General features: G+C 31.9%; 9 protein-coding genes and 1 long non-coding RNA gene across 19 annotated transcripts; 3 read left to right on the forward strand and 7 right to left on the reverse strand.

The window, feature by feature from the left end:
• The first annotated feature begins 26556 nt into the window (after positions 1–26556).
• Positions 26557–40299, forward strand: LOC130933772 (protein HUA2-LIKE 3-like). The gene is made up of 17 exons (XM_057863386.1): positions 26557–27013; positions 27718–27794; positions 28491–30515; positions 31604–32054; positions 32637–32745; positions 32851–32960; positions 33067–33248; positions 33340–33949; positions 34061–34505; positions 34656–34823; positions 34959–34978; positions 36981–37034; positions 37172–37248; positions 37345–37406; positions 37544–37662; positions 39620–39787; positions 39928–40299. Exons 1-17 carry the CDS (start codon positions 26891–26893, stop codon positions 39958–39960), a joined length of 4833 nt encoding a protein of 1610 aa, XP_057719369.1. The 5' UTR covers positions 26557–26890; the 3' UTR covers positions 39961–40299.
• Positions 40300–62211: 21912 nt separating this feature from the next.
• Positions 62212–62635, forward strand: LOC130932574 (small polypeptide DEVIL 14-like). Its single transcript, XM_057861924.1, has one exon. It carries the CDS (start codon positions 62271–62273, stop codon positions 62400–62402), a length of 132 nt encoding a protein of 43 aa, XP_057717907.1. The 5' UTR covers positions 62212–62270; the 3' UTR covers positions 62403–62635.
• Positions 62636–65218: 2583 nt separating this feature from the next.
• On the reverse strand, positions 65219–69466 carry LOC130932390 (DUF21 domain-containing protein At4g14240). Its single transcript, XM_057861710.1, has 13 exons — positions 69081–69466; positions 68923–68999; positions 68142–68225; positions 67935–68048; positions 67702–67785; positions 67431–67502; positions 67287–67354; positions 66847–66934; positions 66674–66747; positions 66219–66588; positions 65995–66041; positions 65829–65910; positions 65219–65456 (listed from the first exon to the last, which is right to left on the reverse strand). Exons 1-13 carry the CDS (start codon positions 69331–69333, stop codon positions 65436–65438), a joined length of 1434 nt encoding a protein of 477 aa, XP_057717693.1. The 5' UTR covers positions 69334–69466; the 3' UTR covers positions 65219–65435.
• A 15021-nt stretch (positions 69467–84487) lies between these two features.
• Positions 84488–85810, reverse strand: LOC130936591 (adenylate isopentenyltransferase 3, chloroplastic-like). Its single transcript, XM_057866682.1, has one exon. The coding sequence runs from the start codon at positions 85738–85740 to the stop codon at positions 84781–84783; it is 960 nt and encodes a 319-aa protein (XP_057722665.1). The 5' UTR covers positions 85741–85810; the 3' UTR covers positions 84488–84780.
• Positions 85811–88864: 3054 nt separating this feature from the next.
• On the reverse strand, positions 88865–92172 carry LOC130936642 (transcription factor bHLH7-like). 9 transcript variants are annotated; one of them, XM_057866745.1, is made up of 9 exons: positions 92097–92167; positions 91754–91843; positions 91158–91536; positions 90818–90910; positions 90601–90726; positions 90395–90460; positions 89965–90030; positions 89527–89586; positions 88865–89371 (listed from the first exon to the last, which is right to left on the reverse strand). In XM_057866745.1, the coding sequence occupies exons 3-9, from the start codon at positions 91500–91502 to the stop codon at positions 89177–89179; spliced, it is 951 nt and encodes a 316-aa protein (XP_057722728.1). In that variant the 5' UTR covers positions 91503–91536; positions 91754–91843; positions 92097–92167; the 3' UTR covers positions 88865–89176. The 9 variants fall into 9 exon arrangements, with proteins under 9 accessions (XP_057722728.1, XP_057722727.1, XP_057722726.1 ...); XM_057866744.1 differs by having other exon boundaries at positions 88865–89374; XM_057866743.1 differs by having other exon boundaries at positions 90592–90726.
• Positions 92173–97852: 5680 nt separating this feature from the next.
• LOC130933774 (protein FAR-RED IMPAIRED RESPONSE 1-like) lies at positions 97853–99103 on the reverse strand. The gene is made up of 3 exons (XM_057863387.1): positions 98683–99103; positions 98455–98622; positions 97853–98334 (listed from the first exon to the last, which is right to left on the reverse strand). Exons 1-3 carry the CDS (start codon positions 99101–99103, stop codon positions 97853–97855), a joined length of 1071 nt encoding a protein of 356 aa, XP_057719370.1.
• A 318-nt stretch (positions 99104–99421) lies between these two features.
• Positions 99422–100027, reverse strand: LOC130933775 (protein FAR1-RELATED SEQUENCE 5-like). Its single transcript, XM_057863388.1, has one exon. The coding sequence runs from the start codon at positions 100025–100027 to the stop codon at positions 99422–99424; it is 606 nt and encodes a 201-aa protein (XP_057719371.1).
• Positions 100028–113047: 13020 nt separating this feature from the next.
• On the forward strand, positions 113048–115652 carry LOC130936612 (uncharacterized). 2 transcript variants are annotated; one of them, XM_057866704.1, is made up of 7 exons: positions 113048–113334; positions 113550–113632; positions 113739–113921; positions 114145–114444; positions 114662–114823; positions 115149–115232; positions 115311–115652. In XM_057866704.1, exons 1-7 carry the CDS (start codon positions 113160–113162, stop codon positions 115416–115418), a joined length of 1095 nt encoding a protein of 364 aa, XP_057722687.1. In that variant the 5' UTR covers positions 113048–113159; the 3' UTR covers positions 115419–115652. The 2 variants fall into 2 exon arrangements, with proteins under 2 accessions (XP_057722687.1, XP_057722688.1); XM_057866705.1 differs by having other exon boundaries at positions 113050–113298.
• On the reverse strand, positions 115605–117173 carry LOC130936611 (probable aspartic proteinase GIP1). The gene has a single exon (XM_057866702.1). The coding sequence runs from the start codon at positions 116989–116991 to the stop codon at positions 115720–115722; it is 1272 nt and encodes a 423-aa protein (XP_057722685.1). The 5' UTR covers positions 116992–117173; the 3' UTR covers positions 115605–115719.
• An 8931-nt stretch (positions 117174–126104) lies between these two features.
• LOC130936412 (uncharacterized) lies at positions 126105–128358 on the reverse strand. Its single transcript, XR_009068103.1, has 4 exons — positions 128045–128358; positions 127486–127615; positions 127158–127368; positions 126105–127039 (listed from the first exon to the last, which is right to left on the reverse strand). It is a non-coding gene; the product is annotated as an uncharacterized LOC130936412 (long non-coding RNA).
• Between the last annotated feature and the right edge of the window lie 15821 nt (positions 128359–144179).

Genomic DNA, 144179 nt, shown 5'->3' on the forward strand with positions numbered 1-144179 from the left:
CCTTTTCTGGTAGGCCATTGATAAATCAAATTGAGGTCACCATTTCACATAACCATGCCTTTGCAGGATTGGATAGGATTTTGGGTGGTCAGGTTTCGTATATTTGTATTGCCATGAGAATACCCATACCAATGAAAAAGTTGAAAAGAATTTTAACATTACAGGAATACATGTTTCTTGGCTGTTAAATTTTGATTGAAAAAGTTTATACCCTTCATCCGTAGGTGAGGATAGAATCTCTGGGATTGGCCCAAAGAAGTCCCACCATTGGTAGAACCAAGTTGAAAAAATATAATTGATTTTTCTTTTAAAATATATTAACCATGAATGTCTGTGCTGAGTATTTTGGAACCAAAATACTTTAGTCCAGCTTCCATGTAGTCCCAATAATTAAAACCTATTGGGTCATAATTTTGAGAAAATTTTTGAATTTTATTTAGATTATTCCCAAATTGCTTTGGGGACAAAATTTTGAGGATTTGGATGGTTGAATGGGTTATAAGATCAAGATTGGTTTTGTCTTTGTAATGTTTAATAGCTACTGAGTCAGTATCTATTAGGATGAATTCGTAAAATTGGCGGATTTTGTTGGGTGTTAATAGGGATGTCAATGGGGCGGGGAGGGAGCGAGGGATGCCTCCCTGCTCCCCGTCCCCGCCCCCAAAATTAATCTCCATCCCCGTCCCGATCCCCGCCGTGGGGGGATAATTATCCCCATCCCCATTTTTCACGTTCCCCGTATTTCCCGCGGGGCCCCATTCCCCATCCCCTTATGTTTAACATTCATATAAAAATTATAGTAAAAAATATCAAAAAAGTTATGTTTGTGAAAACTGGAGAGAGTTGGGGCTGTGGGAGAGAACAACGTATGGTGCTATGGGAGTTTTGGAGTTTGAACAAAGTGGAGATGGAAGAGAGTTGGGACTGGGAATAGAGAGTAGATGGCATAACAAACAACACAGTGAATAGGGAAGACTGAATAATAGGGTTAGGGTTTTTTAATTGTTGAAATTACTAAAAAACCCCTATGTTAGAAATAAAGTAAGGCTATTTAAGAAATTTCAAACATTCGGAAAATTATCGGGGATGGGGCGGGGATCCCCGCTCGGGTCCCCGCGCCTGTCTCGGGGGAATTTTGCTCCCCATCATCGGGCCCCATTCGGGGCGGTCTCCACGGGGATCCCCGCCTCTTGGGGATTTTTGACACCCCGTGCCAATGGCTTGAAGTGGAATCCAGTGAGAAAAATCTTTAGGATGACTTTGTTTGGTGAGCTATCCCAGAATTCAGGTTCTATATGGATAATGTTTGCGGTTTTGTTTGTGGGCTTGTAATTAGTTTGTGGCTTTTGTGTTTTGGTGGTAATTGAGGATGTTTGTGGTGTTTGGATAATAGCTTTTTCTTTTGGTCTTTGTATGACTATTTTTTGGTTGGCCATTTGGGATATCATTTTTGTTAAGTCAATTTCTTCATCTGATTCACTGCAAATGTCAGCCCAAGTTTTTTTGTCGAGTTTTGTAAGGCCTTAGTCCTGTAGAGCCATGAGGGTTTCGATTGGGAAGGCGTAATCTGCTTTAGTTTGTTTGGATTGGCTGATTGTTAGTTCACTTGGTTGTTGGGCTGGGCTTTTGGAGGATTGTTGGGTAGATTGCTGGGTATATGACCCAGTTGGGGTGCTAGACCCTGATTTTCTGATTGGCCCTGGTAGGGCTAGGCGAACGCCTCTGCCTCTAGCAGAGGCTAAAGTTGCCTTTTTAGGCATTGTCGTATCCTTGCTTGTCTCTCTGCAAATATTCACGTGTGAGAAAGTGAGGGAGAGAGTTTGAGTTACCCTTAATGTGCTCAATATCAAAATAAAAAACGCTTAAAATGGCTTGCCACCTGGCAAAAATTTGTTTTGATGCGAGGTTTTTAACATCATTTTGTAAAACATCTTTGGCTAATTTACAATCAACTCGGACTAAAAATTTTTGATTGAGTAAGTCAGATTGAAATTTTGTAATGCATAAAACTATGGCTAAAATCTTTTTTTTATTGTGGAATAGTTTTGCTGAGTGCTATTCCAATGTTTAGATGTAAATGCAATGATACATTCTTTATCATGCAATTTTTGTTTTAGGATACCCCCATATCCTAAATCTGATGCATCTATTTCCACTATCTTGAATGGATGAGGAACATGTAGGTAAAGACAAGGAAGATTGCAGACTTTGATTTTAAGAAATCTGATAATATCAGAATGCTTGTCTGTCCGTGGTGGAGGATTTTTCTTAAGCCTATCATGGAGAGGCTTAATGAGGTTGTTAAGGTTTAGGATGAAATCTGATACATAGTTGAGACATCCTAGGAATCTCTGGAGTTGAGGTTTATCAAGGATATAATATGGAAACTTTTCTGCAAACAAAATTGATCTTTCAATTGGAGTTATAGTTCCTTGGAAAATTATATGACCAAGAAAACGGATTTTTGTTTGGAATAAAACAATTTTTTATTTAGAGACAGCAAGGCCATTTTTTTGGATGATATACATAAAAGTTTTAACATGCTTAAAATGTTCATCTAAAATTTGGGAAAAGATTAAGACATCATCAATATAAACGATTGCAAAGTTTAAGTATGGGTTGAAGATGTCATTCATAATTTTTTGAAATTCAGAAGGGGCATTTTTTTGACCAAAAGGCACTACATTCCATTCATATTGACCGAATGGAACTGTAAATGCTGTTTTATATCGGTCTGATTCCGTGATTTGGATCTGCCAAAAACTAGATTTCATATCAAATTTTGAAAAGATGTTTGAGGCATTTAATCTATTAAACAAATCTTTTTGTTTGGGATGGGATAACGAATCCATTGCAAAGCTTGGTTCAATGGTTTGTAATTGATAACGAGTGTAGGAGTTCCTCGTTCTATCTCAGCTTGTTTATTAACATAAAAAGCAGAGCAGGACCAAGGACTCTTGCTAGGACGAATTAATCCTTTATCTAAGAGATCTTTAATTTCTTTTTGACAATACTGCAAATGCTGCTCATTCATTTGAATGGGACGGGCTTTTGTATGGATTTTGGATTCCTTGAAATCTTTTTCATAGGGAAGATCAACAATGTGCTCTTTCCTATTCCAGAAGGCATAAGGCAAATCAGAACATATAGACTCTTCAATTTGATTTGAAAGATTTTTTATTTTATCTTGAATCTTTGGTTTAGAAAGTTATGATTCAAGGGTTTTGAAAGAGATTTCTTCTTTTAAAAAGCAAATCTGTTTGGTTTTGGATTCAATTAGGTTTAGAGATCTCTGCTTGGGTGAGTCTAGGAACTCAAAGAAAGTTACCTGTCCTCCCACAAAAGAGGTTAGTCCAGGAAAATCTGCTAGATACGAAAACAAAAGAATTATGAAAGGTGTCCCCAAGACTACATCATTTTTTATATTCTTTGCTATAATAAATTCAGTGGGAATTCTAAGATTACCCTTTTCAACAAAAACATCGGTTAGTTTAAAATTGATACTTAGCCTTTCGCCCGTTATTGAGCTAAGATGTTCAGTAGATTTTTTGAAATATTTTGTGGGGATCAAACCTTCCTTAATACAGTTTGAATCTGCACCTGAGTCAAAGAGTGCAATGGTTTCAAAAACAAAATCTTTAACAACAATTCGGATATGAACACGATGTTTCATAAAAGAAAATACATTTATTATTCTTAAAGTTTCTTTTTCCTCATTGTCATTAGAAATTTTATTTTCTTGTTCCTTAGAACACTCAGTTTGGTTTAAAAGAGAATCAAGCTCTTCATTATCATACTCTTCTTGTTGCATTATCTGCGAGAGAATGATTCGGTGATCGTCCTGATTTCTTTTGATTTCTTTGATTTCTTTCTTAAGGTTGTTAACCTCTGTTTGAAGATCCTGGATGGTTATGGGACAAATAACTTATTTTTCTAATTTTTTGAAAATAGGTTTGACGTTATATATATTGCTAAGGACCAAATTTTTGGATTTTTTCTCCTTTTGCAAAGATCTTTTCAATTTCAAAAGAAAGTCTTTCTTTTATTCTGGATTGTCAATAGCCTCAATAGTGTCAAATAAGAGATCTTGATCTTTGGATAAAACATTAATTTGCTTGACATCTGAATCTGAGGATGATTCAATGTCATCTACTTAGATGTTATTGATATCATCCGAAGATTCAAGGTCAGAATCGTCATCAGAATTTTTTATCAAAAGATTATTAATTTGTTCCTCAATCAAAGGATCAAAGTTTAGATTATTAATCTTTCCTTTTAACCGAAAAATATTTGCTAATATGTCCTGGTTTCTTACATGTATAGCAAATAATGGAGTTTTTCTGCGGGTGGTTTTGGAAATTCTTTTGGAAACTTTTTTCATTTTTGGGTTTTTGAAAACCTTTTCTGGATCTTCTGAAATTCTTTTCAGGAATAGGTTTAAAAACTTTTCGATTTGATGGTCTTTTAGATTTTCTTGGATGACAGGCAGGAAGACCAAATTGTTCACAGAAAGTTCCCAGATCGATACGATTTTGGGTTTTCTCACGAGCAAGTTGCCTTTGGATTTTATCATATTGACAAATCTTCAGAGCAACCTTTTGGAAGAAAGAGATGAGCTGGCCATAACTCAACTCATCATAGGGTATTATCCCGTTTGGAGTTAAGTTACGAATTTTGTCCCTTACTTTATCTCCCAAGGATTTGGGAAGTCCTGCAAGAAATTTTTCTTTCCAAAAGGGTTGTTGACTGTCTTCTCTAGTATAGACCCTAGTAAGGAAGGTGTCCTTATACCATCGAAAGTCAGACAAAGTTTTGCACCTTAGATTGGAAAGTAATTTGGCAGAACGATCTTTCCAAAGAGACGGGTCACCAATGAAGTGGCTGGCTATGGTAAAGATTAAGGTGTTAACGGCATCAGGGATGGGTTCTCCGTCATCACCAATGATGGGTTCATTTTGATCATCAACCTTGATAGCAGAAAAGATTGAGTATTTTTGGCTATCGGAAAGGTAGTTATCCCACCATCCTTTGAGTTGACCACCGAACCCAGAAACAATAACATTGGCTATTGCTTCTTCGGAGGTTTCATGGGCAGCCTGGTAAGCTGTGCCTACCATAGTCATATGCTGTAGCATACTCATGATGTTATATTCGGTTTTGCTGTCTATGTTCCATTCGTAGACATTATTGGCATTGAAGCTGACAAAACCTAGTTCTCTTTCTTCAAGAGCTAGATCCGAAGCAGATACTCGATTATAACCATGCATAGAGGGTTTGGTTAAGCCCTTCCACTTGGTTAGAGAGTTGGTCATAATAGCGCTGACCTTAAGGGACGCCTTGCCAGGATCATCACTTTGCTCGGAGGAAGATTCATTGGAGTTATGGCCAAGGGTATTAATGACTTTGGATGAGCGAGTTTGAATACGAGAGGTAGATTCACCAGAACTTGTAGGAGTTTCAGGGACAGTAGAAAGGCGATTTAGAAGTTGATCGATCCTTTGCATGACTTCTGAATCACTAGTCTGTTGTTTTAAAATAGAGGTTTTAAGACTTTGTTTTGCTTTGCTACTCATTTTAAAAGGTTTGAAAAGGGGGTTTTTCAATAGTTTTGGAAATAGAAATTTCATGGGTGTTTTTTGAAGACAAAAAGGATCCTGAAGATGAAAGGTTGTCACCCAGACATTGTGAAAATCTGTTGGTGTAATTTGCCTGTTCAATAAGATTTTTTATTTCTTTCGAGGCGACTGCTTCATCTATATTTTTTGTTTTGAAAGGATAGGCCATAACTGGGTTATGTCCTTCCGTATTTGAAATAACAAAAGGTCCTTTCGGAGAAAATTCAGATCTGACTAAATTCCCATCTTTAACTTTCCAAGTTGAAATGACATTTGCTGAAAGTGAAGTTTGTTTGTTTTTGAAAGGATAATCGATATTATTTTTGATGGAATAAGCATGAAACCATTCAAAGAAAGGAACATGCATTTTAACATCATTTAAAAATTTGTAGTACTTTTCTTTGAATGATGAAATTTGAGCAGCTGTATATGTACGTAAATACCATTCTCTGTGGAGGTCAAATTCATCAGATTCAAGGTTTTTACGTAAAGCTTCCCTATTTATAATAAATTCTGTGCTACTCATTGGGCATCATTCATAGAAGAGTATTGGGCATCATTCATAGTTAAGTATGTTGGAGATAGAATGGAGGATTCTATTTCAACATCATCATCTGAATGCTTACCATCGGTTTGATAAACTGCTTGAGAAATGTTTGAATTATTTTGTAATCTTGAAATATTGATTTCAGAATGTACTGGTTTTGAAATTTTTGAAAACTGAGATTGAGAAGTCATGGAGAAGGACCTTCTTGCTGAAGCAAAATCACTGGATGTTCCAGCTTCAGATCTGGAAGAAAAGGAGTTTCGTTTGTCAAAGAAAATCTCTACTTTTCCTGATTCATCCTGTTTTATTTCTCGCAAGAGAGGTGCTTGTCTAGGTTGCGTTGGGATGGCTCGGTCAATTGACCATGACTGGGGGAGGTCAATTTCATCCCACCTTATGAGCCTTGGGACCGTGACGTTGGCCTTTGTCATGTCGGTGACAAACAAGGTGGTCTCACGATCTTAAAATTTAAGAAGGACTCTAGAGTTACAAGTGTTCATAAATCTTGTATTAAATCCTATAGATTAAAGCGGCTGGAATGGATCCTTCCATCATGTTGAGACCATGAATTCGGATGTTTAGAAAAAGAGAGTCAAGAACGTTAACATCTAACAAACTGACAATTTTGTTTGAGAAACAATTGAAGTAAATCGGACCGTATCCTAGACTTGTTTCAACTGTTCTGATTAAGGAGTCTTGGAAGTTATTGTGTCTAATATCTCTAAGACACATGAGGATGGAGGCATTCAAACCTTCTCGGATGAGAGGCTTGACGGCAACTTAGACACACCCTATGTGGAGATATCTGTAGTGACGGATGTTCTCTGACGGATTGTTTGGACAAAAGATGGAATTCCTCACCGGAATCTGGTCTTAGAAGAATGTTGTTTTCAGCGGTTTTGATGATATAGTCTGATTTTCTTTTGTTGTCCTCAGGGACATATAACTCATCTGGAGGGATTTTGGGTATTTTTCAATTGTCAATGGCTTGATTGATATCTTCGAAGCAGACTTCTTCCTCAAAGATATTGTGTTTGGGAGAGAGTTCCTCAGGACGAGCTACTTTCTCGATAAGGGGATTGGAGGAAGAGTGGATTGGAGAAGTGGAGGAGGAAGATGGAGAAGAAAAGGAAAAGCGTCTAGAAAGAGAGCGGAAGAGTTTAGACATATTTTCATAAAATCTGATATCATTGCCGTCCTTTGGTTCAGAAAGAACATATTTATTATCACTAAACTATCACTCAAATTTTTAAATCTGGGGTTTTTAACTCTTTTTTTTTAATCCCTTAAATCCATAGCCACCAGGAGTTCTTACGTTCGGATCTTATCACCTTCAAGAACATCGTCAAATTAGCCTTACTGCCCAATCTCAAAAAAGAAATCCAGGAAATCAAAAGAAATCAGGACGATCATCGAATCATTCTCTTGCAGAGAAGATGCAACAAGAAGAGTCTGATGATGAAGAGCTTGATTCTCTTTTAAACCAAACTGAGTGTTCTATGGAACAAGAAAATAAAATTTCTAACGACAATGAGGGAAAAGAAATTTTAAGAATAATAAATGTATTTTCTTTTATGAAACATCGTGTTCATATCCAAATTGTCGTTAAAGATTTTGTTTTCGAAACCATTGCACTCTTTGACTTAGGTGCAGATTCAAACTGTATTAAGGAAGGTCTGATCCCCATAAAATATTTCGAAAAATCTACTGAACGTCTTAACTCAATAACGGGCGAAAGGCTAAGTATCAATTTTAAACTAACCGATGTTTTTGTTGAAAAGGGTAATCTTAGAATTCCCACCGAATTTATTATAGCAAAGAATATCAAAATATATATATTTTTTATTTTAAAAATTCTAAATCCTAACCCTACGATAGAAAAATAAAGGACTAAAATTTAGGATTCTCAAAATTAATATATATAATAGAAGTATTTTAGTCATTTTTTATAATAGGGTATTGTAGTCATTTTCTATAAAAAATAATATTAATTTAGACCAGATCAAGATTTGATTCACCATTTTTCGGTCAAATCAAATTGTCTAGTCTAATTTTGACAAAAATAACACGATTTAATTAATTATATGTATTAAATTTTAATTATTAAAAAACATCTTTATAAAAAAGCATTTTCAACATCTTTATCTGAGTGACTCCCTCATATATTTTGAATGTTCCAACACCCAATGTATCCTCCTTGAGTAGTATAAAATCCTTTAGCAGCACTTGTATGAACTCACACCCATGCCTTTAAAATAAGCATCCATATATATCACTAGCTTCATAAGGTCCATGCTACTACTATTTAGGGGTGTCAATATGCACTATAGCTGTGAGTATCTAACCCGGTCGAAATAGAATTGTATACCCAATTTGCAGCGAGTAGGGTAGGATACGGGTGAAATTTCGTACGAATCGGATAGAGTGCAGGTTGACCCTATTCAATCAATTCACACTCTATATGTATATGTTATATACTTATATAAAAATATATTTTAAATAAATATTAAATAAAAATCTCTCATTAAATACAAAAGATCCTTAGTCATAAAAAAAACATTAATTGATTATTTAATATATTTTTTTATATAAAATAAATTTTATTTTAAATTATCATTAAATTATATAATAATATTATATTTTTTTTTAATCCGCCGACAAGATCGACTAGTCGCAGCTTAATAACAGGGTAAGATAAAGTTAAGTTTATATAAAAATCTTAATTCACAGGTAAAATTAGAATTAGATAAAATCCTACCATATGCTATCCATTATCATATTTACAATTACCTGCACTCATTACACCTTTCTCAAATTCATTGAATCTACCTTTATCTCTCCATTAATCTCTCTCAGAATTACTTAATTTGTTTAATTTTGTCTATTTACTTCTCCAGAAAATAATCATTACGCACTATGGACTGTGGTAAATGAGTTCACCGACATAGCAACTTTAAAATTCCTAACAGCTCATGTTGAAAGTCTTCTTCTGGACTAACTTACATCGTATTTAGCGAATAGTATAAATAATCAAAATAATCAATTATCTACTAAACAGTAAATAAGAGTTTACTTATGATGTATTAATTATATGAAATTTTTTATATAATCATTTAATTATATTAATTTTTTTAATTATTTATATAATTAATATAAAAAAATAATTTATTTTTATTGATGTAATATTATTATGTCATTTGAAGTTTCTATAAAATTATTTTACTAACTGTATATTAAAATTAAATTTATATAAGAATATATAATATATTATTTATTTAAAATATTTTTATATAATTAATTGTGTGTATTATCAAATCAATAAAAATAATTAATTTTTAAATTCACTATTTAAAAATGTATTTAAACGTATGAATTTAATTAGATGGTCTTACACATTCTTTATACCGTTAATATATTTAATTTAAATAATATAAAATAATAATTTTTTTACTATTTTTAAAAGTTTTTCACTTAAAAGATATCAAAGCCAAAAGAGTAAAAAAGATAAGAAAAACATAGAAGTGTGGAAAGGAGAAAGAATAAAGCATAAATTAAAGAATATTGGGTATGACTTGTCACATTTAATTCAATAGATCGATGGCTATATTCATGTATGTATAAACTATTCTTAAACTACGGCTAATTAATAATTGTAGTTTCAAGTAATAGATAGGGATTTAGACAATGTTATAGATTGATATATAGTTAGTAATAGGATCACCTCAATTAGTGCTTTAAAAACCTATGGAGGTATTAGTTACTCTAAATTTGATTTTAAGCTCGTGGAAGAACGTTTCAGCTATGAGGAATGCTGTGATTCTGATTTTTACCTAAATGTTTTCAGTTTGCTGCCATATCTTTATGGTGTTTTTTCCCTTCCCTTTTGGTGTTTCATTTTTAAAGTTGTATTTAGTTAAAAGGTATGTTCTTTAAATACATAGACATAATTATAGGCTTTTTTACCTAAATGCGCATGTGAAACACTTTAATTTCCAAAATGTGCATGAATTGAAATCTTTTTGAAAATGCGCAGCTCGATTTCTTGGCCGGCGTCCGCGAAATGGATTTTTATATCATTTCAAGCCAGGTGCCCACAAAATGGGCCAACCATATCAGGTACAGCTCCCACAAAATGGCTACTCCCATTTTCTTGGTGGCAGTAGCGAAATGGAAGAAACAACTCAGGGACACCAGACGCGAAATGGAGGCACTGCGGAGGTGAGGACACTCCCATATTCACTCTATGGTATAGTCATAATTTGATGTAGAAAAGTGGATATTATTGCCCTTATATTGAAAAAGATTTTGTTTAAAATGTTATCTCTAGGTTACTTGTGTTTGTGTGTGTTGCAGAATTATCTGGATAGTTAACCATAATTATCTGGACGTACTTAGGAGTAAGAATTTTCTGATTATGTGTTGGTTTGAATTAGCTTATTTGAGTTAAAAAATTACTTTTTATAAAAAAAATTAAAATACTTTAAGTTTTAAACACATTTTGATACATCTTTTAAGAACAAGTATTTTTATTAAAAAAACAAATTATTTGCTTTTTTCTAAAAGCCAGTAATACCTGCTTAAAAAAAAACAGAAGCAAAAGACGTTTCTAATATTTGAAAACTCTTTTAAAAAAGTCTACCCAAATGTAAAATAACTTTTATCTATAAAAAATGATTTTTTTAAAAAAGATAAAAGAATAAATACTTTTTTTCAAAAGCCAATTCAAACTAGTCCTATGATAATTTTTTTGCAGGTCAATTGTATGATTTAGTTGTTGCTTATTATTGTAGTCTCTCTATATGTAAGATGGCATTTTTTGAGGTTTGTAGGTGAACATAAACTATTGATCTGATATTATGCCACTGCTTTCTTATAAAATTGTTTTATGGGATATCATCATAGGCAGACAATCCATAGGAACTCATAAAAGTTACTTTAGAATATTGTAATTTTGATGCTAATGAGCTTGCAGCTTATTACCTCTTATAGAAATGACACATTTTTCTTATTATCATGGTAAAAGAGGTTTTTGGGTTCATTCATATAATTGCATTTTATATTTGCTAGTTCATGCACCTTCACTTAGTGAAATTCTTGCAACCTTACAACCAAAGGTTATTCCTTCTACTTGTACAGTTTCGGATAAGCTGCTTAGCTTTTATGCTACTATATGTTTTGTGGATATTGTTGATTCATATTACTTACCATTCAAGGGCAGCAAAGTTAATTAAGATATAGTTAAAAATTTAAGGTAGATAATATACTATTGACAAATTTGATAATAACATTTAATGCACAAAGAATGCTTTCTCAATTAGGTATTTTGTATTGGATTCAATCTATGTTTTTATTAGCAACTAAGTATTAACATTGTACAATATTAAGCTGGCAAACAATTAGTTTCTCCATTTCGCGCCTGGTGCCCTTGAGTTGTTTCTTCCATTTCGCTACTGCCATCAAGGAAATGGGGGTAGCTATTTCGTAGGAGCTGCACCTGATATGGTTGGCCCATTTTGTGGGCACCTGGCTTGAAATGATATGAAAATCCATTTCGCATACGCCAGCCAAGAAATGGAGCTGCGCATTTTCAAAAAGATTTCAATCCATGTGCATTTTGGGAATTAAAGTGTTTCACATGCGCATTTAAGTAAAAAAGCCCATAATTATACATGTTTATGTTTGGTTATTGAAACATAAATTTTAAAGACATGGTTATACACAATAAATATATATTTTATATATTTTTTAAAAGAAATATAGAAAAATAATATTTTTTAACAACGTAAATAATAGGTTAAAAAATTAATTTTAATTTTAAAAATCAAATTTTAAATTAATTAGATTTAATCATAATTTTGAATTTTTGATTTTTTTTAATTTTTACCGCAATTAGTCTTTTGCGATCCTATGCCATTGTCGCCGCTGCTGTATTGCGATCTCGGTACTCTGCAGCTACGGTCTCGTTACTTGTTTCTTATTAAGTAGGATGTTCATTTTACTATGTATGCAGATGGTTCTTTTCATTTTAAAATTGATGTTTATTTTGGTATATCATTGATATTTTACTTGATTTGCTTAATTCTGCATGCACATACTCCACAAGATGTTCATTTTACTATGTATGCGGATAGTTCTTATCACTAATATGTGAAAATTTATTTGGGTCATACCATTTGGGTGAACGAAGACGACGACGAAATAGAGATGAGTCGTCGTAGTGTGACTGTACGACGGGTGGCCTTCTTCCTCGGCAAGAATGCGCGTCGCAGGGGAGCAGTAAGGCGGTGTGGCTGTGCGCGGCGCAGTGGGGCGATAGGCGGCCTTCTTATTCGTCGAGAACGCGTAGCTGTTGGGAACAGAGGCACGATGCCGCTGTGGGGAGCAGGGGTGGAGGTAGCAACGACACTTCGCGAGTTTCGTGGGAGATGGATATGCGACGGTGCGTCATGAAGGAGAGGCAACAGTGCAGCGTGGAGTGGCGCTTGAACATCATCTCTCTGAGCGAGGTGGCGAAGGTGGAGCACCGCAGCTTCTTGACCGGCGACTGTTGACAGCGTTTCAGAGGAGGCTATGGTGAAAATAGGGTTTAGGGTTTGGTGTAGGTAAAAATATATAATGGAAAAGGTGAAAGATAAAAGTGAAATTAGGTTGGGATGTTTTTTCATAATTATTAGACTTGAGGGTATAATCCGATGTTCACATTTTTCACATCCCCATTGTCTACTTAGCGGAATTATTTTTTGAAATAGTGAGACACAAGGCGGGATTCAAACTTCAACACCTACTTATGCAAGTGTTGGGGGTTCGGATGCCACCTCTAGCATGCAACAACCCATTAGTCAACAACGAAACCCTTAAATGGAGCTTTGTACCACGGCGGATTAATCTTTAATCCTACTAAGCTGGAGATATCGTAAAAAAAAAGTAAGACACCAATTTTCTATAATAGACACACATATATTTTGGACATTTTCACCTCTTATTTTTTTGTTTTATTTTGAATGTAGGATTACTATATGTTCATAACACGTAGCGGAAGAAAAAAAAGTAATCCTAAAAATCTATTTTGTGCTTAAATTTTTTCGAATAAATAATATATAAATCAAATCTAAAACCTTTGGATGCTTTAGTAAAAACTTTATTTTCTCCTTCGATGGTACGAAGGCGCTATGCATATCCATATCGAAACCATCCTTTACTGTCAATTCCTTGATCAATGGACATCTGATCTAAATTGAGAAACCTCTTGCAACTCTTTGCATACCATAAAATTCTTCTCTAAGAATTAGGTTTACATACGTTTATGTGTGTAGAGGTAAAGGAATAAAACACTTGTGTGTTATTTGTATTATTCCTATACTCTTGACATACATATATATAATATGAGATTTGTTACTGATTTTAAATTTGAATCTCAATTCAAATGTAAATTATATCTTATTATTTTAAACTTGAATTTTTTAAATTTATGAATCATATCATAATAATTTAAAACAGAATCAGTTAGGATCTCATCCAAACTTAGAATTCAAATTTAGGAATAGAATAACTAATTATTCTAAAATTTTATTTAATATTCTTAATTATCGTACTATTATTATTATTATTATTATTATTATTATATTTTTTATGCTAGCAAAGAATATAATAACATTCTATTTAAATTAATATAATTATTTATTTGATCAAATCAAAATAATAATTAAATGATTCTACAGTAAAGATTATAACACTCGTTAGTGTGTGACTCCATTGATTCAATACTAAGCGGGTAATAAATTAGTCATACTAAATTTACTAATCAAGGTTGGCATCTAACAACACTCCTTAACGAACCAATAGTATGAAGTAATATTATTTTACAAAGAATCTCAGAAGAACAAAATATAATTCCTTCCATCTTTTCAACTCTTGATTAATCCTTAGAGTATGGTTTAATTGTCAAACTCTAACTTGTTACCATTATTATAGGACCCGTTTGGTTAGTGTCCATGTCTATCAAAGACATAGACACGGTTACACACGTTCAATGTTTATTTTGTAAGACATAAAAATAGAAAGACACGGTTACACACTGAGATACACAAAATACACGTATTTTATGTCTCTATGAAATGATGAGACACGGTGAGACACAATTTAAAATTTAATTTTGGACAAATTTATCCTTAATATTTTTTTAAAATTCTAATTTTATCCTCATTTATTTAACCTTTTTAGTCTCTTCTTCTTCTACACTATCTCAGCCTCCTTCTTCTTCTCCTTCACGCACTTTCATCTTCCACTGTAACCATTTTTTCTTCTTCCTCTACTGCAGCTACTTTCTTCTTCTGTTTATTTCTTCCCTTGACCCTCAAATCTGGCCACAAAACTTTTTCTTTTTTCTTGAATCTGACCAGCAAAACTTTTCTTTCACATCTGACTGTAAAACTTCTCTTATCTTCGTGCCTCTTCTTTGGCAGTCATGGATGTCACCATGTCACTCTATTCTCGCCATTGCAGATCGTCGTTGCCACAGGTCTCGTTGCATCGCCATGGGTCTCATTGCTTCACCACCACCATTTTTCAGATCTATTCCAGCTTCTCTGTTTTCTTTTTTTTTTTTTTTTTTTGGCTAGATCTGCAGTTTGTCATCACCTTCTTTTTTGCTTCTATCACTTTTCTCAAATCTCATCACATCCCTCTCACTTTTATTTTTTTTATATTTTAATTGTTGATCAGTTTTTAATTTTTAAAATATAATTATTGAAATTCTTCATTCTATTTCAATTTTTAATTTGAATTGTTAAACTAATAATTAAGTTTTTTCATGATATTGATTTGGATTGAATTTGAAAAATTAGCATTGGTGTTCGAAACAAATGATAATGATAATGGCAGTGATGGTTATATTTAGGATAAAATAGACATTTGAATTAGATATTGTGTCTTGTGTATCATCACTAAATACAATAATAAAATTTGTGTATATTTGTGTCTATGTGTACTTGTGTATTTGTGTTTATGTCTTTGTATCTAAATGACACTAACCAAACGCAGCAATAATGAACTGTGAATGACTTAAAAAACTCATTTCTTCATTCATTCAATTCCCTTGGCCAAGGTTTTATTCATCTCAGTCATTATAATCATAGAGCTCAAACTCTTTACCGAGAGTTGACGGATTTCTTATTGACTAATTATTAATTCTACAAGTATTTAAATCATACCCAATATCCATTCAACTAGCACCCTAGGGTATTAGGTGTCCGGAATCAAAGTATAATAAATACATTGTTAATTACTATGATAGTCGTAGGTCAAAGGAACTCTATTACTATGTTCATTTTGAGAATATCCTATTGACGAATATGTGGTAATTATAACTATTAGGAATTCTCAAAGTGAGTCAATTCAATGGTCATATCTCTATATGCACTATATATATATATATATAAAATTTAATAATTGAGATCTGTTAATCTTCCTCCAATGAAGACCATTATATATATATATATATATATATATTGATCTTTTTGGATTATTAATGTCCCTTCTAATGATCCTATGACCAAAAGACTTTTACGATGCTTCGAATTGATGTCGGAGTTAAGCATTAATTTTGAAAAAAAATCGAGTTTGATACCAATTAATTGTGATCAACAGTGGGTTCAGAGCATGTGTAGTCTGTTGGGGGGCAAGCTAAGGAAGCTGCTCTTCCGGTTGAATACCTAGAAATCCCTCTAGGTGCAAATCCGAGGTTGGTCAAGACTTATAAGCTAATAATAGACAAAGTGGATGAGAAGTTAAGCTTAGGGAAAATCTAAGGTTCTTAATAAAGTGGAAAAGTTAATACTTATCAAAGCAGTTTTAAATAGTTTGCCGGTATATTATTTAAGGTTATATAAGATGTCAAAATCTGTTGCGGAGAAACTTATTTCATTATAGAGAAGATTCTTGTGGGGTAAGAAGGATGGGAGGAATGACATGGCTTTGGTTAGATGGAAAGTGGTCCAAGCTCCAAAAAGGTTAGGCGGGTTAGGAGTCAGTGATGTGATGCTCCGCAATACAGCTCTGTTATTTAGGTGGTGGTGGAGGTTCTCTAAAAAGGAGTTTTCATTGTGGAAAAAAGTGGTATGCTCCTGTAATAATCTCTCCTCTAACCAGTTTTTATCCATCCAGGATTTACCCACTAGAGGGGGCCATGGAAACATATTTATCAGTTACAGATAAATGAGCAACCTATAAGAAACAAGCTGATAATTGGCTTGTCAATGGAGATTGGTGATAGCAGAAAAACTCACTTTTGAGAAGATGTCTGGTTAAGCTGAGGTTTTGTGAAGGATAGGTTTCCAAGGTTGTTCTCGGTTTCAACCCAAAAAGGCATTGTCATAGGGGTTTGTGAATTTTAGGATGGGTTAGAGTAGATTTGGAACTTCCAACGGAAGCGTGAGCTATTCCAATGGGAGTTGGAACTTGTGAATCAATTACACGAAACCTTGAGGCTAGTTAAACTAGCTTCTGACAGAGAGGATAGAGTTGTCTGAAAGTTTGACAAGCAAGGTGTGTTTTCTACTAACTCTTTTGTGCAGGTACTACAGGCAGAGACGCTTCCGGAGGACATAACAAGTTATAGCTTCACTAAGACTATTTGAAAAGGTTTAGTCCCTCCAAGAGTTGAGCTATTTACTTGGTTTGCTTTGATAGGCAGAATGAATACAAAGGAAAGGTTGTGTCGAGTTGGAATTGTTAATCAGGGTGATAATGTGTGTGTTTTATGTAATAAGAATGTTGAATATGTCTACCACTTGTTTCTTGGTTGTGAACTTACATGGCAGGTGTGGTGCGCTTGGTTATCTGAATTTGGCAAAAAATGGTCCGTTCTCAGTACTTTAAAGGAACACTTTCAAATCAGGACATGTGTCACAACTAAGAAGGAGGAGAGCAAGAAGTGGTTCATAAGTTTCTTTACGGTTATTTGAAACGTCTGGTTGGAAAGAAATAGGAGATTGTTTCAGAATACAGGAAAATATGATGGAGACATTATTAACACGACTATGATTAATTACAAGGAGTGGAGGTGCGATGATCCCTTTTGTTGTTAATGGCAATGTCGGAGATGACATGAGGATACGTATTTGTTGAAAATTTTAGGTGATTATCATAGGTGTTATTTTATTCTTTGTTTTATGTCTCAAACGTAATTATAAAAAATTTATCTCTCAATGTTATGATTACTATCACAATAATAAATCTCTAAATTTAATCCAGGACCTTATTATATTAATATTTTAATATAATAACAATAACAAATTATTTTACACATGATTGATTGAATTATAGTCATATTACTTATTCCCAACTATTTCCCACTTATCCGAGAGTCAATCATAATATATTAGATCTTGGACATACTATTATCTCAATAATATGACCTCCTTCTATCTCCAAATCTACCATCCACCTTCGTCGTCATCTTCATCGTCATCTTTATTGCTTCTCTATCTTATTTTCGTCTCTTCTTCCTTTTGTTTTTTGGTCGTTTTATTATGCTATTCTTCCAAATCTACCTATATCTTAAAGAACCATCTCAATCATGATAATGTTTTATATTAATTGATTTTAATTCAATTTAGTCTCTCCTCCAATGTAAAATTAAAATTCTTGTTCTAAAATTTCAACATTTTTATATTCATCTTTTATTTTCTTTTATTAGAAAATTTGTACTTGTTTTGTTTGCAGAGTAATTGAATAGTGCATATTGTAGTACCAATAAATTTAGTATTTGAATAATAAATTTTTCATTCAATTACTATAAAATATAAAATTGATATAAGTTTCGCTAAAGAATCAATTAATTAAGAGTATAGTCAACTAAAGTCAAATAGTTAAAAAATATGTATGTTATAAAATAAAAAATTTTTACTATCTTAATTTTCCAAATTTTAATATTAAAAATAAAAAAAATTAACTTGAATTGACTTATGTTGTAATTAAATCCATAAACTTTTTAAATTGATATATATATCATTATAAAAATTGAAAGTTCAGATTTTTTTTTACACCGAACTTAGCTTACATTCCACTATCATTGCATTTGACGATGTGCTTAACCTAATCTTTACATTACTTGTAATGCTTAGTGCTAAGTTGTGGAGTTGATTTAGCATACATTACAAAATGTTCATTGACCTCACTACTCTTTTCTTCCTTTTCAGGCCGTGGTTGTTAGGGGAAATCTTGGTGATGAGCTCCCTATTAAAGAAGTAGAACCATACCATTATTACTCAACAAGCAAAACGAGCATACCCAAGAATCCTTTGTGTTGGGGTGCATACTAAAAAAAACACATTTCTTAGATCGGTAGTCAAATTTGTGTTTATTATATGGTCTAAGATTTGGATAACAAGCTCAACTAAAGCTCTCGAAGCATAGAGTAATTTGGTTTGATTCCATGAAAAAATTCATATGGAGACTTGTGGTTGAAGAGCAGGAGAAGGTAGGCGGTTGATAAGAAAAGTTGTTGTGAGGAAGGGGTCTGAGCAAGGCCAATTTCAGTGATATGTCGATCCTTGCGCTCAACTATTTCATTTTGTTGATGTGTGTATAGACAAACAAAGTGGTGAATGATGCCATTAGTTTGTAGATGTTGTTTGAACTGGTGTGAGATAAATTTCCATCCATGATCCGATTGAATGGCTTTAGCTTAAGTCCAATTTGGCGTTCCATGAGTGTTTGGTATTGAACAAAACAATTATAAACTTATGCTTTACAGGAAAGACGATATAAAAACGTATAGCGTGTAAAGGAATCAACAAAGTGAAAGAGTCTAACAGCGAAAACGACATAAATATTCAACATAAAAATAATATGGAAGCACTCACAATTTAATATAGCAGCAACTATAACAAGTAAATATAGCAAGTAAAGCAATAACAAGAACACACCGAGATTTTAACATGGAAAATCCCCTCAATGTGAGAGGTAAAAACCACGGGTGGTCCAGACCAATGAAATAGCTCCACTATAATCAAATGAGATACAAGAGAGTCTCAAACAAAGCACAAAAATGTGCATATAACCAGCCAAAACATCAAAGTACTAAAGCTCACAAATAAGAAGCAAGAAGATGAAATATACCAAAAAAACAGAGCTGCTGTCGAAGTCAATTTCTCCCTCTGCAGACCTCCAAATCTCCACCATTCAGAATGAAGAATAAGATGTGAAGAATTTACAGTCCGAATTTCACGTTGATCCAACGGTGAAAGAATGAGAAACTGCCGTTACAAGATTGCTACCCTGTGTAAAAATGGAAAACCTAATTTCTCTCTTGCGAAGCCAATTTTTCTCACTGCAAATCTCCAATCAACATCTCCACAGACCAGAATGAAGAACAAGATGATAGAAACATGCAGTTTAAATTTCAAGCCGATCCAACGGTAAACAACTGAGAAAAAGCCATTTGAAATTTACTGCTTTGGGCAAAAATGGGAATTCTGTTTTCCCCCTTCTCTTTCTCTTTTTGGTGGCTACTCTCTTTCTCTCAAATGACCCCCAAAATCAGAATTAGGATTGTGACACTATGGTGTAAGAATACACCCCCCAAAATATTGGGCTTGGGCCTCACAAAGGAGAGAAAAAATCCAACAAATCTCCCCCTTCTTGACTAGGTGGAGTCCCTCGCCATTCCGGCTATCAAACATATTTCAAACTTTTCTCTTGACAATACTTTTGTCACCATATCAGCACCATTGTCATCAGTGTGAACTTTCTCAAGTTCTAACAACTTGGAATCTAACACATCCCGTGTCCAGTGATACCTAACATCAATATGTTTAAATCTTGGATGAAAAGTAGAATTCTTGGCAAGATGAATAGCACTTTGGCTATCACACAACAACACATAACGGTCTTGCTTGAAACCAAGTGCTGCAAGAAACTTATTCATCCACAACAACTCTTTACATGCTTCAGTTGCTGCAATAAACTCTGCCTCTGTGGTAGAAAGTATAACGCACTTTTGTAGCATTTACTGCCATGAAATAGCTTCCCCTGCAAACTTGACCAAATAACCTGAAGTAGACTTTCGAGAATCAATATCTCCTGCCATATCTGCATCAGTAAAGCCAACTAGCAAATGTTTCTCACCACCAAAACTCAAACTCAAGTTATTTGTACTTTTGAGATATCTCATAATCCATTTAACAGCATTCCAATGTTCTTTACCTGGATTAGAGAGAAAACGACTCACAGTACCAACTGCATTAGCAATATCTGGTCTAGTACACACCATAGCATACATCAAGCTTCCAATAGCTGAGGCATAAGAAATTTCATCCATTGCTTGTTTCTCCTCATCAGTGATTGGACACTGCTTGGTGCTCAACTTAAAATGAGGAGCAAAAGAACTAGCAACACATTTGGCATCATTCATGCCAAACCTTTGAAGTAGCTTCTTTATGTACTTCTCCTGTGAAAAATAAAGCTTCTTGAAATCTCTATAACGAGTAATAGTTATGCCCAAAATTTGTTTGGTAGGACCCAAGTCCTTCATAGCAAAGAACTTGCTCAACTGTTTCTTCAACCCATTAATCCTCAAAGCATTCTTGCCCACAATCAAAATATCATTCATATAAAGCAAAAGAATGATAAAATTATAATCAGAAAATTTTTGCACAAATACACAATAATCTGAAGTTGTCTTACGGTAACCATGCTTCCCCATAACAGATTCAAACTTTTTGTACCACTGTCTTGGAGCTTGCTTCAACCCATAAAGACTCTTCTTAAACTTGCACACAAAATCTTCCTTTTCTTTAACAACAAAGCCCTCCGATTGCTCCATGTAGATCTCCTTATCTAAATCACCATGAAGAAAAGCTATCTTCACATCTATTTGCTCAATCTCCAAATCAAGAGACACTGCTAATCCATGCACAGCACGAATGGATGACATCTTCATAACAGGAGAAAAGATCTCCTCATAATCAACACCTTTTCTCTGGCTAAAGCCTCTAACAACCAATCTAGTCTTATATCGAGGCTTAAAATTGTGTTCTTCATTCTTGATTCTGAATACCCATTTGTTCTTCAAAACTCGCATATCCTTCGGTAGCTTCACTAACTCATACGTATCATTCTCAAGCAAGGACTTCATTTCTTCTTGCATAGCTTCAAGCCATTAAGCTTTGCTTTCATCTTCAACAGCCTCTCCAAAGCATTCAGGTTCTCCCCCATCAGTCAACAAAACAAACTCATGTGGAGAATATCTTGACGAAGGTTTCCTCTCTCTTGTAGACCTTCTGAGTGCATTTGCAAGAATTTTCAAAGTTGGTTCTTCATCTTGATCATCATCACCAACTTCATCAAGTATCGGATCAACTGTTCCATCTTCACCTGCACCTGTATCATGCTCATTATTTTGAGCTTCAACTCTACCATCTTCTACCATAGGCATAGAAGGAGTAATATCCAAGTCAGAATAATCATCACTAGGCTGAACCATTGGCTTCTCCGCATTATCAACATCCTTCAATGTTTGGTGTTCAACAAAGACAACATCTCTACCCCGAATCACCTTTTGTTAACAGGATCATAAAACCTGTAACCAAACTCATCCATGTCATAGCCAATAAAAATACATTGCCTAGTCTTTACATCAAGCTTAGATATCTCATCTTTAGGAATATGAACAAAAGCTTTACATCCAAAGACTCTTAAATGATCATAAGAAATATCTTTACATGACCATACCTTCTCTGGCACTTCAAATTGTAAGGAAACACATGGTGTCCGGTTCAAGACATGAACAATAGTGCTCAAAGCTTCACCCCAAAAGGATTTTGCCAATCCAGACTGTGACAATAAGCACCTAACTCTTTCAACTAATGTTCTGTTCATCCTTTTAGCCAGGCCATTCAACCGAGGAGTCTTCGGAGGAGTTTTCTGATGTCTTATACCATGCTCTTTACAATAAGCATCAAATGGACCTGAGTACTCACCACCATTGTCAGTACGAATACATTTCAACTTCTTTCCAGTTTCTCTTTCAACGGAAGCTTGAAATTGCTTGAACACATTCAAAACTTGATATTTGGTCTTCAAAGTGTAAACCCATATTTTCCTAGAATGATCATCAATAAAGATTACAAAATAGATAGACCCTCCAAGTGTTCTTGTCTTCATCGGCCCACATACATTAGAATGCACCAAGTCAAGTATCTTTGACTTCCTTGAAAGTGGATGGCTCTTGAAAGAAACCCTATTTTGTTTCCTAGCAAAGCAATGGTTGCACTTTTGTAAAGCAACCTTACAACCAGATAAAAGATTTCTCTTGGATAACATATTCATGCCCTTCTCACTCATATCACATAATCTCTTATGCCATAAATCAGTTTCATCAGCAAAATCAGCAGCATTAACAACATCTTTTACAATCTTTACTTTAGTTAAATAAAGAGTAGAGTGCCGAGTACCTCTAGCAACAACCATGGAACCCTTGGTGAACTTCCAACTATCATGAGAGAATGAGCTATCCAAGTTTTCATCACACAACTTACCAACAGAAAGTAAGTTCAACCGAATATCTGGAACATGCTTCACATGCTTCAAAGTCAACTTGGTACTGTTGGAGATTTCTAAGCAAACTTGTCCAACACCAGTACATTTTGCAACACCTTGATGAACCATTTTCACATCACCAAAATCACTAGGAGTATAAGATGTAAACAAATCCCTCCTAGATGTAACATGAATAGAAGCACCACTATCAATCACCCAACTAGTGCTATTATCAACAAGGTTAACAGATTCAAACTCCTCAACAACAAGAAAACCATCATGAGTTACATTAACCTTGTCTTCCTTGCTACCATCATCTTTATTTGTGCTCTTGTCTTTACTTGCCTTGGCTTTCTCCTTCTTTAGCTGCCAACAAAATTTCTTCACATGTCCCTTTTGACCACAATGGTGACACTCAATATTCTTATACTTTCTTCGAGACTTGCTTCTGCTTTGATCTCTACTTTTAGGACCTCGTCTTTTGTTTCTCCCCTAGACTCAGAAACAAGAATATCTGAATGTGTAGTCGATGTGCCTTGTGACTTTTTTCTCATCTCTTCATTCAAAACACTGCTCTTGGCAAGATCCATAGAGATTACACCATCAGGAGCAGAATTAGACAATGACATTCTGAGAATTTCTCACGAGTCTGGTAAGGAGCCAAGAAGTAACAATCCTTGAACCTCTTCATGAAACTTGATACCCATAGAAGATAACTGATTCATAATTTCTTGGAAATTATTCAAGTGATCTGTCATTGATGTCACATCTATATATTTCAAAGCCAACAACTGCTTGATCAAAAACATCTTGTTATTCCCAGTTTTTCGAGCATACAACTATTCAAGCTTAATCCAAAGGGTCCGAGCATGTGTCTCTCCAATAATATGGTTCAACACATTATCGTCAACCCAGTGCCTAATATATCTACAAACTTGTCTATGCAACAAAGTCCAATCATCATCAGATTTATCATTAGGCTTCTCTGTACCAAAAACTGGTTGATGAAAATTTTTGACATAAAGCAAATCTTCTATCTTTGATTTCCACAAATCATAATTAGGACCATTAAGAGTGATCATCCTACTAGTATTAGTATTAGCTTCCATTGTTCACAGGATCACAAGCCCAGAAAAAATACTAACAAGCTCTGATACCATTATGAAAGAGCCTAGCAGCAGAAACGACACAAATATCCAACACAAGAATAATATGGAAGCACTCACAACTCAATATGGCAGCAACTATAACAAGCAAATATAGCAAGTAAAGTAATAACAAGAACACACCGAGATTTTAATGTGGAAAACCCCCCTCAATGTGAGAGGTAAAAACCACGGGTCGTCCAGACCAATGAAATAACTCCACTATAATCAAATTAGGTACAAGAGAGTTTCAAACAAAGAAAAAAAAAACGTGCATATAACCAGTCAAAATATCAAAGCACCAAAGCTCACAAATAAGAAGCAAGAAGATGAAATATACCCAAAAAATAGAGCTGCTGTCGAAGCCAATTTATCCCTCTTCAGACCTTCAATTAAAATCTTCACTGTTCAGAATGAAGAACAAGATGCAAAGAATCTACAGTCCAAATTTCAAGTCGATCCAACGATTGAAGAATGAGAAACTGCCGTTCCAAAATTGTTGCTCTGTGTAAAAATGGGAAACCTAATTTCTCTCTTGCGAAGCCAATTTCTCTCACTACAAATCTCCAATCAACATCTCCACCGACCAGAATGAAGAACAAGATGATAGAAACACGCAGTTTAAATTTCAAGCTTATAGAACGTTAAACAACTGAGAAACTACCATTTGAAATTTACTGCTTTGGACAAAAACGAGAATTCTGTTTTTTCCCTTCTCTTTCTCTCTTTGGTGGCTACTCTCTTTCTCTCAAATGATCCCCAAAATCAGAATTAGGGTTGTGACACTAGGGTTCAAGAATACATCTCCAAAATGTTGGGCTTGAGCCTCACAAAGGAGAGAAAAAACCCAACACAAAGCTCACATAATATTTGAAAAACATAAACGTGTAAGTGTTGGTGAGGGAAGCTAACAAAGATTTAGGAACTATAAGAGAGGGTAAAGAGCCAGGAATCCGTATATTTTGAAAAACATAAATGCCATGCCTAAGAAGTCCTTAGAGTAGTGTTTCCTTGGTTTCTGTGATTTGACAATGCAATGGAATGAATGAAATTCAAAAAAGATATTATTATCAAGGCAAAACTTAGAGACACTAATAAAATTCTTAGCAATTTCAGGTGCATGCAATATATCCTTTAATTGAAAAGTTCTTTTAGAAGGAAAAATGTTCAAGAACGAAATTACCAATCAATTTAAGGGGAACACTATTTACCATTGTTGATAAACAATTGGTCGTGGCCTGTATATTCTGAAGAAGATATTAGGCTTCTAACATCATATGTGAGATGATGGGACGCGCCCGTGTTAGGGTGCCAGTTTGAATCAGCGGCGATAAATGGCGTTGCAAGGTATGATTGAACGAGGTTTCCTCGAGAATGTGAAGGTTGAGTGGATAGGATAGATTGAACAAGGTTTGCTTGATAATTTTCAGAATGTAGGTTCTTGTAATTTTCAAGAAGACCCTTATGAGTAACTAGAGATGCTTCAGCTTCCCCTACGGTGAAGGCATCGGATTTGGACGTAACCATAATGATGTATGAAATGTATTCCTCAGGAAGGCCAGCACACAAAGCATCAATATGTTCTTCATCAATGAGATTTGCAGCCAATGGTGCGAAGAGAGTCTACCAAATCTTTGATCTTAGCAATGTAGTCAGAGGCAGAGAGATTATTTTTCTTGAGAGTCTGTAGTTGAGCCTCGTATTGCTTGATCTTTGTGGGTGTTGAGACAGCAAAATATTCTTGAAGCTTGTTCCAAATTTCATGAGCGAATTGGCAGTGCAACTTGCGACTTTTGAAGGACCCGTCTATGGAAGAAAGAAACAAAAAATTAGAGAGTAGTCAATAGTACGCCATTCGGTATATGCAGCGGAGATAGTGCCCGCAACTTGTACCTCAGAAGAATCAAATTGTGTAGGGACTTTTTCAGTAAAGAGGTGATATTGGAGCTTTTGCCCATAAATTATAAACAAAGTCAATTGTTGCCATGTGATGAAATTTGTTTCATCAAGTTTATCTTGTAAAGGTACAAGAACACCTTTTGTGATTGAGAATGTGACAAGAGTCATGAGAAAAAGAAGAATGAAGGAAAAAAAAAAAGATCTCCTGAATCAGTGACTTAGCTCGATGATACCATGTTGGTGTAATGGATTCAAATGAGAACAAAGAGAATCTGTCATGAGAGTGATAGTAATTGATTATAGAACAATTAGTACATTACATGATGTGTGCAGAGACTATATACCTTTTATATTTTCACAAGACATGTGAGTCATGCACACTCACTAACAAACTCCCGTAACAAACTCTAAATATATTCATTACAAAATTTTCTCTGTCTATATTTTTATAAATGTAAATTTTTGAATACTATTTTGATAGTTTACTCTAAATTTTAGTTGTTGATTTTTTAACCAATATGCTCAGCAAAATGTGAAATTAAATGCGAGAAATAAATAATAATACTATTTTGTGGTTTCTTAACCAATGTGCTCAGCAAAATGTGAAATTAAATGAGAGAAATAAGTAATAGTGCTAATTTAATCTCCCCAAACCAAGGAAGGATCCTTTGGAAGTACTGAAAATATTTGGGCATTTGGGGCTGGAGACCGGGACAGTGTCAGTCACGTGACGTGCCTATAGTTTATAGTGAGCACGCAGCGCACGTTAGCACACTTCACGGAGTATATGAACTCAATGAAACTATGAACCCACACGCACAGAGCCACACTTCTACCCTCTTTACCTGCGCACCCTAAAGCGGCCACCACCGCCACCTCCTTCAACCCCTCTCTCTCATTCGCTGAACCAAACCAATACAAAACAAAACACCACTTCTTCTCTCTATGAGTTAGGGTTTCTTCCTTCGATCACCTTCAATTTCTCGATTACACCTGTGTTTCAATGCTTGTCAGCTCCATCACCGTCCAATTACACACTGTGCAGCCCATTTCTGATTCGATTTCTTGGCGAATTCGGTGTTTTCTTGAGTCTGGTTCTTTGATTCAGTTCGAATCGCTTCCTTTTTCTTGACTCTGCGTAATTTATGGCGCCCAGTCGCAAGAAGGGCGCCAGGAAGGCGGCGGCGGCTGCCGCTGCACGTCGGCAGTGGAAGGTCGGAGATCTCGTGCTTGCTAAGGTTAAGGGCTTCCCTGCCTGGCCCGCCACGGTAGGTGCCACTTCCCAAATTTTTAGTGAAAGTTTGTAAATTTTTGGTTGGTTGTGCTTTTCTTAAAATTTTGTTTACAACGCCGTATTCTTTACTGAATCGAATTGCATGCTGGATTACATTAGTATGAAGCTTTTTCCTGTCATCATTCGGTTTACTTGTGTTGTTGTGGCCTTTTATTTTATTTATTTTTTTAATTTTTGTGGTTTTTTTCTTTTTTTTTTTGGGGGGGGGGGGGGGGGAGATGAATTGTGGGTGCGTTCTTTATTTTCTGGGTTTTCATGAATTATGTATCATCTTGATGTTATATACTTACAGGCTTAGTCAAATGATAATCTTGTAGATATATAGAGATATTTATATTTGTTGTATAACTCACGCTGGGGTTAGATGATTCGAAAAATTGATGAGGAATATAAGGTGGAGAATAGAGAGAGACCGTGGACTAATTCTTGTAATGGCCACAATAGATTTTAGTTGACTTGTATTATGCTTCTTTTAATGGGCACGATGAATTTTATTAATTTTTCTTTCTTCTTATTCTTGCTTGGTTGCATGTGCTTTTAGATGTTTAAGATATGGCTGATGATAGGAGCATTCATTTGATCCACGTAACTGCCTGTGCTTAGTCGAAAGGGCTTTGTTCTTATTGTTGTTTCTTGGTTATCCTGTAAGCTTTGCTTGATTTTCTTTGCTGGTTGCAGGTAAGTGAGCCGGAGAAGTGGGGTTATTCCTCTGATGGGAAGAAAGTACTTGTTTACTTCTTTGGAACCCAACAAATGTATGTAATAAAATCCATTTCTCAGTTGATTGAATTACTATTAGTAGTTAAAACCACTTCTCACCCTTCCTGTAGTCCCATCCCTTCCTCTGCATATGTTTATTAAAACTAATTAGAAACTTGTTTTTGTTCTTTGCTTATTTGATGTCCATGGAAGTTAGAAATTAGTTGAAATTGAAGTAAGAATATATAATTTCGTGCATGTGCAGCTTTTATATGAGAACATTGATACATCTCCATTGCTAGGCATATTTTCTTCAACGTGAGGGTTTGATGTTACAGTTGGTTATAATAATGCTTATGTTGATCTTCATAGCTTTTTATATTGTATTTAAAGTTGAGGGTGATTTCTGTAAGTTGGAAATGTTCTCTTTCTCGGTTATGTGACTGAACATGGATTGGAACCTGCATTTTTAATTAGGGGAGGAAATGATTTGCACCATCCTTGAAGGATATGAAAAGATAATATCACAAGTTAAATTTTGATTTAGTTCTTCATGATGATTCAATTGAATGATAGGGCAGGATACAATAATCTTTCCGCTAACTGTATTGGCTTTAGAAGACTTTGTTTATATGTGTTGCAATGTGGAACTGCAAACTCTTCTGGCTGCCTTCAGTTGTTTTCCTATGTCTAAGTCTGAATTTTGCTTGGCTTGCAATTTGTCTTATTTTGAGTGATATTTTGTTGTGAAGAGCATTCTGCAATCCTGCTGATGTTGAAGCCTTTACTGAAGAGAAGAAACAGTCTCTTGCCAAACGACAGGGAAGGGGTGCTGATTTTGTGCGTGCAGTAAAGGAGATTATTGCCAGTTATGAAAAGTTAAAGCGAGACATCCAAGTTCAGAAAACTTGCTCCAATGATCAAGTTACTAATGTAGATGTCTCAAAACCAGCTGACTCGTATGCTAACGTAAAGGTTCAAAGAGATGCTCCTTTGACACATGATTCACAAAATAAATCTTCAAATTTGACTGACAGACAAGAGCTAGCTTGTGCAGCTGAGAATGGTCCAGTAGTTGCAATTAGGGGTGAATCCTGTAATAATGAGGTATCATTGGAAGAACCTACTGATGATGCTGTTGCAACTGCAACTGGGAACTCACCTTTGCCAGTAACTTCCCCATCTCCTGGAAGATGCAAAGACTTGCATCTGGAAAGCCATGTACTACAAAGAAATGAGCCTGTTCGAAGATCTAGAAGCTCATCACGAGTCCACAACATTGTTGTGCCTTGTGATGCTGGAGGTAATGCTGGTGATGTAACTCATATTGTGCCTATAACCAGGAACAAACGGATTAAAAAATCACCTGATCTCTCTGGGTGTGATGATGCTGATTCTTCAGCATATGCCTCCGATGTCAGCATGGAGGACAATGGTTCTGAAAATATTGCTGTTGATTCTGATTCCTTTAGCCCAAATGAGGGAAGTACACTAGATTCGGATTTTAAACTTGGACAGTCTGAGAATAGTGAGTGGCCTGAATTTGAAGTTGAGTTGAAGAAAGGGCTTGATCTAGAAATTAAGGCTGTATTCAATAAGAAGAAAAGAAAACCAAATAGGAAGAGGGCAAATAATGATTCTGCCACGCCATCCATCAGGAAAGAGGAGCCTGAATCTCAAAATGCCAATCACAGTTTGCAGAATATGTGTGGAAATTCAATTGAGAAATGCTTAAATCAAGACGGAGATGAACACTTGCCCCTATCAAAACGAGCCAGAGTTAGAATGGGCAAATCATCCAGTGAGGCAGAACTCAATAGCACTATGCAAGCTCAAGAGAAAAGCTATAAGGAAGACATTGTTAACTCACCAAAGCAGATAATCACATCCTCAAATTGTGAAAATGGTAGCCTGGCTGGTGAGGATCCGGTAGCATTGAATGGGACAGTGGTTCTCGTTTCTTCTTCAAATTTGTTAGAGCCACATTTTGAAAGTGGATCTCAGATTTGTAAAACAAAAAAAGAGAAAATGTTTGGCTGCAAAATGGATGTTGAAGCTGCTTTACCTCCATCTAAGCGCCTCCATCGTGCTTTAGAAGCTATGTCTGCTAATGCTGCTGTAGAAGATCAAGCTTGCAACGAGCCATTGTCATCCTTATTGACATCGAGTGGAACTTCCACAAAGAGATGCCCTTGCATGACCACAAATTGCAGTAAAGGAGGTACTGATTTAGAAACGCAAGGCTTGGAATCGTGTGCCATTGGTTGTTCTCACATCAGTGTATCTAGTATCACCACCTGTTCAAATGCAATGATTTCAACAGAGAATAAGTCATCTTCTGAAGTGGATAAGCAGTTGAGCAAGTATCAATGCCATGAAGCTTGCAAAGATGTTGTCCTAGATGGTGTGGATCAAGTTGGTGAAAATCTTGGTGATTCTGTGGTCGATCAGGGTGCTAAAACAGATTCACAAATTCAGTTACATGGAAACATGTCTCCCAATCTTGATGTGAAGTGTTGTGAAGTTAGAAGCAATCAAGATTCTCCAGGTCCATCATTGCCACCAAAAGATGAAGACAATATGAAAACTGTGAATCATTCAAATCCATCTGATACATTAGAACTTAATGGAATAAGTGTTGATCCTGTGGCAGGTCCCGATGAAAGTGGTAAAGTGATACCTCAAAGTAGCATTAATGTGGGTGAGAACAAGGTTGTTTGTGAGGATACACAGTGCTCAAAGCAAGCCGTTGATGAAGGCAGCAGAATTAAAAACATGTGAGTTTAGCTTTTGGCATCTGCTTAAACTATTTACTAGTTTTTGACCATCTGAAACCATTTTTACTGCCTTTTTTGGGTTGAAAACACATTTTTTATTATTTAAAATGGATCTCTTCTAGAAAATCTAAATATTTTTTAGTCCCTTAGTAAAGCTTAAGACTAAAGAAGATTTTCCAGTTTATTCTAAATGCTGAGATTTTTTGGGTTTTACATTGCTTATACAAATTTTCACTGTAGTAGTTTTAAACCATTGAAGTTCCCTGCTGTTTTCCCGTTCGCCATTAAGAACCATTGTTCACAATAGCATTGACGTGGAATTTGTAATTTCTATATTAGATCAATTACTTGTGTTTCCTAGCTAACACTTAAATAAGGGAAAAGTGAAAAACAAAAATGGAGGCAGACACCATTAGCAATGAACACTAAGATCAGAAATGGAGGTAGACCTCCTTACAAATGAAAACTGAAAAAACGAAAAAAAAAAAAAAGTTACCAGTTGCCATTCCATTAGCTGAGAAAAGACTATTAAGCTCTCAGGTATCCCACAATCTGAGTTATTGCTGCCCCAATCCCCTACACTCCACTTTATCCTCCCCTTTGTCGATTATTACCCATACATACTCTGAATCCTGATTTTTTGCCTGCTTCTTTTGGTTTCTGTCTGTTCATTTTGTTGTTCTTATCTCTGCTCCCATTAGCTGCATGCTTACTTTGGCACAGCCAAAGGTAAATTTCCTTGTTGCCTTTTGGCACTTGTTCTGTTTATTGAGGTTCTGTCAAATGGAAAAAGATTCTCTAGAGTGAGGAGATTAGTAAAGTGATAAAGTGAGGTATTAATCACCATTGAAGTTGTAGTTTTCATAATGTGTGAGTCCCACTATCTTGATTCAAGGGTGATTAGACTCTTACCTTCTCGTTTTACCAACCTACTCACGTTTGAAGAATTTGATCCTGGTCAAATAGTGATCAGTTAGCAGAATTGTATAGTGCATATGAAAGGAAAACGATTATTCAACAGTAATATCTGCATTTCCTTCAATCAAAGAAAGTTAACGCTTTTCTTTTTTAAATTACTTTTTTTAAAGGCATGAGGCTGTGAGAGGGATAGAAATCAAGGGACAAGAGGAGTATATGAATTTGACCTCGATATCCAATGGTTGTTTGGGTGAAAATGGTACTTTGTGCATTCAGTCAAGCCCGTCCTTGACTGGTGGTGGAGGCTGCGTTCCTCAAGGATCACCTCCAAATACATCAGTTTGCAATGTTTCTACATCGGACAGTAGTAATATTCTACAAAATGGAAGTTGTAGCCCTGACGTACACCAGAAAAACACTTCATCTGGTCCCATTGATGGATGGAAAGATGGGTCTGTAGCAAATCAACAATCAAGATTGACAGGCAAGTCAACTGATGCAGGGAATGCTGCTTTGTTGTACTTTGAAGCAATGCTTGGAACATTGACAAGGACAAAGGAAAGTATTGGGCGGGCAACCCGAATAGCTATGGACTGTGCAAAGTTTGGCATTGCTGCTAAGGTAATACAATTGTATTCTTCTGAATTTTAGTTATTCCCCTCTTCTACCATAACACCATTAGTATGTGGTTAATCATTGAATCCTGAATAATTTCACCATGTATATAAACTTCCAACTTAATCAACTTAGCTTCCAAATAATCTTTTATAATATTCTGCACTCCAACAGTTTACCTTTCATTTTACAAATTACAATGAGTTCGAGAAGTATGCCATATTTTCTCTTTATACTTGCATTATTCAATAAAAGCACCAAGATTAACCACATTGCTTTCGATGGTATTGTTGGAAGTAGGAATAAATGGGTGCATCATATAATATGTATAATGTATAGATTTGGTCAAATGGTTTTGCAATTGCAACTTCAGAAAGCTTATTGATTTAATTTGGATTTTTTTAATATAGTGTAGAACTGCACAATTATTTATTCATGTAAACCTTCTGGACTTTGAATGGGAATTAACATAATTTAATTACATCGATGTTATTTCCTAAACAAAATTTTTGCACTTAATGCTTCTCAGTTAGTTTCTTGATATATCTGTACTTTTATGGGGTTGGGTCTGGTGGGGTTGTATTCTAGGTGATGGAAATTCTTGTCCGAAGTCTGGAAACTGAGTCAAGCCTGCATCGGAAGGTGGACCTATTTTTCCTTGTTGATTCCATTGCTCAAAGTTCTCGTGGTTTGAAAGGTGATTTTTTATGACTTGTGAGTCTTGAATCTTGCTTACAGAAAGGAAGATGTAAATATGTGCTTGTTTATACATTGATCTTGAAAAATAAATCTGGTTTCTCAGGTGATGGTGGAGCATATCCATCTGCTATGCAAGCTGTCCTCTCACGCCTATTGTCTGCTGCTGCTCCTCCTGGACATACTTCGCAAGAGAATCGCAGGCAGTGTCTTAAGGCAAGTTGATATTCCAGTTTACTTAAAATATTTATGCTTTGTAGCTTTTTCATATATCTTTCTTTTGGATCATTATTCTCGATAACCTTTCCGTGCAATTGCTTAGGTTTTAAGGCTGTGGTTGGAGAGAAGAATCCTTCCAGAATCCATTATTCGTCGTCATATCCGGGAACTGGACACCTATCATAGTTCAGCAGGTGTTTATTCACGACGTACGTTACGGACAGAGAGGCCTTTAGATGACCCTGTTAGAGAAATGGAGGGTATGCTTGTTGACGAATATGGAAGGTTTGAATTTGTTGTGATAAAAAGTTCGTCCTGATATTCTTTCTCGTACTTCTAGGAAATTTTTACTTAAAAGTTGCATTTGATTGTGCAGCAACTCAAGTTTTCAGCTTCCTGGATTTTGCATGCCTCAAATGCTTAAAGATGAAGATGAAGAAGGGAGCGATTCTGATGGAGGGAACTTTGAGGCTGTCACTCCCGAGCATGATTCTGAAGTACATGAAGTGCCAGAAATTGCTTATGCAATTGAAAAACACAGACGTGTGTTGGAAGACGTTGATGGTGAGCTTGAAATGGAAGATGTGGCTCCCTCTTTTGATGTTGAATCAAATTCAAATTGCAATGTGGAGGGAGGAGATGGGGATGCCTCACAGTTGGAAAAGAATGTCCAACCATCCTTTGTTCCTCCTCTTCCACAGGAGGTTCCTCTTTCTTCGCCACCTCTACCACCATCCTCTTCACCTCCACCACCACCACCTTCTATGCTACCTCCTCCACCACCACCACCGCCACCTTCTCTGCTACCTCCTCCTCCTCCTCCACCACCACCACCACCACCACCTTCTCTGCTTCCTCCCCCACCTCCTCCGCCTCCACCTCCACCTCCACCTCCACCTCTTACTCCTACATTACACTTGATGTCAGCTAGTACCACTGGTCCGTATCATGCTGCAGTTGATGCAAAAAATTTTGTAGATTCACAGGTATGCTTTACATCGTCTGGAATTTTACGCTAGATGTAGTTAGTGGCTTCAAAAAGTGAGAACTCATGTTAAACGCTTTTCCCATCTGATTGGGCTCATATTTGCATGCAGATTGTGAGAGACAACATGCACCACTCTATGGCTGAACCCATGACTGCACCCAGAAGTAGCCAACCTATCAATGATGCAGTGTGCTATCAAGACCCAGAACAAAGAGGCATGCATATGACGGTACCGGAGCCTTCATGTTCTTTCAAGACATCCATGGCACAGCCACAACACAGTTTCCGGTATTCTGATGGTGCTACCCTGCAACACAATGGCTATCCATTACGACCACCTCAACCTGTGCCATCTGATCAGTTTTCTTTCGTTCACGGGGAACAATTGAAACCTCCTCGGGATGGTCCACCACCACCACCACCACCTTTCCACTCCCATAGGCATCACTTTGTGCAGAACATGCAAAGAGAGAACTTCTCCAGCAATCACGATAGATCAAAACCACCTCCATATGACTATCAAGAGAGATGGAATCCTCCCATGCCTTATTCTGGTAAGATTGGATGACTGATCATGCATATACAATATATACAAATATATAAATTGGGCACCTGGAAGTGAGGAGGCTTGGTGGTTAACCATGCAAGCCTTAGTTTGGGTATGCTTGATGTTTTAATAGTTATCTTGTGTTTTTTGCCTCTAGGTCCTCAGTATCATGACAATGGTATGCATGTACCTTATGGTTGCCACCCGTGTGAATCTACTAGTTTACCAGGTCAGGGATGGAGGTTTCCTTCCCAGTCAATGAATCACTGGGATTCCATGCCTTACAGACCACCCTATGAAGATGCAGTTCCAGTAGCTAACCGAGGTATGGACATGCGCCATTCACGAATGAAATTTCATTCCCATGTTAAATTTTTTATTGGTTAATTTGGTTTTTTCCCCCCTTTGAATTATGGATGTTGCTTGCCAATAGTAAGGTTTCAAGATAATCATGTTTCAGGCCCAAGCTATTGGCGACCGAGATGAACATATATTTCAAGAAATGATGACTGGTATACTTTCTATCCTTTGAAAGGCCTCTTGGATTGTCCTTCAATCAATATTAATACCCTTACTTATATTCTTGCCTGTTGAATGCTTAGATATGACCCACTTTTGGCATGGGATCTGGCTATATATAGGAGGTGAATCTAAATTCATTACTCTGTACATGCAAGGCAAGGATAATCTGAGTTATGATGAATCTCTGCACAGGACTAAATCATATTCTATTAGATTGTATATATATGTGTCTCCTCTTCTGCAGAATGCAGCAGAGCAGGAAGTCTCATTGTAGATTTTTTGGAGAGCTGTATCTTATCTAGGCATCATGTATCAAATTTTTTGTTCCAAATTTGCATATAATTTATTTCATAGAGGCCCTTATATATATATGTTAGAACAACATACAATTTTTTTTGGGGAGCTGTTTCTTGAAGACGTTCTCTAATTTATGGAAAAGCTTTCCTTGGCCAACTTATGTGCAGTGAGATCTAATTTGTCTGCTGCTTATTATAAATGGTTTGCTTTATAATTTATTTTTATTCTGTGAAATGCGTTGCTTTAATACACGTTGTGAATGCATTGCAACCCATGATTTGATGGCTGACAATGAATCATAAAAACGTGTGTGGGGCATTGGTGGCCACTTGGAATTTATGAGGGTAGTTGACATGTTCACCTAATGCAAGCCTGCAAAATCATGGAGGGCATTACTTTCTGTTTTTTGTTCTCATCTTGTTACTCTTGTTTCACTTGAGTGCGCCTCCTTTTTCTCTTTTGGGGTGGCCTCTAAGAAGTAAGAACACATGACAGAGATGATTGCCTACCAAGCATTCCAACTGTTCTATTAGCTGGAGCTATAAATGTGTTAGGGTGTTGTATATATCTCATATACAACATAATATATATTAGTAATAATTTTCTATAATTTTTATTCATAAAACTTAATGAGGAACCTCCAAACTACCTAATTGATTTTATATATTTCCTTTCTTTGGGCAAAGACAGGTACATGATACTTGATTACATATTTATCTTTCTTGCATAAAGGAGTTATCAAACAAAAAACGTTTAAATTAAAAGTAAAAAGAAATTTGATGTATTAAAAACTATAGATAAAATTCACATTTGAATCCTCAATCGATTGGTTTAAAGACAATTCTTAGCATCCTTGTTTTATATAAAGAAAAAAGAGAAACATAATATCTTTCAGTTGAGATTACGAGACAAAAGTTTGGCTTATTCAAACTGCGAATACGAATAATTTTGTTTAATAAGATTATAATCTTATTTAATAAAGATAAGGATTATATAATCCCTTAATAATAGTTATTTATTGAACCAGTTATTTTAATGAGTACTTAAAAGATGCAATTTATCAAATGAAATTAAATGATGCAATTTATCAGCTTAGGAAACGCAATGTTAGAGAATAATTACTGCCTATTATTATTAGTATGATGTGTACTAATAAATAATAATCCATTTTAACAGTGACATAATAAAAGGCGCATAAATCAATAATCTATAGTTAACACAAACTATTGTTAGAATGCAAAGTTAATTCATCATGCAGCCATTTCAGTTAAATTAGTGGGAGGAGCTCTACACATTTTCATCGGTTGTAATCATAATCATATTAGTAAAATAATAACCAAGAGAAAAAAAAAAGCCAAATAGGTGGAGTTTACTAAGTTATTCTAAGAATCATTATACAAAAGTTGAATAAGAATTAAGAAGACTTAAGTCATAATTCAACATATGAAATATCAAATTTGTTACACGTCTCTTAGCTATTGCTGGACCACAAACATTATTAAACCAAAATTTAGAATTAAGCAGAACAACTATAAAGGTAGTGTAACAGTTTAGAAGAGTGTACACACTAAAATCTAAATTAAGAAAGGGGAGAGAGAAAATAGTCACCACTCAACTAAGACTACCTTCCCTTGCATCCTCTAACAAAGGGAACGAAGAATAAATGGGAGCTTCAAATTCGGTTTCGGAAAAATCCATCTTTGAATTCACTGTTAAGGTACCCATACAAACACAGTTACTTCATTCTCTTCTGAATCGTAAGCACGACAAACAAAGAAAGATCTTTTTTTTTTCCCTCTGATAATTCTGGGTTTTCTATATCACTGTGAAATCTCTTACATGGTTCTTCCACAGGATGCCAAGGGAAGAGATGTGAGCCTGAGCAATTACAAGGGCAAAGTTCTTCTTGTAGTCAACGTCGCTTCAAAATGGTATTTTTTACCATAAAAATTCAATCTTTCCTTGTTATCCTTCTGTAATTGTTCATAGTTTAGCTAATTGAGTTCATGGGGTGTTTCAAAATATAGTGGATTCACGGACACCAATTACACCCAGTTAACTGAGCTTTACAGCAAATACAAGGATAAAGGTGTGTTTTTGTTTTTTTTCAAGGGTTTGATTTTGTGGCTTTGCGGTGACTAAACTCATTTTCAGTTAAGTTTATGCTAGTGTTGTACCTGAATAATTGGCCTAAGTTGAGTATATACTTTGTTGGTTTGATCTCAGGTCTAGAGATACTGGCATTTCCATGCAACCAATTTTTGAAGCAAGAGCCTGGGTCTAGTGAAGATGCAGAGCAATTTGCCTGTACAAGATACAAGGCTGAATATCCCATTTTCGGAAAGGTATGGTGTCGGTTTCTTTCTAGGGCTTTTGAAGTCTTCATACTTGGATAATTTTTAGCTTATAAGTGAATGTATTGGATTGTAGGAATCTTACAAAACTAATGAAAAGACAATGGTAAATTGATCTATTGGCTGATTGTTTAAAATATTATTTTTCATTGAATGCAATGGACCCAGTGCCATTATTTAATAGAGGTGAGTGATAAAAGTTGGTCACTTGTAAGGGAAAGATAGATAAAAACAATTGAATATAGAATAGTTGTAGGGGAAGAGAAATATACAATAATGACAACTAAGTTTTGTCCCATTAGATGGAGTTGGCTACGTTGGATCAAAGGATGTTATAGTACTCTACATAACCATGTTTAAGCATAATATCTAAATTGATTTTTATCATTTCTCTTTTGTTTTCCTTAGGTTTTCCTCTATATCTAGCTATAGGACTACGGTCTATATGATTCATTCTCCTTTATAGGGTCCTTTTGACCTTCTTAAAATACATTCATCTATTGACCTTCTTAAAATACATTCATTATTCAAACCACCTAACATCACCCTTAAGGATTCAATGGGCTTAATGGCTCATGTTATGGGTGCAAGTCCTTATGCTAGATGTGTTTCTGGGATTAAAGTTGGGCCCTTGCTAATAGCTATAGCTTTTGGCTTAGTGGTAAGCGCTTGATTAAACACAAGATTTGGCTGAGAAGATAAGGTCTTAGAGTTGACCCTTGGTGTAGTCCTATACGAAAAGGAAAACCTTTGGTTATCCTATCTATGGTCTAATGCTAGTTGTGGTCATAACCTATAGGCTGCATGTCTTTGTTGTACAAATATAGGCTATTCAAACTCCTTTCTTCTCCATGGCCTTCCATAAAAGCTCCCGTGGTAACCTATTATACTTCTTTGCTAAATCAGCAAAGGGTCAAAGACTATATGTAAATCTCTTTGGTTTCACCAATATCTATTAGTCTTCTTAGCAAGTAATCACTTTTATGATAGACCTACTAGGCATAACCAAATGGGTTCTTTGTAATATGGGTCACTTATCCCTATCTCATCTCTGTTGCCCTATCTTGTAGCTTCACAGTGTGATTCACAAGCTTAATCCCTATGTAATTTGCACAATTTTGTATATCCGCATTTTTGGTAAATAGGATCCTATGAACGTATATTCAACTTGGAGAAGAAAACTTTTCTCTTTGATGACTTGAACAAGGCTTATAGTAAGGTTTTGTTTTATTAAAAAAGAAAGTGAAGAAAATAAACTATTTAGAGATAACTGCATCGAATGTCAAACCATATATATAGTGGCCTCTAAAGCAGAGCTCCCTCTTACATCTTGTTGCATAAGTTTTGTAGTTATGATCCTAATTGCTATTATGCTGCAGTATCAAAAATATGTTCTGAAACAAAAGATTCAAGTCAATTTTGAAAAGATACACTACTTTCTGTGTGTATTATAAACTTTTTTTTTTCAACAGAACCATTAAATCTTGGCTTGTTCTACTGCATCATAGTTTAAACCCTCTCCTTTCTCTTTTTAATTTTTATCTATTCCCATTTATCTTGAACCTTCTAGACGACTAGTGGAAAGATTGTTACACTGATCACATCTGCTTAACCTGTTAATTGCACAAATATTTCAAAGATGAACACACAGTTCATATCTGCTTAACTTCTTACATGCACATGTGTTCTGATATGAGTTTGTCTCTCTAAGCTAGACCCTTGGTATTCTTTGTTTGTCTGCAACTGCAAGTGTGCTTATTGAATAAATTTGAATTATAACTTGCCCAGATGACATATCTTTGTGTTAGTCTTACTAAAATAATACAGTGCCTTTGTTATAAAGAAGTGGATCTCAATGTTAAATTACAAGATGTATGTGCTATAATCTCCAATCTACCATGTAGTGATTTAATAAAGATGCACAGATTTTTCTTTTTTCTATTTGCAGGTCCGCGTGAATGGATCAAGTGCAGCACCTGTCTTCAAATTTCTTAAGTCACGTAAATCTGGATTTCTGGGGTCTAGGATAAAGTGGAATTTCACTAAGTTTTTGATTGATAAGGAAGGGGATGTCATCCAGCGATACGGTCCAACCACTGAACCATTGGCAATTGAAGTACTCTCCCTCTTAGTTCTCTGATTCTCTCCTTATTCTTGTGTGCGCGCACTTGCGTGCAAGGGTGCTTTCTCTCTTGCACATGCTTGTTTTTGTAGCTGAAAATCACTGACTTACAAGTTGTTTTGTCATCTTTGCAGGATGAGATCAAGAAGGCATTGGGGGAGGCTTGAAACTCTTTGGAGTTATTTTAAAATTGATTGTGATGAAGATAAGTGAAACAGGAAGAATGTATATTTAGTAGATGGTGTTTCTTCTAGTGTTTATTGATCACATATTTCATGTCTAGGGTCTTCTCTGTGTTATATTGTTTGTTGTATTTAAAAAAAAAAATGAACTTTAGGCCTTGTGGTATAGTTTGTTATTTTAAGAGTTGATTGATGAGAAATGTACCAGAAAAAACAGTAGTTGATTGATGGAATTTACCTTTAGTTATTTGTTTCTGTAAACATGTAAGAAAATGTGAATTATTTTGGGCAGGAAATTATGTAATGATTTGTTTATTTACTTTATTTTCCCTTTAGTTATTCCCTTTCTGTGTCATACATAATTTCCTGCCCCTGATATTACTTTATGCATATCTGCGGTGAATAAAAACTTTAAAAAAATGTTAAATAATACATAACAAAGGGAAAATAGAATGAGATTGATACCTCATTATCAGAGATGCCATGACCTTTACGTGGCCTAATGTTTGAGTCAAGAGAAGAACAAAGTTGAACAAAATGTAGATAGAGAGAGAACAGTCATATAAAGCAAAGCATTAGTGCTTCTTATCCATGTAAACAAGTATGCACAGATATGTATAAACAAGTAGCATCTTCAAAGATAAAGGATACTGAAGTACACGTCTGAGATAATGCAGACCCTTTTCAAATGATCTACAAAGAAAGAAGAAGAAATTCAGATCATGAACCATAAATAACCGATGTATTCTCGGTGTCCTCACATGACCATCTGCTTTTGAATGCCTTGCAAGATATCAGCAGCCTCACAAGTAAAGCAGAGTTTATGTAATGCAGATTTGATTACAGGCAGTGGAGGAGTCAAACTCAAGTAAACTACATTTGAAAACAATTTAAAAGGAGGGTGCAAAACAGCAACTCCATCCTCCATTTTTCTTTCATAAACTTCTCTTTCATTCTATCACCTTACATACTTAATTATTAAGCATGCAAACAGCAGGAATACATGTTGATGTTCTTTTGAGGCCATTTACTTTCACTCGTTTATTTACACTCTCAAACATAGTCATTAGTTAGTGGGAGCATCAATTCCAATTTCCCAACCAAAAATTCAACTCCAAGAGTAAATAAATAAAAATAGAGAGACCCAATAAAAAAAGAACCTAACTTTAATTTGCAGAAAGAAAGAGGGAAAATGAATCAACACTTACCCTTGCTTAACAGCGATGAACCCTTCCCTCCTTTCTCCGACATCACCAACGTTCAGCTTCCACCTAACCCAAATAAGAGCAATGCAGGTAAATAAGGTTTCTAAAGGCCACCATAACCTGATCTTTGCTAAAACTAAAGTATGTGACTGGAATCACAAATGTGAAAACTGACAGAAAAGCATGCTTGTACAAAAGGGAGATGAAACAGGTGCATGTTGTCTTTGTCTTACCATGCCCTTTCCATTTAATCCTGCAAACTCTCCACTAACTGACAAGCTATCAGCAACAAGACGCAAATGCTTAGAAAGGATTGTCTTGATAGACAATGATTTTTGAGAACACCCCAGAATCTTATTGCTTGTTAAGACAATCCTTCCTAAGCATTTGCGTCTTGTCAGCTAAGGATCCTTAGACAATGATTTTTGAGAACACCCCAGAATCTTCCACTGCTATCACCGGACATAGCAACCCTCAAGTAAAGTTCCCGAACATCCTAAAGAGCATTTCAGGGATTCAAGAAGATATGTCTAAATTTCATAATATTTTACATGACAAGCAATACATATACATACATAAGAAGGATATCATCAAATCAGAAGGAAAAATATTTGAACAAAATATTATATTAAATTATTTTTACAAGAATTAAAAAAAAAAAAACAAATCCCACCCTGAATTGAACATGCAAGTTTATACGAGTTTAAGGCAAACTTCAGTAGCCATGTGTATGCAGCAGAAATGTGCTTTCAAATAATGTCCCTCCCAACCATAAATCTATTTATCAAAGAATTTTTTAAATGATGTTTACACAACAACAAAAGATTGTTTGATGTAATAACTAGTGTTTTGAAGAGAAGAAACTTATTTGCTTGATATTTCCATACTGGCAAAACATACTTTTGATTCTTTCCTTAGAATTCTATAACTCTCTTTTTTAAATTGGCGGTAATATTGTCACTTTTTAATTTAAATAGGGAAGCAAAAGTGGTGTTGGATTCGGATACAGGTGCTTCACAGCTATGTGGTGTCAGTAGAACAGAACTCGGACCATGCGAGTTCTCCATCATAAAACGGATGGTCCGAATTGTGTTTGATATTCCATTTCATAAAAAAATTGACAACAACAGATAACTTGGAGGGTCCATTTTCTAACTTCCGAAATTCATATTTGCCTAACTTCGGACCATGCGATTTCTTAAACAAAATTTTAAAATCAAACAACTCGCATGGTATTCTGAGTTTTTTCAATTTTTTAACACAAATCGGACTCTCCGATTTGTGTACTATGAATTTTTTTCAATTTTTTAAACACAAATCGGAGAGTCCGATTTGTGTACTCTTACAATTTTAAAAAACAACAAAAATTACCATGTTAAAGTATATCATTCATTTTGCTTTCATATCAAAAATTTTTAGGCTGATATTGTAGAAGAAGAAGAAATATTAGCATTTATTAAAGAGCATGAAAGATGAAATAGGTAGTTGCTGTATTGGCTGTGTGTGTCACTTGCAAGAAATAGGTAGTTGCGTATTGGCAGGGATTACCTGCTGCTTGTTCTTAGTAGTGTAATAGACCATTCATAGATTCATTTGAAAAATCAGAGTTGCATTATTCACGCCACATCAACATAAATGCTCTATTTTTGTTCAAGGCTATGCAAAGTTATGTGTATATTATCCCCCTTTGTGGAACATTTTTCTTCCAAATTAAATAACATATATTTGTATAAAAGAAATAGCATTTTACACATGAGATTAGATAAACATAATAACACCTAACCTTTTAATACCAATTTGCTGTATTAAACCAGAAACCATGTTTCAAGCATTTATATCACCAAAGTATATTGTTCCTAATTTCCTATGTCACGTGCTGACGTGCTAAGTGCTACTAACAAATGTATCAGAAAAAGAATAAAAATGCTGCCAAATTTTAAAAAATAATATATCAAAGAGTTATTACATTCAATACATTGAAAATTTGACATGTTTAATTATATTCTTTGCCAAATGAGCAGAGGGTGAAGAACTATATGTAAATCTCTTTGGTTTCACTTTCACCAATATCTCTCTATTAGTCTTCTTAGCAAGTAATCACTTCCATGGTAGACCTACTAGGCATAACCAAATAGGTTCTTTGTAATTAATATGGATCACTTATCCCTATCTAATTTAATTGTTAAATAGTGACCTGGTGACTTAACCTTTCTTAGTCTGGGTCATATAATTATGAATTGGATCCTATGAACGTATATTCGACTTGGAGAAGAAAATTTTTCTTATTGATGACTTGACCAAGGTTTATAATAAGGTTTCGTTTTATTAAAAAAATGAGGATAATAAACGATTTAGAGATAACTCCCTCTTACATCTTGTTGCATATAACTTTTATAAAGTTTGGTGGTTATGATCCTAATTGCTATTATGCTGCAGTATCAAAAATATGTTCTGAAACAAAAGATTGAGGTCAATTTACAAAAATACACTACTTTCTGTGTGTATTATAACTTTGTTTTTTCAACAGAACCATTAAATCTTGGCTTGTTCTACTGTATCATATCTGCTTAACCTGTTAATTGCACAAGAATACGCAGTTCATATCTCTGCTTAACTTCTTACACTAATTTCATTTTCTTTCTTTTTATTACAAATATATAGTTTTTTATTCGGTAAAATTATTGTTTATTTTATTTGACTAAATTATCTTTTAATAATGATTAGAAAATGATCATGTATGGAGTGTTATAAAAAATAATAGTGACATTATTATTTTTTTAATAATTATTTTGATCAGCTAGTAAATTTTATTGAACTTGTTACAAAATAATTTACAATCCATGATTAATGATAAAAATTTAAAATAAACAAAAATTGTTAGAAATAAGGTTTATATATATGTGAATGAATAACGAGGTATATGCACATGGTAAATTGCATGTGCACTTAGGGGTGTTCAAAACCGATCCGGACCGAACTAAACCGAAGAACCGAACCGAAAAAACCGAAAACCGAAATAACCGAAAACTGAAAAAACCAAAAAAAGTAATGTGTTGCTGTTTTTTTGCGGTTCGGTTCGGTTTTCGGTTCTCACTACCAAAACCCTAACCGAACCGAACCGAACCGGTTCATCCCAAAACCCTAAAAAATTAAACCTACCCCCAATCCCCCACCCACCCATACGTGACTTGTGAGATGAGAGTGTGAGACGGCCACACCCCCACTCCCCCTGACCCCTGTCCCCTTCTCCTTCCCCACATGCGCGACACTGCGACAGGCCGACAGCTTCCCTCTCCAAATCCCACCGCCGAACAGAGGAGAACCCCCACCGCCGGTGCACGACCCAGCCTCCAGCCCTCCACCCAGCAGCGTTTCTGGAGCCACCTCTGACCACGCCACCTGCGACCTCGCCGCCTCTAGTCCACCCAGCAGCGTTTCTGGAGCCACCCCCAACCTCGCCACTTCCGACCTCACCGCCTGCAGTCCACCCATCAGCGTTTCTGGAGCCCACCCACGACCTCGACACGTCCGACCTCGCCGCCTCAAGTCCACCCAGCAGCGTTTCTGGAGCCCAGCCACCCAGCCACCGATTGTCCGACTCAAGTTCATATGGAGCCCGAGCCATCTATTCAGGTAAACTTTGCTTGATTTGTTGTTCAATTTAGACCTAGGGTTATAACTTATCAGTTTATTGATTTATTGTTTATTGCTGATTCATTGTTTATTGCTTATTTATTGTTTATTGTTCAGTTTATCAGTCTATTGATTTATCAGTTTAGCAGTCTATTGATTTATCAGTTTATCAGTTTATCAGTTATTCAGTGCTGGTTCTGTGCTTAATGATTTAAACTTCAGCTGCTTGTTTATTGCTGGTTCTGTGCTTGTTTATTGCTGGTTCTGTGCTTGATTTATTGCTGGTAAAAGGGCTTGTTTATTGCTGGTTTTGTGCTTGTTTAATGCTGGTAAAAGTGCTTGTTTTTTGCTGGTTTTGTGCTTGTTTAATGCTGGTAAAAGTGGCTATTTTTTGCTGGTTCTGTGCTTATTGGAAATGCTGGTTTTGTGCTTGTTTAATGGTGGTAAAAGTGCTTATTTTTTGGCTGGTTTTGTTCTTGTTTAATGCTGGTAAAAGTGCTTGTTTATTTGCTTGTTTTGTGCTTGTTTAATGCTAGTAAAAGTGCTTGTTTATTGCTGATCTTGTGCTTGTTTAATGCTGGTAAAATTGGCTATTTTTTTGCACGTTTTGTGCATGTTTAATGCTGGTAAAAGTGCTTGTTTAATTGCTTGTTTTGTGCTTGTTTATTGCTAGTAAAAGTGCTTGTTTAATTGCTTGTTGTTCTTATTATGTAACTTTTTTTTTTAATTTCAGGTTGGTTTGCATTATGAAGTTAGCTATTTTGTTGGAGAAGATACCATAACTTTGTTAATGACAATTTATTTTTATTTTCAGTTGTGTTGGCTGTTGAACTATTAAACTTCTTTAATTGTCGTATTTGAATTCTGTTGTCGTTATATTTCATTAGATCAATACTTTGTTAGCTATTGTGTATTTTGGTTTGTCGATTTCAGTGTTATGACTTTGCATAATAGTACGGTAGAATTTTTTTTATTTGATTGAAAAAACCGAACAAACCGAACCAAACCAAACCGATTTTAATTGGTTTGGTTTGGTTCGGATGACCTTGAAAAAAAAACCGAACCAAACCGAACCGCAGCATAATTAAACGATCGGATCGGATGGCTTTTCCTTCAAAAACCGAACCAAACCGCACCGCGAACACCCCTATGTGCACTTCAGCCAAAAGCATATATCAAATGAATTTGTTAGAAATACTATTACTATTTTATTTTTTTTATTAGTTTAAATCTTTAAAAAATAAAGATTTAGAATTAAATTCTAGATATTTTTTAAAAAATAACATAATAAAAATAAAAGAAAAAAGTTTATGAAAAAAATTCATGCAAACTCAAAAAAAATTACGTGATAAGTAATGTTAGAAATATAATAATTTATGTATTTTTTATCATGTTAAATTTTTTAAAAAAGTAATTTCTGATAGAATTATTTTATTTATATTCGATAATATAATATTATTTGAATATAAAATATTTATAAATACTAAAAATTTAGCTACCAAATAATTTTATAACATGATTTTGTTTTACATAATTGTATTTGAGTTTAATATTTGTTGTTCCAAATTTAGAACTACAATAGAATAAGTGAATCATGATGGAATTACGATGCATTTTTTTTGTCAGTTGGATTGAGCAGTCTCTAATTCTAAACATTACTCATACACCATACACTGATAAGATGAATAAACAGTTGGATTGTTACACTGATCACATCTGCTTAACCTGTTAATTGCACAACTATTTCAAAGATGAATACACAGTTCATATCTGCTTAACTTCTAAGGTAGACCCTTGGTATTCTTTGTTTGTCTGTGACTGCAAGTGTGCTTATTGAATTATAACTTGTCCAGATGACATATCTTTGTGTTATTCTTACTATAATGCATGAACTCTGAACAGACGCTGCACTGATCAGTGATCACTACTTTCAGACACGTTTCTTTCAACGAACTCGAAGGCATTACAGAAGACTACACAATCAAAGGGAGCATTGAGCGACATAGACCAAACACATTGCGCTCTATCATGTATCATGTCTACGTAGATCTCCTGTAACCACCTCGTGTATGGTCTTCTTGTGCATATAAACCACAACTGAGACAAATAAATTCACAACACAGAGAGAAGACAAGGGTCTGTTTGTTTTTTTATTTCACTTTCAGTGTTTTCTATATCATAATTTTGTGAGCTAAAAGGGAATAAGACAGTAAAAGAAATAAAATCTTGTTACACTATTTCCTCCATAAGACTCAAACCCCAAAAGCAGAGAAAACTTAGAAACATGAAATGAAATAAAAACCAACTAGTCCCCAACAGCTCCCATAACATGAATGCCTACAAATAATCATACTCGTGACAAATTTGCATATCATCGAAGTAATTGTTTCAAATGGCACAAAATTACTCATAAAACAACATGAGAATCACCTCTTCCTCTTCCTCAAATTATTATTCCATTACCTGTTTCCACAACATCAACACAAAAAGCCAGTCACACAGTTAAACCTTCTCCACACGCATATAAAACGCATACCAAATGATCAGATAACATAAATTCCTCTTCCTGCTACATTCTTTGAGTCAACATGAATGGCAAAGCTCCAAGGAATAATAACAAAGCAGGAAGAAGCAGAGATAATATAGATCGCTTAAAGTAAATCTTTTATGGAAGGAGAAAATGTTTAGACAAAGGTTAAAAACATATGCTTGCACTATGCTCAACTGTAACTTTTAAACTATCTCCTAATGTTAGTATTCAACCATTTCTAAAATTTCCAATATCTTCTTTTCCTTTTTGTTATTTAGAAACTTTTCTATCTGATATTGAACTTAAACTCAAGAAGCACCTCCATAGTTGCACTAGAGGCTAAGTTTAATGTGATTTTGTTTGGAGTTCTATTACCATTTGCTCATCCCCTCCTATGTTCTATCAGAAATCTTGAGTTTTGTTTACAGGTTGTAGCAAAATTATTATATTATTAGGGCTTGGATGAAAAGTAGCTGGGGAGATAAGCATAATCGGTGAGAGCAGACAATATTAGGAACCAGAACATTGCAAAGCATCAATATAGACATCACAGTAAATATTGTTTGATGTAATAACTAGTGTTTGAAGAGCCACAAGAGAAGAAACTTACTTGCTTGATATTTCCATACCGGCAAAACATACCTTTGATTCTTTCCTTAGAATTCCACATCCCTTCTTAAGAGAGTTTGTGATAGAACACAATTTCAGAACAAAAATAATTCTTAACATCAAATGCTGCATACTCAAATGGTCACGAAATTTCTCAGACAAGAATAAAGACACAGTCTGGTCACTCCGCTTTTTTCTTACCACACTCGAGACGCTCTCTAAATTCAACAGAGGTGATATTTCAAGAAGACTTTCTAATTGAATTTAGAGAACATTCTCGAGTGGGGTTTCAAGGAAAAAAGGCGGTGATGACGAGACTGTGTCGCTATTTTTGTATGATAAATTTATTAGTGTACGAGACAATGTTCCAGGGAGGTCTGCATTGTCACTGAAAGAGCTATCTTGTGACTGAATGAACAAAACATTCAAGTGGATTCAACCAGACAGGAAAGAAAACCAAAACCAAAATTGATTCTTGGAGCCACACTTACTTACAGAACAATATGTACAACCATGACTTGGCTTGCTCGCCCACTTATCCATGCATTCTTCCTATATATCACCATCACCATCACCATCTGTGTATCTTAATAGTATCAAATATCAATAATGACATCTAAGAAAGAAAAAGGGAAAGAGATGTCTCTGAAAGAAAGATAGAAAGAAAAAGAGAGAGAATTGGTGGTGATATTGTAAAAGAAGAAATATTAGCATTTAAAGAGCGTGAAAGATGAAAAATAACAAATAATAGGGAATCATAAATATTTTTAGGTTGCGTATAGGCAAAACATTATTTCCTTAATGGTGAATAATTGGCCTAAGTTTATATACCTTGTTCGTTTGATCTCAGCCTCTCAGGTCTAGACTCTAGAGATACTGCCATTTCCATGCAACCAATTTTTGAAGCAAGAGCCTGCCAGCCTGGGTCTAGTGAAGATGCAGATTGCAGAGTGATTTACTTTCTGCTGTACCTAACCTGAATATGATGTTCAGTTTCTGTCCACCGTTGAGATATAACATAAATAATGTGAAGGGTGAAGATCTTGGAAGACCTTATGGTGGGGTTGAGATTGGCTGTGTACTTGAGAGGTATTGATGATTTTGCATCGTCTTGCTAATGAATCCTTATTTAAAAAAAATTGAGAGTATAAAGTGTGATTTTTAATCTTTAGTTGTTTTTTTATATTTATTCTTAGTCATATTTATAAAATTAATGATAAGAAATTACATCTTACTTTTTTAGTTGTTAAAAAATTAAAAAAATTTATTTTCACAAAAATTATTTTTAATATGGAAAAAATAGAGATAGTATTTTAGTTGAATATTGATATTTGAAATATATTATAGTATTATAGAAATCATTCAACACGCTCCGTATGAATTTCAACATACCCCCACGTGTCGGTCAATATATTGCCACATGTCCAGCACACTTCCACGTATTGCAACACGCTCCTATGTGTTGACTTCTCATCTACAAAATCCACTCATACGTAATTACACCAAATAATCTCATTTAAAAAACACCAATATTTTTTCGAGCAATTTACCATAATAAATAAACTGGCTTCCAAATTTACCAGAATACACATTTTGCAAAATGAATACCAAAATATATTTTTTTCATAAACTATATAAATCGCGACAGGAGTCCCGCGGTTTACGAATGCACCTAATCCGCTACAAGGGTGTCGCGGATTATGTGACATAATCCGCGGAGGGATGTCGCGGTTTATGTGTAATTTGCAAACATGGATAAACCACTATCCTTTTCGCATCTACATCTCTCCATCTTCTTACTCTGCATCTCTGCTTTATATATATATATATTTGATTTTTTCAGCCACCTTTTTTATTATTTTGTTTCAATTTTATCAAAAAATCAATTTTTTTGCATTGGGATGTTGTGTTTATTTATTTATTTTTGATTTTTATAGGCTATGCCTTTTTTAATTATTGGCTCATTTCATTATCTAAGTTTTCTGCCATTTGATCAAAGAAATATCAATGATGCTCCTGATTCTTCCTTTAAGTTTAAGAACAATTTATTTACATAATATCAAATATGAAATAAATTACAATCTTAAAATAATTAATTGCATTTATATAAATCAATTATTAAAAAATAAGACTAATAAGTTAATTTATTATTCACCATAACTCTTTTAATTCAGGTAGTACCTACTCAATACTAAATAAAAAAATTTAACAAATTGAAAATATTTTTATTATAGACTAGTTAAATATATTTTTATTATTTTCAACATTTAGAAATACAGTATCTTTAAAAAAAATAAATGTAAAAAATTAAAAATAAAAATTATTTTTAAAAAATAAAAATAAAAAACGAAATCTAAACCTTCTTAACAACTCCCTTCTATCTTTCCATGATGAGATGTCAGACATGAGTGAAACACTGAAGCGTAAAAACTATGTTATGTTTGAAGGTTTAGGTTGAAAAAATGTTCAACTGCGAGCAAAAAACATATATACACAGAAATTGCGAGATTCCTGCCGCAGTTTCTAGCCATTTTACATGTCAACATAAATCGCTGTAGGGTAAATAGAGCGATTTATGTACGTTTGTAATTCACACACAAACCGCAACACTCCTATCGCGAATTATGTGCAGTTTTGGCTTCAAATATAATATAAACCGTAAATCTTTCGTTGCGGTTTACATAATTTATGAAAAAAATATGTTTTAGTATTCGTTTTACAAAATATATATTCTAATAAAATTAAAAATCAAATTATTTATTTTGGTAAATTATCTTTTTTTTTTCACATAAAAAAAAAATCAGCCTCATTTTCACATTGTTTCCTTTGACAGTGAAAGCTGGATCGCATAAGGCGTGGTGTTCAACATCACTATCAGCCAAGTTAAAAGCTTGTTCAGCCTAGATTGCTTTGTGTAGATGTGTTAAAAATGGGCTTAGTCATGTTTTTGGTAATTATGAAAGAAATTTATTTTTGGCAACAATGGTTTTGATGAGAGGAAAATTACGTAAAATAGAATGGGTGTAGTTTAATATCATTTTTGTGTAAGTTTGTTTATTGTCCATTATGAATTTATTATTTATTTGTAGGAATAAAATTGAAATATTTTAATATATATGTAATATAAATTAAATGAATAAATGAACAAAATTTTAAGTTATGTAATATCATGCAACAGATGTATATAGAGGCCTCACATGGATCATGAATGAGGGGAGATTTAATATTATTGGAAAATATATCCCTTGAAACTTGAAGGCACCAGGTTAGTTTGGTGTATGTTAAATTGAGCATGTGACATGAAATTAATTTTTAGTAATGTAGTTTTTTGAAAACGGTAAAATAAAAATTTAGAAAAATAAAAAAACGAATGAAAAGAAAATATTTTGAGAACCAGTAGATTTCTAATTTATATGGAAGTTATGTTTAAGATGAACTTGAAATTGAAAAATTAAATAATTATGTTTAAATTTAATTTTTGTAATTCAGACAATGCAATTTGACTGGTTATTTTTTTTTGTGTACATTTCGAAAAAAAATTGAAATATTTAGTTAAAAAAGAATAGAAAGATTTTTTAGAATAAAGAAAAAGGGGTTGACGAAATTATTAACGTGTTTTTTTTGAACTATAAAGAGTGATTAAATATATATTTCTTTTGTTGTTGATAGTAATGTCAAAAATGACAGGAGAATAACTATTAACGTTCTTTGCGTTGGTTGTTTTTCTTTGTTTGTTTTAGGTTATTTTTATTTGTTGTCTTTTTTTACTCCACTTTATATGTTGAGCTTTTTTTTTAAAACAAAAAAATTTAAAAAAAAAAAATTTGAGTGGTATAAGAGAAAATATCTTTAAATTGAAAATGTAGTTAGGTTTAAATTAATTTCTTTTTAATGCAACTAACGATTGTTGCATTTAGTAGTTGGTATGCCCCGTTTCATTTTCATAGTTGAATTAAGGGAAGTTCTACGGTGCTTATCACACAAATAAGCATATTATACTGATCTTAGGTGTTAAGTCACTGGAGATTGAAGCTAATTTTTTTTTAAATAAAAATAAAAAAGATTAAATTAAAGAAAAATATTTTAAGAAAGTCAGTCACACATACATCACGTCAATCTGTAAAATTTATAATCTGAGACCAATTTTTTTTAAACGAAAAAGAAAAAATATTAAATTATAACAAAAAAAAATCTCAAATTCTAAAATATATCTCGATAAGAAACTAACTATTACGTCCATATGCAGAATTTTTTCAGTAAAAAAATAGTTTATTACATTATTTTAATTATTTTATCATATTAATATAACTTTTAATAAATTTTATTTTATTTTAATTAAAATAATAATGTATCATAATAATACAAATTCTGGGAATATTTTTTTAAATAAATAAATTAAATATTTTATTTATTAAAATATATTATTTAAAAGAAATTTATTAATTTATGTAATATTAGTTATTTCCTTTAAATTTTTTTTTTCGTGTCAAAAATATAAAAATTAATAGAATATTTTTTTTTAAAATATGAGTTTAAAGACTTAATAGATTTTTAATTGTCAGTATTTTTAACTTGTATTGTAAAAAGTTATTCTGTTAATTTTAATATTTTTAAATTAGCAAAAACTTAATTGTAAATTAAAAATAATACAAAAATTTAATTAAAAAAATTATAATAATTTAATTATAAATTTAAAAAAATTATAAAAATTAAAAAAATAATTAAATATTTTTATAAATATTAAATTAATGTATATTTTTATAAGTAAAATTATTTTAAAAGAAAAATTTAGAATTCAGCAATTTTATTAAATTTTCGCCAGCATGTAACCAACAAAAAAAATGAATAATTTCACATTATTGGATAAAATCTCAAAATATTAAAAACATCATTAATAATTATTTGATAACTATAAATTACAAAAATTATCGACTCTCTAATACTCCTCTTATTTTAATTTCAGTTTCAGCTTTTACTCAAATATAACTAATAATTTATCCCATTTTTTATTTAATAATGGGACCATAAATGCATCAATTCCAATGAGATTGAAAATGTTACAAATTGACGTGATGTATGATTGTATATCTCATTAATGTACTTATATTAGAACGTTTTCTTTTAATTTAATTTTTTTCATTTTAAAAACAAAATTACCTTCAATTTTCAGTGATTGACACGTAACGTCAGTATATCATGCTTATTTTTACTATAAGCACCGTAGAATTCTCCTTGAATTAATGGCCCATGTAAAAAAAAGCCCAATTTATCTAATATGCAAATTATTAAATATTAAATTAAAAAAATTCATAATATAATATATTTGGTATAGGATATATAATTACACATAAGGACTACCAAATAACCTATATTGGATTAGAACTTAGAAGTAATTATATTGAATAACTTTTGAAGTTTTGTTTTGACAAAATTATCTTATTAACACAAAAGTTTTGTCCAACAAGATGGAGTTGGCTACGTTAAATCAAAGGATGTTATAGCACTCTACATAACCATGTTTAAGCATAATATCCAAATTGATTTTGATCATTTTTCTTTTGTTTTTGTTAGGTTTTCCTCTATATCTAACTACGATTCATTCTCCTTTATAGGGTTCTATTGACCTTCTTAAAATATATTCATTATTCAAACCACCTAACATCACCCTTATAGGGTTCTATTGACCTCCTTTGGTTTCACTTTCACCAATATCTCTCTATTAGTCTTTTTAGCAAGTAATCACTTTCATGGTAAGCTTACTAACTTACTAGGCATAACCAAATGGGTTCTTTGTAATTAATATGGGTCACTTATCCCTTTCTCATCTCTGTTGTCCTATCTTGTAGCTTCACAGTGTGGCTCACAAGCATAATCTCTATGTAATTTGCACAATTTTGATACCAATTTGATCCTCTTCAAGACTTCTAGGATTTAATTGGATTTGAAGTCTAAAGTTGGTACATTATATATTTGAAAGTTGGATTGGTGAGATAGATGGTTATTGCTTTTTGTTTAAGCATATATATAAAAATTGTATTCTACTAGAAATAAAATAATGTACTTGGTATAATATTCTCCCATCACCCCCACCCCACCCAAAAAAAAAAAAAAAAACACCACCACACACAAGCATATTGTGGCCTATTAATTTGATTATTAGATCAGTGGTTGGATCACTGACCTAGTGACCTGTGACTTAACCTTTCATAGTCTAGGTCATATAGTTATGAATATAGGATCCTATGAACGAATATTCAACTTAGAGAAGAAAACTTTTCTCTTTTATGACTTGTGTTGAGTTTTTTTCTTTCTTTGTGAGGTCTAAATCTAATATTTTGAGAATATTTTTTTGTATTTATTGTGTCAAAATTCTAATTAAATTTTAGGGGTTATTGAGAAGTAAAGAGTGTAGCCACAAAATAAAAGAGAAGAAGGAAAAATAGAATTTCTGTTTCTATGCAAAGAGAGAAAATAGGTTTTTCGGTTTTATATAGAGCAGCAATCTTTGAACGACCGTTGAATCGACGTGAAATTTGGACGGCAGATTCTTCACTTTGAATACTCCTTAAAACCAGAATACTCCTTAAACCAGACTAATTAACCAAAACCAGAATACCTCTTAAACCAGACGAATTAACCATCGGCTCTGATAGACTGATACCACTCGTTGGGCCGCCGTGGAGAGCTCTTGACAACCGGTGAGATTTCGGAAAGGAATCAAGTGAGATAATTCAAAACCTTAAGGTAGAAAGTTAATACGTCTCTCATCTTATAAACTTATCACTCTTCCTCAGGCACGGACCTACATTGAAGAAAGAGAGAGCATTTGCCTCCACAGGATTTAAAAAAAAAACTAATACATACCTCTATATATATGCCTTTTATTATATTATATTTATCCAAAATAAAATATAAATATTTTTTTGTATTTTATATTAAAAAAATATTTTGTTAAATTTAACATTTAATAATAATTATATTGTTAAATTTGATTTAATATAAAAATAAATAAACTCAAAAAATAGTGATAATTAATTTTATTATGTTAGTTAATTAGTTGATAATTAAATTAAAATTTAATTTTTGAATTAAATACAAGTTAAATTACTCGTGACTGTGTGTATGTTTTTAATTCTTATCAATATGTATATATAGTTCTAATTTAAAATTTTAAATATGTCTAAATAAATTTGAGTTGGTCGAGTGATTAGCTTAATCGTCCGCTTAAACAAGTGTTGGGAGTTTGAATTTCATTTTGTGTGTGTAGTAATTCATTGAACCTCTTAAATAAAACTCAAAGTCATGATACATTAGTTCTTAACTTATTAGATATTGTGAAAAATAAAAAAAGATATATCTATACCTAAATTTTATTATTTTTTGTCCCCCATAACTAAATTTTTCTGGGTCCGTCACTGCTCTTTTCTTTGATGTCGGATTAATTTCAACACTCCTCACACTTGCAATATTAACAATCTCCTCCTCAAATGTGAGTCTTCACATCAAGCCATCAACTCACCATCTTTATTTGTGCTTTCTCCTTCTTTAGCTATTTCTTCACATATCCGATCACAATGATGACACTCAATATTTTTATATTTTTCTCGAGATTTATTTCTGTTTTGATCTTTACTTTTAGGACCTTGACTTTTGTTTTTCTCCCTAGACTAATAAACAAGAACAACTGAATATATGACTAACTTTATATACTCTATCTACTTATCTTATAAACTCCTCACTTTTTTTTTCTTCTTTTGATGTGAGACTCCTCACACTTGCAACACCCCCTCAAATATGAGCTCCCTCTTTTTAGTTCTTCCACTACGAATATTCATCCATCATACATTTCTCACACTTGCAATATTAACAGAATAAAATTTATTTGAGTCCCAACCGCGCATAACACATAATTTGAGCCATTTTTAAAAAATTTTACTTGTAATAATCTAATATTAAAAAAAACTCAAGCAAGTTCCATTCTATTTTCTCTCTTTAAAAAAAAAAAACCATTAATTTGTAAAGATTGTATGTGAAGAAACAGAAGCACGTGAATTGATAATGATAGTGACAACCGTATTGTAAGGGGAAGGAATGTTTTAAAGAAAATTAACATAATTAAAATAGGTGAGTTCTATAGTGTCTTTTACTATGGTGTCTAAATTGCCTAACTTTTTTTTAAAAGTAAAAAATAAAATATTTAAAATAAAAAGTAAAATATTTAAAATTTATTAAATATTATCTATTTATCTTTTTTAGTAAGTTAGGCACAATATCAAAAGGCACCATAACATTCACCATTAAAATATACCTTAAATTTTATCTTTTTTTTTTCAGTCTTTTCTTACGTCATTGTTCTATTAATAAACAATTTTTTATATAACTTTTGCTCCATCCTCATTATTATTGTTCATAATATGAGAATGTCTTTGGTGAAAAAAGTATATTTATGACCTTAAAAGACCATGCAACAAGGTTCCAAATGAAGGATTGGGATGGTTGCTCACTTACCGTACAATAATTATTAAAAATGTCAATTTTGACCCAAAATTAAATGTATTTGTAAATCTCGCTAAGATCACTTGGTCTTCTTCTCGGTCTCCATAAAAATGCAGTAATCGATGCCATCAGAACCACAATTCCACCGGACGCTGTGGATGATCCGCTTCCGGAAATATCAACAATCTTTTCATCTTAAATGGAAAATCTGTTTGGTCGTTGCTCCATAGTTATTTCTTGCTATCATTCCAAAGTTTGAATCCCAATTCATTTAAATACGGTAAATGCAAGAGTTAGAATTTGTAACTTCACTTCTTCCTTCTTTCTCTCTCTCTCTGAACTTTTTTGTTTCGATCTCAATTTCAGTCACAGGAGTTAGAATTTGATCTTTTCTCATTCATAGGGTTGTGAATTTACTCAAAAAGTGTCAAACTTTGATTACCGTTTCTCTCTAAAACCATGGTTGGTGTTCATCTTCATCGGATCAAAGCTTGCAATTTTCTCCCCTTCTTCTGCACAATGATGATGATCACATTGTGTTACGTGCTACAAATCCAAATGATCTCAAAATTCTGAATGATTTTAAAAAATATGGAGAAGTGGGTGGTGTTGTGGAATGAGGTGGAGAAGGAGCTAGTAATGACGAAGTGAAAAAAGATGTTCTCAAGGCAGTCTTGAAGATAAAGAAGACGATGGCCATGGAAACGGGAGGTTGCTGGCATCAATATGTGCACAATATCTGAGCACTTATTTTCTTCAATATTTTAATTAATTAAATTAATATTATAAATTCACCCCTATAATTTTTTATAATTTTAAATTATACCTAGTACTTAGAGGTCATGAATATACTTTTTCCACCATAAAAAACTCCTCATAACATTTAAGAGTTATCAAAACTTCATTAGAAAAAGATTCAAAAAAATAAAATAAAAATAAAAAGTATTTTATTACCACTCATATATAAAGGAAAGTAGCATAAAATCGGGCAAACTTTAGCCGCTGATGATGGTAACCGTGACACTCAATAAAGTAGATATTTTTTTCACCATTAGAGAATGAAAAGTATTGATCTAGTTTTGAAGAAATAAATAAATAATAATTCTACGCGATCAATTAATTTTATCAATCAAGTTCCAACTAAATCAAATATGTACAATTTTATTTTTATCTAGTTGTTGACTCTTGGTGTTGTCTTCTTTTTTTTTTTCTCTTTTTTAATAATATCGTCTCCATCTTTTATTTTTTTTTGAAGTACAAAAATTTTAATTTACAACATAAAATTATTTATTGTACAAAAATATTGGTATACAATACAAAATTTTAAAGAACTACATAATTAAAACATTGATACTCAATAAATAAAATATACACAATTTAAAAATATCGGTACATATATAATACAAGAAATTTGATGTGCATACACATTTTGAAAGGATTACATATTCAAAATATTAATACGCAACCAACAAAAGACATACTATAAAAAAATTTTGGTATTTAGCATAAATTTTTTATGCACAAAATACAATTTTTTTAAAGACTACAATTAACTCACTCAACTAACAAAATATATTCGCAACAAAAATTTATATATTATGTGTAAAAATTTATTTGTTATATATAAATATTTATGTAATATATCAATAAATTTTTATACTTTTTAACAAATAAAGAAAAAAAAGCGATAATGCATACGTATTTTTTTTTGGTGAATTTGTGTTAACGTAATTAAACTTAACTATAAAAATGCTTGTAGGTGTAGGATAGCCCACAAATAAAATCATGGTGATTGCTAGTTTGCTACCATTCTACCAATTACAAATCATGGCCTACAATAAAATTAGAGAAATTTTTGGGTAACAATTTTTAATATTTTTTGTTATCATTTAATTAATATAAATATTAAATTATTTTTAATAAATAAATTTTATTAATTTATATTTATAATTTTTAAAAAATATAAGTACAAATTATATTAATTCATATGTATAAAGTTTGATAAATATATATACAAATTATATGTTTTTTGTGTGCAAAATTTTTATAAATATGTGTACAAATTATTATTGACTTAAAATGGAAAACTATAGCCCAATATCAAAGCCCATATTACACGTGTAATGGACTCAATGGACTTGCTTCACACAATGTGGCCCATTTAGGCCCACTTTATCTATTATGGAGGTATATATAAATGACAAACTCACGTGGGCCTTTGCACATAAATGCAGAGATCTTAGAACACTCATTGCAGCCTGAAGATCTTCGCATAGAGATTTGACGTGAACATTTTACATAATTTTATTAAACATAATCTTCTCCTATTAATTTAGATCTTAATTTGTTGGTTTGGTAAAATTTGTACTATTTTTCTAAAATTGATTAGTTTTTTTAGTCTTTTAAAGATAATTTTTAGAAATAGTAGCCATTATGTTTTTTAAAATAAAATAAAAATACTTTTAATCAGTATAAATTATAACAATAATGTTTGATGAAATAATTTTAAGAGATAAAATAATTTTTAAAAAATATAAATTTAATAATAAATATAAGTAAATATAAATATTTTTAATATACTATAATTTTATATTAAATTTTTAATTTTAATATTAAAAAATACAAATTATCTTTAAAAATTATTTTTATAAATAGATAATTTTTTTATTTAACTTATACATTTTCGATTAGCTCTATCAAACCCATCCTATGATTTACAATCTTCGTTGCCATGATTTCTTAGCCATTAGAAGAGTATCTTGGGATAATTACGAATTAAAATGTGTTTTAAATGTACGTAATATATAAAATAGGGTAAAAAAAAATCTTGGACATAAGAAAATAATTAAATACCATGAAATATTAATGATGTAGTTCCGGCAAGATGAGGGGTGAGAGGGACGTTGTTATGGGTTTAGCTTTGTCCGATCCACACCGTAACACGTGACAGTGGACTCTACTGTGTCCATGCATGCCTCTTCAACTTCTTCAATTCTCTTCTTTTCTCTTTTCATTTCATGTTTTCGCCCTCCTGTGCCAACCCACGCCGCTCTTTCTATATATATATATATATATATATATATATATATATATATATATATTGTAGTTATATTTATATAAAATTAATAGTTAAAAATTGTTAGATAATTTAATAGATTTGACTAAATTATCGTTAAAAATCATTTAATAAAAATTTAGTCAAATCAATTAAATTATTTAACTACTCTCAACTATTAACTACACGCAAAATTGACTGCACCTAAGTTTTCAGCTTAGAGTTATCATCATCATATTTATTATTAGTATATATATTCCTAATAGCTGTGAAGATTTTTTTTTCTTTATTCTTCTTGTTCTCGAATAAGTTGTGGTGCATCAAATGTCTTGTGAAAAGTGAATCATACGTGTTTCTCGTTAGATCTTTCATGTGTGGAATGTTGAAAATAAAAATCTCATTCATATATGGATGTCCTTGATTAATTACTATTGTTATTATTATGAGTTTCGAAAAACCAATATATGAGCCAACACATGAAAAAACGTCTTATAAGATATTGAGTTTTTTTACCATAATTATTAATTTTTGTGGAACAATCCTCTCTTAAGATCTTGTAACTTATAACATTTGTACTTTTAAGAGTCAACGAATTAAAAAAGACTACTTATAAATAATTTTGACCAGTGGAGAGTTTTGAACGACAAAAATTCCGCCTTAGTAATATATATTATATATAACTCTTTATATATCCAATTATGTATTATATATATTAAATTAAACAAAAATTATTTGACTAACTATTTATTGTTTTCTGAAATTTTACTAAATTATAAATTTCTGTTTGTATGTATGTGAAACTATTAAACAATGTAGAATAGTTAAACTTGAAATTAAAGGTATATCTAATTAATGAAGTGGATAATCCAACACATGTAGATTTACAGAAATATTTAATAACAACAAAAATTAGTAAAAAATAATCAAAATTTATCTTATTTAGTATTAATTAATTACTATTATAATTAATGAATATTAAATCAAGTAAATTAAATTTTTTTTATCTCTTTAATATTATGGATAGACTACTTATTAAGGCATAAATCTCACACACAAGTGCTTTCTCCAACTAACACTATAAATAGTTAGTTCAAGGTTTCAACTTCGAGTAATTAACCACTATGAAAAACATATGATCATTATTTAGTGTTAACAAGTTGTTTAAATGATGCGATATATGATCATTAACTGCTAATGAAAAAAAATCATATACTATAGATTTATTTCATCTAATAATCTACAACCTATGATATGTTATGTATATCATGAAAGATTAAAATTACAATAATGTGGCACACATTTTATCATTCACAGAAATTTAAAAAATTGTGACAAATAGAAATGCATTACAAGGTTAGAATAAAATGCAGTGATGTAACCATATATATTGCCACAAACGGTACAAAATATCTTGAATAATGATGATATATACATATGCATGCCTTTAATTAATGACCAACTAATGATCAAGAATATTTTTTGAAGCAAGATATTTTGTTATTAGTCATTCATTTTGATAGCTAAAAAGCCTTGCACCCTTCTGTGATTTCATATCTTAATGGAATATATATGGGATAAGAAAACAGTTAAAAGAGAAAAAAAGGAAGGAAGATAACAAGAAGCATAGTGTAGGTGAAGCTACTAAACTATAGCATATAGTTCTGTAGATGCGAATGCATATCCATCAAAAGCAAAAAACCAAGAATATTTCCAATAATATAATTCGAAGATGAAAACTCAGGTGCAGTCGACTTCACATGAAATTAACAACTGAAAGTCGTTAAATAATTTGACTGATTTGACTAAATTTTCATCTAATGACTCTCAACTATCAACTTAACGTAAAATCAACTGCACCTGAGTTTCCACCTAATCCGAATCAAGTTCAAATAAAATCAATTTTACTTTTTGATAATGTGAGAGAGATAAAAAATAATATGAATTTGTTTTAAAACATTCAATAATTCTAGTAATAATTATTGAATACAGAATAAAACAAGTTTTGATAATTTTTTGCTAATATTTTTTTATTATCAAATATTTTTGTTTTTATTTTATCGTATTTGTTAATGTATTAAAATTAAACTTATCGATTGCGAATAAAAAAAATTATTAATAGAAATATTTGATAGTCAAAATAAATTAGCCAAAAACAGTCTAAACTTATTTTATTTAGTATTAATTAATTATTGCAATATAATATCTATTTAGATACATTCAAATAACCCTTTTCTCATAATAAAAATGTATATAATTCAATTTTGGTCTAGTCCGATGAATAATTATTCTAAAATAAAACGAGAAAAATTTAATTTAATTAAGTTAATTTATACAATTTTAAAATTATTAAAAAATTACAAAAATAAAATTATTTATTTTAAAAAAATAATTAATTAATACTAAATAAGATAAATGTTAATCTTTCTTTTTTTTCATAACATTACCTACTTATTAATTAGTGAGTTTGAGTAGAAGTGGATGAGAAGTCCATGTCAAGAGGGTTAGGGAAAAAGGAGACAAAGTCAGAGGTGGAAGTTGATCATCTTAGGTGGACAATGGAACATGTCCCACATTTTTTCAACCATGGGCCACATTCATATATTCCACCACAAATTCAATTCCTTCATATCTTCAATAACTCTTACATTACATTATATATATCTATAAGCATCCATCCATTCATTCATTCATTCTTTCATTCTTGAACAATAACAACTAACTCTATATATTACACCAAACCCAAATTAAAAAACATCAAGTTCTTGAAATGGCCTCATCAACAACAGTTAGGAAGGTATGGTCATCAAGAGGGAGATGTTCAAAGTACATTAGGCAACAGAGGACTCGTCTTTACATTATTTGGAGATGCACTGTTTTACTCTTGTGCTGCCATGATTAGTATCATGTAGTACTTCATGTTCTTGAGATAATTACATAGCTAGATCAGAATCACAGCACAAGGTAGTAGCAATCAACAAATTATTATTACAAAAACCTTTTGTAATCTTAATTATAGCTAGGTACGTAAGTACTAAGCAAGGCTCCACCTACCTTCATGTGTAGATTATATATATTTATATGTAAACTAACATGTATGTAATAATCATATATCACCAAATTGCCTTCTTTGAATTTTGAAGTTGTTTTTTTCTTTTTCCTCTTGAATATATTGCTCTTTAGTCTATATGCTAAAATGGTAAAGTGAAGATACTATACTAAAAAAAAAATATTATTTATATATCAAAATTAGTTATTATATATTTATATATAAATATGTATTATTTTTAATTTATTTTAATTTGTATTTTATATTTTATATTAATCATTATTTTAGTTAATTGATACCAAAATTACGGAATAGAAATAAGTGAGAACTCATTAATGTATAAAGTACAATCATTTAGTAGTTATCCTATCTATTAATCTAACATGAAATGTGAAATAGACATGCGATATATAGTATAGTCAAATAATGAAGTTCTTTAATTATATGAGTTATGTCTTTTTAAATTTGATTGATAATTGAAAATTTTAATTTATTTTTAAATAAGTAAAAAGTTTAAATATATATTATTTTTTAAAGATATTAGAAAACAAAAATTTAATATTTTTATTTAAGATTAAGAGATCATTAAAAAAATAAATTAATTTTCAATTTTTTTTTTGGTGAAATCTTGATGTACAAAACGAGGATAACAATGTAATTTCACACATGACAAAACACAAAGGCTATGGCGGCGGTTTTCCTATTTCCGGCGTTGGACAAGGAAGTGAAAGAAACGTTTTTGTTAATTATTCATTGAAGATATTTGAGGTGTTGTTTTCATAACAATGGGATGTTGCATGCTCTGATCTTCCATCATTACTCATACTTGGGGAAGAGTTGTTGAAGTTGAAGATGAGAGGAAAAATAAAAAGAAGATAATTTTTCATATAATACTTTTATTTATTTCTAAATTTCACTTTATAATTACCAATTATAAATATTAATCACCATATTAATATATTCTACAAATAATATTATATTACAAATCAACCTTATTTTGTTATAAATAATATGGATCAAACTAAAAAAAATAGTCAATGCAAATCAAATGCAACTGTGCAATTTTCATTCCATTGCAAAATTGATCTTATTTTGTTATTTCCATTCCAACTGAACTAACTTATGCAGTTTATGAGTCATAATAAACAATATTATTTCAGCTACATTATACTCCACGTGTAGCTGTTGATTGACACTAGAAAACTCATGGCATCCCTGAAGATAAAATAATAATTAAATTTTCTGTTTTTGGCCACAAGTGATAAACAGTTCAAGGTATGGAATTTTCTTTGAAAAAGATTTTTTTTTTCTAGACATTTTTTTTAATGGTTGGTGATGGGTGAGTATATAATTGAAAATTTAACCAACTTCAGTTGGTCGAGTGATCATCTCACTCGTCCGCTTAAGCAAGTGTCGGGGGTTTGAATTTCGTTTTGTGTATGCAGTAATCTATTGGCCAGTGGCAGACCCTTAAAAGTTTAAATGGAGTTCCGATCCGCAACGGATTAGTCATTGACCTGTCGGGTTGAGAGATACCGTGGAAAAAAAAAATATAATTGAAAATTTGAAAAAAAAAAAATCAGCTACAGTAGTGTAATGCAGGAATGTACTTGAGCCATTTGTAGAATATTCATTTTTGAAAAACATTAAAACAAAAATTGTTCTTTGGTCACAATCCTTGTACTAAAGCCAAGATGTGGACTTATGCAATTAAGCTTCCTCCAATTCCAATCAAAAGATTTTCATTAATATCATTTTCATATCTTTTTCCCAATAAAATATTGGTGGTAAACTATTGTTCATTCATTAATCACTCACTTTCATTTATTTAAAAATTAATTGAAGGAGGTGCAAATCTATTAAGATGTGAAATGAAAAAATTACAAAATAAGTATACTATAATTTTTTTTCATTTTAATTTGAGTCTATTCATGCAATATTTCAAACACGATCAATATGAATATCTTAAAGACAGGTAAGTACTTGAAAGTTACATTGTCAAACATTGTAGCTAAATTTGAATGCAATGTTTTACCAAAATAAATAGTTTGACCATGTGTTGAAGTCTGAAAATATGTTGATTTGGATATAAATATTGCCTTTTTTTAATTATACAAGGTATTTTCAATATTTTAATATAATAATTAATAATTTATATTATTTCTAAATTTATTTCAACAACTTATATTAAGAATAAGATTGAACACACGGATACATATTATATTTAAGAATATCCAAGTATATCTATATTTGTTTTTTATTAAGACAGTTAAATACGAAAAAATATACATATCTAAAGTATTTTTTTGGTACATTTTAAAGTATACATTTTTTACAAAAAAATATTATATATTTATTACTTTTAATTATTTTCATCATGTTACCTTCATATTTAAAAGTAAAAAATAATAACACAATTCAATTTTGGGATATATGATTATTGATTCACGTGAACAGAAAATGACAACCCAAAATTTCCCATGGTCTATAGTTTTTCTTTGCCAGCAACAATATACTTTACACTATCCATGAAAAATGTTGGTTCAAATATTGTAGAAATTATATGAGATACAGCTTGCAACATTGCTATGAATATGACAGGCAAAACAAGTATCAATGTATCATTGATATTATTAAATCAAATAGCTTAGGATTTAGGGACAAAAAAGAGTAGAATTCAGGAGTTTATATTAGAAATCCTAGTTCTACATTTTGTTACAATGGCCCAAAATACATTATCTATGTATTATACTATTATATAGCAGTATATGGCCGTGTATTATGCTATGTCATCCTAACAAAAAGAGTACTAGTGGCCACACAAACTATGCTTGTTAATACACTTTGCTGATTGAAGTTCATCTTCTAAATTTCTTTATCAAACTTTCACTTGCTTGCTTGATTCCCCTGAAAGTGAACAACATTCTGTCATTGTCTAAATATTTGCATAACAACTTCTCAGGCTATCAGTTAGTGAAGTGTTAATAGAAACATTAAGTTTTTGGTTGGAAGAGCAGCAACCATTTTTTTAGCATGCACTTCATAATTCATTAGCAATTGAAAAGAGTACTGAATTTTCTTTTCAGTATGCAATAAAAACTACCCCAAGATAATAGTTATCTTTCTTTCTAGTCCAAGCTTGAATGCTTCCAAGAGAGAAAGAAACATAGAAGTTGTTAGAGATATAACCGTTTATATTGCATCCTCCTATCAGCTTAAGGTTTTAGGAGGAGTGATGATATCATGACAGAAGTGAAAGAAAAACTGATTCTAACTTACTACAGGCTTGTGAACCGTCAACTTCCGGCCAGATGGAACTCGCGCCACTGATGTAGCAGCTGCAACAGCAGCTACACGTATTCTGCCAAATTCAAAGAGTATAAGCAAAGGGATAAACACAAAGGGATTGAAAGAGAGTATAAGTGAACTGCAAAATTTAAATCACCTTCTATGTACATCTACATATACATCAGTTTCATCCACGATTTCTTCCTGCAAAGAAAAATATCACCAAAATTTCTTCAAACTATACACAATATATTGCTAATGCATTTTCATAGTTGCAACAATAAAGCACAAAAATTCCCCTAGATCCTAGTTACATAAGCTTAAAGGGGTGAAACATTTATAATCTATGAGGCTAGTGCTGTTGTGCAAGTAAATCCAAACCTGCAAGAGTTCTTCGAAAACATCCTCCAGTGTTATGATGCCAATAACTTCACCATCATCAGTGTTCTCACAAAAATGGTGAACACCGTTTGTTGCGGTTCCATTTTGTTGATATTGTTTGTCTGCAGCATGCTTATGAGTTTTGTCAATGCTGATGACAACACTCTCCGATTTGTCGGAAGACTTTGCTAGCAATGGTATAGTTAGTTGAGAATTGTGCTTGGAAACTTCATTATCCTTAGATTTGTCAGTGTCTCCATTAGCCTGAGTGCTGTTTCTATCTCTTGTAACCTTGACTACGGCGGCCATATGGCTACTTCCTTTCTGAAACTCATTTAGGATGTCATATAAAGGCATATCTGCTGGAACCCTGTGTTTTTTACAAGAATATAAATTCAGTTAAACTTGAAAATACAATTAGATTATATGAAATAGAAGAAGATTGTTGATCATACCTTGGAATTCTCCGGATCGAAACAGCACTAACAGGAGTCTCAGTTTCAGCTCTTACAGTTAGAAGACTTTTTACCTGCCAAATCAATGATCATAAAGATTGGCAAACAGTTTTTATTAGCCAGTAACATCAAAACAATTCATTAAGTTGGACACAATAGGCAATCAAACTCACTAGTAAGAGGCCAATTATATTTTTGGGGTTTCCGCTGTATACAGGGACACGACTATGGCCTCGTGCAAGAATTTTCCCAATTGCTTCCCTGCCAAAAAGCAGGGAACAAGATATATAAGTTTGCTTCACCTCTAAGTGTGCGTGCTCACGATCAGAACTGAGTTTAGGCTCAGTGACAGGTCATAACAAATAAAGTTATCAAGAAGGCCTTCTTATTTATGTTAATGGGAACAAATCATGACTTCAATTTTCATGATGGAAAAAGAGAAAGAATGAGAAAAAGGAGATTAAAATAATAAAATTAAATAATCGACAATTCTCTGTTAACTTCAATTACAGTAAGGTACAGGCTTATAAAATAATTACTATCAAAAAGACATGAGAAAGAAAATTAGCTGGTATTGATATGTGAACAGCGAATCTTGCAGATGCATACTTACCAATCTAATTTGGAAGCAACATCCAAAGAAAATGTAGATTCAATTGGTGTCATAGCCTCCTCTGCAGTCTGCATAACAATGTTGATGAATTTTCTGTTATATTACAAAGCCTATAAGATTGCTGTTCTTCAAATCAGTGCATACCTTCTCAGTGAGATCAAGTGCTCCACTGATAATTGTTGTCTCATCATGTGTGAGTTCTCCGCCTTTACCAGCCTTAAATGATCAAGAAAATGAAATTTAGGGAGGGAAAAAAAATGAATACAAGATACTATAAAATTCATCATGGTAAATTAGTAGTCTTCCCTATATAGTTGTTATCATGATTTGCTTTTCATGGTAATAAATTAGAACATTTTTCCAGGAAATCCAAATACCTTTACAAAATGCACATGGTGATTTGAACAGAGATTACCTCTTGGCTATGGATTGAAACAAGGGCTTTCAATTGCGCTCGCCGAAACAGTGCATCGTTGTGTCCTAGTAATATATCCAGAACCTGGAAGCATAAAGGTGTAGTATAAAGTATGAACTCAAAAATGGCCATGATTTTGTTACAAATGCAACAGACCAAAAGCTAATGATGTTATTATCTTAATATAATTTCCTTGATACAAGCTAACATGTTTAAAGAATCATAATATATACCTTTCCAATAGGGTATGCAATTGGAAAACAAATTATCATCAGCACACGTACAAGTCCCACAAAATTTGAACCAACATAGAGTCCATATCTTGAGCATATAGCTTGAGGGATAACCTAAGCCGAAAGGCATCGAAACAGTTAGTTCTTCAATGTCAGGATCAAAATGTTTGAACATGACAAAAACCATGGATTGAAAAAGTATTTTACCTCTCCAAAAGCTAGAACAAAAGTTACTGATAAAATAACAGCAACAACAGGATGAAAAATTTTATCAAGGTAGATAGGAAGTGCCTGCAGATCAAAAGAGAAGAATCCAGCATTAGTAGTTAGAAGATCGGCTAAAATCATACAATGGATTAGATGTTCACTTATTCTATAATTGACCCAAATACTCATGATGGATATTTTTATTTTATAATCTTTTTTCACCTTAAGTTCTCACACCATTAACATTGTATTAATGCAAGAGCATCCGAGAGAAATGCTATGGCTTAGTTACTACGAAGACAAATTTAATCACTATTAAAGTACAAGATAATAAACAAGAAGTTGCCATATTCTTGGACCAACAATAAAAGATTCATAAAGAATTATTCAATGAGCCAGTATCATCAAGAATTGTATTAACTGAGCTCTTTTTAGACTCTGTGCTAATTTCAGATAACCAACTCAACAAAACATGCTCTTCTTGACAAGTTGTTACTCTAAAAAAAATGAAATGCTGATACATATTTAATCACAACATCATTCTAGTTAATATTACTCTAAAGAATTACTAGATACAAGTAAAGGAGCAGCAAGTTGACCATGTGAAAACTCAGTCAAACTTAGCTCATACATTATGATTCTCCAGCCCTAGCTTCCAATTCATATAACATATGCAAACAAGATTCTATCTTGCATCATCAAACAAACACACAGACTCCAATTCACTCAAAAACTACATCAATTGCAAAAAAAATTAGTTAAAAAAAATTGGAAATAGTACCTCCATAGCACAGGCATTACAAAGAAGCAAAGTGACAAGCAACTGGTGCTGTTTCTTAACAACAGGCAAAATAGCAGCTGCAAGAAACACGGAACAAGAATAAGAACAAATTTGAGAATCAAGAAAGAGAAAAAAGAAAGTTGGTGGGTAAGAAGTACCAGCTTGTTTTTTCTCAGTGGAAGTGCCACTACGCTGAAGAATCTCAAGGTCAACGAGACCAAGAGACATCAAACCGAGGGTGAGACCAGACATAATCCCAGCGAAGAGGACAAGAAAACATGAAATTCCAGCGTACACAAACCACCACAGTGTTCCAAAAGGTATGTCCTCTGAATCGGTGACTATGTGTTCCGGTGGGAACAGTTTCCCACTTCCCAGCACCCTCATCAAACTCATAGTCAGAGGTAACATCCTCTGCAACCAACCACTTTCTGCAAACGAGAAAAAGAAAAAGAAAACGCAGGAAAATATAGACACTGAAAGAGAAAATTAAATTAAATTGTATAGTGTATGTTACTGGAATGAAATGTCAACACTTGTTAAATAGTGGATGTAGCGTTACAAATAAATAATGTTGTCTAGTGTAGTAATGTAATGTATTGTACATGCTTAATAATGTAACATTTTTTCTACATGATTGATTGGGATGATTTTTCAATTTGCATTTGCATTTGCATTTTCATTATCATGAATTTATGATATTAATAATGGTAGTATGGTGGTTTTGCCTATTTATGTGTGCCCCTTTCTTCACTCTTGAGGGGTAATTATGCGACCTACTACTGTCTTTTTCTTTTTCATTTTTGTGGGAGTGTAAAATTATGGGTGCCAATTCTAATTATAAACCTATCATGCTTGTAAATAATTGTTTGAATAATTGAGGATTTTGAATCATGTGTTTCATGAGCGTCTCTGACTGCTGTCAGATACTTATACTCTTATTAACTATAATTGTAAAACCACCCCCCTCGCCCTCTTTCTTTTTTTTTCAGGTCCCTCATTGTCCCCACTGGGTGACTTGTTTCTTTTGGGAGAGAAATTGAAACAGAGGGACAGAAATTAGAAGATGGATTAAATTGAGTTGTTTTAATATTATATTTAGTTTAAAATAAATAAAAATTAAAAGATAAATGTAAAATTATAAAAAAATATTATTAAAGTTTTAATCTTTATTTTTTAAAAATTCAGTTTCTTATATTTTTATTTTTTAGAAGTACTAAAAAAAAATCAAATTTTGTGTTTTAAAATTAAAATTTTTGTTTTAATTTTCGTTTACCAAACACAATATTCAATCTCAATTCTCTAGTCTCAGTCTCAATACCTCAAAACAAATACAATCTAATACTCATTTATTTAGCTACCACATAAAAATATATATAATAACCACAAAAAACGTCCCTGAATTATTCATACGCTGACAAAAATGTACTCGAATTTTACTATCGACAAAAATGCCTTCAAATAATTTAAAAACACAACAACAATACCCAACAGTAAATATATATTTTCAAAAAATATCTTAGAGATTGAATTTTGATGTAATTTTTTGAAAATATGCTTATAAAAATAAGATATTATTATACATAAAAATTGGTGATTTTTCGGTAAGTATATATTTTTTATAATTTTTTTTTGTTAACAACCAATAATACTTTTAAAAAATCACAAAATAATATATACATAACAAAAAATTACCAAATTTTAAAAATAATAATATCTCATTTGTATAATCATGTTAGAAAAAAATTACATCAAAATTCAATCTCTAATGTATTTTTTGAGAAATATATATTTAATGTTAGTTTTTTTCCAAGATTATCTAACATTAAATACGTATTTCTCAAAAAATATATTAGAGATTGAATTTTGATGCAATTTTTTGCAAGCATGATTAAAAAAATAAGATATTATTATACTTAAAATTTGGTGATTTTTTGTTGAGTATATATTTTTTTTTGGTAATTTTTTGTTAACAACTAATAATACTTTTAAAAAATTACAAAAAATATATACTTAGAAAAAAATCATCAAATTTTAAGAATAATAATATCCCATTTTTTAATTATGTTTGTACAAATTTACATCAAAATTCAATATCTAAGAAATTTTTTGAAAATATATATTTACTGTTGGGTATTGTTGTTGTGTTTTTAAATTATTTAAAGGTATTTTTGTTAATAATAAAATTCAAGTACATTTTTGTCAGCGTTTGAATAATTCGAGACGTTTTTGGTGGTTAACCATATTTAATATTATAAAAAATTGTTATATTATTATAAACTTTAATTATTCATCTAATACATATTTATTATTTTACTATTATAAATTTGATTATTTTAGTGATTAATTGTTTAATTATGTGCGTGTGTGTAAGTTATAAATACTTGAGCGTCTCACAAAAATATGGGTCACATTATTTTTGGATCTCTAATAAGTTTGAATATAAAATTTCATGCATACTGTTAAATTCCTCGCCACCAAACCAAAACTTATAATACTAAGAAAGAGGATTTATTTTCATTATTTTTAACCCTAGGTTATGAAATGATGACCTGAAAAATAAGTTGCAAAATACTGAAATAGTTGTGTGATCTGATTCTGACCAAGTAAAAAAATGAATAAATTGTGTGAACTGTAAAAGAAGGAACAAATAAAATAAAATAGTTTTGTGAGTTTTGGACACTTTTTTGTTTTATGTTAAAAAAAACAAAGATTCTGTTGAACAAAACAACAAAAGGACAAATATTTTTTTAACAAAAAGAAAAGACAAAGATTTTATATGTTGAGAACGTTTTTTAATTTTTTTGATACACAATTTAAGTCCAGTATAATAAGCATAAATATTATTTGTGAACTTGATAGTTGTGGCATATGGTGTTGAATAACAATATGTTTTAACTAAGATATAATTTTTAAATAGAAAATATAATAAGAAAAAATCTAAAATTTATCCACCATTACTTTATTTATTTGTACTCTACCCTGTAATTATTATTACTATTTTGATAGTCCTTTTTAAGTAATATTGTTATATAAATTTTATTTTTCTCATAAATGCTACTTTATACAGTTTAATTTTTATCCGTCGTTGTCACTATATTTACGTCTAATTATTAGGAAGCTTTAAATTAATTAAAAAAATTAATTTAAAACATTACCTAAGAAATTTTAATTTAAACCCAGGAGAACATGGCTCACAAATTTTCACACAACCCATATCCCTCTTAAGGCTCTAACCTCTAATAGATCATGCATGAAAAAGATAAAATTCCATAATTCTACTTAATAATATTACGCAAATAATTTTTGTAAGACAACTACATAAAACAAAATATAATAAATAATACATATTACATGATCCTCTATTTTTACGTAACTTGCCTTGTATAATTTTCTATATAATTATTTTTCTTATATTACAAGCTTGTTGAACATTATTATTAGTTATATATTATAATAAAAAACAAAAAAATTATAGTTTAACGGTTAAATTATGTTAAACTCTTTTGTTATATATATGTATATAATTTAAAAAAAACAATTCTATTATGTGTACGTTAAAATTAATTATTAAAATTAATTATTAATATAGAGTATACATAAAAATATAAAATACATACTAAAAATGATTAAACTATATATGTATTTATAGTTTGATGGGTTAATTTATCTAATTTTAACCGATTTTAACCGAATTTAAACTGATTTTTACCCGAGTTGATTGTTTAACCATTCAATGGTAATTAAATTTAATAATTATATCTAAACGACATAAATAACAAATTAGTTCCTAAATTTTCTCTCTCTCTCAAAGCGAAACACCAGAGACTCCACCTCTGCAACTGGTTCGACATCACATGTAAGTGAAAGCTAATATAAGAGGATCAAAATAATAGTAATAGGATGCATTGATTGTTTTTAGGTGAATGTTATAATATTTAAAAGTGGCCTATTTACTAAAAAAAGTTAAAAATTATTATTTAATTTATAAGATATAAAATAAATAATTTTTAAAAAATTAAAATTTATTATAAAAAGATAAATTAGACAAAGTTTAAACAAAAACTCATAAACACATAGAATTAGCCTTGTTTTTTACTGAGATACAAAGAAAGTCCAAGTTATTGATATATAAATGTAAATTCGAAAATAGGGTAAGAAGTTGGAAAATAAATTAGAAGAACAACCCAATCTTTCAATTAAGAATTGGTTTCAAAATATTAGGTCTCTAGCCAAATGATGAAGTAATCACTAATCGCACATATTTTATTTTTATTAATTTGTGGTCTTTAGATAACAGGATACATGTTTACATGGTAGTTGATACTGAACATTTTTACTTTATTAAAACAAAAAACAAAGAAAAAAGACACATTTATAACATGGACGTGAAAGAACACCTACAAGGCAGTCCAAAAACTGAGGTAGTAGTAATATATATAATTATTTATCCTTTTCTTCTTTTCTTAACCAGCAGTTACATAGAGATGGTAATAATCACCTAATTCTTATTCTTTTTCACTTTATATATTAACTATAAACACATGCAGTATATATTATTTGTTAATAATAGGATGAACCTATAACTCAAACTGGTGCACCGCAACGGTATGTGATGACGCATGAATCACCATAACCGATTCGGAGCGTGTATTGATGAGAAGGCCTCACAAGGAATGGTGGCATCCGAGCCAGAACTTCACAAACACACTGGCTGTCCACTTCTCTAGCCCACCTGCAGCAGTTATTCGCATCCGGAGACGTCCGGCGACGCTCTCGGCGACGCTGTCGCTCACGCTCCCGGCGACGCGCTCGACGAATCGCCCGACGACGCGCCTTCTCTCTACGGCGCTCATTGCGGGCTCCCCGATGACGCGCCTTACGACGCATCCGACGACGCTTCTTCTCTCTGCGACGCTCGTTGCGGGCTCCCCGACGACGCGCCTTCTCTCTGCGGCGCTCGTTGCGGGCTCCCCGACGACGCTCCTCTTTCCCGCGCTCGCGGCGGTCTGCCCGACGCTCTTCTCTGCGGCGCTCGCGGCGAGCTGCCCGACGCTCCTCTCTCCGGCGTTCGTTGTGGGCTCCCCGACGACGCGCATCCTCTCTGCGACGCTCGTTGTTGGCTCCCCGACGACGCTCCTCTCTGCGGCGCTCACGGCGGGCTGCCCGACGATCCTCTCTGTTGCGCTCATTGCGGGCTCCCCGACGACGCGCATTCTCTCTGCGGCGCTCGTTGCGGGCTCCCTGACGACGCTCCTCTCTGCGGCGCTCGCGGCCTGCTGCCCGACGCTCCTCTCTGCTGCGCTCGTTGTCGGCTCCCCGACGACGCGCCCTCTCTCTGCGGCGCTCATTGTTAGCTCCCCGACGACGCTCCTCTCTGTTGTGCTCGCGGCGGGCTGCTCGACGCTCTTCTCTGCTGCGCTCGTGGTGGGCTCCTCGACGACGCTCCTCTCTGTTGTGCTCGCGGTGGGCTGCTCGACGCTCTTCTCTGTGGCGCTCGTGGCGGGCTCCCCGACGACGCTCCTCTCTGCGGTGCTGACGCTCTTCTCTGCGGTGCTCGCGACGGGCTGCCCGACGCTCCTCTCTATGGCGCTCGTGGCGGGCTGCCCGACGCTCTTCTCTGCGGCGCTCACGGCGAGCTGCCCGTCCGTGTCCACGACCTCTGCCGCGACCAGGAATGCGGCCTCGACCAGGAATGCGGCCTCGACCCCGGCCGCGACCAGGAATGCCGCCTCGACCTCGGCCTGGAGCAGGAATTCGCCCTCGACCTCGGCCTCGACCAGGAATGCGACCTCGACCACGGCCTCGACCAGGAATGCGACCTCGACCCCGGCCGCGACCCGGAATGCGGCCTCGACCCCGCCCGCGCCCAGGAATGCGGCCTCGACCTCGGCCTGGAGCAGGAATTCGCCCTCGACCTCGGCCTCGACCAGGAATGCGACCTCGACCACGGCCTCGACCAGGAATGCGGCCTCGGCCTCGACCATCACGACCTCGGCGGCGACCACCACGACCAGGAATGCGGCCTCGGCCTCGACCAGGAATGCGCCCTCGTCCTCGACCACCGCGACCTCGGCGGCGACCACCACGACCAGGAATGCGCCCTCTTCCACCCCGACCAGGAATGCGTCCGCGCCCTCGGCGGCGACCACCACGACCAGGAATGCGACCTCGACCTCGGCGGTGACCTCTGCGACCACCGGGAACGCGGCGACCACCACGCCCACGATGGCGACCCCCGCGACCACGACGACGATATCCCGTAGCATGACGTCCACGGCGGCCACGACCACGACCGCGACCGCGACCACGACGGCGCCCACCGCGACCACGACGACGATATCCCGTAGCATGACGTCCGCGGCGGCCACGACCGCGACCACGACCACGACGGCGACCACCTCGACCGCGACGACGATATCCCGTAGCATGACGTCCGCGGCGACCACGACCGCGACCGCGACCGCGACGACGATATCCCGTAGCATGACGTCCGCGGCGGCGGCCACGACCACGACCGCGACCGCGACCACGACGGTGACCACCGCGACCACGGCGACGATATCCTGTAGCATGACGGCGGCGGCGGCCACGACCACGACCGCGACCACGACGGCGACGACCGCGACCGTGACGGCGATAACCCGTAGCATGACGTCGGCGGCGTCCGCGACCACGACCGCGACCACGACGGCGACGACCGCGACCGTGACGGCGACCATGACGACGATAACCCGTAGCATGACGTCGTCGGCGGCGGCCACGACCACGACTGCCACCACGACGGCGACGACCGCGACCGTGACGGCGACCATGACGACGATAACCTGTAGCATGACGTCGGCGGCGACGGCCACGACCACGACCCCGACGATGATGGCGACGACCGCGACCGTGGCGGCGACCATGACGACGATAACCCGTAGCATGACGCCGTCGGCGGCGGCCACGACCCCGGCCGCGACGATGATGGCGACGACCACGGCCATGTCGGCGATGACCGCGACGATGATGGCGACGACCGTGGCCGTGTCGGCGACGACGATGACCGCGGCCATGTCGGCGATGACCTCGACGATGATGGCGACGACCAGGGCCGTGTCGGCGACGACGATGACCGCGGCCATGTCGGCGATGACCGCGGCCATGTCGACGATGACCGCGACGATGATGGCGACGACCGTGACCGTGTCGGCGACGACGATGACCGCGGCCATGTCGGCGATGACCGCGACGATGATGGCGACGACCGGGACCGTGTCGGCGACGACGATGACCGCGGCCATGTCGGCGATGACCGCGACGATGATGGCGACGACCGCGCCCATGTCGGCGACGACCGCGCCCATGTCGGCGACGACCGTGACGACCACGGCCATGTCGGCGACGACCATGATGACGACGGCGACCTCGACCATGACGGCGACCATGTCGGTGATGACCGCGCCCATGTCGGCGACGACCGTGACGACCGCGGCCATGTCGGCGACGATGGTGACCACGACCATGACGGCGACCACCGCGACGACGGTGACCACGACCATGACGGCGACCACCGCGACGACGGTGACCACGACCATGACGGCGACCACCGCGACGACGACGGCGATGACCACGACCGTGACGGCGACCATGACGACGATAACCCCGAGCATGACGTCGGCGTGGGTGGCCACGACCATGACCGCGCCGAGGGTGGCCACGACCATGACCGCGACGGGTGTGGCGGCCCTGGCCGCGACCGGGACGATGTGGGTGGTTTCCCCGGCCATGATGACCCCCTGGATTTCCATGCCGACTGTGACGTGCATCTAAATGGATGTTGCCGCCGGCTTGGGCGTCCACCAAATCATCAAGGCCATAGTCAAGATCATCATCCTCGAAGTCCTCAAGGCTGTAGTCAAGATCATCATCCTCGAAGTCGTCGTCATCGTCCTCGTCCTCGTCCTCTTCAAGGTCAAAGGGAAGGTCAAGGTCATGCTCGCCGTCATCATCAAGTACCGGCGTCAAATGTTTAAATAGATGGGCTCCATCTTCAGCAAACGGGGACAAATGTGACGAAAATGGCAATCGCGCACATGCGTAATTTGCTAGTGAAATTTGTTGGGGGCAGAGTGGGCGGTTTCTTGGTATTATAGGGAGATGGGGAATGAAATGGAGGTCTGGCGATTTTGATTGCTGCTGGCTCCTTGTCTCTGGAACAGTTATTGCCAGCAGTAATAACACTATAGGCAGTGTTATTACTCTGCCAATATGGACCTTCTCCATTGTGGATACTAATCACTTGGGCCAATGCATTGTTAGATCTGATATGGATCAGTTCAATTGCATGCATGTATATATAGTAGTTCAGAATTTGTGATAATCAGCATATAAAGAGAGTGAGTTGCAGTTCTGCTTCTTGTTCTTCAATTAATTACCGTTCTTTTCGCGGGCATTTTATTTGTGTGATGAGTTGATAGGTGACGTGCAAATTATGCTTCCAAATTGGGGTCTAACCACCAACCTTATTCCCGCGCAATGTTTATATTTTATTTTGTTACGATGGTGATGAGCTTGGGTAATAAACTGTGTCCGAGATTCTGCAGAAATTAAGAACATGCAGAAACAGTGAATAAATTGGGTTGGATTGGTTTGCTCCCATAAAAACCAATCCTCTCATTATATCCAATTGAAAATAAAATTCAAAACAACTTTTAAACAATTAGAAGAAAAATGTAAAAATTTATAATAATAATAATAATAATAATAATAATAATAATAATAATAATAATAATAATAATAATAAATAATATATCATAGATTCAAACTTAAATAATTATTATGAGTGAAAAATTTCATCATTTTCTTTTAAGAGATGTTAAAATGACACTCTCGTCTCTTCTATTTATAAAATGTACATTTTTTTCTTTTATAACACTTTTAAAAAACCCCTCTTTAATCTATTTTAAATCTGTTGTGTTAACTAAGGTTAATTTTATCTATTTTTTTAAAAAATAAATTATTTTTTACAAAAATTATCCTTTTATAAATTATGTTTTTTACTAATTAAATTGTATTTTTACTAAAATATTTTTTTAAATTAATAATTAAATTATTTTTTTCTAAGATACTCTTCAATAACTTTTAAATATTAAATTGTAATTTTATCAAAATTTTCATTAACAATTATTTTTATATTTTATTATTAATTTTTTTATATTAATATATATTATTTTAATATTAAATAAAAAAATTTACCACTGTTAATATATATAACAATTAATATATATTGATATTAGAAAATTATCTTACCAAGATTTTTTTATTTAATATTAAAATAATATATATTGATATAAAAAAATTAATAGTAAAATATAAAATAATTATTAACAAAAATTTTGGAAAAATAATAATTTAATAATTAAAAAATTATTAAAATATATATTAGTAAAAATAATTTAATTATTAAATTCTTTTAAAAAATATTTTGATAAAATATAATTTAATCAATAAAAAATAATTTATTAAAGGGTATTTTAGTAAGTAAAATTTAATGACAAAAAATAAAATTCTTGTTAAAGAGTATTTTTATAAAAAATAGTTTATTTTTTCTTAAAAAATAAATAAAGTTAACATTAGTTAACAAAAAAATTAAAATAAATTAAAAAAAATTTTTTAAAAATTATAAGAGAGGAGAATATATATTTTTAAAAATAAAAAAAGTGTTATTTTAGTATTTTTTAAAAAAAGAACAGTAAAATTTTCTCTTATTATAATTTAAAAGACTTTAGAATTAATTAATAAATTTATATATATATATATATATTATATTTTATTTATTTTTAATTAATATTATACTAATCGAATAATCAAATTGGTTTGGGTACTATGATCCTAGAATCAATTAAGGTGGGGTTTGATAGGGTCTAACTCCATTATATCCAGAATCAATTAAGGTAGGGTTTGATTGGGTCTAACTCCATTACAGCCGGTTACTCGAGTTAAAAACTAATATAAACGGGTTGAATCAACTTTAAACCAGTAATCAGATTACCTATACTTGTGAACACGCCTAAAAAATACAAAAGATAAAATATTAAATTGGTCTCATACATTTGGGCGTAATATTATTTTAATTCTTAAGATTTAAATTGTTATATTTGAATTCAAAAAAATTTTATTTAGCTTCAATATAATCCTAACGAAATGTCCTACATGACAACAGTACAAGAACAAAGTCGATAATTTTGAGAATAAGTACAAATTCCAAAGGTATAAAATCAACCGTAGGTGCATCAATACATTTATTTATCATTTTTCTTACAATTTAAATGAAATATTTTCTATAAAACTAAGGAGAAAAATATATTGATGCACACACGGTTGATTTTGTGTCTTTGGAGTTTGTACTTATTCTTAAGATTATCGACTTTGTTCTTGTACTGCTGTCATGTAGAATATTTTGTTAATTATGTAACTATGACTTCACCGTGGGACTATATTAAAGCTAAATGAAACTTTTTTAGATTCAAATAAAACACTTTAAACTTTAAAAACCAAAATATGATTACCCCAAATATATAGGACCAATTTAATACTTTACCTAATACAAAATATTATGTATTAATTATTTTGTAGTAAAGTAAAAAAATGAAAAATTGGGTAAGAAGTAAAAACAACGCTAAATGATTAACAATTTATTATTTTTTATTAAGATTTGACCAACAAAAATATTTTTATATTAAATTTTAAATTATAAATTATAAAATTTAATAATATAAAAATAAAATATTAATGTACAATAATAGCTAATATTAATTAAAAGTGTTAGAGTCCTAATATTTCTTTGTTGGATAATAATAAACAGTAATGTTACAAGTATTTTTTCTTTTGGACTTTGATACGAACTCATCACATCATGGAACAATAAGATATATCACACACTCTAATGTTTAACTTAGTTTTGTGTATTTTTATGATTATCCAAAGATTAGACTTACTCTTTCTAGTTTTTTCTTCTCTTTTATGGTGTTTTTTTTTTCCCTCCTCTTAATGAAGTAACGATTTTTTTAACGATGTGTTTATCTATAGTTCTGTTTGTTTTATCCATTATACGTATTTTAAAGTTTACCGGTTTAAAATTATTTTCATCATGTGCCAGTTTTTGGAAATGAATTTGAAAGATATGAGATTTTGTGAATCCAAATTCTTTTCAATTTGAACGTATATAACGTTAATAACAAAAAGCGTCATAAACTTATAATAGTAATTGGTTGAATGTAAACCAAATACAAATTAAATCAAATTCGAAACTTATTTTTGTCATGTCCTAAACCTATATAAAAAAACTATAAAAAAGCTGAAAATTCAGGCCAACTTATGTATACAAAATCACAATAGCAATTTTTTGTTAAATAAAAAAAACGTTTTATAGTCCTAAAAGGTCCAAATAAGATTATGAAGCTGGCAGACAGAAGTAGAAGGTAGGATATAGGTGCCTAACACTGTTTCTACAGTGGTATAAAGAAGCCCATTGCCAACAACTAAAACAAACAGTAGTAGTAACCCAATTTGGTCTCCACAATGGGATTGGAGTCACGGCCCATTATTCAAAATTTCTATTTTTATTTTTTTTTTCTAATTACTAATTACTAATCAAGATAACTTTTTTTTTTTTTATCAAAGTATAAATAATCTTAAATTTTAAAATTTTAAAATAATTTTTTAATTTGGCCCCTCTTCGTTGTGAAATTTTGGTCTTTTATCAATTTATATTACAATTGAAAATTTGAATCTAAAATTAATAAATTCATCCCTAATAATTTTTTATTGGGAAAAAAGTTATCTTGCATCAATTAAATAAATAAATATATTAAATTTTGTCTTTGTATGTATAAAAAGAAAATGATAAAAAATATTTTATTATTTTAAATTTTAAAAATTTATTTTGTCCAATATTTTTATAATTAAGAACTATCAGTGTAAAAAATATAACATGATAAAATTATCTAATATACAAATTATTAAATATTAAATTAAAAGTTTTTTCTCATAATATAATATATTTGGTATAGGATATATGATTACACTTACACATAAGGGTTACCAAACAACCTATATTGAATTAGAAGTAATTATATTGAATAATCTTTAACATTTTGTTTTGGCAAAATTACCTTATTACACACAAATGTCCTCTTCCCTCTTCCTCTAGGTATATATGGTGCCCATTAATGTCACCACAACCACCAATGTTGTATTGGTGTTCCCATCCACAACTACAACCATTGCCACCATCATTGTGGTTGTCACCACCACCCTCCATTGTCCTTTCCAATGCCACCCACCATCTTTACCACCATAGGAGCCATTACTATTATTGTTGCCATCTTTACCACAATCATAACTTATGAAGTTCTAACACATTTTTGATTTGTTGTATCTATGTATCGGATACATTTTAGATACGACATTTATCGATATTCGTCTTATACGCATGTCTTATGTGTTCAACCATGTTCTAATAAAAAATAAAAAGAAAAATTCTCTAAACACACTTGATCACACCTAAATACCATTAGACGTCCAATCTTTATTCTTAATTTATATTCTTGAAATGAGTTTAGAAATAATATATTATTAATTATTAAAATAAAAAATATTTTAAATACTTTATATAATTAAAAGGAATATTAAAAATAGGAAAAAAGGACAAATATATCTTTGACCTTTTGATCTACAGACATTTAGATCTTCGAGGATTTGAAAATACATTTAAGTCTTTAACTTTTTCAAAATTTGGACTTATTGATCCTTTATGTTAACTTGGGTCTATCAGACTTAACAGAAAAATCAAACATGATTCCCGTTGTACTGATTTGGTTGATACAGATACACACGTGAGAGAGTTTTTAAAATTGGACAAATTAAACTCAGGGATTGATATGTCCAAATTTTGAAGAGGTTAGAGATTTAAATGTATTTTTAAATTCTAAAAAACTTAAATGTTTGCAAACTAAAAAATTAGAGATCGATTTGTCATTTTTTTTAAAAATAATTAAAAAATAAATTTATATTTTAATATTTATAAAATACTAAAATTTCATTACAATTTATCTAAAAAATACTTTATATTTTATATATATGTCGTATTCTCATATTTTATAAAAAATTTAAATTTATGTATCTATATATTTTATATCATATTGTGTCCAGTATCAATACTAGTGTTCGTGCATCATATACTATAACTCACCAATCAAACTTTATTAGTATTACAAGTTTTATGTGGATTAAGAATATAATATCCATAGTATTTTTAAGTATAAGAAAACTTTTATTATTAGAGTTAAATTTTGAAATTGAATTAGATTCATTCAATTTTAGATATTAATACCTTTTCTTAAATCTTTTTTTTTTTTTGAAGAAAAAAACAAAAAAGGCCTGCTATACATACAAGCCTTTTTGATTTACAAGCTATACAACTTGACCCAAATTCAAGAAAAAAACACGCGCCCCACTCATTTAGAATCGAACGTCCAATGCATGCGCTTTAATCACCCGTTGTATTTTTTCACAACACGTTCATTATGCCGCACTCTTCCTCAATAAAAACGCAAACCGTTAAGATTCAAGCGACATTTGAAACAAACTACGATTCTGAAGAAACATTCCAACTCCTCGCGAATGGTAGAAGAAATCAAGAAGAAAAGATACAAATTTTCATCAAAAATCACAAAAAAAAAAACGAAGAAACATTATTCAAGGTACTGTTTTACTGTTCTTCTAGGTTTTTTTTCTAAATTCTCTGCCATGTGCCTCATCCTTAACCAGCAAAACATTAAAAGATTTCAAGAAGAAATATACGGTCTCCCTCTGATATTGTGGTAAGGTGTACTTCAATGAATTTTTGGTGTATTTCTTAAATCCGTATTTCTGTAATCCTTTGGGTGTATTTCTGTAATCGTTTGAATGTATTTATGAAGTTGAATCATCCATTATTTTCAAAACGATTTCAAAGCTTGATTTCAGAAACCATGAAAATCGAAAAAAAAAACGAAGCAAGAATACAGAGAGAGAAACACACGTAAATGACGATGAAGAAAACAGTAATAAACGCAGGTAAAACAACGACTGAAAAGGCAAAGAGAGAATGCACGAAGGAGATCGAATAAATTTGGCAAAAAACTCAAAAAAAGAAATAAAATCTTTTGAAAAATGAAAGTTATATATTTGCGTGTTAATTGATTTGTATTAATTTAAAAATCTGTTAAAGAGACACGTAATATAACTAGTGTATTTAGGAGTTTCATTCTTTTTAGAACTTGTAAAATTTGTAAGCGCAAAACAATTGTATGCAGTGATTAATCCAAAACGAAAATTTCAATATTACCTCTGCGGTCGCGGGACTAATGATGAGTAGATTATTGAGAAATAATGTGGATTGATTGATTGGTTCACAGGTCGATAATAATATAAATTAAAAAGAGTAACCAATAATTTATGGAGCCCATTTAGCAGTTAACAAATAATTGAGAAAATGTCACTTACCCTAAAATTTCGTTTTCTTTCTTTTTTATTTACAAAAGATATTAGTTCTCTACTATTCGGTAAAATTATTTTTATTTTATTTGACTAAATTAATTTTAATAATAATTAAGAAATAGATATTATCATTTTTATTTTATTTATATCACTTCTGATATACTCGTTAAAATTTTAAATTTTCTAAATTTTAAATTTTTATTTTAAAAAATAAAGTATAATTTTTTATTTTTAAATATTTTTTTTTATATTTTTTTAATTCCATCTATAAATAAATAATAAAAGATCATATTTTATTTTTTAAAATAAAATTCAAAATTTAGTTATAAGATAATTATGCGTTAAATAACTTGGCCTCGTATGCATTATATATCGATAATTCATACTAATGTTAGATGAATGTAATAAACCATTATAAACCACTTTAAACAATTTTATTTATCAAGTCACAAAAAAAAAAATTATTTATTATTATTAGTATAATTATAACTGATAAGAGCTAGTAAGATATACTTTACTTATAAAATGAGATAAACACAAAGAAAAAAGCAAGACATATAATATAGTATTATTTCTTTACAAACTGATTCGAGCGTCAAAATATGTTATGTAAGTATTCATTCTCTTTGTTCTTTTGCAATTAAAATATAACTCGTTCCATCCGAAAAAAAGAAAAGAAGATTACTAAAACAACGAGCTATATCTAAACCAATTTATATAACAATTGACGTTCATAAGTAAAATAATTTTTTTATTAAAAATAAAAAACCTTTTTATATTAGAAGTAAAAAAACTTTTTTTACAAATAATTAATCATATATTATCACATAGGTAAAAGTATATTATTTTTAAATTAACTAAAAAATTTATTTAAACACATTAATTTAAAAACATATATAATTGTATAAAATTTTTTACACCGTCACCGTATTAAAATTAGACACAAATTAAAGTGTGATTTATTTTGATCTTTTACAAATAAATAGAAGGATAATATACATTCTATAACTTAAATAAAAGGTGAGAAGTGCCAGTGGCAATTTCTCAAGAAAGGGAGTGGCACCTTATCATTACACTCATAGATCATCATTTTAATCAATAAAATTCAGTTGAATTTGATTTTGTATAAAGTAAATAGTTGAAAATTATTAAATAATAATTTAATTAAATTTATTAAATTATTTAATAATTTTTAACTGGCAACTTTATATAAAATTTAAAATCTCAAATTTTCACCATCATCAGTGTTGGACTTAAACAGGGCACACTAAAATCAAAAATCAAAAGAAAAGTGGTCAACGTTTCACAACTCTGCATGTTACACTCTTAATCTTAGAAGAACCTGGCACGCGAACTAATCCCAGAATAATTATTATTATTATTACTATTATTAATGGCTTCATTGTATAGAAACTGTGCCACTAATCTCGCACTTGGCTCTGCCACAATCTTCCTCCACGCTTCATCTGCTTCATCATCATCACCATTTCCATGCATTTCAAACACTCTTGTGGCACACACACGCTGCATGTTCCATCTCTTCACATTCCTAAGCCTCTCAATCCTCTCAAACTGCTTGCACGCCAATGTGCACGTGTTCTTCTTCACTCCCCTGATCGCCTCATCAAACAACCTCTGCTTCCTTCTCTCATCCCATGTTGTCGCTTCACTTCGAAAGAACATGTCGAATTCCGGCACCCCAATTGCTTTTCTTATCCCTTTTGAGTAATCCCCGTTGGGACTGAAAAAGGGTCTTAATTCATTCACCATTCCCTTCTCAACCATCTCATCCACTCTTTTAGATACATAGGAATGAAGAACTGGCATTGATACATCCAACCAAAGAAAAAACCAATCATACCTCGATCCAAATCTTTCTACTAATGCTTCCACATAGGAATTCGACCCCCCGACTATGATCGGGAGTTGTTCGCGGCCAATGATCGATTCCATGGCCAACGAGGCCATGTCGCAGAAATCATTGGCCGTGAACTCGGAGTAGGGATTGTGTATCCCTAACAAATGATGTGGCACGCCTCGTTGTTCTTCCTTTGTGACCTTGTTTGTGGCTATTTCTAGCCCTTCATAGGCTTGAATTTTGTCGGAGTTGATGATTTCCGATGGAAAACATGTTCCAAGGTCGATGGAGAGCCGTGATTTTCCGGTCCCGGTTGCTCCCATGACCAAAACCACCTTCTCTTTCTGCTTAGCGTTGATCAGTTTTGGACCATTGCAAGGAACATTTATGATTGGTTGTGTTGATGGATTGCACAACACCATTGATATGGTCATGGTAATGATTAATTAGAATGTTATTGTGATTATTTTGAAGTGTATGATGTAACTCTCTCTTTTAGTGTAGTGTGTGTTGAGACTTCAGAGTGTAAAGAAGATTTTGTTGACTATTTATAGAGAAGGCAATGCAAGATGAAAGGGATATCATCAATACTACTTCAATATTTAAGAGACTATCACTTTCCACATTGATTTGTTCTAAGATTATGAATAAGTAGTAGGAATTAGATGGGGGTCTACACAAAAATATTCTGCAAATATTTGTACTTGGCTTTTATGCTGCATATAAAATGCTACTGGTCCTGTAGTGGCCTAATGAACCTAGATCTTTAAAAAAAAAAGAAAAAAAAACCAGTATGATACACAAGCATTCTAAAAAAAAACATTTAAAGAGTATAATTTACATATTCTAACCCGATAATTATATAATTAGTTTTTTCGATTTGAACTCGTAACTTTTAAATCACTACAAATTAATTTTCGCTCCAAGTAGTTATAATTTTTTAATTAAATAATATAAATTATTCATAAATTCGTCATTTATTATTACATGTACATAAATAATTAGTTATTAAATTAATTATTTATATAGAATATAACGCATGCAATAATACATATTTATATTTAAATATATAATGATTGATTATTAATTAATATTTACAAAATATTTTTAAAAAACAATTTGTTTTGTAGGTGATAAAATAATAAATAGCATATTTGTTCAAAATATATGTATATATTTCACATTTGTAATACATCATCAGTGGTCACGGTAGGTTCTTTTGTTAGTGGAAAAAAAAGCCACCTAGAGGTGCAAATTGCGAAGAGAATATATAGCTATATATATGATAAGGTCTTAATATTCCAGTATTTCATTCTTTTTGTATTGAATTTTTTGTCTTTTTGTATACGTATTAAAGGTTTTCTGTGTCCTTTGGTCTTACTTTTTCATTGAGAATAAACAAAACATTAGAAGGGACAAATCCCGAATTGGAAAATCAGAAAACCATAAGAATATATATATGAGTATAAAGGTTCTTCAATTTCTATTAGACTGTATCAAGGGATTAAAACAATTTTTTTACACGTATTCGATCTATCTCAAAAGTTTAAGATGCACGCCCATCCAATTATAAGAATAAACACTTGCATTGACCATTTTTAATGATTAGACTTGAGAACTTATCAAAATATATATTTATTTTTATAGTAATTATGGTAGTTATAAAGTGTTACTAAAATTAAAATTATATTTTTTTATATTTTGATAATATTTCTTTTGGTAGCACTTTTTTTTTAAAAAAATTATTAAATATAAAAAATATTATTTCAATTTTAACAATATTTTTTAAAATATTATAATTACTATAATTACCGTAATATAGACGTACTAAATTGAATATATATATATATATATTTTGGTTAACTTATTCTTAAAATTAAACACCATTTAAAGAATCAAAAGTGGTAGAAGTTTAGTTTCGAAAAGCTAAAAACTCAAGTCTTCAATACACTAGATAAGGGTTTTGCTATTAATATACTTTTTAAGAATACTATACATAGCAAATTTTAATTAAAAACAAATAAAATAATTAAATTTCCCCAATCTAGTAATCTTAACTGCCATTATGGCATTGACATTTGACAAGGTTAGCAATTTTTTTTTAATTATGCTACGTGTATACTTAAATTAGTTACTAAAATCAGTCATTAGTATAAAGTATATATTAGAATATAAATATACATTGAAAATAAATTAAACCACATATGTATTTATACACAAATATATTGGTGGCTAATTTTATTGACTGATTTTAGTATAATTTTTTTAGTACACCAATTTGTTAGCTAGAGAATGAATTTTCTCAACCCCTTTTAACACTTGATAAAACTAAATAAATATGATACATGATCGTATGATTTTATTTTTTCCACTCAAAATTTTTACAATAAAAAATTACCAAAAATAAAATAATGATTTAAATATTGTCTTCACGACCAAACAAATTTTCTAGTTTTACTCAAAAAATTAAATAGTATGCGTATGTACAAGATAGCTTATTATGAGACCGTACGTGTGTTATCTGTTCATGGAGCATGCGTTCTAAATTCTCATAATGATCAAATTGATTTTATGCGCCATCAAAGTTCCACGAATATAGAGAACGATAACCTTGTAAAAATGATTGTTATGATGAAATTGAAGGGACAGTTTCCGGAAACTTAAAAGATTGAACTGACTCAGTGACTTTGGTTCTTATAGGATAAATGCAATGGATTCCTTGTTTGGATTGGAACACACTCCGAACAATATGGCTTTATTTTATTTTTTAAAAGTAGGTTTTTTTTTTTATTGTAATCGAATTAAATTTATTCTTTTAAATGATTTTTTTGATAATATGTAAGGCGGGATGTATATATAAAATCATTTTAGTGCATAGAAATTATTATATTTTTTTTAAAACTTATTTGCTTAAAAAATCAGCTGTGTTATTTTCCCAAGTTGCTTCCAACTTTTCAATTTGGTTTGGTCGGCAATTATGGGTCAGAGCTGATTCATAGATGTGGATCTCCAGTTTTAAGGTTGACATTGATAGATGTTACTCCAAGAAAAATAGAATCTAAACTCTATTATTGGTGACATGGCTTCGGATTCTTATAGCTATATTTTGGTGAATCAACTTGGCTTTAGAGTCAAATTTGATTAAAATATCAGTAGTAGCACAAATCAAACAATAGCTTTCAAAGGGAAAAAAGAAATCATGCCTACAACATTTCTTCGTTTCTTCCCATATTTTTGTGATTGCAATAAACTGTAGCATGAATGTCTTACTGGATAGGCATTAGTACAAGAACGGATAAGTTATTCCTTTAGATATTTAATTAATCAAATCAACTTTTTGGTATTAAAATATTCAAAAAAAATTATGTGTACGCTAAAATTCAGTCACACCAAATCTATCACTACATATTTGTGTATATTACTAAGTATTTCTTTAGAGAATACAAGATTCGTAAGCAATACATAAAATTGAGTTAGAGATAGTAGTGAGAAAGTTAGATTATGCTTTTGACATAAACCAAATATATACATGTCAATGCATATTCCAATATCTTCTTGCAGTGTAGTAATTAAAGGTTATATAGTATAGTCTATAGACAAACAGTGATTCATAGCGAAATTAAAATTTGTCAATTTCATAACACGCCAAATCTGATTAAACGTGATGATCAGACAAGAGTTTCTAAACTTTCCATATGAAACGAAAGAAGATGGCTACATTCATTTAAAAGCCATGGTTAATTGGTTTTTCCAGATAAGCTAGGCTTCAATTCAAATGATGATCATATACTAATACCTAGAGCTAGTAAGCTACTAATGTTGTCAAATTGTCTCTGATATTTACGGTGCATGCCAGCCGGACAATCGAACTCAGACAAGTGCATTGCCATTGCCGAAGATTTGCATGGATTGGTGCAAGTCTTGAACCAACTCCATAGGCAGCAGGACAAGACCATTGCTCTCCAGCAGCTGACTGGCAGATGCAGGATTCTCTTCAAGCAGTTTCCCCATCATCTCTTCAAGTGGTTCATTCAGCTTCTGCTGGTCAATATAATGCCCATAACCCTGCTAATCAAACAAAAGATATTCAGTCCGTGAATTTGGCACTCTGGAGGGGCAGATATTTGATATTTCTATGGGGCAGAATTTGGGCTAGAACATGAATTCATAGTGATTTTTTGTACATTATTATCTACTAATGTTAAGGACAAGACATATACCTCATGGAAAACCAGTGGTATAGCAGTTGATTCAGCTTGTAGTCTACTTCCACTTAGTTCCTGTAAGGAACATATGCTATGTTTTAATTTGCAAGTTGACAAATCAAGTTAAGTCTATATACTTGACCAAACCAGCTGTTCTGTTAGTAAACACTGCAAAATGGTCCTTTGCTTTATTTTAATGTTCTCCACTTTGGTCTGATGGTATGGCCCCAATTTATTATTTTTCCTAAATGATGGATAGTTCTTTCAATGGGAAAGAAATCATTTAACCTCATTTTTGTGTTCACATGCAGCCAAGCTTCTAGTTTGTTCATTCTGACATCATGTTAATGCATTTGATATGATAGTACAATAATAATTATAAGCAAAACTGTTATATATGTATGGGAATGATTGAGGCTGAGAAAATTGAGACGATCCAGAGTTAATAGGTACCTTTAATTGAAGCTGCAAATATTTAACATGGTCGATAATGTCGTCCAGTATATAAGCTTGACTACCCTACAGATTAAAAATCAATTGTCCATAGAAATGTGATGGCATTAAGTATATATGATCAGCCAAAGTATTGCTCACAAATAAGAATGGTAAGATATTTTTGAAAGACCCGTTTTGTTTTCATGCATGCAAGAATCAAGATGTTATACTTTCCAAGATTATCTATTCAATATTAGGAGTATTCCGTGTTCTTAAAGCAGAACCTACCAATAAAGGATGATAGATTAATACATACCATGACAATGTTTCTGCAAATACTTGCAGCAACACTTGAAAGAGTTTTTGTTTACATTTTTTAAATTAGTTTAAGGAGTCAAAGGGAAAATCACACTGATTAATGTTGCATTGACAACTTACTACAAATTACCTCTGCTTGATTTGGAAGCAAGTCGTGTAGCGCTTTCAGATTATCAGCAATTCGTTGCCTGCGTTGCTATGATGTAGAATTCATGGTTAATAAAGATAAATTGTGTTAAAAGTTAAAAACATTGCAATATCCAAATTTTGAATTCAGCATGTGATCTTCAAATTTGGAATGCCTGGAGAAAACTAATAGTGGCATACTTGACTTACTCGGTCACTGGCTTTCTGTCTTGCTGGTTTAGGAAGGAAACTAGGTGTGCCAGCCATTACTGATGGATCAAGCCGTGAAACATTAGGATTATCTCCAATTGCTTCTGGTGTCCATGAAGCAGGACTCTAGGACAAGATTAACAGAAATCATTATTATAAAGTTTTTCAAGTGATAAAAACTATAAAATATATTATGCTGGTTGAAGCATTAACTGACCTCAGGATAGAGAGGGTGATGATGTTGAGTACTTTCGAATTGCATTGCTTCCTGCTGGACTTCACTCTCAGCAGGTCTCCAATACCCCACTTGCTGAAAACACAGAATAAACTCTTTATTTGGGTATCATCATTCCATATTTCCATGTACATTTACCAGTATTGTGAAATTTTTGGTCTCTAATATTACTATACAAACAACATTTATGTGAAAGTCACTTCTTGTAGGAAACTTTTTCAAACGAAATTCATGTTGCATAAAATACAACTATTGCTATTCACTCAACTTAGTTTTGCAATTGATAATCCAAATACACATTCAGTGTTGCTTACTTTCTTACCTTGCCAATGTCAACTTCATTGGAAGAATGAACTTCAGTTTTAAAGGCATAAGCTTTTCCAGGATCATTACAAAAGAAGTTCATGTTTGTTCCATTGGCATCGTTTCCAAATCCAAGAGCTGCATAATTGCTCCCAATCATATCCTCAGTCTTAGGCAGATAGTTTGAGGATTCAGTCAGATACTGAACATAGTTATGATGAGATGGTTTTGGGAGGAAACTCCACTGGCTCCCACTCCCTTCTTCAGTTGCAACAGCATCTTGCATGTTTGAATCATCCTCAGCAGCTGAACCAGTAACATGGCAACTGGTTCCTCCAGAAGTAAAGGACATTTTCGATTCCATTACAACCAAAAAATTCACCTGATTGTTATATTACCTGCAATTAAAACTATATATTGAAATGAACACAGCTTTATCACTAAATTAGCTACATAATCTAAAGTACTATAAAATATAAAACCATTAGAGTCATAAAAGTTGAACACTGTTCTTCTGCATGATTGTTCTTAAGGCTAATCACCAAACTGTACGTTGAATTAGAAAAATTAAGAACGAGGGATTTTAAAGATGAAATTTTGTGAAGGAAAATGTACTGATTTTTTGAGAAAATACTCGAACCCTTTTGACTACGATTTTGAACATTCCGGTGGCGAATTTGTAAACTCATTGCAGTTTCGAATTTTCTGTGCAAAAGTAACAAAATAAAATAATGAAAACCAGGTCTTTAGTTTTCTGAAGGAAAAACGAGAACTTGAAACTCAATGAAAACTGTGAAAACAAATGGAGAGCGAGTTAAGTTCTGAATTACGTTTGAGCTAGAATTCAGTGAAGTCGAACTCAGAAGAAAGTAACTAGTAGCTAGCATCACATGCGGTTGATGGAGGAAAATTGATAAAAAGAAAAATTAGAAAAGGAAGAGAATAGAAAGATGCTTACCGATTGGAATGGAATAGTTGCAGAGAGAAAATCAGGATGAGAAGGAAGAAGAGAAGAGGGTGAAGCGTGCTCTGTTTCTGTTAAAAGCTGCCAACTATTTTGTACTGTTTATTCTCGATGGCACGATCCACTGAAATGGCGGTTCTATCCCTGTGCTTGTAACTGATTGTACCTTGCATGAAATTCATGTTCGTACAAGGGCTCTAAGACCAGTCATGCATGTTTTTAAATTTAAAGATGAGTTTATATGAATAATCTTATATTAACTTTGTGATGCACCAATGCTTAAGCCCCAAGGAACCCCTTGATTTCATATTAGAATTGGCTATATCAAGTGATCATATATAGAAAATTAGAAATTAGGAGAACTTGCTTAATTCATTGTGAAATAATAAATATTATTGAAGGAGTGGAACTTTTGTGTTTATGTGTGATTTTTTCTTTTGTTATTTTTTATACTATATAAAAAAATAATTTTCATTTTATTCAAGATACAATTTAGAATTAACCATTATATACTAAAATCAGTCATTAATATAAAATATACACTAAAAATAAGTTAAAATATATATATATATATATATATATATTTATACATAATAAAAATATTATTTGTATATGAAACTTACTCACCATATATTTATATATAAATATATATATTACTTAATTTATTTTTATATATATTTTATATTTCAATATATATTATATACTATTGATTGATTTTAGTATACACATAACATAGTTATATACATAAATATATAATAATTAATTTTAATAACTGATTTTAATATATAAATAATATTTTTACCCTACATACACTATAACATTACCCACAATAAATATATATATATATATAGAAGTTTTCTGATGGCTAAGGTTACAATGACTAAAAATGGCCAAAATTTAACTATTCTATAGATAGATGACATATGGAAAGAATTATGCAGATTTTTAGTGGGATTGATTATTATAAATGCTAGTAATTATTGCAGGACAAAAAAAGAAATGTCATGACCAAAATCATGTGTACATTATATGGGCCTTTTATGTAAAACAAAAAAGCCCTATTAATCATTTTTGAGTGAATAATACCCAAAACTAAAAATCCATTATAATGATGGGTCAACAAAATTTCTTGAATTATTAATAAATAACGGTAATTTGAGGAAAAAAAAAGAATAAAATCATGAGACATTTATATAAATTTTTGCTATTAATATATTTGTAGTATGGATTATATGAGGAAATAAATTTATAAAGTGTTTAAATTTTATAAGAAAATATTATTTTAATAAAAATAACTATTATTATTATTATTATTATTATTATTATTATTATTGTTATTGTTATTGTTATTGTTATTGTTATTGTTAATAGAGAAATTATTAGGATTAACAATTTTTAGTATTTTTGGTCATTTTTTGAGCAACATAAATAATAAATTATATTTAACAGATAAATTTTATTAATTCATGTGTATAAATTTTGAAAAATTTGAGTGAAAATAATAAACATGGGTGTAAATTAGATGTTTATTGTGTGTAAAATTTATGTAATATATGAGTATAAATTATTATTGGTTAAGTACGTGACAAAAATGATAATATTTATTGACCATGTAGCATTACTTTTATTAAAAATCTTTATAATAGATTCTATTAATAATATTTATCTTTTCACTTTTTCAATTCAGTGGAGCTGGTATCTATAAATCTTAAATTCATTATGTCATAGTTAGGATAATTTATTTAAATAAACTAGTTGAAAATCAATAAGACCAAATTATATTAAAATGGAAGCCTCATAATTTTGTCGAGTAAATCCCCATAGTGGTCCTTGAGATTGACGCTGTGCACCAAAATCATCCCTGATATTCCAATTGCACCAATTACGTCCCTGAGATTGAAAAAATTGCATCATAGTAGTCCCCGACCCGTTTTCCATTAGCGACGTGCTGACGTGGCTTGATGATATGGACCCTTGGTGACACGTGTCACCTCATGATTTGGCCACGTATAACAGTACAATGATGTGTCGGTCAACGACACATGACATGCTGACGTGGATGAGTATGCCACGTGTCACAATGCTATTTTGCCATGTGTCAGATTATGCCACGTGTCACAATGCTATTTGTCCACGTATTATCCACTATGTCATCGTTACATGTACACCAAATTGGTCCCTTACTTTGCATCAAATGACTCATTTTAGTCCCTAAAATTGAATGTTGTGCACCAAATTAGTCCATTCATCAGTTTTTTCTCATTTTTTTATAAATTTAAAATTCTTATTATATATTTGAATACACTAATTTTAATTTTATCTTTTTACAAGTTATTTAAATACAAGTATTTTTATAAAATATTTTTAAAATATTTTAGTTTTAATTATACAATTTTTTCTACAATATTTTATTAAAAGAATTATGTGACATATTGATATTGATTTAATAAAAAGTGTAAGTTAAGAGTATAATAATATTTCTTAATATAATTTTTTAATATTTAACACTTTAATAAATATTTTAAAAATACTTGATAAGGCACTTATTAACTAATATAAATTTATTATTCCCATCAATTTTAAAAGGGTTTTGCTACCATATAGAAAGGAGATTCTTTCAACACATGTAAAAATCACGTGTCAATCAATAACATAAATAATGAAAATAACACCCCAATGCATGATAAAGCAGCAACATCAATATGGGACCCACATATTTTTTATTTTATGTCTAATAATGTTAATACTAGTGACTACAATTAAAAAAAATTTATATATGCATAAAAATATAAAAAGATTTTTAAAAAGTTATAAAATTTTAAATAAATTCTACTATTTTATTTATTGCTAATAAAAAGTTACAAATAGAAATTAATCATTTTTTTATCCCTGTTAATGATAACGAAATATAATTTTTTTTAAAACAATTATATTCTATATAAACGATATACTTATTATCAAATTTTTAAAAAATATATATATATATATACTAAACATTTTATTTTGAAAAAATAAAAATATACTTATTATCATATTTTATAAATAAAAATATATAATTTTTTAATTAAGATTAATAATATGTATTCTATTTGTGGGTATATAATCTTACCCAATTTAATCGGATAGAGTTGTCTATCCAATTTGCTGCGAATAGAATAGAGTGCGAATAGAGTTTGCTTGTGGATATGATCGAATACAAATTCAGAGTATATCCTATCTTATTCTATCAGCATTCTTAATATATTATATAATATATATTTAAAATTTATAAATTATATATATAGTGAATAAATATTAAAGCCACAACTTTTTTCTTGAAAAAACTTAAGATAATCACTAAGTTAATAATTTAAATTATTAATTTAATAAATTTGTTATTAAAGAGTAATGTTGTAAAAACTTAGAATTAGAAGAAGAGTGATTAGATATTTGTTTTTATTTATGTTATTTTAATTTTATTAAGAATTTGATAACCATGTTATTTATAATTTTATTTTAGATTTTTTTAAATCTTATTATTTTTAATTTTAATTTAAACTTAATTTTTTATTTTATATTATATTAATATGTATGAAATATAGAATGATTGAATTTTATATTTACTTAAAAAATTTTATTTTCCTACAAGTAGGGTTAAGTAAGGTAAAATTAAAGCCAATGAGTAATAGCTCAAATGGCATAGTCTCCCTATACTCAATTAAGAGGTTGTGGGTTCGAGTCTCCTATCTTTGGTAAAAAAAAAAAAAGTAAGGTAGAATTGAAAACTTTAGGATATGGGTAAGGTTAAAGTTGAGTTTTAAAAAATTTTTAACTCGCGGATAGGGTTAGGGTAGAATTTGGATAGGATCAGGTTAGAATCCAAACTCTACTCTATCTTATCTTTTGCCAGTCCTATAAGATTTGGACTCTATCCTAATCCTATCTACAAGTTGAAAACTTTTTAAAAACTCAACTTTAACCTTATTCGCATCCTAAAGTTTTCAATCCTACCTTATCTAATCCTACTTGCAGAAAAATAAAATTTTTTTAGACAAATATAAAATTCAATCATTCCATATTTCATACATATTAATAAAATAAAAAATAAAATTTAAATTTAAATTAAAATTAAAAATAATAAAATTAGATAGACAACTCTATTCGATCAAATTGAATAGGGTTATATATCTGCATATAGAATATATATTATCAGCTTTAATTAAAAAGCTATATATTTTTATTTATAAAATATGATAATAAATATATTTTTATTTTTTGCATATTTTTATTTATCCAAAATAAATTTCTTAGTATATATATATATATATATATATATATATATATATATATATATTTAAGAATTTGATAATAAGTATATCATTTATGTAGAATATAATTATTTTAAAGAACTTACATTTCGTTATCATTAGCAGGATAAAAAATTATTAATTTCTATTTGTAGCTTTTTATTATCAATAAATAAAATAGTGAAATTTATTTAAAACTTTATAACTTTTCTAAAAGTCTTTTTGTATTTTTATTCATATATAAATTCTCTTTTTAATTAGGTCAGTATTTAATAAATATTATTAAACATAAAGTAAAAAATATGTGGGGTCTATTGATGGCAAAATTCCAATTTTATGGGTCCTATACTGACATTGTTGTTCTCTCATGTATTGATATACTATTTCCGTTACTTATGTCATTGATGGACACGTGATTTCTATATGTGTTGAAAAAATTTCCCTTCTACACAGTAGTAAAACCCATTTTAAAAATGTCCGATTTTCATATAATTAACTTCTCACTAATTTAATAAAATAGATTTATACTGTCGATTATAATAATTTATTTTATCTATAACTTAGTTAGGCGACTTTTTCATATATTACACTATTAATCAATATAAGTGCTTATTGTAACTATGACTTGAACAATATTAAAACAGATACAAATAAACACAAGAGACAATAATAAAATTTTGATTTTAGTTAACATGTACTCTAATGATACAAGTTAACATTATTAATTAAAAAAATTATTATAAAATATGTATAATAAAAAATATAATTAAAATTAGTGTATAAAAAACATATTGAGAATTTTAAATTTATAAAAAAAATGAGAAAAAACTGATGAAGAGACTAATTTGGTGCACGACATTCAATTTCAGGGACTAAAATGAGTCATTTGATGCAAAGTAAGGGACCAATTTGGTGCACATGTAACGATGACATAGTGTATGACACGTGAACAAATAGCATTGCGACAAGTGGCATAATCTGACACGTGGCAAAATAGCATTGTGACACGTGGCATACTCATCCACGTCATCATGCCATGTGTCGTTACACATACGACATAACTAGCAAAAAGACCAACAATTTCTCTTAACATCAAAATAATAACTATCGAAAACAGCAACCGTTTCTTTAACATCATACTAATGAAACCAGGTACATGTATTCACTCATTACCCTTGACAAAACGATCTTATGGTTATCTAAATTTAGCAATAGTGTGTTTGGCATTTGACTAGTCATACTGAACTTTTGAAGCCACTAAATACCACCTTTCTTTAGGTGTTAATGGTTGAAGCTCATTGATCATGCAGAAATAGTGTGCTGGCTGACCCCACAATTTTTGGTACGGCAAGATCTTTTTCCGTCACGCTGACTTTGTCTCAAATCGGACCCTAATGACCGCACAATAAGTTGAGATACAGTCTTTTTCCATATTTAGTATTGCAAAAATGAAATAGTAAATTATCATATGGTAACACTACCATTAACAACTTCAAATTTAGCACTAACCTCATCTAACATGTCCTCCTTGTTTGCTGTGCAATTTCGTCGATCATGTCCAAAACCGTGGCAGCGCCTGCACCGCCTAGCTGTTTTGCCGTTGCCGGTTGACCGCGGTGCACCTTTTGACTTGATAATCTTTGGATCCAAAATATCTTCACCATCTACAGTATCATGCACGGAAGTTGAACTGTTGCCCTTCGAAACTTCTGCTTCAATCTCTTTTAATAGCTGCGCTATCTTGGCAGCAGCGTGTTCGTACGTGGCAGGCCGTTGAGCCGCTAACAAACACATAGGGAGGCAAGAAGTCCACAACGAACCATACCGTCCCCGAAATGCTCTATTACTATCCAAACCTCCGTCTGAGTCGTCGAATGATCCAGACTTAGCATCTTTGCACCATCTTTTCAGCACCAACCGCATCAGCAAGGCATCCTTCTCCAACTCTTTCAAAACACAGATGATATTGCTTCATGGAATTTCTATGCTGTTCCAAAGCTTGCAAGAACACTCATACCTTTCAGAGTTGCTTTCATACAGTACAGAGTAAACCCGACGAGGCTTACGAAACTTTCTAAACATGAACTTCTCCGTACTACCAGAACTCTCCCTATGAAGAACTATCAATGCAGCCACCCCTTCGATCTGTTTCTTGACCTCGAAGAATATCTCTCTGGTGTAGATTTGTGACATGGCCCTCTCAATTGATTCTAGTGCAGTAGTTATGACCGGTTCTGAATATAGAGATTTGTAGTCTGCGATAAACTCATTGTTTCTGTAGTCCTAAACCATACGTTCAAGATTCTCGACCAACTCCAACAAGAAATTTGAGGACTTGATAAACCTTTTAAGCGATGCATTAATGCCCTCGCATCTTGATGTCGTTCTCAACCCAGCACAAAACTTATCACACAAATACGCATTTGCCCAATGTACCCTCTTCTCATACGTTGCCCAAATCCATTCATTCTCCTCTAACCCGAATGCAGCAACCATGTCTGCCCAATACTGATCAAACTCCTCTACCTCAAAATGACCATACACAGCAGTCTTAAAAGCCGCACAAAAATCATTATCCTTGATGTTTGAAACAGCATTCCGCGCTAAGTGCCAGGTGCAAAGTCGATGCGTGGCATTAGAAAATTCTGTCTTAATAGCCTCCTTCATTGACTCGTCTCCATCTGTAACCACAACTTTGGGCTCTTTTTGATGCATGACCTCAAGGAAAGTGCCTAGCAGCCACTTATAAGATGGAATTTTCTCGTCCTCCAACAACCCAAAGCCAAAAATTATTGTCTGTCGGTGGTGATTAGTGCCAGAAAATATTACTAAAGGCTGGTTGTATATATTCTTTCTATATGTCGAATCGAATGCCAACACGTCACCAAAGCACACATAGTCATACTACATCGCTCCGTTTGACCAAAACAGATGACCAAGGTGGTTTTCGGGACAATATGTGTACATCACAACAGCTAATGGATCCATCTCGATTTTTTCCTTCAGATAATTTATTGCTGCTGCCGCATCGCCCTAAACAATCCGAGAGCGACGTACATCGTCGACATAGTTGTAAACATCCTTCTTTATGAAGTGCAAGTTTCGATAACCCCCAGACAAATATGCAAAGAACTCAATGATCTGACTGGTTTGGAATCCTGCTTCGTGCATACTATGAATGTGGCCTTTATCACCTTCGTTGATATTGCGGTGGGCTGCCATCACATTAGTGAAAGCAAGCAAAGTCAAATCATGATTGTGATCTTGAACAAATGTCTTCGTCCTCCACTTGCCACTCTCTTTGTCTAAAAATACAACGAACTTCGCACTACAATTGGTCCTAGTCTCTGCCTTATGCGCCCTCTTCCTATCTGCCCTCTCATAATGCTTCTTCTCCCACAAGCCCTGTCGATTGCAATAGAAAATTTTCCTCACAACATTGCCTTCATCATCTTTAATGGAATCCCCTTTTCGAACAGCAAATCCAGTCACCTTTGTATACTTCACATATCTTGCATAAGCCTCTTCAACCCCATGAAATTCGGCATTGGCCAATGCAGCCGCGGTTGAAAGTATCGAAGAAAGCACATCATCACTCATTTGATCGCCTGAACCACTTGGCGACTCCGATGAAGGCATTCTGCCACCATCAAACTAATGACTCTCTCTAAACCATCAATGTGAATAAGCTATATATATATATATATATATATATATATATATATATATATATATATATATATATATATATAAATGGTTGGTCTGACATATACATCTCTCAGCAACTACAACCTAACCAACTAAACCAATAATACTTTCTAAAGATAAGAAGAAAATGGGAAAAAATTTGATTCATGAATGCTAAAACATGTACACACATTATTGTTAAGCTTTATGTACAATCACATTACATGTTTTGGTACTCTATTGAATTCATTTATATTGGATACCAACAGAAGTAAGGTACTTTTATTGAAATTTCAATAATAATCCAAAGATGACCATTTAATATGGTTCCAGGAGCCATACTCATTCAACATACTAAGAACATAAACAAAATACTCAACAACGACTACAGACAAAAATGAAAAAAGGATGATAACATACCTAAATGTAGCGACTGTCAATGCCACCGACGATATACCCGTTGCGCCAAGCCGCTTCTGACACCTTAATGTTCAATTCCACCCACATAGCCTTCTCCAAATCGCGCCTACTAGATACGACGCCAACGACCCACCACGCTTTTTTCCCGCTTTCACCTCCGACTAGCGCCCTTCAACGCCGCCCATGATATATCCCCGCCTCCGACACCTTGATAGAATAATCCACGCAAATCACCTTCACCGATCAATTTCTAACAGATACCGCGACAACGACCCACAACGAATTTTACCTCCGCAGACCACCACCGGCTACAAAGAGAGGCCAATAACCTTCAACAACGATAGACTCACTACACCATTCATTCCGTGTTTAAATTTGGAATCCTAACTGTAGCTTTCAAATCTCTTTTATTTTTTTCTAATAAAATTTTGATTCAAAAATAATATTTCAATTTTATGATTTTGCCCTTCATTAATGTTATCAACTATTATTATTTTTACTGTAATTAAAAAAATTTATTTGGTCATAGTACAGTCAAACACAAGCTCCAACTGCACGTGTCATCAAGAATTACAGTACACATCATATGATCACCTTAGCCACCTTAACATCTTGGCCACCATAGAAGCTCCCATATATATATATAGTCTTCATTTGATGAAGATTAATAGATCTTGTTTATTAAATTATATATATAAATGGTATATATAGAGATATAACCATTGAACTGACTCACTCTAAGAATTCCTAATGGTTATAGTTACCGTATATTTGTCAATAGGATATTCTTATGATGAACATAATATTAGAATTTTCATTTGACCTGCGACTATCATAGTAATTAACAACGTATTTGTTATACTTTGATTTCGGACACCTAACACCCTACGGTGTTAGTTGAATGGATATTGGGTATGATTTAAATACTTGTAGAATTAATGATTAGTCAAAATGGAATCCATCAACTATGGTAATGAGTTTGAGCTCTACAATTATAATGAATGAAATAAACAATGCATTGGCCAAGGGGTTTGAATGAATTAAGAAATGAGTTTCTTAAGTCATTCATAATTCATTATAATAATGGTAGCAAGTTAGAAGTTTGACAATCAAACCGTACTCTAAAAGCTAGCCAAGAGCTGAAAAGATGGAAGGAGTTGTATTTTTTGTTCATCTTGAGTTCTTAGTAAAAATATTATTATTTCATACTATCGGGTTGTTAAGGAGCGTTGGTAGACGCCAACCTTGATTAGTAAATTTAGTATGACTAATTTACTACCCGCTTAGTATTGAACCTATGGGGTCACACACTAACGAGTGTTCTAATCTTTGGTAAATAATCATTTAATTATTATTTTGATTAGATCAAATAAATAATTATATTAATTCAAATAGAATATTATTATATTCTTTGCTAGCACCGTGAATATAATAATATAATAATTGAGAATATTAAATAATTGATTATTTATTCTATGATGAGTTTTAAACATGGATAAGAACATAACTGATTCTGTTTTAAATTAAGTTGTAATTTGATTCACAAATCAGTCACCAATCTCATACTATATATATGTGTATATGATAAAAGAAAGAAAACACAAGTTTTTTCTTTTATCTCCACATACACAAATATTCCAATTCTTACTGAAAAATTGCTGGTGCAAGGAGTTGCAAGAAATTTCTCAATTAAATCCATTGGTCAAGGAATTGACAACAAGGATCAGTCTCGGTGTGGATACACATAGTACCTTCGTACTATAGAAATAAAAAGTTTTCATTCACTAGGGTACTCAGATATTGGCATCTAACCCATCTTATTTCAATAAAGTTTTAAGTACAAAATAGATCAATATGATTACTTTATTACTTCCGCTGCGTGTTATGAACACTTGTAATCCCATAGTGGTATCAGAGCCATGGCCCTTTTGTGTTTAAAATGGTATTCCAAAAATTTACATAATTAATAGGATTAATTTAAGTTTTGTTATTATAGTGAATGTGATTCCTAATAATGGCATGGGATGCTATTTTCAAAATTATAAATTTATATGGGATAAAATTATATGTATGTTAAGGAACATATTGTTATTATTATTTTATTTATTTATGAAATAAAACTGAAAGGAAAACAAGGATAAATAAATTTTATACTTTGTTTACGAGGATCTACCTGACAACCAAGAGATTCGTACTCAAGGATAAAATTTATATATGTATTTGATACATGGAATAAATTAATTTTTACTTAAATCTAGACAACCTAGGGGTATAAAATATAATTCAATTAAATAATAACCTGAGAACCAGGTAATTACTTGGGATTAAAATTGTATGTGATACATTTAATCATCTATTTAAAATTGTATGAGTAATGACTTGACAACCAAGATACTCATTCATAATTTTAAATATTTTTTTACACTTAATTTAAGAAATAAAGATTTCTTAATTTTCTATAATAATAATTATTGTAGAAAGTGTTATTTGTAAGTGTGAACACGTACTTATATTTGTTTTTTTCTTTTAGATTCATGAATAATAAGTCTGCTCTATCACTGCGTGGCATACTTGAAAATAACAAATTGGCTAGAGCTAATTATAATGATTGGTATCGCAATTTGAAAATTGTTCTCATGCATGGAAGGATAATTGATATAATCGATAAGCCTGCTGTTACGACTCCAGTTCCTAAAGAGGATGGAAGATTGATAATGAGGCAACTAAGGCTTATGCGAAGTACTTGAAAAATTGTCTTACCGCCAAATGCATCATTCTGGCATCCAAGGGTTCTGATCTTCAGAGGCAACATCAGGATATGGATCCACCAACTATTGTTGAACATCTTAAGAAGATGTATGGTGCACAAAGTAAGACGTCCCGATATTAATTGTCTAAAACTTTGTTTAGATCCACACTTGATGCGGACTCTCCTGTTGGACCCCATGTTCTTAAGATGATTAATCTTATTGAACAACTTGAGAAGTTGGGATGCAAATTGGGCAAAGAACTTTTACAAGATTTGATCTTGCAATCTCTTCCAGAAACTTTTTCACAATTCGTTGTTAACTTTAATATGATTAAAGTAAGCTGTGATCTTCATGAAATGCTAAACATGCTAATTGATTATGAGAATCAAATTGCATCTGAGAAAAAGAAAGGAGTTGCTATGGTAGTTGGCAGCTCTTCTAAGAAGAAAGAAAAGTGGAAAGTAAAAGGAAATGGAAAGAATAATTTTAAAAGAGAACCCATGGCACCTAAAGGTGGCGTGACCAAACCCAAGGGCAAACAAGAAAAGGCTGACAAAAATGATGCTGAATGCTTTTATTGTAAAGACAAAGGTCATTGGAAAAGAAACTGCAAGGAGTACCTTGCTTCTTTGAAGTCCAAAGAGGAATGTAAGACATACTTGAAAACAGTTTTCATGATTTCTTTAGCTACTATTAATTCTTCTATATGGGTATTAGATACCGGAAGTGCTCATAATATTTGTAATTTGTTGCAGGGACTACGAGTAAGTAGATGGCTGAAGAAGTGAGAAACTTACCTTCAAGTCGGGAACAGAGCAAATGTTGCTGCTGTAGCTATAGGATCTATTTCTTTAGCAATGTCTACGTGCAAGACATTAGTATTGGAGAATTGTCATTATGTTCCTAATTTTGTTGCAAATGTTATTTCTATTTCTATGTTGGATAAACGTGGTTTTTATTTTAATATTAAAAATGACATTTATTCTACTTATTATGGTGATGACTTATACGTAAATGGCTATCTCCAATATGGCATTTATATTCTTTCCAATTTAAATGATAATTCTGTCATGCATGTTTCTACTCTCAAAAGAGAGAGGAATAATCAAGTAAATGAATCATATCTTTGACATTGTAGATTTGGTCATATAGGAGAAAAAAGAATTTCTAAGTTACATAAAGAAGGTTACCTTAACAAATATGATTATGAATCATATGTAACTTATGAATCCTGTCTCAAAGGAAAAATGACCAAAACTCCATTTATGGGACATGGAGAAAGGGCTATAGAATTATTGAGACTAATACATACAGATGTTTGTGGACCAATGAAAATTTAAGCCAAAGGAAGATATTCATATTTTATCACTTTCACTGATGATATGTCTAGATATGGCTTTGTGTATCTTATGAAACACAAATCTGAGTCATTTGAAATGGTCAAAATTTTTCGCAGTGAAGTTGAAAATCAAACAGGTAAAAGCATTAAGGTGCTTAGATCTGATAGAGGAGGAGAATATCTAAATGATAATTTTCTTGAGTACTTAAAGAAAAATAGGATTCTTTCTCAATGGACACCTTCTGGTACTCCACAACACAATGGTGTTTCAGAGAGAAGGAAGCGAACTTTATTAGATATGGTTCGATCCATGATGGATTTTACTGATCTTCCATTGAATTTATTGGGCTATGCTTTAGAAACAGCAGCATATTTGCTAAATAAAGTACCCACTAAAGTAGTTTCTTCAACACCATATGAGATATGGAAAGGATGAAAACCAAATCTCAAACACATTAGAGTTTGGGGATGTCCAGCATACGTTAAGAAATTACAAAGTAATAAACTTGATGCTAGGTCCGATAAATGTAGATTCATTGGTTACCCTAAAGAAATAATAGGTTATTATTTCTATCACTCTTCTGACCACAAAGTGTTTGTAGCAAGAGGTGGAACTTTTTTAGAAGAGGAATTTCTTTCTGAAGGAAGACAAGGTGAAGAAATAGAACTTGATGAACTTCAAGAAACCAATGAAATAGTACAAGCTCAAGAATATGAAATTCAAGTTGAGCAACCAACTTTGGATGTACACAAACTAACACCAAATTTATCATCTTCAAGAGTTGAGGATAACGAACCAATAGTAGTTCAAAGAGAGATTAATGAACCAATCCTTGAACTACCTTTGGAATCGGTTCAGCAACCTCCAAATTTGGTACAAGAACTACCTCTTCGACGTTCCACTAGAGAACATCGTCCACCACTAAAGCCAAACCTGATGGTGCAAGATGATGTGAAAAATGGGATTGATTATGCTGATAATGATCCTAAGACTTATCAAGAGGCAATGCAAAGTTCTGAAAGTCTAAAATGGCAGAGTGCCATGGAATCCGAAATAGAGTATATGAGGATCAACAATGTTTGGACTTTGGTTTAACCCTCAAAAGATATAAAACCTATTGGTTGCAAATAGGTTTACAAGAAAAAGATTGGAGCAGATGGTAAGGTAGAGACATATAAAGCCCGTCTAGTTGCCAAGAGATACCGTCAAAAGGAGGGAATAGATTATGAAAAAACATTTTCTCCTGTGGCAATGCTCAAATCTATTTGGATTCTACTTGCTATAGCAGCATACTATGATTATGAAATATGGCAAATAGATGTGAAAACAGCTTTTCTTAATGGAGAACTCAAAGAGGAAGTGTACATGACACAACCTCAAGGTTTCACACTTCAGTCTGATCATAGTAAAGTTTGTAAGCTACAACGCGCCATTTATGGGCTAAAGCAAGCTTCTAGAAGTTGGAACATTTGCTTTAATAAGACAATCGAAAAGTTTGATTTTATCCGGTGTGAAGAGGATCCTTGTATATACAAAAAGTTTAGTAGGAGTATTTTCTTAGTACTATATGTTCATGACATATTACTAATAGGAAATGATGTACTAGGATTGCAAAATATCAAAACTTGGCTATCTCAACAATTCTCCATGAAAGATTTGGGAGAAGCAGCCTATATTCTAGGAATAAAGATCTATAGAGATAGATCTAAAAGGTTGCTTGGACTCTCACAGTCTATGTACTTTGATACCATATTAAAAATGTATAACATGGAAAAATCCAAAAAGGGCTATTTACCAATAGGCACTGGAATTACTCTCAGCAGAAAGCATTGTCCTAAAATTTCTGAAGAGAGAGTACGCATGAGTAGAATACCATATACTAGTACAGTGGGAGCTATCATGTATACCATGACATGTACACGTCCTGATGTCGCATATGCATTAGGAGTAGCCAGTCGATATCCGGCAAATCCCAATGAAGAACATTAGAAGGTGGTTAAAACCATTCTTAAATATTTAAGATGAACCAAAGACCAATTTCTCATCTATGGAGATTCTGAACTTATACCAAAAGGGTTCACTGACGCAAGTTTTGCCTCAGACAAAGATGATAGCAAATCTACTTCAGGTTATGTTTTCACCTTAAACGGTGGTGTAGTGAGTTGGAAAAGTTCCAAACAAGCTACTGTAGCTGATTCAACGACTAAAGCTAAGTACATAGCAGCAAGTGAGGCTGCTAAAGAAGCTGTGTGGATGAAGAAGTTCATAAACGAGCTTGGTGTGGTACCTTCAATTAAAGAACCACTTCCATTACTGTGCGATAATAATGGAGCCATTGCACAAGTAAAAGAGCCAAGATCACATAAAAAATCTAAGCATATCTTGAGAAGGTATCATTTGATAAGAGAGATTGTTGAACGTGGAGACGTTGAAATTCAAAAGGTTGCTGGGAAGGATAATGCAGCAGACCCATTCACTAAGGCGCTTGGATCAAAAGAGTTTGATAAGCACATGTGAGAATTGGAATTGAAATATATGACTGATTGGCTCTAGTGCAAGTGGGAGATTTTGTTGGAAATACATGTATGTCCTAGATCTAATTTGTCATTGGCTCTAGTGCAAGTGGGATATTGTTGGAGATAAGTGTGTATGCCTAACAAAATACTATCATGAATTATTATTATTCCTTTTTATAAGAATAAACTTTTATAATTTATGATAGTATCCTTAATTAAAATTAGAAACGAATAATTACGATAGGGATCGTAATAATGAGATATACGTTTTTTTAGTACTTTTAATTTAAATTGTTCTTTATCGTAGAATCACTAAAAATGGGACATTAGTGATTCGGATATATATATATATATATATATATATATATATATATATATATATATATATATATATATAATAGTCTTCATTGGATGAAGATTAATAGATCTTATTTATTAAATTATATATATAAATGGTATATATAGAGATATAATCATTGAACTGACTCACTCTAAGAGTTCCTAATGGTTATAGTTACCGTATATTTGTCAATATGATATTCTTATGATGAACATAATATTAGAATTTTTCTTTGACCTGCGATTATCATAATAATTAACAATGTATTTGTTATACTTTGATTCCGGACATCTAACACCCTATGGTGTTAGTTGAATAGATATTAGGTATGATTTAAATACTTGTAGAATTAATGATTAGTCAAAATGGAATCCATCAACTATGGTAATGAGTTTGAGTTCTACAATTATAACGAATGAAATAAACAATGCTTTGGCCAAGGGGTTTGAATGAATTAAGAAATGAGTTTCTTAAGTCATTCATAATTCATTATAATAATGGTAACAAGTTAGAGTTTAACAATCAAATCGTACTCTAAAAGTTAGCCAAGAGCTGAAAAGATGGAATGAGTTATATTTTTTGTTCATCTTGGGTTCTTAGTAAAAATATTATTACTTCATATTATCGGGTCGTCAAGGATCGTTGCTAGATGCCAACCTTGATTAGTAAATTTAGTATGACTAATTTACTACCCGCTTAGTATTGAACTTATGAGGTCACACACTAACGAGTGTTTTAATCCTTGGTAAATAATCATTTAATTATTATTTTGATTAGATCAAATAAATAATTATATTAATTCAAATGGAATATTATTATATTCTTTGCTAGCACCATGAATATAATAATATAATAATTGAGAATATTAAATAATTAATTATTTATTCTATGATGAGTTTTAAACATGGATAACAACCTAACTGATTCTGTTTCAAATTAAGTTGTAATTTGATTCACAAATCAATCACCAATCTCATACTATATATATGTGTATATGATAAAAGAAAGAAAACACAAGTTTTTTTTTTTTTATCTCCACATACACAAATATTCCAATTCTTAGTGAAGAATTGCTGGTGCAAGGAGTTGCAAGAAATTTCTCAATTTTTTCCATTGGTTAAGGAGTTGACAATAAGGATCAGTCTCGGTGTGGATATACATAGTACCTTTGTACTATCGAAGGAGAAAGTTTTCATTCACTAGGGTACTCAGGTATTGGCATCTAACCCATCTTATTTCAATAAAGTTTTAAGCACAAAATAGATCAATAGGATTACTTTATTATTTCCGCTGCGTGTTATGAACATTTGTAATTTTACATTATTTTATTTCATTTTTACTCTTTCTTTCTGAAGTCATTGGTTCTATCTTTGACTCAATCATCTTATCATGAATTTTTTCTAACATTTGATCTATGTTCTAAGGCATTTTCTGGTGATGTGAATGAAATTCAATATAATTTCGAATTTAAGTATGATCTGGTGAGTTTCGTGAAGACACGGCAATTTTTTCTTTCTCCATTTCTCCCATTGATATGTCTACTCTATGCTATACTCTTATCCTGTTGGTTCATATATGTGTTCTGATTTATTCTACTACATTATTAGAATGGTTCTTAAGTTTGAAATACTTAGTGAGTTTTTTTATTATCTTTTTTTTGTTCTTTTTCTGTTCATGTCAATTTCTGTTATCATCATATTATTTTATATAACTACCTCTAAATAGTTCATAATCATGATTTTGTTGTCTATTTCTTCAAAGACTATACATTTATATTATTAAGTTTTCAATTTGAGTTTTGCGTTTAAACTATTTGATAGAATGTCATACCATGCTATGAAAAGGGAAAACAATTTCACATGACATTTTTTTTCTCCTTTATCGCTGAGATATTATATGTATATATCTTTTCATTCATAATTAAAGCTTATTCATAAAAATAGTATTATCCTATTAAGTACAATTTTTATATTATGCATTTGAACAAGATTTTGAAGTGAAATAAGTCAAAGTTATATTGTACATATGGCAACGACACAATCCATTTTAATCATCAAGTATTAATTATAGACGTACTATGCTTAGATTCACCGTCTTTAGAAAATTTGTTGATGAACTAAATTCCCATTTTAAACATGGTCGAGATTGAACCACTTATTGTTGCCCTGCAACTTTCAAGTCTAGAAAATAAAATGGTGATACCAATTACTTTTGATATGATTGGTTAATGCTTTTTTTTTTAAGTCTTAACTTTGGATGGTTTGCTCATCATAAATTCATAGACTGTCTTTTCTTGAATTCTATTTTTTCGGCTGTCCTTAATGTTTATGAGTTTGTTTAACTTATAAACTCATTCTTTTTGAAGAAAAATCCACATTCATCTCTTTTCTTCTTTTTATTTTTTTACATAATTGAAATTGTGTCTAAAAAATAGTCTTGGTGTTTTTAGTTTTTCTCTCTTATCACAGTGAATGATTTACTTCGTGTATAACTTTCAAGTAAGTATTTGTCTTGATTGCTATTTTGATATCTATACAGTATACCCAAAGTCCCAAACCTTACCAAATAAGCCTTCGACTTTTTTTTTTGTCTTCTCTGGTGGTTAGCTAGACATGGAAACTACTTACCACAATTGTGAAAAATAATTTGTTTATTGGTTGGAGTTATAGCAATAACTTTCGGTTAAGATTTAAGACATACCATAACAAGTTATCTGTTGGCAATGTCATATAATACAACTTAGAATTGTTCAACAGAATAATTGATTACTTGTTGAATCTGTTTTTGACCAATTTTTGGCACATAATATATATATTTGAAAATTGCATAAGATAATGTAGGTTATCAAGTTTCTAACTTCCCTTCGGTTGCTTTTTATGTTTTTTTCCCAAATTCATTTGACCCTTTATATGATATTAGTAATTTCATTAGTTGATTTAGAAAGACAAAAGGTCAAACTTGATGGTTTTGAGTTCCAGTCTCTTTGAGGGATGGCCTAATTTTATTGCTTCTCAATTTTAGTATTTGTTTGAAGAACTTTTTTACAATATCAAGCATCGAGGTGTTGGAGTTAAATTTTGATTTATTTCCTAATAGTGATGTAAATGTTAGTATCACCACTATTTTGAACATATTATATATAAGGTATTTTCATAATTGCTATTCAGTAATTTTTATTTTTCATGTTTTTATTGTTCATTATTTTCTTTTGATTCTGAACTTAGTGTTAATTCTGGTCCACAACATCAACTCTTTTGATAAGATGTCTCTTGGTCTCTGATTTTTAATGTAGGTTGTCTTTAGATTGACACAACTAGATAGAGTAGCAGAGTATTTATCACGTCATGTTAGGGAGCATCATGAATAATGGGTAAGTTTAATTCAATAATTAGTTCTCATCAACTATGGCTTTTTTCATATTTATGTGTGATGGTTCTTTGGAAGAATCTAAATTTAATTGTTGATTAAGTTTATATCGATTCTTGATTTTTTATGAGGAAAAAGTATTACATAATTGTATTTTTTTCTTTGGACATCAATACTCTGTTCATGATTTGTGGAATGGGCTGCTTTTGTTGTCTATTGTGTGCCACAAGCTTAAATGCTATTTGTTGTTATGGTAAATACAAAAAACTAAGCTTTATGGCTAGAGAGCAGTAATAATTATAAGAATTTTGTTGTTATTTTCCATGATTAATTTTATGTCTCATTGTTATATGTGTTTCTAGGTTGGTTGATATGAATTCTATAGCACATCCATACCAACATCGTCCACTTTTAACCTTACAACTTTATCCAATATTTTTAGAAGGAGCATGAAGGTGATGGGAGTTCTGCGGTGCAAATTTATTGCAAAGAATTGAATAACCTCACATTGGAGGTTTTGAAAAGGGGTTCGAGAGTGAAGGAAAATGAAGTGTTAGTATCTAAGATAATTTTCATTGATGTAGACGAAGCTGCAAAAGTTTTGGAGCCACTGAGGGCACCAAACTCTTATACTAAGATAATTTTCAGCAGTAGAAGTTTTGGCTTGAAGCTGCTCGCATGGTTGAATTCCATCCAAATGTCAATTAAGGATTAATTGAAGAAGTAGATCTGTCAGATTTTATTGCTGGTAAGCTGGAGGCAGAAGCTCTTGAAGTGGTGATTATATTCCCTTTTGTACTAGAAGATTATATTTGAAGTTATCTTAGCCTATTTTTCATGATGTAACAAAAGATAGAGTGGTAAGTTATAATATGCGGTCAAACTTTTTTAAGTAGTTCCATTATTTTAAATGTTTTACATGCTTAATTTTACACATTACTAACTGAATCATTTTAACTTAAAACACTTCAATAGTGTTGGCTAAGAAGGCTCACCTCTGTCAGATTGGATTTATGTGTTTCTCTTCTCCTCCGGCGTTTCTCTCTGCGGCGCTTATGGCAGATACATCTGGAATTAAATTTACTAGAATGATTTCTATGTAATTTTTCTGTTTCTTGGATTTTATGCCCCTTTGCTCATAAAAAAAAAAACACTTCAATAGTGGCCCCAAAATGGGCCTTAAATTCTTCTAATCAATGAAAATGGCACTTGGAACCACCTAATAGGAATAATGCACACCAAGTTCTTATGAATTTCTTCCTCAACAAGTTTCTAAGTTCATAGTTCATATCTTTTTCTAAAGATATTGATGACTTAATGGAACTATCAGTTTTTGAATCATTTAAAAAATTAAAAAATCTTTTCTCTCATATTATCTTTTGTTACTACTACTAATAATAATTATAATAAATATAATTATTAATAAATATTAAATAAATATTTCTCTAACATCTTTTTTTGTGTATTTCTCAAGGTATGATTAATAAGGAATTTATACATTTTTATTAATTAGAATAGTTTAAAAATGTTGATCTTTTTTGTAAATAATTTTCACATAAAGCCTTTGCTATTTGTTGAAGTTCCTCGACTTAATAGCACAATATTGTTTCATTAAAACCACCGTCAGTAAAGAGTTTCACAACATTTGTTTATAAGGTAATATCAAGTTTGGCAATGGTTAGAAAGAGTTCTGCAAGCATACAAGTTGGAACAATTATATGTTACATTATCAAGAGTCAAATCAAAAGAGAGGTATTATAATTCTTAATCAAATAAAAAGAGGCATTACAATGCTTATTCAAAACAATAGTTCGATACCTAACAACAATACTATAAAGTATAAATGTAGTATTTAAGAGAAGTCTTTAACAATATTGCATGATGTAATACTCAGCTTTATTTGTTTTTGTTCACACATAGCGATAATATGTGATGTGTTTTGTCATTTTTTCATAATTATATTTGATGTTTTAATTATTGTTGGTGTTTTTTATTTATTTCTGTGTGTAGCACGGTCCCTTCTCTAGTACATTTTGAAATAAGAAACATATATCTCTTGGGTTAGTAAGATACTAAGATGTCTTCCCAAGTCCAAAGTATCTCTTCTCATTGATTTTTTTTCCTTGGTTGCAAACCAAATCCATTCTTTGTGATGGTAACATATTGAACAACCCAAAAAAAATCCATATCTCATGAGTGAAAGAGTTAGGGCCCAAATGTTACAAGTCCACTAGAATTGTTTAGCCCTAATCACTCGTAAACTATCAATCTCTTTTCTTTCTCCCTCGACTTCTCCACTCAACACTCTCAGAGCATCTTGGCGACGGCGGCCGTGGCAGCCTCCGCAAGGAAATGATAGCTTCCGGCAGAGGGGCACTGAAGCTGCATCTGCCTTTTATTTCTTCTACCAGATTTGAATTGGTCCGGTTTAGCAAACTCGCGTTGCCACCGGTTTTGCATCAAACTCTCCGAGTGTCACCCATTCATTTCGGTTCGATCCGATCCGGTTTATTATTTCAAATACCAAGTCAGTGAAATACAGACATTCGACTCATTTATTTATAAAATATATAATATTTCGAAATAAGAAACTAATATAAGGGGAAAATTTAATTACATTTTTAGTGCAGATTAGTGTTCAAATATGAATACTAAGCATTGTAAAATGTGAACTGCTTTTCAAGGCTTTCTAATTCAATAAAATTAAACGGTGTGTTTGACTTTAGTGACTTTACTCTTCAGAGTTGAGACAGCGTTGTGTTTCATCTTCATCTCTGGCTTCAGAAAATCTTTCGATGGCAAAGGAACCTGTCAAGTACTCAGTGGTATGTGTGTTAGTGTGTATGGATGCTTGTTATATATTCATTATGATGATGATGCAGATGCAGATGCAGATGCAGTTAGATATTATAAGATGACGTGGAAGTGCAGGTGGACGCGTTCACTGAGTCAGCATTCAAGGGAAACCCTGCTGCAGTTTGTTTGTTAGATGAAGAAAGAGATCGCCAATGGAAGCAAGCTGTGGCTGCTGAGTTCAACATCTCCGAGACTTGTTTCTTAAATAAGATCTCTGACTCCCGTTTCACTATCAGATTCTTCACTCCTCTTACTGAGGTCATTCATCTCAAACTCACTTTCACATTCTAATTTCCTGATTTCTGTGGCTCTTCGATAGTCAACGATACTCTTTCTGGTCAATCTTGTCTAAATGTAATTTTATTTTGTATCTTAGGTTATTTCAACTTCTCTATCGCTTTCGTAATTTTAGCATCATTTCCCTGAACCAAGTAATGAAGACTGCGTGGCAAGTTCTTGATTAAGGGTTTATTTTATGCAGGTTGATCTTTGTGGCCACGCCACATTGGCGGCGTCACACGCTGTGTTCTCATCTGGCCTGGTGGATTCCGATGTAATCGAATTCGAAACGCTAGCTGGAGTATTGACTGTCAAGAAAATCCCGGCAAAGAGTGTTAATAATGGTGAAACTGATGATGGATTTTATATGGAATTCGGTTTTCCTGCTGACCATCCTGTAGAATTAAACTCTCCTGAGATTTCACAAGTTTCTGCAGCGTTGAACGTTAAGGCTGCTTCCATAGTTGAAGTAAAGAAGACAAAGAATACAGATGACATATTTGTAACAACTAAATCTTTTTTTTCTCTTTCATTGCTCTAGTTTTTTCCATTGACATTATGATTTAGTTTGCTTGTGATACTATGGCAAGAACGGTTGCTGCAGTATATATCTCTATTCTTGCCTGAAAATCTAACAAGTAGGGATTTATGTTTTTGAGTAATTTGTAACTTGTAAGCACTTAAAATATGCTGATATGAAGCATGCCATGTTCTTCTAGGTTGTACTCGAATCTGGAGCAGCTGTGAAAGAAGTACAGCCACAAATTGATGAAATAGTCAAATATCCTGGAAGGGGGTTAATTGTTACGGGGTCTGCTCCTTCAGAGTCAGGATTTGATTTCTTCAGTCGATTCTTCAGCCCTAAACTCGGAATCAACGAGGTAATATGACTGATAAGAACATTATGTTCCTCCAATAGAATTGGTGATTGATTCCATGTCCTCCTCATTGCTTAATAGATGAAGATCAAAACTTGATTGTGAACTCAATAATAGTGATAACTGCAGATTTTAGATGCCTAATTCCCTTCTTTAAGTGTTTCTAAGTTAAAATATAGAATGTGATATTATTAATACCTAATTCTACATGGAAATATTTTTGGACATCCAAACTTGCATATTCTATGTCCACACTCACTTTTCCACCTTTAAACTTTATTGTGACCCTTACACTTTTGTTACAAATGCTGAATAATTTTTTTGTTAGGATCCTGTTTGCGGGAGTGCACATTGTAGCTTAGCTACCTATTGGAGCAAGAAGTTGCAAAAGTGTGATTTCAATGCTTATCAGGTACTCTCCTCTTAACTCTCTGGGATTACGAATTGTCATTGTTTTACTTAACAACTCAAGTCACTTTTATTTGCACAGGCCTCATCACGAGGAGGAGTTTTGAAAATTCATCTTGACGAGCAGAACCAAAGGGTGCTTTTGCGAGGTAAGGCTGTTACCGTCATGGAAGGCTCTATTCTGGTCTAGTCCTAGTAGTCCTAGACTCCTAATGTTGTTACAAAATAAGTGCTTGGCATGGCCCCAATATGTGTTGGTTAATTTTTATCTCCTTCATTCAGAGTTATTGAGATTTCATGAAAGAATTTTCAGTTTTGCTAGCTAGTCAATCTTGTTTGAGCTGCTGAACTATATAACAAGGCCATTGTAGTTGCTTTTGTTGAGTGGAATTAATCACAATATAATACATTACTTCATTAGTTATCACATGCTCTTATTTAATTACACAATTTAGTAATTACAATTACAAAGTATTATACACAATTGCAAACTATATTCTATTGTTGACAAAATTAGAGATATTAAGATTAGAACAAGTTGTGGCTTGAAGCAACAGCGATGAGCTGAACCCAAATCTATTGGAATCAAGATCAAACTGCACGAGATTATCCTCCAACTGATGCCCTCCAATAACAACGCTGGTCCTCCTATGCGCCCCACCGTCAACAAAACCCAAACACCACAAACCCATACCCACCCCTTCCTTTTCAATCCTCACCATCGAATTCCCCCCGAATATTCTCCAAAACACGTCATCGCTGTGCATCACCAAATCCACGGTCGGCACCGCGGGTCCAACGCGCGTCTCACTGAGGTCCCCCTCACGGTAACACACCCCGAACGGCTCAACGGCTTCCGTCGCCGTCAAGTTAAAAGCCAACGACTCATTCACAAACAGCTCTACGAACCATTTGTACACAGAACTTTCCATTACGGTGTACGGCTCTGACGTGCTTATCTTGGTCCCCCCTAGCCCGTCCTGATCAATGGCCAGGATCGACGCGTTGATGGGAACATCCTTACCGTTGATCCGAATTGAAGTCACGTTAACGAAATACTCATCGGACGGTTGTCCGTTGTAAGAGATAACAGTATCCGCAACGGGGTTCACAATGAGTGGAGTGTAAACAAGAGATTTGGAGACGTCAATTTTGGAATTAAAAATGTACGGTCCGGTCGAAGCGAAGATAGCCGCGCCGGGACTCTGGGTTGAAGCGGGTAAGCAGAGAGCGAAGCAACGAGTGGTGGACAAAGAGGCGCTTATTTGGGCCGGGAGGGAGAGGTTGTTTCGGCCCAAAGCGGCTAAACCAGTGGCGTTTTGGGCCAGGCCTTGGAGTAATTGGACCGTGGAGCAGGAGAAGACGAAGTCTTTGATTTGGACGAGTGGACCCTGAGTTGACCCGTCCGAGGTGCGAAGAGCGAGGGTGTCGAAGTTGGCGGTGGAGAGGAGGGTCTTTCTGGTGATGGGGTTTTCGGGGAAGAGGGAGCAGGTGTTGTTGGAGCAGGCGCCGCCGGAGTTGAAGGTGGCACAGAGAGAGGAGTTGCAGGGAATGCGGTGGTTGTAGTTGTTGCAGAGGAGCCAGGTGAGGGAGGAGCCAAGGTGGAGGTGGAGGGTGGTGGGTTGGAGTGGGGTTTGAACGTAGACGGAGAGGGTATAGAGTTGGGTGGAGGGGTCTTTTGAGATTGGGGAGAGGAGTAGTGGTGTTACTGTTTGGAGAATGAGGAAGATGAGGAACAGGAATGGCGGTGGAAGAAGAAGCATTTTTGGAATTTAGTGATTTAATTTGGGGAGTGGTGGAACCATGTAGAAGAAGAAGCAGGAGGAGGATAAAGAAGAGGTGGTTGTGGTTCGTGTTGAACACTATTAGTCTATTAGGTTCAAATATGTGTTGAGTTTTTGATACGGCTAGTCGGCTATGATGGAGCCTGTCTTGTATGTTACCTGCCTAAGGTACAGCTTAATTAATACACAACATATGTATACCAACTATAACAAGCTTGGAAATTAATGCCTTACAAAAAAACAAAAATTGACGAAACCTACAAAACTTAAAGGAAAAAAGGATGATATATAGTAAAGAGCACAATTTACCTATATAAAATAAGTGAAAGAAATATTTACTCAGTTATAATAATTAAGAATTGGTTATTTATATATTCTGATACATTTTTATATAATTTTTGAAATATTTTTACGTTTTACTATTAACACACTGTGGTAAATTTTAACGATGGATGAAGGAAGCATCATAAACATAAACCATAAGATTCTTTCACGGATTACTCGTGAATTACGAGTAAATTTTGATAGTGGAGATAATATATATATATATATATATATATATATATATATATATATATATATAAAATAAAAATATTATATGTACATAAAAATCAGTTATTAAATTATTTAGGATAATTTACTTGAATAAAATAAAAGAGAGAAACGCAACAATTATAATTTCTTTACTTGCATGTCCTGATATTATTATGTAAACCGTGCTAAGTTAATACGTTTTACCATTTAGACATAAACTGTGACAGGTAAGCATGGTTTATGTTTATGTAAGACGCAATGTGCATAAATCGCGGTAAGTAACCACGGATTATGAAGAGAGAATTTCGATCATAAAATTCTCTTACTCGCCACTGTTTATGAAAGGATATGTAAATGCAAAAATCTTGGTTATCTGCCACGGTTTATAAAGAAAAAAATTCTATAAATATGAGTTAGATGATAACAATAATAACAATAATAATAAAAATAATAACAATGATAATAATAATAATAATAACAATAATAATAAGGTAGTTAAATTAATAAGGTAGTTAAAATAATAATAATACGAATATGTTTATTTAAATTAAAAAATTAAAATAATAAGAGTACATTTATTTAAAAAATTTTAATTTAAAAATAATATGAGTGTATTTATTTGTTAGTTAAAAATTAACAATTGTTATTTTTTTTAAATCGAATAAATATAATTAATCATATGAGTATAATAGTAAAAAGAAATCATATGAGTACAATAATACGAATACATATAATTTTATAAATTATTAATTTAAATTATGTCTATTTAAATTTTAAATTAGAAACTAATACAAATTTTATAATTTAAAATTCTAATTATTTATATAAAATTAAATTGATTAAAAAATAAAAATATACTAATACAATTCAAATCGTATTAAAACGTAAGTAAGTTTGCCGAGTTCATAAATAAATTTTACTTAAATAAATAAGTTTAGTCAATATAATTGGTGAATTTTGTGTAAACTTTATGAAAACACAGTAAAAAAATTAAATCCTAAAAAATAATATGATTTTTTCTTAGAATTAATTTTTTTATATTTTATAATAGAAATAAAAAATCTAATTAACATTGAGCTAGTCGAATATATTAGATAATTTTATTTTTTTAATAATTTTTAATTATAATTTTGGTTAAAAAAAGTTATATAGTAAACAATTAACTACAATTTCTCAATTTAAATTAGTCAATTTATTTTTAAAATAAGATACGGTGAAAAATCTAACATCATAGCTATATCAATTAGTTTTTTAATTAAATTATTTGTATAAAATAAATCGATTTTTTAAAACCAAATGGTAACATGTGTCATCTATCCAAAAAGAACTTCATTGTGAAGTCGACTACAGGTGAGTTTCCACCAAGTATACACCTCTAGGCATAAACTGTGGTAACTTAGGGGGTTTTATGCTCACACAGTTTGCTCATGGGAACTTAGCACGATTTCCAGCTACCTTATTCATGCATAATCTGTGGTTACTTACCGCGGTTTATGCTTATTTTCTTTCATTCATAAACCGTGGTTACTTACCACGGTTTATGTGTAAATACTAAATAGTAAAATTGTGGTAATTTCCCACGGTTTACATAATAATGAATTAGGACACGCAAGTAAAGGTATTGCCATTGTTGTATTTGAGTAAACATTTCTCTCTTTCATTTTATTCAAGTAAATTGTCCCAATTATTTATTAATCATTGTATATTTGTATATAAATACATGTATTGTGTAATTTATTTTTGATATGTACTTTTTATTTTAATATATATACACAGGTGATTATTTTCTATGTACATATAACATGATTAGTTTTTAAAATATCTCATTTATAAATTAAAACACTAAAATAGTAATTTAAATAATAACATATAATTTTAAATTTTATTATTTAGGTTTCATATTTTAAAAACAGTTGAGTAATTGTTTTTTAACAATATAATCGAAATATATTTTTTTTATATAGATTAATGATATATTTCATATTTTTTTGTTAACCAAGTTTAACCAAATTAGTATAAGATAACAAAAATTAGTTATGACTAACATTATTTAAAGTCTTATTATTTAACTTGATTAGACTTAACTCATAAAAAGACTTGAATGTGTAGTATATTACTCTATATATATATATATATATATATATATATATATATATATATATATATATATATATAAGTAAATGCTTATTTAGAAATTTACTTTTCATACAATTAGAAGCCTATTTTTATTGAAATTTATAGTTGAGAAAATTTTTTCAATTAATGCAGTTGTTACAGGAAAAAAAATTAAAACTAATATAAAAAAATAAATAATACTCTTTTGAGTCGATTTTAAGAAAAATACAAATTGTATTTAAATTGTGAATTGATCATTCTATTGACATCTAATGTGAAATTCTTAAATTGACTACGAAATACCAAAAATTAAATTAAAAAATTATTGTAGGGTCAAATTCAATAATTTAGTGGAGAAAAATAAATATTATTACTATTATCATATACTACTCAAAAAAAATTTAAATTGTAGTGAGATACTACATTGTATATATAGAATTTTTACTCCTCATAAACTGTGGAAGGGATTCCACGGTTTATGTATGCATATCTCCTCTTCATAAACTGTGGAGGGTATCACGATTTATGTTTATATTGCTCTCTTCATAAATAGTGGTAGGGTACTATGGCTTATTTGTATAATGCTAAAACGTAAAAGGATTCCACAGATTACATAAAATAGTAATAAGACACCAAGGTAAACAATTCTCAATTCTTGTAATTATGTAAACATTTTTTTTATTTATTTTATTTGAGTAAATTACCCTAATAAATAGTTCAATAGTCCATACTGCACAAACAAAAGTAACATTGATTTTTTAAAATTTGGTAAAGATTAAGGCATGTTCTGAGTAAATTTATAAGAATTTAATTTTGATGTACTTACTGTGTAAAATAATTTTACATCTATATTTAATTATATAATGTCACATTAGTAAAAATAACTATTTTTTTATTAACAACATGAATGCTCATTCAAAAAAAATAAATATGATTACACCCGGAGATGAATTCATGTTGATGGATGTAGGGACAAGTGCCCCGGTGGAGTTTAATTTTTTTTTTAACTAATACATAATAATAAAATTTATTTGCGCCTATTATATAATTAAATTTGGGCTGTGGATTCCTTAACATTAGCCAACATAAAAATATTTATGAATAGAACTCCACTCTTTTATTTTTGAAAAATTAATAACTAAAAGCTTGCCCTTTTGTTTTTGCTATTTACACATTCTTTATTTTCTTTTAATCATAATGTCAAAGAGATGAGATGTTTGCTTCTGTTAAAGTTCTTGCCATGTTCTCGCCCGCAGTTACTACTGTGGCAGCCGCCACTGCCTCCTGCACTCAGCACCGCACCACTCTTTCTACTGCCGCCTCACCACATTTTCCGGTTTCTCTGCGATGTTATGTTTTGTCTCTTCCCCTGCGAACTACCCAAGTTCCATTTCACTTTTTTTATTGTTTTTCTATAGAAATTTTTGTGAATTTGGATGTTTTTCTACTATCTTTGCACCACATTTTTTATTATATTTTATACTTCGGCCTCTTTTTTTTGTTTTTCATAAAAAAAATTGCTATATGTCCTTGAAGCAATCTTAATACATTTTGTGAGACATGAGTCTGAGGGATACATCATGTAAAATTGGTAGGTCTTTCTTTATCAATTGAAAGTTAAATCTTGTTTTCTATTGGATTGTCAAGCTAATTGACTAATTATTATTTTGTCATGTGAAGGATTCATTGACTGAACATGATCCATGAGAATTGAAAATCTTAATCTCTTCTACGCAGAAAGCTATCTTAATTTTGGATTCTTTTCATAGCATTTTTCTTTTAATTTTACACAATAATATACTTCATGTTATCCTAATGTGTAGAGTTGTATTAACTGTTAAATGAATAAAACAGGCTGCGGTTGTGAGCAAGGAAAACATATATTGTTCAGCCTTTGTATTGCTGATTTATCGTTTTCTATTAAAAATTGACTATTTTGTTGGAACTACTTATATCTGAAGTATACTTTAAATTTTGTTAGTCATGCTCCTGCAGTTCTAATTTTTCACCCCCATTTATTTGGTTCATTTGTTAATTACAATCCATTAATGTTTGTCTGTAACAGGGAAATGATTTGTAAAGACATTTTCTGGGTCTATACGACTTTTTTGTGTTTCTCAATTTTATATCAACTAGGTTTTTGTACAACCACATATATTTCTCTTGTTGAGAATGTTGGTCTGATGCAGATTTTGTGGTCTTGGAGAAAATTTATGGAAGATGCAAAGAACAAGTTAAAAAAGAGTAGCACCTTCAATTTGAAGTCTTCAAAATAGATGGCGATTTTTGAGTTTTTTGCCTGATCGTTTTAACGATTGGACTTCAATTTTCTATAAATATCCACCATCAAGCTCATTTGATTTGGTAATCTATCCAATTGTATCTTGCACGTGTGCTGCTTATTTAAGCTACTTATTCAAGTGCCCTCATATCTAAAGAATCATGTTTCTAATATTTATTGTTAGCATGTTATTTAACTATCAAGAAGTATCATATTTTGTTGGGGGCCGTTGCTAAGGTGCTGAAAAGATTTTTTTTTTTCTTCTGGTGCTGAAAGTATGTGGCACTTTGAAGTGGATAACACGTGCTTTTGTTGCCTCCAAAGTGCCGACATTTGCTGCGCCAAAACTGATGGTGATCAGTTGATGATGTTTGCCCAAAATTTAGTTAAATGATAATAATGTCATGTAAACGATGGGAGTTAAATAATGGGGCCTATTTTTGAGGACCCAGCAAGTATTGGAGGTTACCTTATTGAAGCCCAAAACACGTGAACATAATATTTGACATTGAAATCCGTTTTTTGTTTAACGTTTTGGACCATGAAAAAATTTTTTGGGCATACAAATGAAATTGGATAGTGAAAATACTGTTACGGTAATAATAAACAATTAAAATATAAAACCCAAGAAAATAGATAATAACAATAATAATAGTTATAATATTTAAAAAAAAAACAGAGAAGACATGTCCGAAGTTAAAGATTTAGGGTACAAAGGAAAAATGTGCTTCTTACTGCTCTATAGTGTTCAAAGCCCATGTTATTTTGTTTTAAAATTTTGTTCTATGCATTAAAGGAAATTAATAACTTTTATTTTTCTGAAAAAAGAATATTTATTTAGATATTTAATTTTTTAAGTTTAATAAATTTTAATTTTAAATTAAATAAATTAAAATTTTTAAATAGTAGTATTTTGAGTTTAAATATAACTGTTGAAAGTCTATGTTAAATAGAAAAATTATGTTTAAATTAAAAATTTTTTGAAAATAAATTTTGTATGAATTTATTTAAATAGATATAATTCAAGTTATCAAATTTAAATTTTGATATTTGCATTAAAGCATTTGTTTAATAATTTAAATGGGATATTATTTAATTTTCAGTTCGGTAATAATGAAATATTGATTACTTTGTTTTAAGAATAAATAATAGTTTGTGAATAAGGCGAATGCTACTGTGCTGAAGTAAGATTCTTTCAGCACGTACTTAAGTGAGTTGGCATGAAGGGGAGTAAGACGCGTGTGTTGATTGTGTTGCACGCACAGACACAACCCGAGACACTGCAGTGTTGGCAGGAAGGTACAGTTCTGATAGGGCGTAATTACGTCTGTGTAATCGGCAGCTAATGTTGATTAAATATTTGGGTTTGGCCTTTTTTGTTGAACAGGGAATGTTTTTTGCTGCTATCGTGGGTTGGGGTTTATTGTACCGGCCACATATCATTTTATTCAATAGAATCAGTATCTTGTTTATATTAAAATGAAATTAGAGACAGTTAAGGATTAAAATTGGACCTATCAAGGGATGAGTATACTGATGATTTTTTTTTTGTCATGCATAAAATAAAGTATGGTATAGTCGTACATTCTTATACACAATGCATAAAAAAGAGAAAATGAGAAAGCAATAGTAATAAAAATAAGAAGGAAAGGAAAAAAATTACATGTGCCCTGATAAAAGTTGTGGTAATTAAATAGGAATTTAATAGTATTAGTGGGTGTATTAATTTCTTAATTTGAAAAACAAGTGTTTTTGTTAAAATTGTGTATGGAAATTTTTTTTAATTCGCTAATGTTAAAATAGGATATTAAATTTTTGGTTAAAAATGTTTTATCGAAGTAAATAAAAAGCTTGTTTGAATGAGTTTTTATGATATATTTTGTTTTCAAACGATATTTTTTTAAAGAGTTTTGCTAACTTGTACTCTAATAAGCATACTATAAAAAAATGTTTTATAAAAGTTAATATAAAAATTATTTTTTTTTTACGTTTTCAATACATTACATATATTAAAAGTATTAAAAAATTTCTATTATTATATTTTTAAAATGTGTCTTTAGGACAGAAGTTAGTTAATTTTTTTTAAAAAAATTTATTAAAGAGTAAAAGTAATTTTATATTTGGTTATCTCATATAAAAATATTTTTTTATCTAATAATTATATTAGGTACAATAACATAAAAATATTATTTATTTATTTATTATGTTAAAAATATTATTTTTAAATAAAAAATAAAAAATATATAAATTATAACTTCTAAAATTTTTTATTTTTTTAATACCTTTATTTTATTATTAAAAATTTTTCTGACACACTAAAAAATAAACTCAATAGCTTTTACACGCACAAAATCGAAGGCCCAATTAACCAAAAGAGATAAATAGCTTGTTTTTGCATACTACCCTAACTATTTCATTTTGAATTTATTATTAATTTATTATTACAATTATTCTTCGATTTTTGTTTTTGTTTCTATTTTTATTCTTATCATATTATGTGGCCCATAATTATTTTCTGACCAAACTTTGTATTCCTAACCTAATTCCATCAAAAACCAAATAGCCCATACCCAATAACAACAAAAACCAACAAAAACATGTGTCACATTAACAAATAATAACTTCTTAATGCTTTCATATTACGGGATTCCATACCATAATTAATTCATTCAAATTCCTGCCAGCACTGCTATTTTTCAGTCTATGTCTACTACTGCACCAACAACTATAACACGTGTCGAGATAACCTCCTTTCAGCAGGTGCTGAAAAAAATTTGCTTCAGCACGGTAGTCTAACCCTTTGTTGGGTTGTGAATTGTGTTATGAATGGTAAAAAATATTAATTTAGGGTTTCGTTTATGGATTAGCTTTTCTCTAGGTGGAGTTGAATATTTATCTCTCTCCTCTATATAAGTTGAAGGGGACAAACTCATTAACCTCTTTTTCCTAATCCTTGTAGCATTATTCTTGGGAAAAGGACTACATATATATGCGAAATTCATTCAGGTACATTTTTCAAAGTTATTGTCCTAGCATGTGGTCAAGACTTGTGCTTTTCTTAAGAAGAATGAATATTCTCATAGAAAATTTCGAAAGTATAACTTACTTTGACCATTTACTTGAATTTGTTATGCTATCTTTTTTTCTCTTTTGTATGTAATTTTGAACTTGGAACTATGACTTTTTCGTGGTTTAGAATTGTATTTCTATGGAATACATCATGCGTAGTTGACGTCTTTTCTTTAAGCCAATGTCTGCCTCAGGTGCCCGAATTGATATAAGGCATTATTTTTTGTTTAATTCTAAACACAAGCAATATTCATACCTCCTGCAAATTTTCATTTGTTATTGGCTCTTTCTTAGGGCAATATGATCAGCTTGCTTTTATATGCACAGTCAATTAGGATTCTAGTATTGAAAATGTAGTAATAGACCTCTTTTTTTTTGTGTTTTATTTTTTTACAGCGCTAATGATGAAATTTTGGGGGAAAATGAAGAAATATTACATGTTATATGGAGGGAAGGGCACTACCAGAAATTAGCCTAGTTAAATAAATATCTATGCGAATGTCAAAGATTGTCATATATGCTGTTAAGTTATTGTATGGTGCATTAGAATCTTCGTTATTTGTAATTTTTTTTAAAGTTGTATTTAGTTAGAACAATAATGAAAGAGTTTCTAAAATGAGTTTTGGTTATTTTTGAAGAAATTGAAGTAAAAAATTGAGGTTATTTGAGGTGAAATAGATAAATAGAGTGTTATTTGTGTTGGTTCTTTTTTCTAAAGCTTTTCAAATGCTTTTAATGGCATTTCATGGCTTGAATATTCCAAATAGAGCTATTATATCATCCTTTAGCTGAAATAGATACGCATTCTTATTTTTTATGTTTTTACGTTAACCACACTTTAAACTAGTTTGGCTATATTCCAAGCCAATTGAGATTTTCTAATTCTTGAATAGGAAATGTTTGCATTATAGAAACACGAGATGTGTCATGGCTTGAGTTCGTGAACTAGAATATCGAACAAATCAACACTATTTTTATAGATAAAAATCACTTTCAACTCGATCCACTAAATAAACTATGCTTACAGATTTTAAAAAGAGATCTAATATTTAATTAGTCAGAGTATAGTATTACATAGAATCTCTTAGGACACAAAAAAGACAAACAAATTAAAACAAAATATAGGTTTGTTTTTAAGTTTTTAACTTGAAGCAGAAAAAAATGGACAGAGTCAAGATAATCTGAAAATCTGAATGATCATTGTTGCCACCTCTCTTGACAAGTTGTCATCTGAGGGAAAATAACAACCAAATTCGAAAGAGAAGCTTCTGGTGAGAAAGAAATTTAAGTTGACTTCCGAATGTTCTATCCATAAAGAAATACTTCATTTGTCAATAACAATTGCGATGTTATTATAGGCTTGCAGAAAGTAATGTAAATAATCAAATTCAATTGTAAACAAACAAATTGGTGCAAAAATAAAAGAGCACTTTGGATGTTTGCCCACCTGAAAATTTAAAACAAGCATTGCTAGGTATAGTAGATGCGATATAATGTAATCCAAAGAATGAGCAATAGCGAAGTCCAACCATACCCTGAATTTATATTTAGTGCTTCACTGAATAGTCTAAGCAGTAGGTTATTAACATCTTGATCCTACAGTTTGAGCAACTTGAAAATATTATTACTTTTTATAAAACACTTGAGCTAATTTTGTCTTATAAAGCAGAAGGATGACATCAAAATTTTTATTTTTAGTAATAATGAAGTGAGTATACAATGAATCCCAAATTGTGGTGGGAGGGGAAATTATGCAGCAAAAATACACTCAGTGCATGTTATCCAGATTGAGGTAGAAATTAATATAGACAAACTACTAAAACCAAAAATAATAAATACATAGCTACATTTACCATTTAACAACTATCATCTCAACCTAGTGGGATGGACAAGATTTTTACTGCTATTATCATCTTCACTTCGATCAGTGATCTCTCCACCTATTCATTTTCTATCTCTGCTAGAGTCTTTTTGCTCATGATGATAATTGCAATGGGATCACAACGATTCCCCTCCAGTCCTCCGTTCCTAAGAAAGAATGATAAAATAGTGATAAATGATAATCAGATTATAGCAATGCTGAATCATCTTGCTTTTGCTCTCTAGTTATGTATAATGCAGAGTTCAAGAAAGGGAAAGAACATACATCACGGAATAGGATCTCGTCGGCCTCAAGCATGTGGATTATGTGTCCGATTTTAGGTCTCTTTGTGGCATCTGGATCAATACATTTAAGAGCAACCAACAGATCAAAGCTTAAAAGCCTTTGAAGATGGCTTTTCAGGGAGGTTTGGATCGATGAGTTCCTCTGATTTTCTATTGCCAACCATAGTTTTCAACCACTCAATTAAATTAACCTGCAAATATACCAAATTCTAGTTAGAAAAACAAAAAAAGAGAGAAAATAATCAGCATAGAACAGTGAAGAAGATTAAAACCAAAACTGTATACTATTATTGGTTATAGCCTCTAACCTCTCCTTGGGGTTTACTATAATCAACCTGACTTCTTTTAGTAATTATTTCCATAATAAGTATCCCAAAGGTATAAACATCACTCTTCTCAGTCATCATTCCAGTGCATGCATACTCCAGTGCAGCATAACTACAGAACAAGAAAAGAGAGAACATTAACTTTGAAGCCTGAAATATTTGAGTATAGAAAGTGAAACTAACTGATAAGGAAAAATGTTTGGTTAATTCATACTAACTCAAATGTCCCCATCATACAAGACACCATGTATTGTATTTTAGTTCTTCACAATCATTGCCCTACTTTAAAAAAAAAGTAGGAATCTTATTCAATTAGAAATCAAAAGAGTTACTACCAACCAAATCACAACAATCAAATTCAATCATTCAAGCATAATCAAGGACTCGTAATCCATTTTGAAACTTTTCATTGTTTTATTATCAAATTCTTTTGAAATCAAAACAACATTCAATACTCTAGCAAACGAAGAACGTTCAAATTCACATAAAATTTTTATAGAAAAGAAAATAAAGTACAATAAAAATAAAAACAAAATGGAACCTTAAAAGGAGTAGGTCGCAGAGGCAGAGATGAAGGGAGAAGGATAGAGATCAGAGTCGCTGATGAAGAAGAGGAATAGAGAGCGCGACAGAAAACAATAAAGTGGTGGACTCGAGTGTAACGGCAGCGGCGGCAGCGTGTTGCGGCATCGAAGATCAGAGAACAAGCACGATGCAGGAGAGAACGAGCAATTCCGCGGATGGAGAGGATCAGAAAACGACCACGGCACAGGTAGAGGATCAGAGAGCGAGCTACCGTGGAGGGAGAGGAATAAGGAACGAGCGACATTGATGGGAAGCAAAGAGAGGGGCAAAAGCCCTAGCACAGCTTTGGACTCTTTTCTTTAAAACTCATATTAAAGGAAATAGGAAGAATATGTAAAACAAAAAAAAAATTAGAGGACAAATATTTAATTATCAATTTTTTTAAAAATAAAAAATGGGGTTTATTTTATAAATATTTTAATAGTAGTTAATCATATTCTTATATAAAAATAGGAGCAAAAAATTCATAGTCTTAAAATTTGACCCATTATAATTAAACTTCACGCATCAATTTTAATTATGTAAAAATAAATGGTAATTCAAAATTCAAATGAATTTGTTACAATAACTTTTAAAAAGGAGTGAAATAATTATAAATTTGTTATTTTATAATTATAAATAATAAATAAATTTAAATTTTAAAAAAAATTATTTATATACTTAGTGAATATTACTATTGTGCTATATATATATATATATATATATATATATATATATATATATGATTATTTGTTCAAAATAAAAGTAACTACTAATTTAGTATTTAAAAGATTCAAGGCAGAGAATAATCCTTGAATGATTTGAAAATTACGATAAAAATAACTAATAATTATTATATTTATTAAAAGTGACAAAAAAGTTCATATTTAACAAATAATATATCCATTTAATCTAAATTGTTTTGTCAACGTTTGAATAAATATTTAGAAGATACACAAAAATATTTAAAGAAAAATTTGATCTCTATTTTTTTTTAAAAAAAATTAATCATTCACAATTAAAAAATTTTTAAAAAATTCCCTTGACATAAAATTATAAATTTTTAAGAATGAAAAGATCTTATTTTTTTAATATTATTTGTAAAAAATTGCATCAAAATATGATATCTAAAGTCTTTTTTTTAGAATATATATATTTAATATATATCTAGTTCTTCTAGACTTTTTTTAATGTATATCTAGTTCTTTGTGACATTTTTTATATTGACTATTAAATAAAAAATGGTTAAATAAATAACAATAATAAAATAAAAAATCAAAATAATATTTTATTCATTATTTTTTTTAAGTTAATTTTAGTTTTTTTTTGGGACAATATCAGTTAAAACTTTTTTTTTTAAATATGAATATTATAAAGACTTGATTTGAAATCATATGAGAGATAAATTTTTAAATGATTATTTAACAATATATATAAAAAAGAGAAACATTTAATTGTATTGACACTAAAAAAATTATTTAATCTTTTTAAAATATAAAATTTAAAAAAATAAAATTTAATTTTATATTATTATTTAAATATTTTAATTTGTTAGTTAAATAATTTAAAAACTAATTATATTTTATAATAACAAAATATAATTATATATAAAAATTATTATTATATATATTTTACCTTCACTTATAAATTTTTTTAGATCCATCATTAATTGCACTAATGTTTAAAATGCTTTATATTATTAGTATATTAAAATTAAACTTAATTTATAAACAAAAATATTTTGAAAATTTAATTTTGATATACGGTGTATTTTTTTGACTACCAACACATGTCATTTTACGTGATAACCCCTGTTATCATTAGTAAACTTCATCCGCTGCTTCATTTGCCAGCTTTGCAACATTTTGGGTAGCTTGTTTTGCAATATTGGAACAGAAATTGAGAGATTGAAACACAGTATTATGTTTGTTGACTCAGAAATTGGTACTAAAATTTTTGTTTTTAAAATTTCAGTATTTCAGTGCCTCTAAAATATAGGGACACAGAAGACTGATATTTTTAAAAACAGAAACAGAAACTTTAATAACATTTTATACCTAAAATTAATTAATTTCAATTTTATTTTTTGTGCAAATTAAATTAGAATTTTATTCTTGTTTTAATTTTTGTCTTTCACTTACACCAAATAGAATACTAAAACTTATTTTAATTTCTATCTCTTAATCTCTTTCTCTCAATCTCTGTCTCTTCACTAAACGCGCGCTTGGATAAAGGATGAGCATCGCGTGCTTCAGATAAAATTTAATCGCATGAATTGATTCTATGAAAAGCAGCAACACGGGCAAATTTAATCGCTATTAAAGTACAAGACTACAAGATAATAAACAAGAAATTGCCATATTGTTGGAAACCAAAAACCAAAATAGGTAATCAAATTTAGAGTAACTAATGCCTCGATAAGTTTTCAAAGCACTAATTGACGTAATTCTATTACTAACTATATATATTCAATCTATAACATCATCTAAGTTCCTATCTGTTACTTAAAACTACCGTCATTAATTAGCCGTGGTTTAAGAATATTTTATATATGAATATACCCATTCATCTATTATTAAATGTGACCAAAGACATACTTAATCTCCTTTAATTTTTTTCTTTTTTTTTCCAGACTTCTATTTTTTTTATCTTTTTTCTTTGGATTGGTTGATATCTTTTAAGTGAGAAACTTTTAAAATTAATAAAAAATATTATTTTATACAATTTAAATTAAATATATTAATAGTATAAAGAATTTTATCATCTAATTAAATTCACATGTTTAAATATTTTTTAAATAATAAATTAAAAATTAATTATTTTTATTGATTTGATAATCACAATTAATTATATAAAATTATTTCAAATATACAATATAATTTTATATTATTATATAAATTTAATATTAATATACTGTTAATAAAATAATTTTACACAAATATCAAATAACGTAATAATATTACATCAACAAAAAAATTATTTTTTATATTAATTATATAATTAAAAAATTAATATAATAAAATGACTTATAAAAGGTTTTATACAGATAATACATCATAGCTAAAAATGCAAAGTGAAAACATCCAAGAACTAGTGTATGTTTGATTTAGTGTTCAAAAATTTTGAATATTGAACCAAACTTGTTGAATAATTTTTTTTATGATTTAACTGATTTGTGTCTTAAAAGCACATTTTAAAAGTACAATAATAAAATTTTTTTAATGCTTTCTATGTATTCAATGTATTAAAAATGTAAAAATACTAAATTTTGCAATAACTTTTATAAAACGTTTTTTTGTTATGACATGTTTAACTGGCTCAGGATTCGGTGGTCCCAAAATGTTTGGACCATTAAATGGTCCCATAACAAAATATGTTTTTTAAGTTTTTTTAATAACTGCTAAATAGTCCTTTTTTAAATTTAATTACAAATTAACCCCATATATTTTATTTAATTATAAAAATAATTTTTATTTTATAAATAATTATTTTATCATAAATCTATCATGTTTATTAACAATCAAGAATAAAAACAATAACAAATTAGATCTTCCATTGATCCTAATAAATTTTTTGGCTATTTCAATCGATTAAAAGATTAAATTTGATCCGTCACGTTCGTGAGGAATCATAAAATCGTGTTTCCTTGAAAACCAATCGATTGGACTATCAAACCAATTGATTGAATTATAACTCAATCGGTTGGATTACAATTTACCACTAAACAATCGATTGAAAATTGATGGGCAGCGTGTTTTTCGCAAAAATCAATCGATTGGTCATATTACCCAATCGATTGAACGATGACTAATAATGTGTGTTTCTTACAATTCAATCGATTGTTTAGAATTTCCAATCGATTGAATGCTTCAAAACAACCTAAGGTCTCACAATTCAATCGATTGCTTTTGTTACTCAATCGATTGAATTCACCAAAACAATATGAATTTGCCTAATTTAATCGATTGAAGTGTGCTACCCAATCGATTGAAATATGTACTACGCCTATTTCAATCTTGTTGTCGTTTTTAGAAATTATCTTGTTATTCATCTATCTTATCTTTAAAATTTTATCTTCAATTTTTGTGGTTTTATTTTGATCTAGATACTCTAATCTTATCTTTTCCTTAATATTAACATTATAAATCGGTGAATAATCCATCACTAATTATTCAATATCACCATTGAAATCATGTATAATTTTCTTTGATTATTAAAAATTTCATTATTTTTCTTTGGAACATCCATCTACACAATATCCAATTTTTTTTAATTTTTTATCCGTCTATTTAATATCCACTATTTCTCCATCGTTAATCACTGTTGCAGCAATCAGCAAAGGTCCAATCAAGTTTTTCATTGTAGTGTTCAGAGAATAAACCATCGTTTTGATTATAAAATGGAGGTTAGTAAATAGAATCTCTAATTTTGCAATTATTAGTTTCGATACTTTATTAGTGAAATTGATTGTGTAATGAAAAAATATTTTTTTTATCTTTTATTAATTCACAGACATTGAAAAATACTGAAAAGTAAATAGATGTTATTATTTTTTATTATTAATTAGCTAACAATCAGAGATGGACCTAAAGGGGGCGAGTAGTGCCTCGACACCCCCAAAATTTTAAGAAACCATACTTATCTATAACAATATATAATAGAAATATAGAGTGTTTGTGTCCAATATTTTTTTCCTATATTACCTTATCTTTATAATCTAAAACTACATACTCAATCACGTACCCACGTTCTGTAAATTTTGCATTAACCCATGACAGAATGATGTAACTGCTTCATTTAAAAAATTTGCTCACTCTCAATCGTAAGATTATAAAAATAGCTCCACTTACACTATAGTTTAAACAAGGTAATTTTTTTTAATTAAATGTACAAAGAATAATTTTTCTCTTTAAATTATTATCATACTATTTTAATAATATACTCTTGATGCTTATATGCAATATATAATGATAATTAGTGTCTAAATTTAAATTCCAATATTACTCTTAAAGAGAGGTTTATAATTAAAAAAAATCTTTTGTCAATTTCGTTAAATAAAAAAATTTTTACCCATTTTTTTTTACAGTAACCTCGTTAAGATATTCTTATTGGATGTAAATTATTATTACAAATATTTTTATTAAGATATGTTTTAAAGGAATAAAAATAAAATAGTTCAATAAGGATAATTTTTTTTAAAAAATAAATTTACACTAATAATTTTTCTCTTCAAATTATTAACGTACTTTTCTAATATACTCTAAGTGTGCTACCCAATATAATTGGTGATGGATTATTCAAACAAAAACAATGAAATTTTTAATAATCAAAGAAAATGATACACGGTGATATTAAATAATTGGTAATGGATTATTCACCAATTTATAATGTTAATATTAAGAAAAAGATAAGATTAGAGTATCTAAATCAAAATAAAACTGCAAAAATTGAAGATAGAATTTTAAAGATAAGATAGATGAATAACAAAATAATTTCTAAACACGACAACAAGATTGAAATAGGCGTAGTACATATTTCAATCGATTGGGTAGCACACTTCAATGGATTGAATTAGGCAAATTCATATTGTTTTGGTGAATTCAATCGATTGAATTGTGAGATCTCAGCTTGTTTTGAAGCATATTCAATCGATTGGAAATTTTAAACAATCGATTTAATTGTAAGAAACACATTATTAGTCATCGTTCAATCGATTGGGTAATATGACCAATCGATTGATTTTTGTGAAAAACGCTGCCCAGCAATTTTCAATCGATTGTTTAGTGGTAAACTGTAATCCAATCGATTGAGTTATAATTCAATCGATTGGTTTGATAGTCCAATCGATTGGTTTTTAAGGAAACACGATTTTATGATTCCTCACGAACGTGATGGATCAAATTTAATATTTTAATCGATTGGAATAGCAAAAAAATTTATTAGGATCAATGGAAGATCTAATTCGTTATTGTTTTTGTTCTTGATTGTTAATAAATATGATAGATTTATGATAAAATAATTATTTATAAAATAAAAAATTATTTTTATAATTAAATAAAATATATGGGGTTAATTTGTAATTAAATTTAAAAAATGACTATTTAGCAGTATTAAAAAACTTAAAAAACATGTTTTGTTATGGAATCATTTAATGGTTCAAACGTTCACCGAATCCGGTGCCTGCTTAACTTATATCCAGCATTTGTTTGAGTATATAAAAGTACATGAGAGTACATAAGAGTACATCTATGGTATTTGTTTGTCAAGACAAAAATAATGAAAGACACAATCATTCACAAATACCCATTAAAAACATGTATTTTATCCAAGCCACCAGATTGTTTACCAGAAGGTGACGAACCTGTGAGAGTATGAAACGGACAAAATATACCGTGATAGTAGGAGTTACCTAAATCACTACACGCCAACACATAAAGGTTTGAGACCATATAGTCCGAACCCAAACATGAGTTATAGTCCAAATCCGGACCGAAAATGGAATCTGACTCCAAAGATAAGTTTCCATAATTACTAATACAATCGGTTTCCTTGACTTGCTACTCCCAATAGAAGTATGTCATCTGGTGCCTCGTGAATAATGCCATACTCGTCCTCAATGCAAGCTCGCATGCTTAATATCTCGAAATCGAACAAAATGAACTGTGGTAACAGAGGTTACCTTGTAAAATGACTCGTATCGATGGTGTCGATCGTCGCAAAAAAGACACAAAAAACTCACTGTAATGAATTTTATTATCAATGCTTTACTGTGAGCTATGTGTGTCATTTATTAGATGATGATGATTTCATATAATGAAGAGAATACCTCTAAGAATATTGGATATATATATGAAACTATATAAAATTTATTCTATCTTAAAAAATATAATTTATTATTCTAATAAATTAAAATACATAATTTTCTATTCTAGTAATAAATATATATGAAAGTACTCTTTGAGTACTATATCTATATTCAATTATAAAAATATTATTAATAAAATATTTGTATATATATCTAAATTATTATTAATACAAACACAATTGTTTAGGACAGTAAACTAATCAGAAATATAGAAGTTCCACACAATCGCACGAAACAAATTTGCGCCGAATGTTTATTATACCCTACTTTTACCCCAATAAAAATTGAAAAATTAGGGCACATGATGTTCCCTCACTCGCTGATGATCATTGATGTAAAATTAACAAAGTTAAAAAATCATACAAAACCAACCCAAATTTAAATAACTCATATTATGTATGTGATAAGATGAATTATAATTTTAAGTTATTTTATTAAAATTAATTTAAATTATAATAATTTGATTAATAAAAATGTAACATGTTATGTATTGTTTGTTTTTTCTTAATCTAGTGTTAAGTGTATCAACTCTAAAATAATTATCAACTCTATCAATCAGTTCATTCTCAAACATCTTTGCCAAATAATTCTTAATTGAACAATGAATTTTATCACATTGTAAAACAAATTAAATATAAAAGCTAGTAGCACTTATAAAGCTATTAAATGACAGCATCTTTGATTGCAATGGTTTACTTGTCAAATAAATTTAAAATACGAACAAAAAATATTTATAAATTGGACCTAGCATCACTTGAAAAAATCATGAAAAAAATTAACTAACTTTAACATCCAGTAGAACCATTTCTATGTAAGCCATCATGCTCTTGTCAAATTTGAATAGGATTTTTCATAACCTTATAATTCTTGTCTTTATTTTTCAAAACTTTTTCATCACATAATCTACCATGTGTAATACTATTGATAGAATCGTAGCTAATAGCCATTAAGTATGAAAAATAAAAAAATAAAAGAAGAACAATGTCTAAATTATGAATTCTCTAAATAATCAATAATTGTAAAAATTTACTATTACTGATAATATATATATATATATACACACACACATTAATTATACACGGTAATAATTAGCCAGTACTTTTAATGGAGATACTTGCTACAATTAGGTAAAAATTATGCCATTATATTTTGTTAACTTTTATGATTAATTCAATGAAGATACTTGATCAGTATATATGTTATCTACATTAATTATACGCCAATATTTTAAGAAAAGAGCTAAAAGAAGAGATATTAATATATATAATATTATTGTTATATAGGAACCAGATATAAATGGTTACTTTCTTTTTTATTATATCATACAACTTAAAATTATAGTATCATATTACTATTAATTATAGATACTTGCTACAATTATATTAAATTTAATTATGACTCTAAATAAATAAAATATATAACAATTAATATTTTTTTATATTTAATATTTACTGTAAATATAAAAAATAAAATAATTAATGAATAAAAATAGGAGTAGAAAATAAAATATATTAATTAAAATTTAATTTGTTAAATAATTAATCTTGTGTCTATACAATACAATTTTACAAAAATATTATAAATTACAATTATTTTATACCACAAAAGAAATACTATATGTAACTTTTATTAGTATAAAAATAATTATAAAAATTCATTATTAATATTAATATCAATCACAATTTATCATTGATATTCTAATCCTTTTTAAAATATGTTTTACTTTTTAAAATACAATGCACGTACGATCTAGACTATTATTATTATTATTATTATTATTATTATTATTATTATTATTATTATTATTATTATTATTTTCCACATAATCGCACGAAACAAATTCGCACTAAATGTTTATTATACCTTTCCTTTACCCCCCAATAAGAATTGAAAAATTAGGGCACAAGTAAGGATGTTTCTCCCTTAAAAGGATCATTGATGTAAAATTAACAAAGTTAAAAGAATCATACAAAATCAACCCAAACTTAAATAATTTATATAATAGTAATCTCATTTATTGTTATAAATACTGAATTAAATAAGTAATTATTAATTTTTATTTAGAATTAAATGAAAATAAAATAAAAAATATTATTTTATTTAGGTTTTAGAATTTTAGGATTTTGATTCCAATATATCAAATTTTTGTTTGTAACTCTTTTTCACAAGAGTTGCGATTTAGCTCCATCAAAAAAGATTTTAGTTGAGGAAGATAAAAAAAATTACAAAAATCAAGTTCACTCGCTCTTGAATTAAAATATGTATTCAACTTTCTTTTTCACTTATTTAACATGGATGAAATTGAAGATTCTTAGAATTCCAATCATATTTACATAATAAAAGATATTTACCTAAACTGACAAAAGGTTTCTAACATGAAGGTTTTTTTTTTGTAATGTCGGACTGGAAATTGAAAAACCAGTTACTAAGCCGATTGGATTGAGGTATCTGACGGGACAAGAAAGAAAACTGGTAGAAACTGATTTGAACCGGACAGTTCGGATTTGTTACAAAAACCACCCTCGCGCCAAAACGAAGTTTTGAAAGTTTAAAAAAAAAACCTAATTGCTCGAAGGCCCCCTAACTCTCTCTCAAACCCACTCAGCCTCCATACCAAAGGCACTCTCTCAGTCTATCACACTCACAAGAAAACCACCGGCCACCCCAACTGCATGGTTGCTGCCATGTTTGCTGGCTCCTCTGTCTCGTCTCGCCGACTCTCACCGCGTCTCCGTCACTGCATCCTCGCCCTCCGTCTGTGGTTCGCCTGGTCTGCGTCTCGCCTGTGCGTCTCTCTTCGTCGTCGTCGTGCCCTCGTCCGGCGTAGCTCACCGTCTCTGCTGCCTCCCCCTCACTAGTCTCTGCTTAGTCTTGCTTGGACAGCTTGGTTTCTCTCTTCTCTGCCCGCGTTCTGCATCAGATTCAGCCGTTCAGGTATGTTTTTTTATTTTAGTTATTCAGTGAATGATTATTGATGTTGATTATGAACCTGTTTATATTTTTTATTGTTGTTGATTATAACTTCTTGATGATTATACTTATTAATTATTGATGGTTTCAGTGGCTAAGAGAAGGGGGGGTTAAATCTTAGCCCCCTTTTTCTTGATTACACTTTATGGTCTTTGAGGAAACTTTTCTGTTTTTGTCTCGTCCCTAGCCACGAGACTTTTTACTTTTGTCTCGTCACTTGGCACGAGATATTTTTTATTTTAGCTCTTGTGCAGCAGAAACAGAAATGAAGAAGTAGAGAGAGAAGATTACACCCAGATATATCCTGATTCAGCTGCTAAGTGCAATGCAGCCTACATCCAGTCTCCATCACAACAATGATGGAATTTCACTATAATCAACCAAATTACAAATTGTAAAGTGCTAACCCAACTTACAAGGGGATTCCCACAGAATCATGAAATACAACCTAGATGAACAAAGGAACTCTAAGACATCTATGGCTTTTTCTTTTAATTTTGCACTCTCTACCTTTTTCCGCTCTATGGCTTTTTCATACAAACCTCACTTGTTTGCCTTTTTCCATGAGACTCAAGACATGACAAAATTAAACAGAAAAATACAAAACAAAATACATTGAAAGAGAAGAAAATCTGTAAGCTTAGGTAACTCTGAGACTTCTGTGCCCTGCACTCTCAATGCTTACTTCTAACTCCTTGTTTCAAACCATGGCTGTTCACCCTTTTTATAGAAGAGTGAAGCCTCCACAGTTGAAACAAAATAAACCAAGCTTAACTTGTAACACCCTCACTATCAGTAGTCACGCTTCCGGCTGCGCCACTCTGATAGCAAGAAGTATTATGACTACTTTACATACTAAATAATAAAATAGGAGCCTGTGACTCGATATTGTATCGCTGATTTCTTTGAAAACTAGAAATAAATATTTTATCTTAAGAAAAATACAAGCAGGCATAGATTCATATACAAGACTCCTTACATAATAACTTTATATTATACATATAAAACATACAATTCCTATCCCTCTTACAAAATTGTAATATCAAAGACGAGGGAAGAAAAATAATCTAATGAATACAACAACATATAAGCCAAATGCAGTGTAACTCTTCATAACACTTCTTCCGGTTCCTGAAAAGGTAAAGCTGTAGGGGGGTGAGAACCTAACCACACGGTCTCACCACTGAGTTTCAAAGTTGTCATAAGAAGATATTTAATAATAAAAAAAACTGTTTTCAAACTCAGTAATTATCATTGCCTTATGAATCTTTTAAAAACCAGTAGGTAATCGTTCAAAACATTTTCAAAGAAACGTTTAATCTATCAAAAATCCGAAACCTTTGCTTTCTTATATGAAAAATCTCAATCAGAAACCAACCACGCAATCAAACAACATAATCATTAATTCAGCACCAAAGTCCATTCTCAAATGTAGCACGCCAGGACAATCACAGGCAAAACAGACAAGGAAAGCACAAGTAGGTAGCAGTTACAGCAAATAGTTCAAGTAGCAGTTAAGAACAGTTTAGCAATTAGGCAAACCAAAACAAGTTCAAACCCAAGCAAAGCATACAAATGCATATGATGCATGCCTGTCCTATGGCTGATGAGGCTCATCTGTCGGTTATCCAGCCAACCCGACAAGTCTGAATTGTCCTTAGACTGTCCCCCGACGTGCATCCCCAAGAGTCTATGCATAGCTTTATCTCAAATAATCAATATTGCTCAATGGGGGTAACATTCCCGGGAATTTATATAGTGCCCGGTCACACTTACGTCGTAGGGTCAACAGAGTATCGAGTTCTCAACCTGGTACACGTGGTGACAAGCCACGACACTTAATCCAGGGAACCTCGTATCTCAGATATTTCAAATTCATAAGTCAATGAATAATTCAAAGATCATATCTCAACATTCTCAACATCATAATCATTCATTAATCCAAATCTCATTTCCAAATTCATTCAAAAACCATATTTCAAAGAAATCCTCATCATCTTTCTTTCCATTCCGTTCACTAACAATTCTCAATCCAAAACATAACTTTTCCTTTGATAAATGAAGTAATCTTAAATCATATAATGTTTAAAACTAAACCTTTTAAAATAACTACTTCAAATGAAACTTCTAATTTTATAAAATTTCGACAGCATCTCCTCTAAAACCCGGATTCTGCCACCCTTTTCGGGTCCCATCCAAACATTTCTCAAACCTTTTCCAAACCTCAATCATTTTCCAAGATTCAGCTAGTTCCAGTATCAAATTATTTTCAAAGCGAATCAGTGCCCATAATAAATCTCTTTTTAAAATCATACCAGCTCAAATACTAAATCGTTTATAAAGTCATTTATAAAGTCACTAACTCAAAATTAAACCATTTTCAAAGCCAATTCCTTTACATCATCAAAAATAGCTTCAAAACCAAGAAAAACCAGTTTTTATAATAAACAACTAAATAGTCTTTCAAACTAATTTCTTTTCAGCAATCACAAACTACTCAAGCAATCAAGCAATCAGTCATTCAGTCCAACAAACAACCATATTTAGAAGACAATTCATAATCACAGACATATGTTCTCTCACATTAATATCTATTTATCACAACTTTGTAATATAAATTATATTTTAATAAAAACCCCTACCTCGTTCGCAATTCAACTACGCGATAAACTGCATTTTTATTCTTATCCCACAGCAACAGCATTAATATCGACCGTCCCTGCAGCAGCCACAGCCTCTAAACACAGCCTTAGCTCAATCCTAAAACATTAATGTCGCGTAAAACTCAATAATCTATAACAGAACAGCAACTAAAAAAGTTTGGAACAAGAAACGGCTTACTGGGCTTACGAATAATTGAGAAAACGGAGCAATAGCAGCTCCGGTGATGACGCAGCATCTTGATGCCGTATGCAACAGCCATAGAACTCAGCAATCAAGACCCCTAACTCGATCCTATGACACCAAGACCTCAGATCCTCAACTAACTTAAAACAGAAATACTAATTTATAGGTTTTGGGATGCATTGCTTACCCAAACAAGGGCGAATGACTGAACTGAAATAGCGGTAACTCCGATGATGGTTCCGGTAATCACTGCCACGTTCCCAATGACCCGAACGGCGACAACGACGGTGCAACAGTTCAGAACAACAAGCAGCGGTGGCGGATAACTGAAATAAACATGCAGTGACGATAAAGGTTCCCGGAATCCAAAAGAATCGAAGCCAAGCTTAAAACCCTTACCGGCAGTGCTTTTTCCGGCGACGGCTGCGGATCTCGCGCGGCAGAGGCGTTCCCGGCGGCAGAAAACGCAACGGCTTCTCCACGGCGGCAGCTCCCTCATGGCGCGTGTCTCTCTCTCGCGGTTGGCGATGGCGCAGGCTAGAGGTGACGGCGCGACGAACAGTGGCGGCGGCAGTGGCAAGCTCTCCTCCGGCGACGCCCTTCCCCCTCAGCTCTCTCGGATCTCGCTCTTTCTTCTGTCAACCGCGACGGCGACGAAGGAACGGTGATGGCACCTTAGCGGCGTCTCCTCTTTCATCTCAGTTCTAACCTGGGCAACGACTTCTCTCTCTCCTTAAACTCTGCGTGACGTGATCGGCGGTCCGGTGGCAGCACGACAGCGGCAGAGACAGGCTGAACGGCGGCAACGTTCCCTTCTCCCTTCCCTTCTTCTGATCGCAGCCCCTTTCCTCTTTTTCCCTTTCTTTTTTTCTTTCTTTTGGTTTTTCTTGTGAAGCTCGTTGAGTATTGTTGGGTATTGGGGAAAAAGGGGATTTGGTGGCTGAAGGAGGTAAGGTGGCTAGGTTTTGGGGAAAATTAGTATTAGAGTGATATTTTGGGGATTTAGGATTTTGGTAAAAAATTAGGTATAGAGATAGTTTAGTAATTTTAATAAAATTGGAGCATAAAGTATTAATATTTGAAAAACTAATTTAATCTCTAAAATTACTTTAAAATATTATTTGTGGTATAAAAATTACTAATTGATTCTCAATAAATTACTCTAATTGAAAATACATGGTAATATAATTAATTTTCTTTACTTTTAACTTAAAGTATTAAATGATATAAATTAAATTATCTAAAATTCTTATTATTTCATAACTACCAATTTTATAATTTAAATATAGAAAATAATTCAATAATTATAAAATTAGACAAAATTCTAATTTAAATAGCCAAACCCAATTATTTTCAAATTTTTAGAACTTTAAATCATAAATAAGAAAATAAGCCATAGGTATAGAGTTTGGATAAAAACCTTAATTTATTTCAAATCCAATTAATTGTCTTTAATTATTTTTTCAATAAAAATAATTTCTGAAATTAAAACTATAAATAAATATATATAATTTAGGATTAGTTTAAAATATGACTTTTCAAAAGTATTGGGTCTTACATAACTTCTTCTCCATGCAGAACAAACCGGTTCGGCCAGAAAGAGAGAGGAGGTTATCCATGCAAAAACCAACATGCAAGTACCTCTAGTCCTTCTTTGGTCATCACCCTTCATCAATCCGAGTGCTCCATCCTTGGCTTGCTCTCCAAGATGGATTTCTGGCCCTTGATGCTTCATGATGATGATGGCTTCATCTGCTCCAATCTCTGCCTCCTCCATCACTTCGCCACTCTAGCTACTTCCTGTGGTGGTTGAGCAGAATCAGAGACAAGCCATCCTCCAAAGATCATGCTTGTTGGCCGAATCTTCATCAACCATTTTTGGTATGAAGAAGCCAAGATCTCATCACAGAATCTTATCATAAGTGATGCAGATCTTAGCCACAACATACTTTTCTTTTGTTATGTTTTCTTGCCATCATTAGTTCGATGGTCTTGAAGCATGCATCTTCTTCTTTCGTTCAGTCTTCCATTGTTTCTTGGACAATAACCGAAGCAAAGAAAGAAAGAGATGAGAGAGAGAGAGAATAAGCAATCTTGGAAGAAAAGCAATTAAGTGAGTTAAACCAATTAATTGGTAAAAGTTGCTTTTACTTCCCTTAGAGTGGCGTGTAGCAAAAATCATAATGATTCCCATCAAATCAAAGTCAAATTCTCTCTCATAGTTCCCATACAATAAATGGTAATGTAATGAATTTGAAATCCATCACATGGTTGGGATTGAGATCCGTTGGAAGGCATAGGCAAATATCAACATTTGCTTTCCTGATGAAGTATATTTCGGATCATGCATGAGGAACACTTTTTGGGCTCGGAGCATTTAAACTCATTCTGGCCCAAGTTATTTATTTTTCATTCAGCCACAAGAAGCTAACTTCATATTAATGCTGAATATTTTAATCATTGGGCTAGCAACATTTTTATTTCGGCCCAATGGTTTCGGCCATATATGATCATAATATACTAATACCAAGGCTGAATTGGGCTTGCACCAGAATTTTATTTTCGGCCCAAATAAAACCTGCACAGCAAAATTAATTTAATTAACATATATAGATCAAAATTAGATTAATTATTTTGCTGTTAATAATGTTTGATCATCATCAATTTAAATTAAAGTTTTCCAAACTCATCAATCTCCCCCTTGATGACAAACATTATTAAAAATTGAAATGGAAAGAAATTTAAAGATTGAGTAAAGTATACTCCCTTTGAATATTTTGAATTTCTCTCCATTTTAAATTGTCACATAGCTCCCCTTTAATATATGTCATTTTTACCAAGGGAAGCTTTATACCTGTAACAATTTAAATCAAGCTTCAAGTAGCAATGTTATTTAGCATATTCATTCCATGATGCTAAATGCTTGATTTATGAGCAGATTTGAATGATAATCAAAACTCATTTGTTATTAATAATTTGATTTTCTGCTCAAACAACACAACATAATCGAACAGAAATAATTTTTGCTGTTCAAATTGGTTAAAAATATTTTCCAACAAATCAGAGCAATCATAGTTATGGTAGGAAAAATATTTTTCAAGCAAGATATAATCTTTCCAAACACAGCAACTATTTCCATTAAAAATTAAGAGAATTGCCAAAAATAATTCCAATATTAAGTATTTTATCAAGGTAATTCAAATGTATCATAAACACATTAAACATATTTTACCAAGATAAAAAGCAAATGATGGCAGCAATGTGTTCAAAGCAATATTCAAAGTAGTTGCATCAAAACAAGATCACTATAAAAATAGATACTTCAAGCATTAATCCTCTTTAATAGGAATGATCATGAATTCTCAAGAGAGAATTTCAATCCCTGTTTTCCAATTTCAATTTTTTTATTTTTCTCCCCCTTTTGTCATCA

The sequence above is a fragment of the Arachis stenosperma genome, chromosome 6 (assembly GCF_014773155.1).
Source record: "Arachis stenosperma cultivar V10309 chromosome 6, arast.V10309.gnm1.PFL2, whole genome shotgun sequence".
Lineage (NCBI taxonomy): Eukaryota > Viridiplantae > Streptophyta > Magnoliopsida > Fabales > Fabaceae > Arachis > Arachis stenosperma.

Bases quoted from the DNA above. Each gene is read 5' to 3' on its own strand.
- LOC130933772 (XM_057863386.1), top strand. From the start codon at position 26,891: ATGGCGCCCAGTCGCAAGAAGGGCGCCAGGAAGGCGGCGGCGGCTGCC. The intron at 32,055-32,636 runs GTAATACAATTG...GTTGTATTCTAG, and splicing joins AGTTTGGCATTGCTGCTAAG to GTGATGGAAATTCTTGTCCG. The intron at 32,961-33,066 runs GCAAGTTGATAT...GCAATTGCTTAG, and splicing joins ATCGCAGGCAGTGTCTTAAG to GTTTTAAGGCTGTGGTTGGA.
- LOC130932574 (XM_057861924.1), top strand. From the start codon at position 62,271: ATGGCCTCATCAACAACAGTTAGGAAGGTATGGTCATCAAGAGGGAGA.
- LOC130932390 (XM_057861710.1), bottom strand. From the start codon at position 69,333: ATGTTACCTCTGACTATGAGTTTGATGAGGGTGCTGGGAAGTGGGAAA. The intron at 67,503-67,701 runs GTAATCTCTGTT...TGATCATTTAAG, and splicing joins TTTCAATCCATAGCCAAGAG to GCTGGTAAAGGCGGAGAACT. The intron at 65,911-65,994 runs GTGATTTAAATT...TGAATTTGGCAG, and splicing joins TATGTAGATGTACATAGAAG to AATACGTGTAGCTGCTGTTG.
- LOC130936591 (XM_057866682.1), bottom strand. From the start codon at position 85,740: ATGACCATATCAATGGTGTTGTGCAATCCATCAACACAACCAATCATA.
- LOC130936642 (XM_057866741.1), bottom strand. From the start codon at position 91,502: ATGGAATCGAAAATGTCCTTTACTTCTGGAGGAACCAGTTGCCATGTT. The intron at 90,461-90,591 runs GTATGCCACTAT...TCTACATCATAG, and splicing joins CCAGTGACCGAGTAAGTCAA to CAACGCAGGCAACGAATTGC. The intron at 90,031-90,394 runs GTAATTTGTAGT...TTTAATCTGTAG, and splicing joins TGCTTCCAAATCAAGCAGAG to GGTAGTCAAGCTTATATACT.
- LOC130933774 (XM_057863387.1), bottom strand. From the start codon at position 99,103: ATGCATCAAAAAGAGCCCAAAGTTGTGGTTACAGATGGAGACGAGTCA. The intron at 98,623-98,682 runs GTATGGTTTAGG...CTCTATATTCAG, and splicing joins GTTGGTCGAGAATCTTGAAC to AACCGGTCATAACTACTGCA. The intron at 98,335-98,454 runs GTAAGCCTCGTC...GTGTTTTGAAAG, and splicing joins GTTCATGTTTAGAAAGTTTC to AGTTGGAGAAGGATGCCTTG.
- LOC130933775 (XM_057863388.1), bottom strand. From the start codon at position 100,027: ATGCCTTCATCGGAGTCGCCAAGTGGTTCAGGCGATCAAATGAGTGAT.
- LOC130936612 (XM_057866704.1), top strand. From the start codon at position 113,160: ATGATAGCTTCCGGCAGAGGGGCACTGAAGCTGCATCTGCCTTTTATT. The intron at 114,824-115,148 runs GTAATATGACTG...TTTTTTTGTTAG, and splicing joins CTAAACTCGGAATCAACGAG to GATCCTGTTTGCGGGAGTGC. The intron at 115,233-115,310 runs GTACTCTCCTCT...TTATTTGCACAG, and splicing joins GTGATTTCAATGCTTATCAG to GCCTCATCACGAGGAGGAGT.
- LOC130936611 (XM_057866702.1), bottom strand. From the start codon at position 116,991: ATGCTTCTTCTTCCACCGCCATTCCTGTTCCTCATCTTCCTCATTCTC.